Consider the following 144,179-nt stretch of genomic DNA (forward strand, 5'->3'; position numbering starts at 1 on the left):
GTTTGACGTTTTGTTGTCTATTCCCGGCTTATATTATAATTTAGGCCTATTCGAATAAATTTACAAATCACATCCACAAAAAACCGTAGGCTGTATCTGTACTGCCAAGTGGAAACCAGATTTACTACATAGCCTATATTCTGAATAACGATTACGCCACATCTGCGGGCTTTCACTCATATCTGAATGGGCTTTAATACTTTACATAGGCCTATGAAATATTCCTTATGAGGTTTAAAGTTATTGTAACCAACAAAAGCATTGAGTAAACACTAGATGCATATGGAATGCGCTTCCTTGACAAATAGTACTTTAGCAAATCTCCTTGTTGAACTCAAGCGTGCAACTCGATAGCCCGTTGAACTGGGCATTTTGGCTGATGATGCTTCCTGCTTTCCTCCCGAAGAAAAGCCACCGAGAAAAATGACATGTGCAATGTAAGACAAGAAAATTATGGTATTGAAGGTTATAACGCTAATATGAATACATGAAATACTCGCAATTTGCATCTAGGTTTTGTATAACAGGTTTTTTGAAAATAAAAACAATTAAATTATCACTTAAACGCAAATCACTGGAAATATAAAAAGTTAAGTTGATTGACGCAATCCTAAATTTATAAGCGCTGTGTAATATAATCAACTAAAAAAATTAACAAAAAATGAAAACAATAATTCAAAACGTTTCTGTTAAAGAGTAGGCCTACATGTGTTAATATTATATCTGAAAACCATTTTCAATATCGGTTTTCTTCAGTTACTTCCCTTATACATTTTAAAAGACTTGTTATAAAAGCTCAGTCATCAGTGATTAAAACAGCACGTATAAAAAGAAGACAGTCCTATACATACCTTAACAAATTTCTGATATGCTTCAACTGGAATATACTTTCTTTTCATTAATCCCAGGAGCGCAGTTTCTTCAAACAAGTGCGAGGTTTGAACCACCGTCCTATAGTAAGCTGCACCGAATAGTGGTCTTGCACAATTTTGCCGTCCAGATTAAGAATATCGGCTCTTTTTTACGCGAAATGTTTTATTTTTAAACTGACTCAGTGATTCCACCCTAAGAAAATGGTTGACTGACACACCGTTTTCCAATCCCAGGCCTACAAGCTCCTACATGTACAAGTTACTGTTCCTTCAACCAGCTGCTCCAGATTTGTTGTTAAGAAAGAGATGTGCAAGTGCTTTTATATTAAGAAGAATAAGCTGCTAGCTTTCAAACATCTGACATCTCTATCCCATTGTTCAGTTCTGATCAGTGCATCTCTCTGCGGTCGCAAAACAAACCAATAGAATTCGATTTTTGGAACTCATGCATATTTACTGATCCTCCGCACACGGTGCTACTGGATGTGGGATTACGTAACAATGTACTTCAGTTTGCTACCGTTCACTCATGCATTAATTACATTTGCAAAAAGACAAAGAGAGAGTAAAATCGGGGATTTTAATCATTTGCAACTTGATTACACGTAAATAAAATAATGAAAACAACTTACAGCTGCAGTGATTGGGTAATTTATAATATTAGGCCTAATATAATCTTCATGCAACGAATCACTTACAAAATCAAGGCAAATGATGAAGCACATCAGACATCTTTTGGGCCTCATAACTGCTAAATTGTTGGTCTAAAGTATATAAAAGTATACATATTTAGAATGGCAAAGACTTGATAAATTCATCTGTGAGGTCAAATTTGGGCCACAATGCTCATTTTGACCCAAAATCCCCCAAAACCGGTTTTTTTTTGGCCCACTTTTTTCGTTCAACGTAACAAGAAAATTATTTTTTATTAATTTTTAAAAACGTTTTTTTATTTGTTGGAATTTTGACCAACTGTGAGAAATTTGCACCAAAAATGGTCAAAAAGTGCTCAATTTTCAAAAAAATCATAAAAAAGCCTGATTTTCGCCCAAATTTCAAATATTTTTGGTGAAGATGGTCAAAATTCAAAAAAATAAAAAACCAATTCCTAGATATTTTTATCTACTTTTTAAAAATTAATAACAAAAATTGCCTTCCTCAGTGGGATGATGGCCGTCCTGATATTTAAGATTTTTAAATGTATTTTTTGTGCTTTCTAGCCCATTTCTGAAAAATTGTCGCCAAATTTTTCCCCATTGAAAGCTGCATGCCGTGCCATGCCCCATTCCCCAAGTGCCCCCCTCTAGAACAGTGGCGTAGCCAAGGGGGCAGCTGCAGTGTGAAAAGTCTTGCCCCCCCTGTGGGATGGTGACCGCCCCGACATTTAAGACTTTTTTGTGTTTCTGACCAAATTTACATTATATTTTGCCATTTTCACCTAAAAAGTGCTAATTTTTTCGCGCTTCGCGCGAATTTATTTCCTTTTTGTACCATATTTCACCAATTTTTTCGCGCGCATTAACTGATTTTTTCGCCAAAAGGTGCCCCCTTAAAATGTGTCTTGCCCCCCCCCCCCTACTGAAAAAATGCTGGCTACGCCACTGCTCTAAAAAGGTCCTGCCTGGCATGGAGCATTTCCTGGCTTTGCACTGAATCATAGATACAGTAAAACACAGTATTCATTCAGGAATGGGAAATCAAACTATGCATAGGCCTATTATAAGTCAAGGAAAATATATCCTCTTTTGAAAATGGTGAGATGCACATTCAAAAAGTACAAAATGATGAACAAAAAAATGAATAAAGCACCTATCCGTGATATCGTAAACCCGCCTGTTTGTCGATGAGGAAATAAGAGGATTTAAGATTAAACAAAACATGAAACGAAAAATGAAGGTTAATTAAGATGAAATAATTTTGACATCGAAAGGCAAAATGAAAAAACGGATCATAAGGCAGATCTTTGTTTCATGAGGACAAAAAGTTGTTTTTACATATTTCATTATTTTTTATGTTTATATAAAAAAATTCAAACTTGAAAAATAATCGTCTTTGTATGCAAATCACAGTGATTCCAGATAAAGTAGCTTTAAGTGGTCTGAATTTATCTAGGCCTTTTCTCTTTTAAAACCTCGGATAAAATGATGTCCTGTCATAAAAATAATACCATATAAACCATGCATCTTTTGAGGTCGAGATGATATTGAATAATATGGATATTACTTTGATGAAGGTTAAATATGATATATACATTTATATGGATTATGATGTCTGATACTAGCCTTATTGAGGGTTGTATATCGCCCATGACGCCAAGTCATCTTAGTTATTGGAATTAACATTCCTTATTATATGTGACTGATGATACTCTAATGTTAAGACACTCTTTTTTAGGGAAAATAAATTGATATCCTGATACGTGAGCAAATAATTATGTAAACCCGTATATACCAAATATGAGAAAACCTGATTTTTACCCCGGGAATCGGACCCCAGACTTCAAATGAGCATCACAACAGCAGCATCAGCAACATGAAAAAGAAAGTAGGCCTACTAAAGTTATGTCGATTTGATAACCACTAATCCGGCAATTGTATTACTATGGAGAACAGGAAGATGAAGGTCGTCTTGGATGAGATAATTATCATTATTTTATATATCCTGATGCTTACTCATTATACAGAATTACCGGAGGTTCATGGCAAAGCACAGGGTCGGACATGAGAGCATTTCATCAGTTTGCAATCTTGCATATCAATATTTCATTTTTTTCAAGCCGACTTTAAAAAAAGTACAGTTGTCTCGGAGATTATCATTATTGTATATTGTATATTGTATATTTTCTTAGAAATCACATAGCAGCCAACGGCTGAATTGCATGACATTTACATTAAAAATAGCATTATGAAAAAAATACATACATTTATAATTTAAACACTCAAACATTAAAAAACATACAAATAAATAAGAACACATATTCTGTAGATATTAAAGGGTTACACAAAAACCATCTTGTAAAATTCACATGGTGTATTCATACCTAATATTTAAAAGGGCATTTCGTGATCCATATAGCCTCATCCCCCACTTTTCTCCAAAAAAGTTGAGATTTTTATACCACTGGAAACCTCTAATGTTTATGTACCAAAAATTTCTTGCAGATTAATTCGTTTAGCAAAAATATCATCAAATTTGAATTTCGTTCTGGTATACCAGAACGAAATTACAACAGTGGCCTATGGAGCAGTATAATACACGTAATCATATACCCGTAATCATGCATAACTCACTAACACAAAATTGGAATCAACTGAAATTTTGGGAATAAGCTTTTTTCGTGGATATCTATTGAAATGTCATAAAAAAGAGGATGCTAGAATGCTAGGAAGTACATTTCTTTTGTTTACATCAGGCAGTTAAATCCAATTTAGACCTACGTCTTTATTTTAAAATTCAATGCCTTACAATAAGTATATGGTAAGATAAAGAGATCGTGTAATATTGGTTATCCCAGCCCAGAGAAGATGTATGGTTATCCATGATCTTCTTCATTTCAATCTGTTACGTAACTGTTAATTTGCAGATGACATGAAGCGATCTCCGTTTGCGAAAGTATTAATTGCGACATCAATAATTCAGCGGTGCCTTGCGGAGGCATGGTTAATGAGCTCATTTTGTGTTGAATGCGGACTTTGGAAATATAAAAGTCTATTATCACAATTTGCTATCGCCCACTTAAAAAGGAAGTGCTATGATTGTTTTTTCTACAAGCGCTGTCGATATTCTAATAACATTTATGAGATACAATGGCTAAAAGATTGATATTGCGTCTTCACATCTATTTACTGGTTATTATTAAGAAACCGAGATGACTAATTGCGTCTGGATCGAATTTAAGAAGGTTATTGAGTGGTTTTATTTGCTGAAATGAGAAGCAATCACAGTGGGAGCATGTAGCTAAGCATTGCTTTAATTAACACGACCATTAAATAATGATATGCATCATTGTTGCATATACAAACGCACAATTGACACATTGCCAATTTATTTATTACACTTCTGAGAGTTCAACAACAAACTTAATTGCTATCTACTGAAGATAACAATATGACTTTCGCGGTATAGCGGTTCATAGAATTGTTCAATGATAATCATTATCGTGAATATCGTTTATTTTGGTAACGAGGCTAGAAAAAGTTGAGAATGTTCAGCCTAATGGAATAAATACATAAATACATAATACATGAACAAAATGCTATCGACGAAAGCTGTCCTTCCTTGTGCGCTAACTTGGAGAGATAATGGACATATATGAAGGTATTAACATATTTCGACGAAATGGTCCATGCAATCAGGGGCGTAGCCAACCGTGTGAGGGGGAAAAGTCAACTTTTCGTCCCGTTTTGTCAATATTTTGTACCATTGTAGGGGGGGGGGGGCAATTGTATGTTCCATTTTGTCATTGTAATAACAATTTACTCTTTGCCGCCTCCAATGACATTTCTGTGGGGGAAATGCCCCTCCCCGGTTCCGCCATTGTATAATCATTGTAAACCAGGACCTGTTATAAACCTAATCTGACCATTTTAGCTTTTTAATTGCACATTTTCGCGTGCATTGTGTGACATTTTTAGCTTCAAAAAGGCAAATTTTCGCATGCTTTGGAGGCTCGCATTTACTTCCAGGAAAATGATTCTGACGGCAAAAAAAACCAAAACAAAACAAAACAAAAATAAAAAATAAACAAAAAAACAAACAAAACAACAACAACAAAAACACCAAAAAAAAAAACCCCGTTCCATTCACCCTGGTTCACAGATTTCACATCAACCTCCATCCAACTTAAGATTTCTACGCCACTCCACTGGATGGACAAGTTTCTACATCTATGCTGGCCCAAGGTTGTATTCGTCAACGAAATGTTTTCATCTCTCAAAACAACGTTATCTCACCAAATATGACAGGTCTAAATTTTGAACATCATAATAATTATTATAAGTTAACCTTGGAATATAAAAGTGAATTCCTGGTGTATGGTTTGATAATCCTTAATTTCACACCAAATAAACGATAAGGTTGAGATTATCATTCAAATCTAACATCTCTATATAAGAGAACAAAGTGTGAGATGAAGTAAGCATCTTGTGTATCTTTCACATGAATAAATGTAATCGTATTTATCCAAATGAAATGTCAAAACACATGATTTATAATATTTTGTCAAAGTGTCAAAAGTTTAACAAACCAAAAACTGGCGTTAGCACCGAGCATTATGGGGCGGTGGGGGGTACCGGGCCGTTTTTTTTTATTTTTTTTTCTAAATTTCAAATCGATTGGGGGACACGTGCTCCCTATGATGCTACGCCACTGAGCATGGTGAGAGCAATAACCTGCCATTATATCAATATTTGACTTTTTAATCTGTCGCCATTGCTGCTATTTCTCACCCCGACAAATCATCATTGTCGTTAAGATGAAGTCGTCATCACCGGCCATCCGACATCATCATCGTCGTCGTGTTTATATGAGCATAATGTTGATGATAATTATAATCATTAATGTCATCTTCAAATCATCTTCAGCTGATGCCAGACATCCATGTCCATGACCCCAGGTTGCGACGGTCTGTGAGATCCCATGACCTAGCAGTGGAAGTCCCAAGATCAAACCTTGTCAGCCATGAAAGATCATTTCTACCATCTACAGCCCAATTATGGAATTCTCTACCTGCCCAAATTCCAGCCATTAGATCGAGGGCCAGCTTTAGCAGGGAGGTTAATCGCTTTCTGGGTGCATCCTTGTCAGCAGCTTCTAAATGATTTATTTGTCTCTGCTGTTAATGCCCAGTTATGCCATGTCGTAAAAAAAAAAAAAAAAAAAATATCAACTGCTTGCTTGCGTTACGAAATTTGCCATCACAGCTAACTTGCTATCTACTGAAGATAGCAATATAAACGCCGAACAATCATGCAAACTTGCAGATTGTGCATCGCAACAGTGGTTGACCACATATCATACTCATGTTGCCAGAGATGTATATTTAAAATGGCCTCACTGTAAAAATTCCCAGATAACTCATTTAAAAAACCATTTCAATACGTTTATTTCCGTACATTACACGTAAAATGAGTGAATGTTCTCAGTAGTTTCAAGGGCCTGAAAACTGGCCATGTTTGTTGCACAATGCTGTACCGATCTAGCGAACTGCAATTAGCATGAGTAGGAGGATGAACCAGTTCTAAATAGAAATTAGAACTTCTAATTAAGATAATCTATTGTGAATATTAGATGATTGCGTTTTTGTAACATATTTATTTCATTTGAAGTGCATATCTATCCCCGTATGTTCACGCGTAAGGCCTAATATGGCGAAGTGTTCACACTTATTATCATTATTATGTTTTGATGGATCCAAGTGTGTGAAAATATTGGATCCAAAACATAATAATGATAAAATTGGATACTTTACGCCCAATATTTATTTATTGGTCTCGCTATGAGTTGTAAAATATTGGACGAGACGTATTTTAAAACTCATAGCTCGACCAATAAATATGGGCTCAACCGATTCAATTTTATATCAAACTGATTATCTCGATTATACGCACTGACATTGGCGTATCTTTTCAGTCTTGTTGTATAAGCCTTCATTGATTTCTTTTTTTTATTTTTACAAAAGTAGGCTGAATTTTGAAATGTAGGCTTATAAAATTTTAGCGTCATTGGACAGATGTTTCAAATGGAATATAATGTTCAGAAGAGTCTGGAGAATCTTTTCTGCTATGTTGTCAAATATTCCAAAACGGATTTTTCTCATTTTTTACCCCAAAAGGTCACATTTTTACTAGCTATTTCTTTGAAACTAAACGGAGCAGAAACTTTAATATTTGTGCAGAATACATGACACATTGATATTTTATATCTATGAACACAAAAGCTTCACTTCATTCAGTACATTTGATTTATGGGTGTGAAATGTAATTTTTTAGTGATTTTTGTCCAGGTTTGACCAAAAATGTAATTTTTACATGGGATTTTGTTTGAAAAATGATTTATTATGAATCATAAAAAGTACACCAATCATATTGAAGCGGATGATTGGATCCCAAAAGTCGACCACAACATAGGCCTACATTTTCCTGTGACCTGTGGATTTTGACCTATGACATCTTGAAAATCAAAAATAGGCATAACAACTCAAATCAGCACTTAATTAGCGTGTTTTGCATGGAAAATCTTATCAGGATGAGAACCTCAAGACCTGCTATCCCCTACTAGGTTATGTCATTGCATGCACCCCATACGGATTGAAAAAATACACATAAATTATGCAAATCAGCTACTTAATTTGCATATTTTGCACTGAAAATCTATTACATTAGCTCTACCAAGTTACATCATATTATCTCCGATAATCATATGGATCTGTAGATATTGAAAAAAAAATAGAAACCTATGGAAAATTCCCTGTTATTCGGTTCAAATCAGTTCATTATAGCCTTTATGTTCTTTCACACCTTATACTTTTGAAATCAGTGCCGCACCACATAATGAACTATACAAGTCCATCCCTTCCTTCCCCAACATTCTAGGGCAGTTTTGAGTTGTCATTTATAATACATTTGATCTACATTGCAGTATACCCCCGCAGTAGACATACAAACATACAGACAGTCAAATGGGAAGACAAAACTTTATTGTCACTTTTTTTCTCATGCAAACAACATTTTATTTTTCATACTTCAACTTATAATTTTATACAGCTGATATTACATTATTTGTCAATAGTAAACATTAATTTTAAACATTAATGGCAATCTTTATATTGTAGAAGTATAAATTAGATAATCTTAAATGATGACATCCGGAAGACCAAACAAAAAATGTTTAAAAACATTACATTATGAACAGATTTTGGTTTTGGACAAAACGTTTTAAAAACATTTGAATGTTGGGTTTATATACAAAGCTCATGAAAATGTGTATAAAACGTTTTTTTTTATTTTCATGAAAAAACACCCCAACATTTTAAAAATGTTATCCAAATATTATTGACTGTAAAATATTTCTTGGCAAACATTTTTGCAAAATATTTAGTCAACACTTGCATAACATTATATCAGAAAGTTTTGAAGCAAGCTTTCAACAATGTTTTTCAATGTTATTCAAACGTTTTATATGCTTTATATAACCTGACATTTAAACCGTTTCTGTAAAACGTTTTGTGTTTGCTGGAAAGGGAACACTCTAATCAGGCATGCATTCTAATTCTTGAAATAAAATCACCAGAACAGTGAAGAATTTTGTTCTATATGTTCAATTAATTACTTATATATGACTTCATCTCTCCGCTTTGTGGGATTTCCAGTGAAGTTGATTTTAGTACCGTATCCAATATGCCATATTTCAGTGCAAGCCACATACTTATATTCATAACTTTATGCACAAGAATGGGAACTGGACTGATCTAAGAACCCTGAAATTGGTCTCCCCAGCAAACACAAAAACGTTTTAAAAAGGCTGTATTGTGGGTTTTAGTTTAGATACAAAGTTTTAATAACATTAAATGTCAGGTTTTATAAAGGTTAAGAAAACGTTTTATAACGTTTTGTATGAAAACACACTACAACAATATTTTTAAAATGTTTTCAAAATGTTGTTGTAAAATATTTTTGCAAACATTTTTTTGCCAAATATTTTGTCAACACTTAAATAACATTATGTTAGAATATTTGTAGTATGTTATCAACAAATGTTTTTGAATGTTATGAAAAAATTTGATACCCTTTATATAACCCAACATTTAAACGTTTTCTGGCAACCATTTCTAACCATTTGCGAATGATGTCCAAAACGCTTTATGTTTGCTGGTCTCATTGCTGTTCTGTGATAATCATTTGATAGCTTTTAATAGTCCATATTCTCATAGATATTAAAGTTGACCTATGCTATCACAGGTTTACATTCAGGATGCCCTCTCTTGTTTCCAAAATAATACAGCATGTCTATGACAGACCACATGAAACCCAACTTGCAATACAGATCATTTGTTGTATTAATTTGGTGATAATATGTAGCTTGGAGCACCTACCACCTATAGGAAGCTTCATAGCATTTTTGGTATTATTTGCAGTTATGTTTAATGCAACAAAACAAACAAAAAACAAACAAAAAACAAACAAAAAACAAACAAACAAACAAAAATAAAATTTCTCTGTAGGCTATTATAGGGCCTGCAGTTGTCTTGTAGGTTTAAAAAAATCTATGGAGAGGGCGTACCAAATATAAACACATGACAACTTCTATTCGCCATCATAGTTCAATGTCAACATTCACCATTGTCAAGGTCAACTGTTCACACTATCTGTGTTTAGAACCACAATCAAAATGATCACACACAAAGTCAATGGGTTGCTAACAGGTGTGCAAACCAAGCATGAACCTGTAACTAAGGTATGACTTACTACAATGGTGAATATGGTCAAAGTTTATTAACCCGGTTAATTTGAACCCCAAGGATTCGAACCAATCACTATGGAGAATCTGAAGAGATAATCATTCACTTGCAGGAAAATAACACTGCAGCCAGTGTTAGAAATCTGCAAATAACACTGCAGCCAGTGTTCGAAATATGCCTCAAAAAGTTACAGGCCAGCCGGGCTTGACCTTAAAAAGTTACCGGCCAGTCGGGGACGGCAAGTAGATGCCAGTCAGAAAAGTTACTGGCCAGGCCAAAAAGTTACAGGCCAATGGCCGGCTGACCGGCCCTATTTCGAACGCTGACTGCAGCTGACTGAGTACAATGACTTATGGAAGGATGACATCTCATAACAGTCAAAGTGATTGGACTTTTGTTGTTTATTCTATTATTGGTACCTGATTTGACCATGCTTGATATGATGTGATCAAGTCGGAAAATCAGTCGGAAGTCGGATATATTGAATTGCAGATATATCCAAACAAAGACAATAATTTCTTTTGTTGCATATTGTTTTGGAAACACTTAAACTGTTTATATTTCAATGGGGTTTTCTGCAAAACGTAAATGCAAATGTTTTATCATATTTATGCAATCATGTAAAAAACTGAAAATTGAATATGCCCAACTTCAGATTGAGTTTGCTTGATCACACCACATATTACCATAACATAGAGGCTTCAAAAATCCTACTATTAGCCTTTGGAATAAGAGATTGGAAATTCTTAATCTAATATAACATGACACATTATGCTTACATTATACCGTAGAACTCCAACTTTTTTAACCATACATCTTTTAACATTGAGAGAAGTGCTTCTGTATCAGCTAAGGTTATTTTTACTGTTGCTGTTAAATTAGTAAGCAAACTAAATTAGCTAACTGATATATTACATGTGCTTATATAAAAAGGTGGCTTCATACATAATGCTGTCTTAGTTACCAATTATTGTACAATTATCATGTACACAAGGGCAGATGTTCCCAATAATATTGCTTCCTGGATCATACCCATTGAGGGCAGTATTGCTGTTACAAGTGAGCAGGATTTCAACTGTATTCCAATCCTGCTGAGATCTTAGTCTTGCATAAGGCAACTTGTAATTAAAATAAGCTTCATACATTTGGCATGTGTTTGCTCTTGACTTTGGGCCCTTGGGTCTAGAGTGGCACTCAACATTTAATGTGAGTGGTATGTGCCTGTCAATATGGGATAGGCCCCTTTTTCTGAAATCGAATATACCCGGCACCTTTTTTAAAGTCCTACCTGGTGACCTCCTTTTTTCAGGTTCGGCTACCCAATGAATTCCTTTTTTCCCCTTCAATTTCATCAAACGATAACATAAATTTTATGTAGAAACTTTCAAATTCTATAATTTCAGCAAATTTGGCAAAAGAAATACAATATTTTGCCTATTTTTTCAATGATTTTCTACCCAATGACCTATTTTTCTCAAAATTTCATACCAAATGATCCCTTTTTTCTCAATTTTATACCCAATGACCCCCTTGTTTCATTTGCTTATACCCAATGACCCCCTTTTTGAACAAACATTTATAGGCAATAAGCCCCTACTTCCTGAAGCTGGTAGGTACATACCTGCCACTTCAGTGTCCCCTGGTGTTTTCCTATGATCTGCAAATGTATGATGTTAAAAATGCTTTATGTCTGAGAGTTTCTTCACTTTACTTGACATCTCTAGTAGTACATTTGTACCTGTAGCCCCTGTTTGCTTTGCAGTCAGCATCTAGCTATTTTGTAGCTATGCATCTGAATGAATTATTTGTATTTTATTTTGCACCAGAGCAAACCTTTCATTATTAATAGGAGTGCAAAACTATTTTATTTGGTTTACTTACAGTGCCTTCAATATGTTATTTCAAAAATTAATATTATACAGCCATGTTTCTTCAAAACAATTCAAACTTGAACGGTGAAACAGTTCAGCTATAACAAAAGAGATAAGACCAAAGAGCACTAACTCAAAATGCTATTGTGAATTCATGGTGGAGGGCAAATAGTGTACATCCTGCCTTTATTGGCTAAAACCTGAAATGGATTGATAATGGTGTCTTTAGGGCTAAGCTTTACAACAAAAGTATGCACATGCTGCTTTTAGTGCCCATTTTTGGCACAACATGTTACACACAAAACACAAACCATGTACTCTGGAGGTACACTATATTGCCCTCCATGAGAAACACACAAACATGGCCATGTTGGTTCTCTCTCATTGGATATAACATAAATTATACACATAATTAGACCTGGTGTGCAAGCAATATCAAAATGTATTCATATCTAAAAGAAACATAAACCATAGATCACATAATTATGTATAAAAAGTTATTTACAGTGAATGTACAGGTGCTCCAGTTGGGTATCTATGTCATGACAAATCTCTGTCGATGGTTAACCCATGTTCATCCTCTACAAGTGTTTCAACTCGTTTCCTCTGTAAAATGAGATTAAAAGAAAATCAGTTGATGAGTTATAACATCGCAGAATGATCATGTGATCATGAAGGTGAGTAGGTTTTTGTTCAACAATGATAAGAAAATTGCAATTTTATCTTTCAGGTGGTCAAGAAATGAACAAAAGAATTCCTTGAATGGGAATTTAACCGGGGACCTCTTGTTTATTAAGTGGATGCTCTTACCACTGTGAGGTTTGATGGTATTGAAGCACTAAATGTTACCTTGGTTTTGAATTCCTTTATATCTGCCTTTATATCTGCCACTTCTCTGGCGACCATGATGGAGAAATAATATTATTAATTCTAGCGATGGATGAGACAAGTGGGGGGAGGGGTAAAAAAAAAAAAAAAAATCTTACCTCTAATTTGTCCATACCATCCCCGGGACTGCCTCTATCAGGAACTGGTGGTACCATTGCTTGTAATCGTACTGCTTTGATTGCTGTTGGCTGACATGAGATTAAATGTTTCACTTCTTGGGCCTGTGGTACAAAACCAAAACAATCTAGTTTTATATAACTTGGAAAAACAGTCTAGGTTGTTACTTAACCAAAAACAATCCAGTTTTATTATACAACATGGGTTTGATTCCCGGACGGGATCACTTAATCTACTTGTCTCCTGAATTATTTGTGTTGGCGAACGTTGTGAAACATTGTGTTTATTATAGTTTTATAATGGGTAAGACCTAAGAATAACTGCTGCCACTTCAAAAGATTAGGATTATGTTTTAAGGTGAATTTCTTTACACTGCTATCAAAATATATTTATATGTTTCATACAGAAGATCTAGGGTGGTGATAACAACCTTTCCTTTGAACTAATAAAAATGCCTTAGTATAAGATTAAGCTTTATCATCAGAATTCCAATAACGATGCGATGGACCTGTCCTTTTCATAACCTATGTTGATCAGGTCAAGACATTATTGGCAATGTCAACTTCAGTTCATAATCCTAAGGAGCAGGGCAAATCAATCATAACAACATCTAAATCCATCTGATGAGGAAGCAGTAATTGTACATAATAAGAAAACATTAAATCTTAGTTGAATTTCAATTTTGTGTGTGCTAAGGCTATGTCAATTGCCTTTGAAAACATTAGGTAACAAACCAAAAGTTTGATGATGTCTATAAACCAAAGTCCTTTAGTTAGGGGGGGGGGGTAACAAAACAACAACTAGTCAAAATATTGGTCAAAGTGGATCTTTCAAGTTGTAATATTAACAGTTCACACTTACGTTTCAGGGAAGGAGGGGTCAGCCTGCTAACAAAGCACTTTCGTTTATAAGACATCAAACTTTTGGTTTGTTTCCTTAATCAATATATTATACACTCACCCTATTATTTTGGTATCTTATTCTCATTACTCTTAACCTGTTTCTTGCTTCAGCAGCTCTGTTAACAATAACAAATAGAAAAGAATTTAACAGCAAACCCAACAGTATTTTGTTCTAATATGTAATTATTTAATAACCTGACTTCAGAGAAAAGGCTGTGTTTTTTATCTCAATTTGACACTGATTAATGCAAAAGAGATAGAAATATCCCTTGTAAATGAAGACCTTATTTTAGACAATTTTACACATTTATGTCTGAATTTGTTGATGTTTGTTATAATATCATTGTCATAGTGACATACGGTGTAAAATTACCACAGAAGGGGCAAAATAGTGTTCCTGGTAACAAAGATAGGGACCTCTGTTGATACGTCACTGCTCTGAATAAAATCTTATTTTCACATAAACTTACTTTAGTTGCCCAATAAGTTGACTATGTTTTTCCTTTTCTACATCCACAAATTGTTCTTGTCGTTCAAATTCTGAATCTGCTTTCTTTTTGTCTTGGACACGTTTGCTGGAATTGGCTATGCTATCTGCTACAGACTTAGATGCATCTTCATACTGGAATTAAAACAAAACGTATGCAGAGTCACAATCTTTTCTTGCAACGAAAGAAATGATTTCATTGAAATCAACATTGCAAGCAAGCTTTACTAACTTCAGAGAAACTTTTAACAAAGGCAGGAAAGTACATGGACCAACATTCAACAAATCCAACATTCCTTTCCAATACCAGATATTCAAATAAATAATAAATTCCTATCAAGCCTTTCAATTCCTCAGTCTTGGTAATAATAATAAGCACAAAGCATTAAAAACATGAAAAAGATATGCAAAATTTATATAGTACGCAGGCAAAATAAATGCAGGGAGATAAAAGCATAATGAAATAAACATGACAAAAGCTGGAACACTATAAAAGCTATCAAAATATGATAATGGTCATGGCAAGTGGATGGTTATGGCAAAACCACAGAAGAGAAAATGAGAGCTCAAGTATCCCCCATCGTGCACCAAAAAACAATCTTACAAAGGCAAGAGCACATTGAACCAACAGGCCTTCCCAAGTGGATAAGCAAACACCAAAGGGGAGAAAAGGTTGTACCATTGGTCAACCGTTTCCCCCATCAAAACCAGTGTTTTATGTCATTATGATTTACAGTTCATTTTTTTGCTGCAGTACACATCAGTTGGTAATCGTATTTAATTCTTGGACACACTGTGTACTGCTGCTGACATATTTAGGTTGTGTGTGTACTTTGCAGAAACTCAAGACATACACCGTGAGATGTGTTTGGACAATTACATCAATTGGTCATTCATAATTATATGCTTGTGGGATGCAGAGGTTGTGTGTCTAAATACATACATGTATTTTGTCCAATAAAATAATACAGACAGCTTACAATGTAGGAGGTCAATTCAGCCACAAACCATCCTCATCAATTCATTGTAACTACTACTGATTTAGAATTTGAAGGATAATGAAATCTTACAGCAAGATATTTGCTTCTTTGTACAGGATGGAGTGCAGCAACTTCACGTTGAGATAGTTTCTTGCGATTATGTGGCTTCTTACCGGATTCCTATAAAAAGTACAAGAAATCACAGAAATGAACTGGAATGGAGAAATACAATTCATAACATGTATTATATTATTTTAAATAGTTATTTTGAGTAATTATTGGATATGGTGCAACATACTGTTTTGTACATGTACCTGTGAGTTTATCACAGAGCTACAAGTGCACAGAGTTTTCCCCCTTGGCCAAGAATTATTTGAAATACCTCTAAAAGACCATTTTACTCTGCACAATTTAAATTTCCTTAAAATTCATATGATATGAAGCATTGAGTAATGAGTGACTTAATTAATCTTAAATTAAATGCTGTAGGCCTGTTTAGTAAATTTCATTAAATTTTAGTCTGGGCACTGAATTATTTACATTAATTAGGAAAAGGCAAATTCAAATGTGTCATCAAACCATGTTTTATCAAATTAATGCCCTTTAGTAAAGAAAGCCAAAACTGAAAACCATTTTGTCACAGCACTTTCTGTAATAAAGTTACATTTGGTCAAAGATTGACTTTTGTCAAAAACTTGCAGCTAACATTTGATGCATCAAATTGCAATCCAAAACAGCATAAACAGTCTAATGATAGAGTAGCTTTTTAATATGAACTGCTATTAAAATCCCTCTAAAAGTCCATGTGCAAGTCTCACATCACAAAAATAAATTATATATAATTTGGGTTTATAAGTGAAGTATAGACATTTTTTAGACATCATCTTTATGTAGGTTTCCTTTGACTATCTTTTACTTTTCTATGTAAAATATGTATTGTCTTTTGGCTGACAACAAATATGTGTTAACTTACTAAGGTTTGCCTTTTGTCCCTACATTAATGCAATCTCAATGTGGTTTCATTGGCAATTGTGCTGCTTAAACAAACACATCTCAACTAAAGCTAACATATCTCTTGCATGGAGAATGCAGATTCATTTTGACTTCTACTTCCTGTGATACGCTCCATAACACTATTCTTGAAAAGCCCTAATAAGTTAAAAATGAATGCAACTGAAAAAGCATCAAATTGTTGATACCTTACCTGATCACCCATATTTTTTGTTGTAAATGTTATCACAAGATGTTGATTCTTCTCTGGCTTCTGCAACTGGTGGATCTAAGCTGTTCTTAAGACAAGAGTGACCGTTGTTGTTGACGTTGAAGAAGTCCAAAAAACAATACAAGTTTTAATTTTTATAATACAGAAATAAACTAGCTATTTTTTACGAAGTCTACAATCAGTTAGGGCATGCAGGAAAGGAATGGAAAGATATGGTGACTCGATTCATATATGCATTACACTTTGTTTTCAATACAACATGCAATTATGTTCATTTTCTTGTGTATGCATAAACCGGTAAGCTTACTGCCGCTGCAAAGGCCAAAGACAGTCCGCAACAATGCGCAAGGAGTGCGATGTTTCTCCAAGTGTTTTGTCTTGTCTTGTCTTGTCTGCTACTGCACAAAACGCCTGGTGTGGCACGATCATGTCAGAAATTAATATTTTGTTCTGGGTCTGATTATTCGGACTAGGTGTGGCTATCAGCGTACAGATCTCCTTGGGCAAAGCCCGCTTCCCCCAAACTTCTTTTGATGTTAATGTATCAAATGATTTATCTGTTATTTAATTCTTTTTTACACAAAGGCGACAATTGAGAGAATTCTGAACAAAGTTATTGAAGACTTCACGGTTTTGCTTACGGTTGTTTACCCCAGCGACGGATATTGTTAAAGTCATACGCAGTCTTTGTGGGTTCGTATTTACCATGTAGGTTTTACATGTGTAGGAAATTATTTTAAGACTGTGACATAGACTATTCCTCGAAAATACACGAAGTGTGCTCATACTGTTAAAAATAAGTATTTGAATAAAACATGTTATATTTATTAAACACGATGTATAAAAAAGGTATTCAGTAAATTAATTCATTAAATACATATTTTTTAAGTATTATTCCGTAATATATTTTGTATTTAGAGTGGTTTAATAATTTTGAAATCACACTTCAACCAGCTATAAAAAATTATAATTTGCACGTACTGTACGGTTAATTTCTTGTTGTAATTGCGTAATCAATAAGTCAAAACTGCACAACGTGAGCGAAGTAAGCTTACCAATTTTATTAACAGCTTGGCAAGGTTTAACCGATATTTAGTGACATGGGCAAATCGAAAAAGCGCAAGCAGGGTAGAGATGGCGGCGATCCAGTTCATAGAAGTGGTCCTTTAGCAGATCAGATGCTGGAAAACAAATCAGTCCGTGTCGACCAACGCGACAAAATTCGGCAGCATCAAGATGAAGAATCGGTAAGCTAACCACTTCCTTCCTCCCTTCCTTCCTCCCTTCCTTCCTCTATTATGTGATTTCTGAGATTAGTATATCTGAAAATACTAGTCTCAGCGTTATGGTTACTCGAGAAGTTTAACATGTTTAAAGTATAAAAGTACCGGTAAGACTAAGTTAATCTTTTACTTCCGTGGTCTGTGTTGTGCGTACATGAGCGTAGCCGTACATGTACATGTAGGCGTTGGTGATAAATTTAAAACATTCATGTTGATTGGCTGATCTTGATGGTCGATGGTCTTGACAACAAGACGGTTGACCCATTGGTTCGCAGACGCCTAAAAGTAAGAAGGGGAGAAGACGTCACCACTTTAATGACTTTTACATGATCGCCGATCACCAGCGCATACCCATGGGCCATGATACCTGGACCACGGAAGCCATTTAAAATTACTGTACCGGGTAACTTAAATTTTGATTTTGCTTACCGATACTGCGATAGCTTCACATTTGAGGTTTTTATTATTTTTAATTGAAGATATAACATCATATAAGGGCTTAAGGTTAAACAAAGTGTTGAAGGGCTTTACCTCCAGAAAAAATATATTATTACCTTATACGTAAGAAAATATGTCTACTTATCATGTGAAATAAAAAAATCCGGAAAAAAATGTGTGAAAATGTGTTTTTAGCCTATTTTTTTAGCTCTTGTCAAGCACTATTATTCGATTTGTTTACAAGCGCCAAGCAACTGTCGTCTAGGAGAGTGATTGACATCTTGAAGAATGGAATCTGTATAGTTCATGAATATTCATGTAGTATTTATACAACCTGTATCCCAGCCATTTTGCTTAGCTATCATAATCGTTCATATAAGACGCCCATATGATCCATGGTGTTAAACTGATATTCAGCAACTTTATATCTCTCGATCTTTGCGATCCGAAATATTGAATTTCAACTTTAGGCACATCTCTAGCAAGATAATTAAATACCTGTCACAAATAGAGGTCTTGAAATGTTACTTGCAACGTTAAAAATGTGAATAGAGAACAAATCGGGTTCAAACATGCTTCAAAAATATGAAGGTAATTGTCAACGCCTACTACCTGAATAGCCGGAAGAGGGCAGACTTCATAAGGGAGTGTTCATAATATATTTTAGCGGGGGACAAAGAATTTGGAACTTATTTCGGGAAATTTCCTGGGTTTTTTGTTTTGTTTTTTATTTTATCTTCCTGTTCGGGTGTTTCGGTTGGCACATTTTCGGGCATTTTCATGCACTTCACAGGAGTTTTTTCGTGGCTTCTCTGTAGCTGTCGTGTGTCTTTTTCCCCACGTACAGGGTATAAATAATAAATTAATATATGAAAAAAAGAATCTGGAACTTCAACGTCAAAAAACAAAACAAAAACAAGACAAACTGTACCCTGCTAAAAATATCAACCCCTATCCTCTCTGAGAATAAAAATAATAAGACTCCAACCTCACCTGCAAAAAAATATTTTTTCGGGGATAATTTGGGATAAGTTCGGGCCTATTTTATTGCGACAATTTTCAAAATCTATAAGGTGAAATGTGTCGTGGGGATGTCCGCAGATTTGGGGTGCATTTTCAGCCATTTAGTTTAGACTGTTGTAGTTATAGCCATCATTTTATTGACGCTCAGCGTCATGAAAAATAGGTTTAAGAAGGGTATTTTTCAATAATTTTCTCGAAAAAGTAAAAATTTATGAAAACTTTCAGTCCAAAAGTTGATACAATTTTGGGTCTGTTTTATTCAAATTTGGTTTAAAATCGCATACCGTAGTTTTTCGGAGTCACAGCCTCACATCCTTACCCAAACCAACTTGAGAAGGTTCCCCGGGTGTGCAAATTTGCAATTTATAGGCCTACACTCGTTATTTAAGCCTAAAATCAAAGTGTTAATACCATTAACACTGCCATGGCCCGCTTTTGTCGTGATGACTGGCTTCCAAAATGTAGGCCGTAAATTATAAATCTGGTCCCGCTTAGAGGTGTGTTTTTACCCATGGAGGTCTCTCCCTCGGGTTCGTGGATGTGCCACAGTTTTGGGGTAGGCCTATCTTTTCAACGACTATGATGGGTGGGTTTACAGCGAAGACCAACTTTTGGGCGCATTTTGGCAAAAGGGCCCTTAAAAAAGCGTCAAATTAGGCCAAATTTGGGTGACTTTGATCCCCGCGGTACAAATGTTTTGAAGAGACCCGCCCAGAGGTGTTTTTATAAAAAAAAATGGTCGGGCCTGCTAAACCTCCCGGAATCAAGCATGGGTAGGCATACCAAAATGCCTTGAGACCCCCCAACCCAGCGCCGGGACCTCCATGACATGATATTCTCCATGCGAGTCCACCAGAAAATATAAAAATATAACATTTTGATAGGCCTACTAGGCCTATATTTGTCTCTGTAAACCTTTCTTGTAGTTGTAGGCTACCGCAGTATGTTCTACCGTGATGACAGTAGCGTAGCTGCCGGGGGGGGGCAATTGCAAAATTGCCTATTTGGGGAGAAAGAGGAAAAAGAGAGGGTGAGAGGAGGGGCAGAGAGATGGGGAATCCAAACGATATGCAATACAGCTCAATAGGCCTACCATATACGATTATTATCAATAAGCCTGGCAAAATTGTCTATTTGGGTCCCCGCCCCAGTGGGAAATTTGGTGGATTTGGGCCCGCCCTAGGGCCTACAGTCTTGCCCCTCCTGGAAAAAATCCCACCACGCCGCTGCGTGATGATGTTGCAAAGTTGCGGAAGTTCATTCATAAATTTCCCATTTCCACTCGACAACAACAGGCCAGCACGCAGCGCGCAGTAGCTAATCCCCGAGCTAATCAGAGACATGTGCGTTTCTCTTTCAACAGAAAATATGTGACCATATGACTGACACGATCATGTACGCTTCAAATAATTATGCTCTCGGCGTCAAAAGTATGATAATGGAAAATATTTATAATGAACACTCCCTTATTTAGCCACACCTCAGTTCCTTTCTCGGGTTGCCTGGTATATATCAGCAAAATCCTACACCTATCGCCTTCCCTTGGTTAAATCCCTGCTAAAAACTCGTGATATTGAAATTGAATTTCAGCGCCAGAACTTCCGTCATTCTTGCATTATGGGTGGATATGGAGGTGCGCCAATTGGGGGGGTGGGGGCTTTGCAGTATTTCCCCAAATATTTTTTCTTTCCCACACAATTTTTAGGCAAAATCCCCACAATTATGTAATTTTCCACTTTTTATGCAATTTATTGCAATGATTTCCAACGGCCCCGCCTCAAATTCACTTCCCCCATGCCTTGAAAAAATTCTGGTTCCGCCACTACGGGTATGGCCATAGCTAGGGAGCTTTCCCACCCCACCCCCAGTGGCCCTTGGTTATGCTGGACGTCTGAGAAATTTAGAGCTTGTTCAATTCCACCAATTTTAGAAATTTTAAAGGTAGGCCTATATAGGCCTACAGTGTATATAGCCTATTAAAACGGATCACAGTCAAATAAAATATCGTAGGCCTAATAATTTTACCAATGGCATGTATTGAGCTGCTCACTTCTTGAAAATCCTATGGTTTAATATTGATATTATATAATTGAGCTCCTTGTCAAGCTCCTCAGTACACATAGGAGAGTGACTAACTGAGCTCCCGCTATTTTCAGAAATGAAGGCCTGGCCTATTAAATGAATAATTAGGATTGAGGCAGCCTTTTGTCTCATTTTACAGAACTTTTTTTTAATCCCCTCAAATTAATGGTTTTTTTTAATGGGGAGTAGGCTTTTAAAACGAAATTCAAATTTGGCAATATTTTCCATTGCTTAACGAATTGATCTGCGTGAAAATGCCTAAACATGTGGCCAGAGCGGGATGAGTGGTATAAAAATCTTAACTTGTGAGAAAGGCAGGCCTATGGGGTTGTATGAGGCTGTGGATCACGAAATGCCCCTTTAATGTGTGCTAGGTAAAGTCATTCTTCCTCTCCTTTCGACATGCCAAAATTTATTCCCTCCCCCGGCCCCGGCTTGCCCAAAAATTGCTTTCTCGAAAGGCTGTGCAAGCAGTACCGGTATTAGCCTACTAATTATAAGCCAAAATTTCCAAGCGACTCGCTAAAAATCGCTTGCCTCCCGTCTCGGCCAGCCAAAAAATCGCTTGTCCGCACCCCTCTGGACTGCCAAATTTTGTGGCCCCTCCCCTTGGCCTGCCAAAATGCCCCACCCCTTTGCATAGGCCTAGGCCTATATGCCAATTTTTGGGATCCCCAATTTCCATACCCATACCTTAAATGGATTTCTAAATATCTACCTGTTGCAAGCGCAGCAAGCATGAAAATGTGCACATTTTTTCGCGCCTCTAACTACCCCCCCCTCACACACACACACACACATTTTCCCCTCCCATGCACCAGGTTCATTGGCGCTAGATTTTAAGCTAGAAAATACCTAAATATTTTAAAATCTAAACTCGGCAACAGCACTTTGTGACGTAAGGAATCTGGCAAATAGAGCACGTCGGCCGAAGTACGAAAAAAAAGAATATAAAAAAAAAAAATGAGAGTGTCACTTCTGTCCAAAAAATTTCGAATTTTGGCCTTGAGCAGCGACAATCAGAGGTAAGAAAAACACAGTATGACGCAGCTTGAAATATAGAATCACTATATCAATTTTGAAGTTTGTACTTCAAAGCACAAGTCAAACGAGGTGAAATGGTTCTAAAAAAATTGATTTCGCTGTATCTTTTTATCGCTAAACTAGACAATTTGGCAGCAGCGAGTCGGAAAAATAGCAAATATCTCAATTTTCTGCTATCGAAATTAAAATTTAAATAGCACCTGCATGTAGAAGAGGGTTTATAGAAATAATGTAGGTCAGAATTTTGTCTATGAAATCGCGTAACGGAATTATTATTACTGGTTACAAAACGACATACAAGTGGAGGCCATTTTACTTCAAATTCGCCAACATGTAAGCTTACTAAAACAAATCGAGACAAGCAATATCAAGAATGAATATGAACATTCTTTTATTGACTTGTTTGTAATGTGCGTCGTAGTTCCCAACAAAATCGCCACTTCCATTGAGAAATTATGGCCGTGTTCCCAAAAATCTTGATGCTCGGATATTGAAAAAAATTGAAATGTTTGAAAAGTACATTTCTTTTTGAGCCAAGTAGAAAGTTCAAGCATAATAATAACACTTACACTTTCCGCTTTTAGACGTAGTTTGCGCTTTCTCTCTACGATATTTATTTCCAGAAATAGATAATTTTAAAGGGGGCTACATGCAGTCTAATTGTGGATCGATAATTACAAAGTTTAGTATAACCTTAAGGCTACAGACAATTGATCTTGAGTTTCCCGTCACATAATTTCTGAAAACAAGTGAGATTTTTGTGACTTTCATTATGACTATAGCCAAAATATTAAATTCTCGATCATGAGAGCCAACTTGGGCACGCACAGTTATTTGCGCCGAGCATACTACGCAATTACCGGCGCTTACGGCGCAAACACAGTATTTTGAGAATTGACCAATCACACGGTCGTTGCTAGGCAAGGTCAAGGTTCGGTCATGCAGGTCGCGCGATCGTGTTATTCTATGAAAAGTACGCTGACGCAGAAGGTACATCCTCTCATGATCGAGAAATTGTTATTTTGGCTATAAACGCGAGTGTAAAATGTGTTGTTATTTACCTCTCACTCACTCAAAGATAATAATAATAATAAATAATAATAATAAAATGATGGATGATTAGCCCAAGTAAGATTTAGAAGTATACTAAAAAGAGGCTGCAAGTTCGGTAGCAAGATGGATGTTTTGATTTTGATTTCTTCACTGAAAATGTATGGATATTGTTATCGTGGTTTTTTTCAAAGACAACCAGTTTTTATTGTTATTTTTGGAAAGTCACTTTCATCAGCAATCCGCCTGCGCCTGAATGAAGTATACTGTCATGACTTTTGTAGTGGCCCTAGATTTATTTTGATTATCACCTTTGAAATTTGTACTTGTATATTACAATAGTGACTTACTGTGTGGAAATTGCTAACGATAGCGGGCCATAATTCTACATTGTATTACTAAAAGAAGTTGCATTAAGGGGGTACTACACCCATTGATTTTTTTTTTTTTTTTTTTGCATTTTTTGAAGAAATTACAAAAAAAATTGGACAAAGTGGTATGCAAAATTAAGGGGCAAATCTTCTTGTTTTATTGGTGGCATCGGTATCAATGTAGATTACATGCTTTTGAAGATAGAAGCCAAAAGGAGGTACATCACTGATGATTTAAATTCACTTCATTTTGGAAAGCTTACTATCAACGGATTTCGTTAAAATTTTGGATATGTGTTGCTAACACATGAGGGAAATAAAGTTGATATGTAAAATGGGAATAAGTGGTTCCTGATTTCTTTTATGACTTCATGAACTTGGTGCTCCACAACTATCAAAAAGGAACTGGTTAAAATGCTTCTATTTTCAATGTTGAGCTATATTTTGTATTTTTAACTTGCGACATTATTTCACTGAAACTTAATTAAGCCATAGGTAACAGGTTACCACAACCATGCTACAGCAATGTTGAAAAAAATTGTATTTCTTGTCACCTAATATTGGGTAGTTTTCCGTAAGCTTAGCTTTTGTGATTTTGGTAACTATTTTATACTTATTTGTGAAATCCGTCTCAACTAGGCATTCTAAATTGTACTCACCATTTACATCCCAAGGTATATTAGTATATCCACCTTGCACTTCTCGATATGTATCCAGTTAAAGACAGAATATCAAAATTATGCCTCATTATGATAGCACAGACTCTCACATGTGTATTCAAAATTGATGCTTAAATTTGACCTGAACCAATTGACCTATAACCTGACATACGGTGACCTAATAGCCTTTTCTTCTCCTAACAACACATTATATAATTAAATTGACTAATGACTATACATCCATTGTATAAGTGTTTATTTAATTTATTCAGTGTTATATCATGGTTATATTTTGCATGCACCACTAGATTTTCTATAGAGCGTATAACAAAGGATTTAATGTATTCTATTCATGTACTCTACTTGAACATGTTCAAAAGAATAAATTATGGTTTGTTATGAAACACAGATCTGAGTTACTAGGTTACAGTAAACAAAAAATATATAGGGCTAAAATGACTTACTAAAATGATTCAAATGCACTTTGTATGTAGATATATTTTATAAGTTCAGGACATGAGGTGATGAACATATTTATGTACGTCATAAATTTGCAAGAAAAAAAAGAAGAGGGGTACTGATGAAAATCAGGGTGTTATTCCCCTTAAACGATGCAAATTCCCGGGCAGAATGAATATTTTAAACAGTTCTCTCATCAAAATAGTGACTTAGTTTAATATTTCATCACCACATCCGTGGAACTTCATCAAAATAGTGACAGGAGCGGTAACATTCCCTAGTTTTGTATTTCATGGTAGCTTCCAGAAAAGGAACCAAGTTTGAAAAAATATGAAGAAACAAAGAATATTTTCCGACTTTGGGGCTGTTTTTCCATTCCAATGATAATGTAAAAATGGCTTCAAATGATATGACCCAGGTTGCGCTCCCAAGTGCGACAAAAACCTTGACAAGCAGCAGGTCCACTGCTCCCTCCTCTTGAATGATTTTACAAGTGGCCCTTTCCAAATTGTTGTGCTGCCATTACCATTTCGCTAGAAATATTTGGCTGGTAATAATTAGTATCTTTACATTTCAATCATGTGAATTTAATGAAAAGCAAATAACCTGATTCATCCAGTGTAAATTTAAACCATTCACTGACATTCAGACTGCAGAAAGCACAGATACTGTGTTCAGAAGTACAATTCCTTTTAGGACCTAGCCCTAGCTCTTCCCTAGAAATACCATGATATTTAAAACAATTTGTTTGCTATTTTGTTTTTTAGTTTGTTGATGAAAAATTGTCAAGAAAGATCCTGGAACAAGCTAGACTGCAACAGGAAGAACTGCAAGCCGAGACTGGACTAGCAAGGTATTATTTAGAATATCCCAAAATACAAGAATGTAAAATCTGGAAGCATGCTATTTTTATACACAACAGACTATCAAAAGTAGCAAAATAGACTGACTTAAGCTAAATAATTGTCAATAATATGGCAAAATAATGAATTATTTTTGCAACATCACTTTCTGAAGCGACGCGGGAAGGGTAACAGAAAACAGTTTAACTCAACATCAAATTTCATTAGCTTAAAAGAAGGGGGTTAAAGGAAGAAAGAAAGTAAGCAAAGAGAAATTTTATTTACTAGCGGGAGACCCGCGCTTCGCGCGGGTCCCCGCTAGTTGAGTAAACGGGAGCGGTTAGTAAACGGGAGTGTTTAGTAAACGGGAGTAAACGGTGATGATATTCATGCTGTCTTGGTGTAGATTATTCATCCAGCAATAATCAGATGTTGATAATCATGTTAGCTCCTGTCATGTAAGAAGCTAAACTTTTATTTAAGGTAATACGCTATTTTAAAGTGTTGCGATTTGGTAGTTCACAACATCTTGCGAATGGTAGTGAGCTTCGGCAAAAATTGCATTGCTCATTTCCTTGCGAAGTGTAGAAGAATTCAAATATCACAGAAATGCTTTTATAGGTCCTGTGGTTCTTGAGTTATGTTGTAAAGAGGGCTAAAACAACAACACTTTTGTAAAATGTACATAACTCATTAACAACAATAAATTAAGCAAGTTTTCAAAGTATTGATTTGTAGAATGAACTTTTGCAAAACATCAAAGTGTTATTTTTCAATAATATATTGATTTAGCCAATAAAATTCGATTTTTTTTTGGCTGTTTCGACCAACAATACCGCATCTACCCTTAAGTGAATATTCAGATCTGTGATAATGTTGTTATACTCACTCAATCTGTCACCCAATGACCCTTTTTTCATCAGCTTACACCCAATGAGCCCCCCCCTTTTTTTAAATAGAAATTTACACCAAATCTGCAAATATTTTAGGCGCTTGCATGCGCATTGGGAAAAAAAATTTAACATTTTGTAGCAATTTCAGTTTCAAAAGGCAAATTTTCACAAAACGCTGCCCAGAAAGTTATGTTTTACGGTTAATGGCACTGAATTTTAGAGTTCTCACACATTTTCTTGGAGGCCCCCACTACTGAATAACCCCTTTTGACCATAATCGCCTTCGATAGACCCCTAGTGTCATACTCTGGTAGGGACAGGTACATTACTTTCATATTCGAGTGCCCCCCCCCTTCCCGGCGCACCCTCCATCAGACACCCTCCCTCCGCGTATTGATAAGAAGCTTGTTTTGGACATCCGATAACAACTATTATAGTGTCAAAGTGGTCATTTAAATAGCTTCAATTCGGTCTTTATTTTGAATTTTTTTCAATAGGGCCTACCCAGGGGCCACATCCCCCTGGGTATTAAGAAGTGTCCGTTTTGCTTCTGCTTCGACAGCTGTACACTTACGTTTTAAACGATGATAACAACATTAGTGTCAAAATGGTGCTTCAATTGAGCCTTTATTTTGATTTTTTTTCAAATACTCAACCCCCTTGATACCCCCCTGCGATAAAGAAGTGTCCGCTTTGGCTTCTGTTTTGGACACCTGTACACTTTAAAGCAATGACAAAACAAAAATGGTCCCCGAAATGGCTTCAATTAGGCCTAGGCCTAGTTTTGATCAAGTGTTCAATTCTGAGTGGACACCCCCCCCCCCTCCTCAGACCATCAGACAACCCTCTGCGGCGCGACCTATAAACCCAGACGCAGTACGATGTCGTGGGTGCGTGACTCGCCACTAATCAAGGCTGCATTTGACACGCTTTTGGTCATGACCTGAGCCGTAAGGTTATTGACCTCAACGGCCTAGCAACCAACCATTTTTTTTGTTATTTCCATAGTGATTGAATAGTTTTGCAAAAATGAACCTCAGATGGTTTAATGGCAATATGTACCCGATCAATGTACGCAAAAATCAGAGCTGAAAGTGAAATCATCTCTGAGTCTATTCGCGAACAAGATTTAGCGACTTCCTTTTATTTATATAGATTTATTCATCAATAATGAGACCTGGGATTGAGACAGCTTACATGTACATGTAGGGGGCAGGTAAATTATAGCACTCTTCCAAATTGAATCCAACTGAAGGTCTATAGATTATTACGGTTCTTTTCCATCTGACTCATTAGCTCAGTTAGTAGAGCATTGGTCCAGTGATCCAAGGGTCCTAGGTTCTAATCGTGGATGCAAGTTAATTTTTTCACTGGCTGTCAATGTCATTTATGTATGTAAATGTGTACTTGTGTTAAAACCTTTTTCATTTTAGTACTTGCTTTCATCCTACAAAAAGTAAATCCATATTGCTGCCTATTATTTACCCAATTTCGTGCTTACCAAATCCGCAGTTCTTCGCACCATCCAAGGACAACACTTGGGCCATCAGTTGATGAAGGAGGATCAGATGATGATGAAGATCTCACAGAACATGAGGGCAAATTCTATGAAGATATTGTGAGTATGATGGCAACAAAATCACAGTTGAAATAGGGGGGGGGGTCAAGACCAGGATAGGGGTATGTGACACCAATAAAGTTCTATAAGTAATTTTGAACAAAAGGAAGTGAAATATTATATACATTCGGAAGAAGGGCATGTACACATAATGCAGACAAATTATAAGTGGACCTACAATGTAAACTCTCCACAAGTTGAACTTTATACAGGCTTATAGAGTGAAAATGTGCACATATTTCAGCAAGATTGTGTAGAAAAGGAGTCTTATAGAACTGGTGCATATTTGGGTGGGTGTCGACAAAGCCAGGAGGATATATCAACTAGGGGTAAAGAATTGACCAAACTGGGATTCTTGTCTGGACCATATTTCAATATTAATTAGTGCACCCCATAGTTTACAAGATTTTCTTAAGAAGCAGTGTGGTTAGACTACACTTTTATTTTATTTTCTTATTTTCTGATATGGTGGGAATGAAATTCGATACTATAGTCTGTCGCGCAAACCTAAATCCTGTGGAGTGTATACGCACATGTAGAAAGGCGATTTGTCCATATGCTTTCGATGCAATTGCACAAACGCACTGTTTTTAAGGGGGTACTACACCCCTCGATAAATTAGTGTCTATTTTGCATTTTCTCAAAAACTAAAACACAGTGGTAACAAAAGTTATGTATATTATAGGGGCAAGAACTCCAATTACTACACTGGAATTTCAGTGACCCAAGACAGGCGGTTTGTTATTTATGATAAGAAATAAGGTACCACTAGGATGTACCTCGTTTCCTATCATATATACTGAACCGCTTTTCTTGAGACACTGACATTTCAGTGTAGTAATTGGATTCCTTGCCCCAATAATATACATAACTTTTGTTACCAGTGTGTTATTATTTTTTGAGAAAATGCAAAAATAGTCACAATTTACCACAGGGTGTAGTACCCCTTAAATGCACTAATTTGAATCTGCTACTTTGAGATCTAACATCGCATGACTCTCAGCTTGAGACAAGACACACTAATAGTGTTCATGATGAACCAATACAGTAACAGTAAGGTTAGAGGTTAATAATTGCGCATTGGTTATTTGGAGGGCATTTTGAAAAAATCTAAACATTTTGCCTTTGGAACCGAGGGATATTCCGAGGTCCAAAGCAAAATGTTTAGATTTTTCACAATGCCCAACATATTACCGAATATACCGATGCAAAGTTATTAACCTCAATCGCAATCCAAATACAGTGGCCAGTGCTCTCGCAATTTGTTTGACGTACAAAACGGCGCGCACGGAGGTTATTAATATTTACGCTGACGGCGCGGAGGTCCGCTGTTGAATATTAGTAACCGCGTTCAGCATTTGCGTTTTGACAAATAAATAAAAATGATTAGATCGCATGTATCGCGTATATTAATGAGGTTATGAATTCTTGTTATTACTGAGTGATGGCATCACACTTGTGTTCATATCATTCCTTTCATAATATACCTTATGTTTTCACAGGAAGTTGATGATGAAGATGAGAAAGCTTTGGAGAAGTTCATGGCACCTAACGCCCCAGCACGGCGCACTCTTGCTGATATTATCATGGAAAAGTTAACAGAAAAACAAACAGAAGTAGCATCACAAATGTCAGGTGAGTAATCTTATGTTAGTTGATGGGGAGGCAGAGGATGTATAAAGACATTCCCATAACCCAATGGGGTTTCTGACCTCGGTACGTCTGGCTTTTGTACACATGTGGCACAGTTGACCATACCTTGCATTGGAATTATGTGTAAATATCTGGTGTTTTCATCCTTTTATTTAACATTCAAAACATTGAGACTTATGAATAAAATTAATGCAGTGGGACAATAAGAATGTATTCTATAAGAAAATCCAATTTAATTTGTTAAGTGTCAACTATTAGCTTGTTGGCTGCAATTTTAAAATTACAATTTTGTGTGTGGTAATGGGGACTTTGCCTTTAAGATTAGGTTATATTGATCAAATTTCCCAATCATAGTGCATTGTAGGAATGCTTTTAAGCCTCCTCTGATGGGGAGGGAAGGGGGTGCAGTTAACAATAGCAACAAATAGGTCCTATCATGTTTATTAATTCTAGGCATATATGATTTCGCAAGAGCTTTCTATCTGAACTGTTCGTTGAAAATACATTCCACCAAATATTACAATATATCACTTTCTTATGTTTATTCAGAATTGAAGCGAATTTCTCTTCTTGACCATGCCTTAACAAAGTCATGCTTGGTATTTCAAATTGGTATATGGCTGTGCCTGAAGAGTTCACTAATACTTCATTGTCTAACTCTTTCTTTTTTTTTATAGATACTGGCATGCCAATGCCTGAGTTGGATGACAGAGTGATCCAAGTGTACAAAGGAGTAGGTAAAATTTTGGCCAAGTATCGCAGTGGCAAACTCCCAAAAGCTTTCAAGATTTTACCTGCATTACGGACATGGGAAGAGGTAAGAAAATGGCAATATAAATGGGACATTTGAATCACTCTTTCTTGGTTTAAGAAGGTGGTGAATCATTTGAAAATTGATAAATATAAAAAAGCTTTACGTGTTGCTTGCTGAAACGGAAATGTAGTCACATGTCTACATGCAGTGCCGCCGACAAAGGGGGTTAAGGTGGTGTGTTAACGTCAGGGTCCTAGCTAGGGGCCATAAAAATAAAGAAAACAATACCTTATGGGCCCATAAAAGCAAAGAAAAGAGACCTCATGGGGCCCGTAAAAAGGGTCCCCGGGCGTTCATTTTACTCCCGGGCCCATAATGGCTCTCGGCGGCACTGTCTATAAATATGCACAGTCTGTGCGTATGCACACACCACTCGCACACATACATGTATTGTAATGATTATTGTCTATAGCACTATTCAAATACAGATGTTGTGAAGTGAACTATTGATAGGTAAAAGTGGACCAATTTGGTACCTGCCAAAGGATGATGTAACATCAAACATATTTTTACAGTGTTTCTAGTCCATTACACATAACAGGAAGTATGGACCGTCAACACAAACACACATAATCTTGTATAAATGTGTACAATCTTGCACACAAAGAAAGCTTATAATAATGATTTCTTGTTCTTTCAGATTTTGTACATAACTGAACCTGATAGGTGGACAGCAGCTGCAATGTATCAAGCTACAAGAATCTTTGCCAGTAATCTCAATGCTAAAATGGCACAAAGGTACATCAAAGAATAAGGATTTATCAATTGATGGAAGGGACTATCTGAGAGAGATGCCTAATATAACTGCTCCATCATATGTGACACGACCTGGTCCATGGGGCCAAAGGAGGCATGTTTGAAAATTGAGTTACTGTAATTATTACATTATATTTACAATAGGCTATCATTTACTGGAAACACCCAAGGTCTAGCATACTTGGCTTTATTTAAAGTTATGAAGTTTTTTGATGTCTATATTCTTATGTATTTTATTGTTTTTTTACTCCATATTTTTACCTTTATCTCAGTTTCAAATTTGCTGCCTTTGGCCCCCATGGACCAGATCATGTTACATATATGATCAACAAGCATATGTGGGTGTATCCTTTGTGTAAGAGAATACCAAACAAATCCCAACTCTTATCCTAACCCTAATCCTACCCTAACCCTAACTTTAATCCTATTAGTAATTTGAACTCTCTTAAACTAAGGATAAACACATGTGACATGATCAAGGGGAATGAGTCACATGTTGGCAAGTTTTTTACATCATTTTTTGGCAGTTTATGAATGCAACATTTTGATGCAAACCCCATTAAAATCGGACATCTGGTTACCAAGTTATGAGCAATTTATCAATGGTTGAAAACAATATAAAACAAAAGATTTGAACACTGTTTTTGCCAATATCTCAAAAACAATATTAGCGACATCTGACTCATTCCTCTTGATCATGTCACATATGTGTGTCAATTTGATCAGAGTAACTCATGTTAATTGCTATCCCCAGTGTTAACTGTTTGCCTTCATATGTTAATTATGATTTCTGAATTTGGCAACCTCATTTGCACAGGAATAAAAGCACATAATGTGACACAATCTGGTACATGGAGGCCAAAGGTGGCAAATTTGATATTGAGACAAAGGCAGAAATATGAGTAAATAAACAAAACAAAATACATAAGAAATTAGAACTCACAAATCTTCATAACTTTAGAACTAAGTATGCCAGACCTTTGGTGTTTTCAGTATATGATAGCCTAATGGTAATAGTTACAGTAACTCAGTTTCAAAAATGCCTCCTTTGGCCTCCATGGACCAGATCATGTCACACAATGTATATCTATATTACATTCATTTACTTTCATAATTAGATTTTCACATTTTACACTTAATGCTTATATTCCAAAAATGACAAAATCTGAATTTTAGGTTGTTCTGATTTCACAAATCAGTCACTATTGATGCTTTAACTGCAAGTCGGAAACACACATTTAATTAACAGCAGAAATGAGATGTCAAAACCAAATTTTGATGTTTCATGTTTATTCCAAGCATAGCAAAAACCTGAATTTTGTGAGTGAAGTTTATTTGTGTGCAGTGTTACAACTGACTTTGTAATTCCTGGGCAACTACCTTTGCGTCACAGTACACAAAACCTTCTCTCTAATTCTATTGTGCTTTGCAGGTTTTTCAACTTGATTTTATATCCGAGAATTAGAGATGACATAGCCGAGTATAAAAGACTCAACTTCCATTTATACATGGTAAGTCAAAGTTGACTATCTTGCTGTATTATGTTCAATACTTCTTCTTAATGGGCTATCCCTGTTTAAATCCATACACCCCAATGAAAGACATGACCTTAATCTTCCACACAGGGAGTGTGAACTTCATATGGGGTTACCAGAATGGGTGAACCATTGAAATCTGCACCCCCTATGTGGGAGATTAAGGTCATGTCTTCCATTGGGTGTGTGTATGAATTTCAATTAAAATACCACAATTAACTGCTTTTTAGGTGTAGGTAATTGCAAACACTTAAGACATTGACTAGTTAGGAACAAAGGTCGTCCGAGGTGAATAACAGAAATATTTCTGTGATGTTTTCATTTCTCCTTATAGTTTTTTTTCCTGGACTGGGTTGGTCTGAAATGCTGATTACAAAAAAAATTAAATAAATAAAACTTCACATGCTTTGTTTTCCTTTGTGTTTACATAGTTCTGTTGAACTTTCCTGGTTTTGATGGCAGATTTACTTAACCGATGATATGTTGCTCATATAGGCTAGGTTTTTATCATGAATGTCATTCCTGGACATGCATAAATTGTGATATAGCTCAATAATTCTAGAATATTTTCAAAGGTATATATCAATGCATCAAGATGTTTTAGAAATAACTCTAATACTGGAACCCCGAGATTGGAACTTACTTTGTGCAACTTTTTGCATCCAGTATTAGATTTATTTCTAAAACTCTGTTTACAACTACTGGATGACTAAGCACATTCACTCATCAAGGTGTTTGTTTGATTATTTTGTGTATTTCAGGCATTGAAGAAATCATTATTTAAACCAGCTGCATTCTTCAAAGGAATCCTTTTGCCATTGTGTGAGGTAGGTATGTGAATAAATTATGTGATATGATCTCATATTGAGACAAAAGAGGGGATTTTTAAGTTTATTTTGTTATGTGAAATTGGTATATACAGTGGCAACTCGTTAGCACGAACCCTCTTAACATGAAGTTCCTGATAACAAGAAGTATGTTTTACATTCCCAAGCATACATTTCACATGTTATTAGAACTGGATAACACAAACTCCTGATAACAAGAAGTAAAATTTGAATTCCGCACAACTTTGTGCTAATGAGTTTCAATTCAAATTAATTATGCAAACACAGAGGACTACAGAGCGCGTACCACCAGTCAAAGTCTCCGCATCATCCGATAATGAGGGCCGATTGTTCCATGAAATGTGACAGGCGAGACTGCTACGCAATTACCGCATATTTTCATGGTCAATCGCGAAAGCACGCAACGCTCTATCGTGTATACACGAAGGCACGCAGCGCTGGCGTGATTGTTTGACATGGCACGATCGAACAATCGGCCCTCATGAATATGCGAGAACTGGTAGCATACAATACACGGGGACTTTGATTGGTGGTACTTTCTCTGTTTATCTCTTTCCTCTATGTATGCAACACATGATCTGGCCATAGTCAGCAACAGCATTAAACACATTAATCAAAAACTGGAACCGGCTTTTTGCAAACTTGCATCTGGAACCGCCAGGCTAGGTATTTTCTTGATGGCCCAGCCGCATGCATGAGATAAATTAATAAAGTGGAAAGCCCCTTTCTTGTTCACTGACATGATCGATCCAGTGGGTCAGTTGCAGGGAGGTGAAGAACATGTAAACTGGGTGGGCATTTTCCCACTCAGTAAATATTTTCCCAGATTTGAGTGCAAAAAATAATTTAATATCCCATCTTGTAAATTATCCTTTTACCTCCCTGGTCAGTTGCCTGATGATGTCTGGCAGTTCCAGACACAATGTAGCAAGTTTGCAAAGAGTAAGTTTTTTATTAGTTTTCAAACATTTCTGATTTAAACTACTGGATGACTAAGAACATCCAGTCGGCATTAAACACAATTATTGACACTACACTCTCACCATGAATATATTTTGCTGTAACTCTTGAACAATATGCTGGTTCAAAGTTTTATTTATATTACATGTAATTGACAATGCAAGATGACAATACCCTGTCATATGATGTTATGATTTATTTGCCTATATCTGCAGTCTGGTACATGTACATTGAGAGAAGCTGTCATCATTGGTAGTATCCTTGCTAAGACTTCCATCCCTGTCCTCCACTCAAGTGCTGCACTCCTTAAGATTGCTGAGATGGATTACAATGGAGCTAATAGCATCTTCCTTAGAATATTGGTAGACAAGAAGTATGCCTTACCATACAGGGTGGTTGATGCAGTGGTCTATCATTTTCTCAGGTAAGATTACTGTTCGTCTGTCTTCATATTTGGTAATTCTAAAGTAAAATGCTAAAATAATGCCTATTTCAATGCATGTAAATTTCTAGGGAAATAAATGAGGTGTCACTGGATAGATAATAATGTGTAAATGTATGTCATGAGTCAGTTACTAACAACTGTTAGGCTTTCCAAAGTTGGCCTCAACAGACTTTACCGGTAGGTCAGGTGAAAAGTTAGATTTGCACATATAGACACAATTTTGGCACTAATGTGTTCAGGTTAGGGTTGGGCGGACTATTAAGCTAGGGACCAAGCAAAGTGGTAGATCATGCTGATAAATGAGTCAAAATTGTGAAGTGGTATAGACATTGTATGGTACACACTGTGATTAATACTTTTTGCACATGTACAATGCATGATGGAGCCCTGTGCCAAAACTTTTGGTGTAATCATAGAATCTATTGGTATAATAAATGATCTGGTGTTGTTTGCAAAGCAGTAAATTAAATTTTGCCCCAGATCAATTGATATTCTAAACTGGTCAAATGTTGGAAATATTGTTATGTAAGGCAGCAGAGCACTTTCACTTGCCCCAAGGCAATCAGTTGCTAACATGATCAAATCCTGCTAAAAATGTATTATAGCTGTTAACTGGGAAGAAATAATTTTGAGCTTATACTGACATCTACCTTTTCATAATTTCAATTTCAGATTTGTTCGTGACAAGCGTGAGCTGCCAGTATTATGGCATCAAAGTTTGCTGACCTTTGTACAACGATACAAAGAAGACATATCCAGTGAGCAAAAGGAGGCGTTTATGGAACTCTTGAGGGTGCAATGCCATAGTGTGATAACACCCGATGTGCGAAGAGAACTTATGAACTCTAAATGTAGAGATTCAGAGGCTCCCATGCCAATGGAATGAATGAACACTTGTTTTTGAATGGTATACACTGGCTTGTCATTTACTCAAGACTTCAAATTGAATGACATTTTCAAATGTTCATTCATTACTTGTTAATGGTATAGACTGGCAGGCTTATTATTTACTCAAGACTTCAAACTAAGTGACTTAATATGAGCATTACTTATGCGTTCATTCATTGGTCCTGACAGAATGCCACAATACATCACTAAGACATTTATTGCAAATGTTGTGCCTTATTACATCATGCAGTGGGTTATACTATAGCAATGGAGAGCTGGCCACCCAGGGTCTGTTGGTACATATACAGATTTAGGTTTGACAGGATACAGATATGTATTGAAGACAACTCCTTTTTAAAATTTTAATGCATATAGATTGCAAAAACGTATGCTTACTCTCCCATAGACCTGGGCCTTGAGGGAAGTGACCACCATCATGCTACCATTCCCATGTGAGTTAGTCCTGTAATTGTATACACAATTTGGCCAGTAGACTTATCAACTTGTGTCTATAGTTGCATAAGGGCCTTCATAGACTATCACTTTTCCCAAGTTAAAAAATATATTCTATATTCTTTTAAACTGGACTGGTACATGTACATACATCAATCAGCATTATCTTCTTGTAAAGTTAAACTTAGCCCTAATCCTAGCTCTAAAACCTAGACCTTGAGGTGACGCTACTTATCTGAAGTTGTTGTTGCGTTCAGGAATACAACACATTACACCTTCAGGGCTGGATCCAGGACTGGAAGTTTAGGGTGGGGGGAGGGGGGGGGGGTATGCCACTTTAGCTCCTGTGCTGATCAGCCCTTGACATTTCAAGCTAACACCCAGGTATAATTGTCATCTTTTTTCTTTAAATATTTGAAAAAAAAAGGCTTTTCATCATTTTTAGTGAGAGAATGTTTACAAAATTGGTGTTGTAATCATGCAAAGCCAAAGATGAGTTATTTTCTTGGAAAAAAATACATATTTATATGCTGAAACATTGATAGCACCAACAATGTATATTTGGAACCCAGTGGTCAATTCAGGTTGTGCTGCCTGGAATGGGTTTATAATGAGGCAGCAATGCAAGATGGTGATGTCAAGCCAAGGATGGCCGCTTGACTAGTCTACTGGCATGCCACTGTTTGATATGAAATGGAATGTCCTAAAATGGATACATTTTGCTCGTTTTTCAATTTTCAAGGGAATAAATGCTTTCAACTGTTTAATAATGAATGCAAGATGAGTAAATAAACACTAAAACACTAATATAATATATGTTTTACATCAGTTTTATTTCTAACTTGTTTGTCTGTATATATATACATTGGTAAGTCAATATAAAACCGGATAAAAATGCCATTATTTTGTATTCAACAAGTCATCGACTACTAAAAGAGAAAACAAATGTATCTTACTTAATTTGGCATATTACAAGTAGCCTGTGAATCACTTGAGAATTGAATTCAGATCATACTAGTGGCTGATCATAATAACAGTTCTTGTCATTTCAAGGAAAAAATCATTTGGAATGAAATGTGGAGGAAATGCTAAGGCATTCAAATATTCAGTTTAATAGGTATTATGGCCAAATGTCAATGTGAATGCTTTTTGTTATTATAAGTGGTTAATTCTGGACTAAGTGCAACATTACACAGAAACAAGCTGACATATTTAACGACCATATACTACCCTCCACCATCTACTTGCATAATCTCATGTGTGTCATAACACTATACAATTCTTTACAGATGTAAGCCACGATTTGGTGATACCAAAATAAGAGTGGTTGCTCGATACAGAAACTTAATGGGTCTCCTGATAAAATTGCCAAAACCAGGCTGCATATGCATGCCAGCTGGCCAGAACTATGAAAGGGAAAGGTCAAGACTGAAGAGATTTAAAAAAAATTGAAATACATAATACAACATCAACTGCAGTTAAAGCCAAAATATATGATTTCTGTCAACTTTTAATTTTGTTGTTCTTTGCTAAAAATTCTGAAACCATATTATGCCTGTCAGTAATGTTCTCTGGTCACTTCAAGCCAGCGTTGGCCATAGCCGGCATCAAGGAACAAAATGCTACTCAATTTTGATCACTTTGCTACACAATTTTATACCATAGACTCATACAGTGAAGTGTGCAAATGTAACAAAAATCAAGCAGTGCAAGCTGATAATGCTATGCATAAAAAAATCTTGCGTCCAACGCTGCTTCAAGCCGAAAACCCATTTACTAAATTGGTCGCTTAACGGAGGAGCTTTGTGGGGGATTTAATGTCTTAATTAAGACATTGATTCAAAATTGTCATACATACACAACAAATTTGGCCGATTCCAACTGTGTAAGTTAAGACATGTATAATAAACATCGGGTTAAATTAACCGAATTCATGTAAAAAGATCGCACATCATGGCTTTAAGGCTTGGTAAATCTGCAATTAAGAATGCTCACAGTACAGTGGTGCTAAAAACATAGGGGTGCACTTAGTAAGTTGTTAAAAACGGTATAGATAAATACAATTCATTACAAATTTTACAAGCTTTATTATTGATATTCATTTTGTAAACAGATTGGTTCAACACGATTACACATCTAAATATCTCACTTTGCTATATGGCTTTGTACTGTTAAGCTTTTGTTCTACGGAAGTCACATGGAATTTAAAACAAAATATGAATTTACAATATTTATACACATTTCAAAATTGTTCACTTCTCCAGATATACAATATTAAAAATAATCACACACTTTTAAAATACTAATATACACATGAGATGCTTTGGATGCTTACAAAATTTACAATGAACTGATAGGAAAATCAAGGTGTTGTCATACTTAATAATTACAATTGCATTTTAGGTTAATGATCACCAACTCAAATAATAGGGCATTTTCTGACAAATCTAAGGAGTTCTTTTAGATTTCTGTGGTACTTGACAAAAGAGGATATGAGGGTTAATTTAGTTACTGTATTAATGGAAACAAGAATTCATTGGGATAAGTTACTTAAGGTGGGACAGGTGGAATTGACACTTTTTCTAGTGGAAACATACTAGGAAACCCTTACTAAGTATATGAAACGAGTATATGCTGAAATACACATTTCATACTTAATTACACATTTTACGCATATTAATTAGCTAATTTGCATAATTAATTAGTGTAAATTGGCCAATTTTCCAAAAAATGTGGAGCCACTATGCAATGTCCTATGAAGTTCATTGAGGTGTCAAATTAAAGCTCTTTGAAAGATCTAGAGCATGGACCTACTTCTGGTTACATACAGGGTTAGGTAGGGTTACCCCATTGGATTTTCCAATTTGAGGTGAATGCAATTTTGAAAATGTACCAAAACCACAATTTCAGGTATTTTGAATTTACTTTAATTTAGGTCCATGCCCTAGATAATTAAATAAGCTTTATTTTGATACCTCAATGGGCCTCATAGGACATTCTATAGCGGCTCCACATTTTTTCAAAATTCGATATTTGCTGAAAAAATGAAATGCGCAAAAAACGTCATGCAACGGTTTCGTAAACAAAGAAAATAATAAGATTCTTGTTGTAATTAGCACGCTTTTTATACAATTTGCATAATTTTTGCAGATTTTTTTTTATGTTATGAAAACTACATACATTAATGTATCTAAAAATGACAAAAACTAATTTTTGATGAAATGATTACACCTGTCCCACCTTAAGCACAATTATGTCTCAATCAACCAGGAAAGACTTATGGTATATAACATCTCATTTTCATTTGTTCTGTACAGCTATAAATTTCTAGCACACTGCAAATTCACCATCATTGATTGAGCTACTTCACTTTCTTATCCAAAGAGATTTAATAGCACTTTCTCTGTATGCAGACAGTGGTCAATCGCAATTTTAACTAGTGGACATAATGTGGCTTGTGTCATCATCTGTTTCTTAGAGGATGGGTTGTATATGAACTGTGTGTGTGTGTGGGGTGCATGTAGTGTTGGCTAGATATCTGCGACATGGACTTGTGTCTGCCGCCCCTTCTTCCGCCGCCGCTCTTTTTGCCGCCCCTTCTTCTTCCGCCGCCCCTTCATTTTGGCCGCCCCTGCTTTTACCCCGGGGGGCTCGTGCCCCCAAAGCCCCCCAAAAATATGCGCATGATGTTGCTGGATGTAAACTTGGCGGGTTCATGGTTGAAGCACCATCCATATGTGTATACATGTAATGTGCATGTGCCTGTTATAATCAGCTGCAAGCAAGGACACACACATGGAAATCGCTGTGTAATAGCGGTTGCAGAACATCCACAGTTCCTATGTGCAGTTTCAAGATCCAAAACATATGACCACTGATGAAAACTGAACCACATCCATAGTAAGGCTAAAAAACCTCAAATGTGTGCACCTGTTGTTGGATAGTAAAACCATAACAGGGTGGCTTGACATCCTCGGTTGCCTGTGTTTAAATATAGGTGTGTGCAGCTAGGAGTGTGTGTACACCGTATAGGGACAATACTACATATGATCAGACAACTTGTACTATTATAACTTTACATAATCATGATGTAAATGAACTTGTACAAACAGTTATTCTATACTTCATCTGCAGGAACTAAAAAAGCCCCAGTGTCTAGAATTTCTCTGATTTCTTTGGTTGTTTTCTCACTGACATAATTGCCTTTTTCAAACTTAATTCGCTGAATGATACTGTTATCCTTCACTAGTTCCAATATTGCATTTCCTCCATCCTCTCCGATATCATTGCCTTCAATGTTCAGTTCTTTAATGTTGTTGTTATCAGCAATGGCATCTGTGATTGTCTTGGCACCTTCAGGACCAAGTGAAGCATCAGTGATGTGGAGGGTCTTCAACGTTGCATTCTCTCTGATGGCTGCTGCCAGGGCTTTGCAACCGATAGAACCTATCTGGTTATCATTCAGTTCAAGTTTCTCTAGAGGGTTAGTTTTAAGTTTCAAGAACTGTGAAAGCTGTATAGAAAAGACAAAACAGTATGTTGCACATTATTTTCTGGTGTCATTTATATAAGCTAAAAAATATATTATTCATACTTGCGTCTACACCGTAACATTCTTAACAGTAGGCAGTTGGACTAGTAAAACTAAATTTACCAGGCTAACCACAGAAATCCTCTACTAGACATTAGAATAGATCACATTGATCTAAAAGGGTAACACAATAAACTTTACTAATATCATATAATTGATGTCATTGTGAACCACACTGCGTGACACTTGATCCAAGAAGCAGTCACTTGCATTGGGCAATAAAGAAATTAATTTGTTGCATTCAACTCTATCTACCTGCCTCTTATTGGTCAAAACAACAGTTGAACGTTAAGAAAATTCAGTTTTCACCCCATGAGCAACAATTCAATATGGCATCTTTCCCACTACATACATGGGGGTACACAGATTCCTCCCAGTCTTTAAGCTTATTATGCATGTGCCACTAGACTAATTCCAATCAGCCGTCTACACTTCGCATGTACTGTGTATGCTTTGTAGTGACGACTGATTATCTTACAGCCAATATCATGACGGACTTCTGAAAACTATTCAATGCGACTTTGGTTGTGCGCCGTAGCGCGACTGACTAGCGGCGCCCGTGTACCGCGTCGCTGTACCACGCCGCTGTGACAAGATCGCTCTCTGAACTTCTAAAATTTGGACACAACTGCGCATGCTCTATGCCACAGGAATCCTGTTGCAAAATCGGTCACTTTTTTTCCACGTAGTTTTCTCAGTCGTCAATCCAGACGGTTGACGACTGAGGGCAGTAGTCTAATGTGCCACATTGATGATAAGATTGACCCCTTTTATCACATGACTCACCTCTATTACGCCTCTGTTGGTCAGCTGACAATTACTCAGATTCAGGTATGTTATTTTCATCTGTGTTTGAGTCATCTCCTCCTCCTCGTCATCATCATCATCTACCTGCTTGGTTCTTTCTATCAAGGATTTCACAATGGCTGTAACTCCTCTGTCCCCAATAGGGTTATCATTTAGTCTGTAAAATAACAGTATCATAATGTTATACCACTTTGTTTACATTTGAACATCTTATTTTGTTATCATCACTCCCTTTCATGTCACCAAAAGGTTGGGTGTATTCTATAGTCGTGTTCACATTTTGAGTTACACCCGGCGTAAACTTACTCTAACATTCCCTACTCCTACCGCGTGTCCACACTTAGCTTACTCCTAGCACTACGCCGACTAGTTCCACCAAGTATTCACTTCTGGTCGGCGTAAACATTGGCTACCCCTTCCGGTGTTTCTGTGACCTTTTCAACCACGCGATATGTAATTTCTTAGTTCCGACCAACAAAAGGTCAAACTTACTCCGGGTGCCAGGCGTAATCTGCGTTTACATTGCAACTTACGTCTGGCGGAAGTTACACCCAGCTCGCTACTCCTGACATTTGTCAGGAGTAAATCGTCGGACGTACGCCTGGCGGAACTTACGCTGACCATCGTTCACACTGCACCTACTCCTGGCAGCGCCTACCACTACTCCTAGCAACTTGCGCCGACCAAGTTCCGCCGGGCGTACGTCCGACAATGTGAACACGACTTTTATCAAACTACTAAAACCATCACACCCAGCTGGTAAATCTGGACACATTGGGACACCTTGCAATAAATCAGTAATGATATAACCCAGTAATTACAAGGAAAACGGTTTGGATGTTGTGTGAAATCATTATTGCTTGGGATGATAAAACTGTCTGTGATTGTAAATAAAAAGAGTACCAATAAACTTTTTCAAATGAGTAAAACATTTTTGCCACTTTAAGCTGTAAAATCAACTTACAGTAGAGTTCCTACATTATCATATTTTGGTTTGAGTATTGATCTTGCAAACTTCCTGGCCTTCCTTGCATCCATCTTCCTGTCAGTCATATTCAATATCTGTGTGGAAAAAAAGAAATGTGACTTAGGTTTCTTCATTTATTTTAACGAAATAGTCTGTTCCCAATTAGAATCTAATGAATAGAGTTGTCAGGGATGATGAACTTTTACCGGAAACTGCTTCACAGGTGGATTTAGTGGTATGAACCCTTAACAGTAAACATTTTAATAATCAATTCAAAATACTGCAGACAAATGCAACAATCAGCTCATTTGCATTTGAATTTTCGGAAATGATCAGAATAAATAGGTACCCAAGCCTTTAGGCTTACAGAAACTGTTCCTTTCAAGAGCTGGGGCAATGTGACCCAAAGCTACATCTGAAGTGTTGATCTTTTCAATACCATACCATTCATACAGCTAGGTTGTAGAATTAAAAATATACAAATTCAATAGTTACCTTTACTTGATTAGCTTGTTCCCCATCACTATCCGACTCTGAACTCAAGGAGCTAACTGATGACACATCATCTTTCTCATCCTTATTCTTATCTCCCACATCATCATCATGTTTGGTATCAGTTTCATTGTCATCTTTAGTTGGCTCCTCCATCTCTTCTGTTCCCATTACTGATGCATCAACTTTCTCCTCTTCTGTATTGTTGGTGTCATCTACGGAAGCTTCTGATCTGGCTTTGTTATAGTCCGTATCTTCAACTTGTGCCTGAGAGACTGCCTGTTCTGTCTGCTCTAGTTCACTTCTAGTTTCTTCTGCTGTATCTTCACTGTTCCTGTCTTCTGTGTTTTTACCAAGTTCTTCCTTCTCAGCCTCATCTTCATTTGTTTCATCCTCTTTCTTTTCATCATCATCTTTACTTTCTTCATCTTCCTTCTTTTCATCTTCATCTTTATTTTCGACATCTTCCTTGTTTTCATCATCTTCATTTTTGTCATCTATTGTCTTTTCTATATCAACAGTCTCTTGATTTGCATCCACATCAACACTATGCAAACCAGATGATGGAACTTCAGGTGCATCTTCCAGATCTAATTCTTTACTTTCTTTTACCTCAGTTTCTTTATCATCACTCAAATTATCTACATTTTCCTCCTTTTGGTCTTCAGAAATTGTGTCATCTTGCTTTTCATCTGTTACTTTATCATCTTCACTTAGCATTTCTTGTTCCTGTTTGACTTCATCGTCCTGTTCTTCTTGCTTAGATTCTTTAACATCATCATCTTCAGAATCTGGTACTGGTGACTCTGCTCTATCTATTGTAATAACAGGTGGAGTTAAGTCTACATGGCTTTCACCACCGACTGGTGATGGTCTACCATCCTCAGAACCATCTACTGTATCATCATCGTCCTCAGAAGCCTCTGGTTTTGCATCATCCTCTAACTTGTCTTCTATGTCTTTCTTAGCAGATCCTGTTTCAGATGCACTTTCCTTCATACTTTCACTATCACTGTTTGCCTCTTGCTTGTTGTCATCTGGTGATATACTTCTTTGGACAGTTTGGATAGGTTCATCTTCTTTAACATCACCTTCATCTTCAGACCCTTTGTTATCCTCAATCTTATCTTGTGTCTGCGCAGCACCTTCCGTATCACTCTCTTTTTCACTTTCATCTTTCTCATTGTTTTTATCATCTTCCTTATCACTCTCTTTTTCACTTTCATCTTTCTCATTGTTTTTATCATCTTCCTTATCACTCTCTTTTTCACTTTCATCTTTCTCATTGTTTTTATCATCTTCCTTATCACTCTCTTTTTCACTTTCATCTTTCTCATTGTTTTTATCATCTTCCTTATCACTCTCTTTTTCACCTTCATCTTCAGATATTTTGTTATCCTCAATCTTATCTTGCACCTGTGCAGCATCATCATCTTTCTCCTTATTTTTATCATCTTCCTTATCACTCTCTTTTTCTTCTTCATCAGATGATTTTGAGCTTTCGGAAGATATATCTGTATGTTTTTTATCATGTTCTGATTTTGTTGGTGCTGAAGATCGCTCCACACTATGATCTTCTGGTGTAGAATCTTTCTCAGATAAACCTGCAACTTCTCCTAATGATTCCCTCCTGGTGACATCATCATCATCTTGTATGGACTTTGTGTCACTAGCCGCTTCTACCTTTTCAGAAACTTCCTCAGGTTTGTCTTCACTTTTTTCCACATCAATCTCTTTAGATTCAGATTTTGTACTACTTTTTCTTTCCTCTTTTTCTTTCTTTCTAGTTTCATATTCAGAATCTGAAGAACCTAACTCTGATGTCAAGACAATATTCTTTTTCTCATCATCTGAGGAGCTGCTATCATCTGAAGATGAGGATGAAGGTAGAACTCTGTTGTCATTATCTGAATCACTGCTAGATTCATAATTGGTATCACTATTCTTAACTTCAAATTTAGGAGCGTCACTTTCTTTCTCTTCCTCTTGGATCTCATCAATAGGAGCATCTTCGTCTATCCTTGTACCACTTGTTGCTTTAGTTTCATCTTCTATTTCCTCTTCATGTTCTGATGCTGATTTGACTTCAGTTTGTTCAAAGAAGTCATCCATGTACTTGTCTTCTTTGTCTTTCTTTGTCTTTTCTTGTTCACCTTCTGATTCAGAGCTAAATTGGTCTGAATAGTGGTCTGCTGCATCTAGTATGAAAACATAAACACAGGATATTTTGAGTACTGTCATCATTATTCAAAGTTGAAATACATCTGATTAAATACAACTATTTCATCTACTTTCTGAAGAGGAAGAGGAATGGTCTTTTTTTATCATTTGCATTGGCCTACTTCATCCAATTGAAATACAGATGATTACAATGTGATTACAAGGTTGAAATACAGGCAAAATGAGAATACAGTCATCAGTACTGAAGGTGTCTCTCCTATACTCTCCCAGACAACCAAAAAAGATGAAATTTATATTCCCCAAACTGGAAGTGGGGGTGGTTTCTTCAAAGGGCATCAATTTGTGGTTCAGGAATGGTAGAATATAGTACACAATTCATATCCATAGCTGATTCATAGCTATCTGTGAATTCACATATGTGACTCCTCGCCACAACTGAGCCCGGATGTCGCCAGTGCCACTATTGAGATATGCTCCATCGAACTTAACAATAAACAATAGGAAACAAAGGATTTATTGACTGTTTTATTGATTTTTCACTACTTAAATGTCAAGTACTATAGACATGATATACATCATTTTAAAGCTAATTTAAAGCAGAATATTTTGGTTGAATATCTCAAAAATGATGATTGGCGACTTCCGGGCTCAGTTGTGACGAGGAGTCACATATTTCAGTGGATCCTTCATGTAATTATTTTGTGTAAGCCAATTTGATAACCCTAAGCCTAATCCTAACCCTAAGCCTAATCCTAACCTTAAACTAACCCTAACCTTAACCCTAACCTGCCTCTGATAAGTGACGGAAGTTGCATCACCCAAAAAGCTATACTCCTTTATTACATATATGCCCTTTATTACACTATCTTTGTCTTTTGTTTTCTATAATGTCAGCTTACCTTCTTTATTATCTTTCTTAGTATCCTCCTCCTCAAAGTCATCTTGATAATTATCTTCATTATCATCAGCTGAGAAGAAAGACAAGAGAAATAGCATTCAAACAAACGTAACATTGTACTATGAAAACTGATTTACTGCAAGTTGTTTTGATGTTTTTGTTATTGTTTTACATAATTTGACCACTTGATGAAATAGTGTTTTTATAAATAGAAGTTGATCATTAACATATGTTCAAAGAAGTAAGTCAGTTATTCTAGACTTCGTGAAAATAACTAGATCAATTCCAAACCATCATGTCAAAAACTGCTTCAAATGTATATCTTAAAAGCTAAAGTAAATTTCCTAATTGTACAGAGTTAGGTACATGATGGTGATCATTGATTGCAAATATATAGATTGATCAGCTCGTAATAGGCAGGAAATGTTGGGCTTTTATCACTACGCCGAAAAGTAGACTCGCGTTACGAGTGCTATTAGTTGACCTGTCTGGTCTAAATGTTGTGTGTTAAAGAAAGCAGACAAAGGATATGACTTGAATTAATTATTTGTGATGCTTCTGGCGAGATGTCACAAGAAAATTCTCAACTAAAAATAGAATATTTTGATATTAATCTGTGATGTTATAAGGCCCGCCGATTACGAGCTGATGAAAGTATAGAAGAGGCGAAAGCTCCATCTCTTCTATGTACTCGATGACGAATGGGTCAACCTTCCTGTTGTCATGATTGTCATGATTGTTGATCAGACAATGTGATTGTTTATTAATTGTGTTCATGCTTGTATATACTAGAAAGCTCTAAAAGCACGGCACATGACTTAACAATTAGAAAATTTACTTTTAATAGCAGTTTCAGTTTTTTCAGTTACTTTCTACACATGCAATATTACTATAGGTAACATTCTATCTACATGGTATGGGTCTAAAGTAACTAAATAACCTTGCTATATTATACTAAGACGTGGTTTAAATATAAATGTAGCATTATTCACTGTAATATTTGTACAATGATCACCATAGCAGCTAATTTATAGCAGATTAAGCAGCATAAACATGCATATATATATAAATCTTCATAATACTGTTTTAATTTGCAAAAGGATACATAAAATCAATTATACATTGCAACATGCAATATTAAAAGCAAACTATAGCCTGATAGATAGAAACAAAAACAATTACACATTTGCAGCAATTATATTTGCAATTAAAAAAGAGCAGATCTTAAAAGAGGGATTGTATTAACATTTTGGTAGAGTGTGTGGTGCTAAATTTCATAAGTGGAGTCTTAAGGAACTACTGTAGAAGTATGGAAAGGAATCTGATTTGGAAGAAATATATGCATCTTAACTTAAAAGTGACACAAAACAATGGAGCCATAAAAACCTACAGTTTTCACAAACAAGTAGTGGTGGCTTAAATTGGTTTAAAATAGGAACTTTTAAGGAATATACAAAATAAAAGTTAGTTCAGTTTAGTTATGATGAAATGAAAATGCTGTGTATTAAGAGCACTAGTGGCATGTACAGATATAAATGTGAAATAGACAATATCAAAAGCAGCATTTTTGGTCTGAAGTACATAAAGCAACATCACTTATATTTCAATATGTGTTTTAATCCAAGCAATAATACATTTTACTTGAATTATAGGGCTGAGTTTGCATAAATTATAAAGGGGTGTTATATGTTACATACTTCAGACCAAACTATAAGCGAACATGGAGATCAGAGATCAGATGGTATAGTGCTAATGGTATAGTGCTAATGTATGCTGGATATATGTGAAATATATATGTGAAATGGGTGCATGGTACTCACACAAGAATAGTAGACAAGATGTGTAGGTAAGAATAGTCCATCACCATGACGACGGTATGCAAATGAATCACTGCAAACACCACGATTCCAGGAAGCAAAAGCTCATAGCTCTATACTTTTATGCATAGACACTTGAACTTCTGCCTCTAAAAATCTTATGGTGACTTTGCAGTCTGATGTTTAAGAACAAGTGAAGATACAACATTAAATGCTTGTTGATTTGTTCTTCAAAATGTAGGTTAATAATCAATTATGCTGTTCTTCAAAATGGCTTGTATTTGATATTACAAATTTTCTTTTGAATGTTCAAATATTTTTAGGGAAATATTATATGAATAATCAAAACTAACAAATGATATCAAATTATAAAGTAATTGGCTTTATTTGTCAATTAATTCATTAACAGCAATTATGTAACTTGAGTTGTTTATTATACATATATCTTTAAGTTTGTATTTATTAAAAAAGATAATTATAATTTTACTATTTCACTTTTTCTCATAAAATTTAGATCATGTTTTCTTTACAAGATCAGGCACATTGGTTTTATATGTCTATATAAAATTTACTAATTACATTTCAGTTATGATTATTACTTAATAATTATTTTTCATATACCGCCACATATTAACCTAGCTGAGATAGATTATGTTAACCAATGGGTAATGCATACATGTGCTGGGCCAAAAATTTACGCGCGAAGGACAAGCACATCTTTTTTTGTACACAATAAAATAAGTAGCAAATGTGATTCTTTAGTCTCACCACATAGGCTTTAATTTTGGCCTTGTCCACCTGTAGTCTTGTACCCTTAAGATTAACATAGACCTGTCTCAGGGCATATAAACATGTAGGGCCTATGTAGGCACACACTGCAATAGTTTATCACTTACATGAATTTTTTTAAAGCATATAATCAAGAAACAGTAATCCAAGCAAATTATTGATATGCAATTATAATTTTTAGAGTATCTGATTTCCAAAAACATCTAAAACTCACGCTAGTTTTGTTTTGACTACATGTACTTGCTATATTTTAATTTAATATTAACTTATCATTGTAAAAACATAAAAATGGCCGACTTGTTATTAGAGTTCAGGAGATTCATTTCATTTGATTCATTTCTATATTAAAACTTCTGTTTTCATTAATTTGTAAAAATAGTATTTACAACATTTTTAGATAAATTTAATGACATATTTGTTTTACTGCATGTTTCTAAAATAGTTGCTTTCATTGTATAATAACAATGAGTTATTATTTTGTTCTCATATATATTCTGATTATACTAAACATGTAAAACTTGCTTTAAAATTATTTTATACATAATTTGAGTATATATTTACTGATTCAAATTTGATCGCATTTGACTTTGTAATTAATTCTGTGGCATATAGGTCACTGGTACAGCTGCTTTCTACATTATAAACACCCACAAATATTTACAAATAATAATGCACTCTAAAAGATGTCATCAATATACATAATTACATAATGCAATAATAGATCTTCTTTATTTACATTTTAACAAGTACACTTGGTTTATAGATATCAAAAAATATTGTTTTATATACAGATGTTCAATTTTTGTTCACTACAAACTCTGTGACCTTATCTGATCTAAAAAGATAAAACTGTTGATTTGAATTATATATAAATTATATATTTAGTTTGATCAGATAAAACCACACTTCTTAGAAAATAGGAAATGTGCAAAAGAACAAGAACTTTTATAATAATGTTAGTAAAAATGGATGTGAAGAAATGTCGTCATGATATTGAAATCGGAATGAAAACAAGAACAGACTTTGATTTGAAATTATCGAACAAAATATGTCAACATTTTTTATGGATTAAGTCATAGAAATGTGAAAACATGAAATGTTTCAACAGAAAATGTTAAATACTGAGATAGGAAGTCTATATATTCTGAAACAAACCATATATGATGAATGACTTGAAAATAACTTCTCTTGATTGACATGCAACATTGGATGTATTGTATATTATAGATTGGTAATTCCTATATAGTCTAAATTTTATAGAGTCTTGTAGATATCACAAAAGTGTTATATGTGTAAAATATAATTTCATTTAATGAGTACTTTTGGGACATGTTTTGATCTATATTTGGTTGTAAACTTTTAAGGCACTAGTATTAAATTTTATCAAAATGAAGGCACAGTTGGTATGATTTGGCAGGTTAAATGAATTTAACATATAACCCTATCTTGTTTCCTACTACTAAAATCATTCTTGTTAATTTTAAAAATAATTCTATCACCATTTGCTCAAAATTTGAGACAAATTACTTATAAATAGTCAAAAGTTAAGTCCATATGTACTACTTGTAGCAGCTCATATTATTAGTGACTGATGTTATGAATAAATTCAAACTAAATTACAAGATCGAACTCTACCAAATATATTGCTGATAACCATCATCACTAGAATCAGAGTCATAACCTTGTTCGTACGCATAATATTTGTTCTCATTTGCAGGCTTTTCATTTTCTTTTTGATCTTGATTCTCATTCTGAGAGCCTTGATTCTCACTTTGAGGATCTTGATTCTTGCTCTGAGGGTCTTGATTCTCATGTTTTGGAGATGGCTCTGGGGTAGGGGAGTACACTGAAGATAACTCATCTTCTTGGTGTGCATTTGGAGGATCATCTTGTTCATTACCTTTGTTTTCATTGCTTCCTTGCTCATTATTTGCATCAGTAACATCCTGTGAATCGGATCCTTTTTTAGGTGAATGCTTAACTGGGGAACTACTTGTGTTTTTCTTAGGCGAAACAGACCTTTTTCTTGGTGAATAGTTGGGTTCCTTCTTAGGGGATTTCTTCTGGGGTGAATTGGCGGTTTCCTTTTTTGGAGAAGCCTTTGATGGTGATATGCTGGAGTCTTGTTTATGGTATACATTTACAGGAGACCCATTATAGGTTCCTTGGTAAGGGGAATCCTTCATTATTGATTTGTCAGCTCTCTTTTTGGGCGACACTTTTGAAGTTGACTTCATAATCCCTTTTCTTGGTGATTTGTTATCTGGCTGGTTTTGTTCTTTCTTTGGGAATATCTCTGGACCTCTTTTTGGGGTGAGTTATTTGAAGATTTTTCAGGGGAATTGTTTTTGGGCAAGTATTCTTGTTGAAGGGAATCTTTATTATCTCTTGATGAGATGGGGGAGCTTTTGGAGCTGTTAATCTCCTCTGTTACACAATCATCTTTAGGTGATTCTTTGATTTCTTTTTGAGAATACAGTCTTGGTGACTCTTTGTTCTCTTCCTCCTCAGAGGTATAATGATGATAAAATGTATCTTCATCCTGGGCTTGAGTTTGTTTTTTCGGTGAATCTTTCACAACTTTGTTCTCGGGTTGGTGAGAATTTGGAGGTGAATTTTTGTTCTTACTTTGTGGTGACATAAATGCTTTTTTGGTTCTCATTCGTCTCTTTGGTGAAATTTTAATTGATCTTCTAGTAGAATTCTTATCAGATTTAGTACTACTATTACTACTACTTTTATTGTCTTCAGTTTGTTTACTCTTAGGTGTTATTTCAACTTTGATAGTTTCCCAATCTTCATCTTCGCTATATCTGGAATAATCATTTTGTGAGTTAGGTGCATCATCATCACACGGTGTCTCACCTTGGGTGCCTATTTCTTTTGCTTCTTCCTCAGGTACATCACCAGGAGATGTCTGTGTGTCTTGGCCTATCAGTTCTGGCTCTGGTTCTGGTTCTGGATCTGGTATTTGTGTTTGAGTACCTCTGTAGCGCTGTCGTTCTCGACGAGCTAGCTCTGCTTCAACTGCACACCTGGTGATGAATTGAGATGGTGATAGAAAATGGAATCATATCTCTTTAGTAACTTTTATGCAATTATTTTTACTGTTTGATTCCATAATTTGCTGCAAAATTTTTGAAACTGTCACATAAATTATTTATATAAAATACTATAATACCAGAGGCCTGACATCAGGTTTTAACAAAATTATACAAATCAAAACAATTGTCAGATTACTATTTACCTATAGCAACCCTTGCATGTTAAGCATAAGCACTTAAATATTGGAGATGATGCATTATGCTGGGTTCTTTTAAAAGACCCTCATTTCAGCATCGCTGTCACCAGAAGACCCAATACATTTTTAACAAACTTATCCCACAGGCCCCTTATCTCACTTAAGGCCCTATTTTTTCAACTTGAATGGCAACTTCCATAATAGCTTTGTTGTCATTACTTGCTTTTAAATAACATAGTCAGCTATACTTATTATAGAACTAGGAATCATTCAATATTCTAGTCTTCTGTGGACCTGGTTTCGACTTGCACCAAAAGACCCAGTTTTGTTGTTGTAAACATCATGTCCTCACCTAATGATCCCTACATGGTAAATTAAGTCCAAAAGTACACTGATATCTTAGAGTTTCTCACATTTTTTTTCACCGAATGTCCATTAGGGTGAGAGTGTCTCCCTTAAACCTGTATCGATTTGATATACTTCCAAAAGAATTAGGCTTAGTACTCCAGTTGAAATCCATACACCCACTATGGAAGACACAGCCTTAATCTTCAACTGGGATAGCCCATTGCAACTTCTTTCTCCTCCATGAGCAAATTACCCATATATCTTACCTGTAGCATGGAGTAGCTCCATCAGCTCGGATGAATTTGAAATGTCCCTTCTTTCCACCCAACAGACATCTTGGCCCATATTTGTATTCACAACAGGTGCTGAGTCGCAGATCTTCAACACGATTTATGTAGAAAGTAGCAGCAAATGGGTAACCATGGTGACGACGGGATGTAAACACAATATCAGCTGTAGGGGGTAGGAATTGTAACATTTACCTTTCTGCTTGGTATTTTAGGGTTAAAGTAATAACTGGTAATCAGTAAATAATAAATAATGACAAAATGAAAAAGTATGATAAAGTTGGTTAATGAGGAGGAGGAAGAGAAAGAGAACAAAAATGTAATAAGAACTCCTACACGACATAATACTACCAATACTTGTTATGAACAAGTGAATTGCACTCAGTGTTGTAAATAGCATTTATCACATAGCAAAATGCTACACAATTTTATCAATTTGCTGCAAAATTTTTGTTGAGTAGCATTTTTATGCTAAAGACTTACACACTGAAGTATGTGAATGTACCAAGAGAAAAGTAATGAAAGCAAATTTTGGTACGCATACAAAATTATTAATTCCATCACTGACTTTGCACTTCTGGGATTTGTCATTTTGATTCTTACAGAGGTAATTAATACAGCTAATGTAACTCCGTTCTTAATAGTACCGTACTATATTGATTTGTGTCTTTTTTATTCTTTCCAAATTTGATCTAATTCTTCTCATAACTTACTTCCAGGTTCCACTAATCCATGAAACACCATTAGATTCTCTCCTCCACAGTGCTGCTGGTAAACCTGGATTTCATCACGTTTATCTTCTCTCTCATAAGTCAACTTGAGATTGCTGCCACGGTAACGCACTGTCACATCACACATTGATTGCAGCTGAGTGGCGTGTGGGTAAGCAGGCTCTTTACGATGTAAAGCCAATGAACGCTGAAATGAGTTGAAAATTAGGTAAGAAAATGTAGAATATCAAATGCAAAACCTCACATGTAACTAGTGGGCCCAGTTACTTATACCTCATCAAATTGTCAATTTTGGTCAAATTCTTTGTACTGATACTTCTCCTTTAACTGTAAACTATGTAAGTGTCTGTTAATGACCAAATCATTTTCTATATAACTCCTGTTAATTTTGAACAGTTTTTTGTACTGAAAATGCATTAGTTTAGAAATTACCCAACCATAATAATTTAAAATTCCCTTAATGCTTACTGCACTCATAATATGCAACCTAAACCTCTGGTAACAAGAGTATTAACACTACAGTACTTATTTTTGATACCTTATTTGTCTTTGGTTCAGTCCCTCGGATCTTCCTCCTTGCACCTGTTGACTGTCGACTACCTTGACCACGAGGTGATCGTCTAGAAGTACCTGGGGCTCTTGGGGTCCTGTGAGGAGGGGGTCTTGGCTGGGCCTCTCGAGCTAAATCCACAGTGTAAGGTGAATAACTTTGATGTTGATCTTCTGCCCTCATGTCTAAGGCTATTCTGTCAAGAATGTGAGGATCCAACTATAATAGAATGAGAAGTATGCAAATAATTTAGATATTGTATGTTGTATTTTGCTATATCCAACCCTAGCCCTCACTCTTAATCCTTGTCTTGCCTTCAATTCTTTTAATTTTCATAAACTTACTTACTTAAGGAATGAAATAAAAATGTTATGCAGTTCAATTCCAAATACTGAGTTCTAGGCTATTCAAGTATGGCATTGAAGCCACATAAATACATCTGCTCATTAAAACAGGTAAAGAAGCCATATAAAATTAAAACAGTATCATCAAAATTGTAGGGCAGCCTAGCAGCATTAAAGTGCAGATTACCAAGACAATCATATACTTTTTTTCAATTCCTAATTAATACTTGTTATTGATGACATGTGTAAAGATTATCAAACGTCTTATAGCCTTCCAAAATTTTGTTGATAATACCAAATAATAAATAATCATCCATGAACCATAGCAGAATCCGCTACCTTCACCATATACATCACTATGCGCACAACAGAAGTAACTTTTTTTCTACTGCTTTTCATTTGTTATGAAAACATTCAAGTGACTGTTGCAATACTTCACCCTGTACATCATGATAAGCATTGCATATATATCAGATACATCTTTTATAGTTTGGCTTCTTGTAATAAGGTAGCAAAGGAGTAGGATGTAAAATAAACAAGATGGAGGGGCACTTCCATATTGGAGGTGACACAAATGTTGGGCTGTAAAGTTCCCATTTATAGCATTTTTTTAAAAACAAACTCGTGTTCTGTCACCAAACTCATGCACATTGGCTATTTCACCTAAAGACCCTATTCCAATCTGAATGGTAATATAGTACTATTAGCTAGTTCCATTTTATAGCACTGTATTCATTACTCTGGAAAACCAATAATTATGATCTAGGCTTTATGGGCTGCTTTGACTAACTAACCCAAAAACCCTGTTTGTGGTTTTTATGTTTTAGCTTTTTGGTATATTGTAAAAAAACATGTTCTCATCAAGTGCCTTCCTAGACTATTTATTTTATTTTCAAATAATAATAATAATTATTATTTATAGTGAAAGTCTCAGCTTCATATAAATTGGTGCCTACCTCTCTGAGATTCTGTGAATCGATTTCCTCTTCGTCAACTTGTGAACCCTTTTGACTCTCTCTGTGAATTGGGAAACCATCAGCATCCAGATAAACCACTCCCTGGAAGAAACGTAAAGCATAATTTCACATAATATTAGGCGATACATATGTATCACTGATTGATTCATAACTGCTTTGGTTCCCAAAAGCACATCAAAATCATGTACATATACTCCTCTGTAAGTTCAAAAAACAGGAGATGATTTAGGGTATCTTTGAGCCCTGCAAAATGGCTACTTCACCCCCCGGGACTTCACCATGCCTTGATCTGTTGAACACAGTCAAAGTGCACTAGCATGGAGCATGACCAGAACCTCCCATTGCAATTTTACAATTGAGTAAGTACTTACAGCTGATTTCTTTGAGCTTCTGTTAGATGGTGCTGTAGATGGTCTAGTACTGGTACCTGATTGCACTCGTCTCCTTCTTGAAGTTGTATAAGCTGATTTAGGCCTGGTGTCTGGGGCCCGGGGTGACAGGTAAGTGGTTATGTCTTCATCTCCTTCCCTGCGTTGTGACTGGATTGAAATGAGAAATGGGATACATATATCATAATTCAAGAATGAAATTATTTCCTTTGTACTCTATGCTAAAGGCTATCAACATATCAAGGCATTTAACAGATGGGGCAGAAAAATACCTCAGAGGTGTTCCTCCTTTTGACCCCCCTCCCCAAAAGAAAACATTATGTAGTATTAAGCAGGGATGTGAGAGTAGACACTCACATCCCTGTATTAAGCAATTACCACTCACACTACTTACCCGTACTCTTCTGACCAGTTCTACTTTTCCAATCTCTTCCAATTTATGTTTGATTTCAGACTGGCGATGACGCTCCATATCCAACGCTTTATGTACGATTGCTTGTGCCATCAAATCTCGCACATGTTTCTGATGTTCCTTCCTCGCCATAGTCAGACGATACGTGTTCTCTGTGACGATTTCACCCCGTCTTGTAACCAATCCTGATTTGCGGAGATGACGGCGCATTTTTGAATTGTTGAAGTAGCCTACAAGATGTTTGTCTTGCAGACTGTTGTAGGTGGCCAAAGGGCTGTAAAAATAGCAAAACATATCAAATTAATAAACCAAATTGTATTGTAAATTCATGTTAGTAATAACAGTACTACACTGAACAGATTTACCAGAAAGTTTCTTGTGAATAGGGCTGTATATGCAAATACCTTATTTTTCATTTTTATGACATTATTATACCTATCACATGAAAAATGCATAATTCATTAAAAATCTACCTCAATATTATACAAGACCTATTAGCATTACCCTGGCTTCTTCCCTAGCTTGACCTCCTCTGGAGCTATTTGAAACCTATTATCCCATGCTTGCTCCTTTTTCTTCCTCCATATCAAATCACCACCTTCCTGTTTGTGTTTTTGTGCGCGTCTGGTTAACAGCCGTCCGTTGCTGGTACTTTCCATGACTTCATTCAACGGTGCCTCATCATACTTTGGGATGTTGTATGGGCTTTGCCGTGTTGAAATTATCATACTGATGTAAGGACACACATCCAACTAGTAAATACATGTAAGCAGGTGGATGGATTGTCTTCATGAAGGATGTCATTCACGCATCTAGAAGGAATTCTCTTTCACAGTCATTTTTAGAGCTTACATCACCGCCACCCAGCTCTATAATGGGACATCTATGTTGATGCTGTCACATTTATGCATTATAACCAAAAGAACACATCTCCACACACCCACTTATATAGAATGATTCCCGCTACAGCCATACAAATAGATACAATTCTGACAGATTTCTTAATTAACATTTAAAAAAATGTTGTCATAATTGGTCCATCTGATATATTCTAATCAAACCACAGACACAACTTATAAACATATCACGCTACATTTCACCCGTCTAATGAACCTGTTGGTGATTAAAATGAGCTTTAATTGGAGGAGCCAGCAATGAGAAGTATCCTTTGTTTTTAATGATGATATTCAGGCTATATGCTGTGTTTGATGACCCATGCATTCATTACACATGTAAAGCATGGTAAGGCAACACTGGTCACCATAGCAACTGACACCAAGTGTGTAGGTGTGTTGTAGGTGATGTCTGATTATTAGCTAGTGTTGCTTTTCCGAGCCATTATATATACATATGATAATATTTTACACATACATGCATTTTTTATCTGTCACAAATTAACAGTCAGAACAGAAAAAAAAGTTCAACCAAGATTTATTTTTACTAATTCTTTACTAAATTAATTTTTGTCTATTCACAGGATTGTAACCAGGTGAAGCTGTCTTTTCTTTAATTTAAGGCCCTTCGCACTTGATTAATAGTTTCCTGTTAAAGATTTTGAAAAAGGGACGAGGTGACTTTTAATTATTAATTATCTTTTATTTTCTTTATTTTAAAGGGAGTGTTCATAAATACCGTAATGGTCCGAGTATAGTCCCATGTTCGAGTATAATCCCACCCCCCATTTTTCGAAAAATTTCAGAAATTGTAAAAAAAAAAAATTTTTTTTTTTTTTTTTTTTTTAAGTTTTTTTTTTTCCGGTTTTGGAGTGTCCCTGGACCTAGACCAAGATGCTAGGATCATTCATGGTTGACCTAAAAAAAAAAAAAAAAAAAAAAAAAAAAATTTCAAGATATTTTGTATTTTTAATATGAAAATTGATACTTTGTTTTCATGTCATACTCTATTAATGATTTCAAAATGCATTCAAATTCAATGCATTTTGAAATTTTTTTTTTTTTTTTTTTTTTTTTAAAATTCGAATATAATCCCACCCCCCAATTGTGAAAAATTTTCACATAAAAAACGGGTGGGACTATACTCGGACCAATACTGGTACTTTGGTGGGGGAGGGGTTGGAAAATATTGGGGGGATCAAAAAATTCAGTCCTTAATAGGGGGATCAAAAAAATTTGAGGGTAAAAATTCCGGGGTAAAATGTACGAGAAGGCATGTACATTCAAAAATATTTGCGCGCTCCGCGCGCATCAATGTTGAGTGTTCAATTTTGTACTCTCAAGCTAAATCAACAAAATGTGCGCACTTTACAATTTGGCTGTAACACTATGACTCCAATGAGTATAATAACTCCAAACGGTAATTGTTTAGCTAATGAGTTAATGACCATAGGGGTAGATCCCGGGGAGATGGGGGATAAATCCCCCCCCAATATTTTGATAGGGGGATGGTCCATACAATCATCCCCCAATGTTGACGAATGTGTCTCAAACCAACAATAACCCCATATTTGGTCATTTTAAACTAAAAACTGCCAATTTTTTTGCGCTGCGTGCAAATCAATTCCAGTTTTGTACTATATTTCGCCAGTTTAGCTTCAATATTGCAAATTTTGTGCGCGCCTTGCGCGCATTTGTATCATAAACATATTTTGTCGGCAAAAGATGCTGGATTCACTGGAGAATTTTTCTCAAACCCCAATATCAATAAGAAATCTATGCCACTGTTAAGGATGCATATTTTTGGTTTCTTTTTAGGACATGAAGGGGGGATGAAAAAATTTTAGACCATAAAAGGGGGATAAAAAAATCCACCCTTTTTTAGGGGGGATCAAAAAATTTTTGACGTCCGAGGTTCAAACTTTTCCAACCACCCCCACCAAAGTATTTATGAACACTCCCTTAGTTTGAACTATTACAAGCAACTATTGACTCGTTTTGACTAGAGCGGGTATTTAATTATTTCACAACAATATTTGATTTTATAAATAAGTGAAGGTAGAGTTGTACTCTTTGTTTATTCATCATTATTGTTGATATTATTAAAGTCAGAAAATGGCAAGTAGACCTAGAAGTAGTTGAAAGTTAAAGGAGAAAATTAGAAATAAAAATAAAATAATTATTTTGAGATTTTCAATTTTGGACATGGGAGAGGTAAACAGGAAACTAATAATTAAGTGCGAATGGCCTAATCTCAATTGTGACCGTACAGCACGAATGAGCCGTAAATGTCCTCAATTGTATTCTGACTTACAGTGTAAAATGGGCATGAAGGTCATATTCATAGGTATTTCAATTTGGTGCTACGTGTATCTCATTAAATGAGGTACACGTAGCACCAAATTGAGGTACCTATGAATACGACCTTCATGCCCATTTTACACTGTAACTCAGAATACAATTGAGGACATTTACGGCTCATTCGTATGTGTACGGTCACAATTAATGTAGAATATACTCTTCATTGGAAATTACATGCTTGTTCCTTCAAACTTGCTTTTTTTAAACATCTAATGAAATCCCACATTAATTTCACAGATATGCCTTTTTAATCATTGGGTTATTACTTTCATGATAAAATGTTATGTGAACATAATTATCTCATTATTGAATTAAAATTGTCAACTTTAAACTTTGCATCCTTTCTAGACTTAAAATTTTATGTTTGTTCAGCCGATTGATCTGATTTTTAAAATAATTTTTTTGCATTGTTTCCAACTGTTGAATTGGTTAGATCTATTATTTCCAAATGTCCATGATAAAAAAATAATAAACCATTTAAATTTTTCACCATAAAAGATGTTCAGGGTTTAATTAATATCATATATGTTTGTGACATGCAAGCCTTTAAATTATCCATATGGATTAATTAGACAATAATAATTAACTTTCACTCTCATTAATTAAAAACACACACATCTCTATGGGTAGATAATTACAGTAGGAGCCTATTATAAATCATTAATGCAACATGAGATTGAAGTCTTAAAATTCTGTCTACAGATGACATATCCATGGCAACCATCATACCATATGCTGAATATGTACTTTATGCTAACAATGTACAAAGTACAACGGTGAAAGATTAATAGCATAATACTTTATTTATAGTATTAATTAATATTTCACTTCTTTAAATAAGAATTTGTCATTTTGGTGTTTCTGACAATTTCAGATGATAAAAATCACATTGTACCCAAAATGCATGAACACATGCATTATACTATGATATGTGAGAATTATTCACTTTTTGTCACTGCGCATGACACCCCGGGGGCCACTGGTCATTGACAAGGGGGTATCATGCGTGGCCACGAAGTTTCAAGTAGCACCCTAAACAAGTATTTACGAGATCTGAAAATGCACCCCTAAACAAGTATGACAAGTGCAATTTCATACCCTAAATAAGTATTGACATTATTTTAACCTTTATTACATACAACATTTGTCTCAAAGGACCCCAAACACTGATATATTGTACAAGGTATACCCTTTTTCTCAAATGTCCTTGTTTTAGATACCCTATTCACGATACGTTAGTACAGTGCCTGGTCATGAAAAAAAGACCCTTTTTACTTGAATCTTTGGCCACGCATGATACCCCTGGTCAATGACTAGTGGCCCCCCCTGGGGCATGACAAAAAAGTTCTAACTTACGCCTACATAATTTCACCAAAGCGTGTGTCAGTCAAGCATATAAACAAAGCGGGGTATGTATAGGTGGTTTGCCAAGCTATTTGTACGCTATACTATTCGCTACTTGCATGGTTCTGCCATTATGCACTATGTGCGGTGAGAACTGGCAGCATATGACAAGGTTCGAAATGTCACCTGGTTTGACTGACAAATTTGCCAAAAAGTAAAGATATCGCTAAAACAATAAAATACCGGTACACTTTTTCTATCTAGTGAAATTTTGAGCAGAATCTGAATCTGAAGTCAAAAATGCCTACAGTGCTTTTGTTTTCAAAAACATTCCTGTGGTAATTTAGATACGAAAAAGTGTGTCCAGGGCTCTAAAATGGGCATATCAGATTGTTAAAAAAATCTTTTTTAATATGGACAGTGAGCACCAATAACTCAAACTTGTTATAGCCAAGTATCTTGGGCACATCAAGTTTGAATTTTAAGTCCATAGGTCGATTATTAAAAAAGTTTGGATTTTTACAAATGTTAACAAATGCCTGTGTTTTTTTCACGCCCATAAAAATTAAGGGGTAGGGGTAACATTTTGTGATTTTTCTGAATATTTAAAAACAATAATAAATACAAAATTATTATCAGCATTTAGCTTATTAGGACTCAATGTTTAGCCTGAATTTCAAATATTTTGGAAGCATTGATCAGAGAACATTCCTCTCTACATACATCATTGATTTATGTTGTCATAAAGGTGTGTCTCATAACAATACTATTGTTACAAAGGTCATTGACATCCACTTAAGTCATTGTTATGTAACATGATTACTCATGGGTCTGGAGGTCAAGAGCATAAATTTGAATTACAAATTAGTTTCTGTTTCTTGGTAGGCAAAGCCAATTGAAATACCATATAAATCACTAAGATCCAGAGGAGGCTTTAAAGGCATTCCTACAATGCACTATGATTGGGAAATTTGATCAATATAACCTAATTTTAAAGGCAAAGTCCCCATTGCCACACACACAAAATGGTAATTTTAAAACTGCAGCCAACAAGTTAATAGTTGAGACTTAGGACTGATATTTGATTTTCTTACAGGAAACATTCATATTGTCCCACTGTGTTAATTTTATTCCTAAGTCTCGATGTTTTGAATGTTAAATAATAGGATGAAAACACCAGATATTTGCACACAATTCCAATGCAAGGTATGATCAACTGTACCACAAGTGTACAAAACCCAGACATACAAGGTCAGAAACCCCATTGGGTTGTGGGAATGTCTTTAAACATCCTCTGACTAAGATCCTAGATGAAATTGAAGAAAAGAGCTCATTCCCAAAATTTCAGTTGATTCCGATTGTGTGTTTGCAAGTGATGCATGATTATGTGTATTACACTGCTTCATAGGCCACTGTGTTGTTGTCTGTTAGGGGCTGTGCAATAATTATGAGCCCCCCGCGGGGCGTAAAATTTCCAAACGGCTCGCCAAAAATCGCTTGCCCCCCCTCTCGGCCCACCAAAAATTCTTTGCCCCCCCTTGAACATGCCAAATTTTTGTGATCCCAATTTCCAAACCGTAAATGATCTATTTTATATAGGCCTACATGTTGCGAGCGCAGCGAGCAGGAAAATTTGCATATTTAAGTGTTTCCGTACCGTTTTCCTATTAAGCCTTTTTAGTGCGTTTTATTTAAAAGGCGCCCCAAGAATGTGTGCCAAAAATCGCTTGCCCCCCTCTCGGCTTGCTTAAAAATGGCTTGCCAAAATGGCTTGCCCCCCCTTTCGGCTTGCCAAAATTTCTTGCCCCCCCCAATTTTACCCTCCCACAGGGCTCATAATTATTGCACAGCCCCTTACAGAATTGGGTAGCATTAGCAATATGTTTGCACAGTATTCTTGTTGGACCTGAGAGCATATCAGACACACCAAATCACATTCTGGAGTCTGAATACAATACCTATATCAAATAATTTTGATTTTTTGAAATTCACAATACACATTTGGCAAATTATTCAAAATTGATACGGTATTTCTTATATTTTTGATATTAAACAGTCCTTGAAGTAAACTTTATAAATCTAATGATGTACTTAAAGTGTATGTAGCTTAGGCCAAGTAAAATAAATAACATGTATATTATCGTCCCCACCCTCACTGATTTTCGGAGATTTTTAAATTTGTCATTTTCCCTATTTGCTTCCTTACTTTGTTTCTAAAATTGTTGAGATGAAAAGACATGTTTTAGAAGTTCTTGGTAATCATTTATACACATTGCAAACACTTTCTTCAAGCTAGGGGTAGGGCTTTGGGAACTAACAAAAATATTAAGGGGCCTCCCTGATTTTAAAAATAACATATTTTACAAATAATAAGGAAACTGCGGGAAAGTTTTTACCCGCAGTAAAGTATTATGCATATTTCCTTTTACAAATTAGCATACTGCTAGCCGTCCACCGCATATTATTTTGCACATGGTCCAATGCACACGCTTGATGTCGCCCACGTATTACGCGATGGTTAAAGGAAATCTGAATAATACTTTCTGAATTTGTGTGGCTGGCACTTGCTATCGGGGAAATGTACACAATAAGATCCCACCATAGCGAGATAGACACCCATGTCAGAATCCCATATGATAAGGACGTGATAGTGCAGTCCGTGGAATGTTTCTCAGAGCGCCTTGCAATGCTTGGCATGCTTGGGTTGGATTTAGTACAAAATCTAATACAAGTTTAACATTAACTCAACAGTGAACCAAAAGAAAGCAAAGCAGAAATTCGAGAAAAATTGACGGAGGAGCAAACCACACATTATGGGCTTTATCATGTTATAGCATGGACGTACTCATGTACTAAAGATATTAATCAACAGTCACATCTGCTGCTGACATACATGTATACATTGACACCAAAATGAAAAAAAAAATGCAAAAAAAAACCAGATAATTTTGTGATATTTTTACTGCGACTTACCCCGAGTCGATGTGTGACATTTTGATCGCTAATTTTGTTCAATTCTTGATGATAAACTGGATACGATGTATCTACACGGTTCCGTTGTTTTGACTCATCATTCAGGCATTAATATCTCGTGCATTTCATCGATTTATTCCTGCTGATCAGCTCGGTATTTTGGCTTTGCGTCGTGTTGTCATGGCGCTAATCTTGGCTTCTGCTGGGTCAAAGGCCGCTTCCGGGTTTAGACTTGACCATTCATAATTTAGGGTGCAAAATCGTGAAAGGTATAAAACAAAAATCCTGAAAATTGAAAATACATTCTCGAATGCGGAATGTAGTGTCATTTTCAGATCATTGTTAGTATTATGTTTTGGAGCAAAATAAAAATCCAAGAAAATTTGCAAATATACATTATTCTTAAATTAAAATTTCATAATTTGCCAATTTTGTTGAAATAAAACATGGTGTATCCCCTGGTGTAAAAGTGGATCAGTCGGGAATTCCTATTTACTTTGGGCCAATAATAGAGTAGAGCAGGAAACATCAAAATTGTGCATTTTATGTTAAAGTTTTAAATTTTGGTGTGATGGTAAGATGAGCCACTTTTTAAATACATCTTGCATTCTGCAAAGATGAAAGGTGGGATCCTTAAACTAAATGTAAAACTTCAATTGAGCCAAGACACCGAAAAGGGGGGGGGGGGGGTTTCGGTGAGAAGGCCCCAAAAAAAGTGGGTCTTTTTGTGAGACTGGGGAAAATCACTGGGAAAAATTTTGGGTCAAAAGTTTAAATATGATACCAAATTTTCAATATTTGAAAAAAATTTGAAGAAAAATAATGAAAAAACAGGGTCATTCAGTGAGAGATTATCAGACATTTTCCCACAATTTTTCAAACAGGGATCTTTTGGTGACAGGAAACAAAACAGGGTCTTTGGGTAAGAGGGAGTTCAGTAAAACAAAAAAGGGGGTCATTGGGTGACAGGGAATTGAAAAATGTGGGTCAATGTGGCCGCTTGTCATGATATTATAGGCTTTCTGCAGTATGGCGCGTTGTGCAGGGAGCATTTGCGCGGTGAGCGTTTGCGTTTATTTGGAGGAAGAGAGCTGCACGGCGAGGAATATCATAAGAATAAGAAAGGTATTCGGAGAGAGAAGATCGAGAGGATAAGGAGGAGACATGATAATAAAAGACTGATTATTTTTTATGTAAATCATTGTTTGATTTATTTCGGATCATCTTAAATTAACTAAAGCCTAGTATTAATGCAATTTTTACCATGAGCGCAAGTAAGTTGTAACACTCAAGAGGCCTGTGGTGTCATATAATTCAACTTAACTCACCGATTTGAATTTAATCTGTGCACAATTTATTGATAGATTTTCCACATAGTGATTAACATCTGAAAATTTCAACTGAATGTGTTCATCATAATCAGCGTTAAAAAATAGGGCCGGTCAGCTGGCCATTGGCCTGTAACTTTTGGTCTGGCCGGTAACTTTTCTGACTGGCATCTAGTTGCCGGCCCGGCTGGCCGGTAACTTTTTAAGGTCAAGCCCGGCTGGCCTGTAACTTTTTGAGGCATATTTCGAACACTGATCATAATCCATAACATATTTTTGATTTATCAATAATCAACTATGGCATAGTCTACCCTATGGCATCGAAATGGGCTGTGAAATAATTATCTTGGGGTGATGATTTTTTGTCAGGCTGAGAAGGGAGAAAGCAACTTTGGCATACAGTGGGGGCACGGTTGTCATGTCAAGCAAGGGAGGGGGCTGCCATGAGCTGGCCAGAGTGCCAGGGAAACCTGTCTTCAGAATCAAAACAAGGAACACTGGGCAATGTGTAGTATAACAGACCTATGTCATATCATTCAGACATCTACAATGTACTGATTATGCCAAGTAAAACAAGCTGAATTAAGTGAACCCCCTTGCTAAATCTAAAATGTAACTAATGAAAATGATGAAAACTTTACCACAGAGGACAGGTTAGGCCATGTCTTCATCCGACCATCCCCAATCTGGAAAAGGTGAAAAAAGTTTTTACTGGACAAAAGAATACCCCGACCCTAATTTTGGAAATTTCAGAAAGTTTTTTTTCCGACATTGTTGATATCCTGAAGAAGTGATACGGTAGAGAAATATCTTGGCTATGACCACCACAAAAAAAAATCTGACTGACTGACCCTACCCTATCCCTTGGAGGGGATCTATCACCTGAACTGGTTGGAGATCTCCAGTCTTGACTTTTGGGAGGGAGCCCAATTTGATGAATGAGTTACTGAAATGAGTAATACAACATTGGACCCAGTGGCTAGTTTCAGACAAGACATTTCATTGAATTAGGATTCTTTTTTCATAGGTCTTTAATAGATAAAGATGCTGTGTACTTCACCAAGTCCACACTAGCCCTACTATAGGGCCTTTTAAACACACTATATCTGAGAACCGCTAAAACCCACTAACTGCTCCGGAATAGCAGTCACATGGTTTACAGTTCTCTGGATATAGCCAGGTTTTATGATATAGCATGGTTTTGCATCACCACAGTCAAAAGGCCTTATACTAGTAGGGCTAGTCCACACTTGACCATGAGATTGGACACAAACTCATTTAAATATACTGTGATTCACTGACCTAATAATGGAGATAATAAGCCATGCAATCTACCTATTAATTTTGGGAGGCATCATGTACACATACTAGGACATATTGCAAACATACACATATAAAGCACAAGTCATGTTCTTGTTATACTGTTTTATTTGTATTTTTAATAAATTAAAATGTTTCGATGTTAACCGAGATATATATTTTATTCCATGTATTTTTATATTACAATTTTGAGTTTGTGGTACAAGTTTGAAAGATTTGAGTAGTTTGGCAACATAATTCAATTATTACTTTATCATTTACATTATTATATTGGTGTTTATCATGTTTTTGCACATTATTTATACCATTTTAGATGTTTTTAATTAAATACATTTTACACATAACCTGTACAATATATATAGGCTATAACACGGTATAACTAAACACATTTTAATGTTTTAATTATATACATGATAATTATATCTTAAATTTTTGATTAAACATTCTGTTACAAGAAAATGTCAGGTTGACTTTTCGTACATGTTGCTCAAATTGGTGTTAAGATATTCATGAGTCGGACTAGTGTAACGACTCCAATTAAGCAGCTTACAGAACAAAGGCTGTATACTACTTCAATAGAAGATTTCTGTGCCAGGCTAATTCTGTGCACTTTTACAGAAAGGATAAACCACATGTTGAGCTAGTTATATACCATATAGCTATATTGTAGCATTCAAATGTCTTTAAACATGGCCAACATTCTAATACACATAGTTTGCAATGTATAATAGTCAAGGGTGCCATGGGTTTTGATTCAGTTTCCATGTTACTATCAGTAAAACAAAGCCTACTGGGGTTGGCTATCAATTGTCATACCGGTACTAAAAGCCAGAAAGAAAACATACCATAATATAACTTGTAGAAATCACACTAAGGGTATACAAAATCATGGAGGTAGGAACTATATTGTACCTATAATCCTGTTGAAAATCATGGAAAGAGAATCAAAATGAAGGGACCATTTACCCATTAGCATGTAGCCCTATACTGTGCATGTGAGCAGACCAAGATAACATTAAGATAAAAAAAATTGTCTATACAGATATATAGTTAATTAAATGTTTGCTTTGTGTTTTTGTTGTGAAAGTGGTAATGTGCAAAACATTTCTTTAATATGTTTCCAAAAGTTAACTTTTTTTGTCCTTTCTTCAGACAGTTTGAGTAAGAACATTTTCACATAATAGGACAAGGCTTTTGCCTATACAATGACAATAAAATCTTAATTTATCAAATATATTTATCTGTTTTTATGTACATTATTTAAAAGCTGACAGAAAATAGTCTTGCATCTCTGTTTTTATCAAAATGATTACATAGTACAATCTCATAGCCAATTAGCTAGATATTCAACCTAATCAGAAAACATATTTCTTCATTGTAAGGGGTTGCTTATTACTGTTTTTTAATTCAAACTGGCCAATTTCCATACAATTTAGAATATAATTATTATTTGTTGAATATATAGGCTGTATCAAAATGATTGTTCTCAACACAAGTCATTTTCAAGATGATACTACAAATATAAAATCGATTAAATAGTATTATAGCACTACTCTTGATTTCGCTAGCTATTGCATGTTCAGGCCTACATGTTTTTTCACAATGGTGGCGATTCAGATTTTGGACCCAATTTCATGCAAGTGAAATAAACAGGGATGCTTAAATAAGTTAAGGAAGTCTATGTGAGGTGCCAAGTATGGAAGGGGTACTAGGTTGAATACACTAAGTAAGTGATACTATTAAATGATGAACTATAACCAATTTAACAAGTTTGAAGCAACCTATTTATAATGCTAGGGTAAAGGGGGTAATATACCTATTTTGTACAGCTTGAAGACTAAGTTTGGTATTCCTAAATATAGGACTGGGTTCAACATTGCAAATTAGAAACATGGGACATTTTCTGTTCTTATGCAATACATTGCCAGTTGCCCTAGAGTCTGTGGGAAGACAACATAACCTCAATCTTTGGATCTAGGATGGCGATGAAGATAAACATGTAAAGATCAATGGGTGGTTACAAGTTTTTGACAGGTCAGGAAAGGTACATGTAATAAGCACTCACAACCAAATCAACTTAAATTATATGCAAGTATAATTATTGCACTACAACTTAAGGCAGGGCGACAGTCACCAGCCTGGCTTGCTCTTTCCGGTCTGCTGGTTGGCACCCGAGGGGGTCCGTGGTTCAAAACCAGGGGTGGAGAAAACACAGGTCTTTTCTCTTCATCTTTTCTTCCTTTCTTTTCACTTAGGCAAAAAGCAGAAAGGGAGCTGGGTTTTTTTAATAACAGAGCGTACTTACATTGAGTAGTACAGGCAGTAGACAATGGGCTTTTGCACTAGTGACTGGTTACAAAAACTTTCTTTCCTGAGAAGTATTTCATCAAAAACAAAAACACAAAATGTAACTCAAACCAGGAATTTGATATGATGGAAATATATCTCAAGTACATAGTACATGTATAAAAGTAATTAATCAGTTGCATGATTTCTACACAAAATATATAGGCATGTCTGTCAAGATTACATTCAAATTCAAACACAATTTCATTCAAACAATTGAATTTCCATATGGCATGTTACAAAATTGAGATTTTGAGATCAAAATTTGAAATGTTGTAAAAACCTCTTGAAATGTTGTAAAATACTGCTTGTCACTTTGGAATGTACAGTGACATCATGCGTCTCTGTATATGAGAGAGAGCATTACGATGTGCCACCTTTACACGCTAGTGTATTATGCTGTGATTCCAAGAGCAGCACATGTTTCAAGGCTACGTAACCTAAACCACATAGTGACATTACTACCAATCTCAAAATGACAGTATGTGTGTCAGTGATGGGGCAAGACACTACTCTGATCAGCTCGTAATAGGCAGGACTCATAAATTTGTGGATTGATATAGAATGCGGTACACACTGTTGGGTGCAGCACCTATACAAACTGCACTTTGCATGTTGCGTTACTGACGCACCCTTTTGTGAATTTACGCAGGCCTAAGTTAGACTTTATTGACTGTACACACCTTTGCTGTCATACTGGCAAAATTTCAAAAGTACTCACCTGATTGATTTAAAATCAACTAATGTTGAGCCAGAATATGGAAATATGTGCTACTTTTTATCACAGTTTTGTCAATCTACCTTGCAATTTTTCAAGCGGGGTGTCAATTTTAGGCTAGCATTATGGCTGTAACTCAAAAAGTTTGAAGATGGTATTTATGAACTCTTCATCAATCATCTTGCCATGCTGGTCTAAAAGTTATAAAGGATTACCAGTCACAATGGCTTTGGTCACAGATCCTGGAAATACTGTGTACAAGGTACATGTACAACCCTGGTTTCAGTGTGTGACAGAAATCACATCATAAAAGTCATGACTACCATTTTACAATACATACATTGCACATAGAGATTTATACCATGCACATATCATTGTGTCAACCCTGCTGGGTACTCTTGATGCCAGTTGTACATTTAAAGTAGGGTATTGGTCATGTATTAAAACAAATTTTGGGCAGATCAAAACACATAATATTTGGAATGTGTTGCCTTACTTACAAAATAACCAGCATTGGAATTCATACTTATATTATGTGTCTGTATACTTATATTGCATTTTATTTACAAATCAGAGTTGTTAAAATGCACCTTGTAATGTTCACAGAAATTTGTGATTTCAATCCAAATACATACATGTATTTAAAACTGCATTGCATTCAGGGTTAAAGCCACGCCAGTCGGAGGTAACCGGCACTAAAAAAAAATTTAATAATTTTTTCCCCACAAATGTTTTATTCATCATAAAAAGAGTAAAAAAACAAAAACAAAAAATTTGGGGTATACCCCCTAGCCTATTCCCTGATCCCTTGCGTTCGCTAAAAAGATTGTGCCCCGAGCCAGCCCTCTAATTGGATAGTAAAATTAGCCTGCACTCAACTTAGGCTAGCTATAACCCTGATTGCATTCCTCTTTTGAAGATTAGGAATAGTGATATTCTTTTTTTTTTCATTCAGAACTTACAAATCTGTATGTGTCGAATGAGGTGAACATTACTCTGGGAGAATAATTATGTTAGAAATCTTAAAATCACCAACTTCATTTTTACACAAGGTGTTTCTGGAATACTCCTTGCCTGGTCTGGTCTCTGGCATTGGTCATAAACTACATGGAATATTAGTGTACATCAAGACAATCTTGGATTGTGTAAAGCACATATATTAAAAGATCCATTACCGAAATATAAATCACTTGTGAAGGCCAATAATCTGATCAAAAATGATACCATTATGATGTGAATATATTTTGAAGACACTGACTTCTGGTATTGAAATATTACAATCTGTGAGTTGTGTAATTCAAGTGATCAACAGCATCCTCCTGTACTCTGTCTTCCTCCACTTCCTCCACTTCCATCAACATTGATCACACCTTTCCTTGGCGCAGGATTCCCACTATTACCCTGCCTACCAAACAGAGTTGTAAATATGAATTCAAAAACCTCATCTACATTTTGTCCTGAGAGTGCGCTGGTTTCAAAATAAGGTTTACGACGGGGTGCATTGCGTGTGTCTCTGTATCTATTTGCATTCATTTGTAAAGCAAATCTCTCAGCTTCTTCTTGAGGTACAGCACGATTTGAATCGGTTAATAGATCTTGTTTCATTGCAGTAACACAGAGAAGGCAGTCCTCTTTAGCGGCTTCTAGCAGTGGCAGATACCGCTCCTGTAGCAACTCAAATGTCCTTCTATCTGTTATATCATATGCTATGATAGCTGCTGATGCATCTCTACAGTAGAAAGAACTTAGCCCTGAGAACCTCTCCTCACCAGCTGTGTCCTAAGGAAAAAAACAACCAGATCATATTGATGTGCTATTAACTAGCTTGTGAATTTGCAAACTATTCAAAATTAAGAGGAAATGGTTAATTTATTTTTATAAACAGACAAACTTCATGATTTCAAATTACCAGTAAACAGTATTTTACCACAACATACTAAGTGATGCTACTTTCACCTAAGGGAGCTATCATTTTCTTCGGAAGGGGGCGGGTCTCAAAGATACTGAGGGGGTCATAAATGTTTGGAAAGAAAAAGAGGGGGGGGGTAAAATTTTTGATGACCAAAAAAGACTGATTTCAATACAATTTTAGCCAGTTTGAGGGTAAGGTGTATCGGTGATGGGGAGTCATAAAATTTTTGTTGCCGAAATGGGGGGTCATAATTTTATTGATGCCAACTTTTGTGAATTTGGGACCCCCCCTTCCGAAGAAAATGATAGCCCCCTAAAGCACTATATAGCACTTCAGTGTTGTCTGCACCCAAGTGAGTGTTGTCAGATTAGTGCCAAAAAGTCTTATTTGGTTATTCCGAAAATTGTTCTTGGCTGACCAAACTAATTTATTTTAATGTTCAGTATTTGTAATCAATAACACAAACACAAGATATCTTACCCATATGGCAATGTGACGGTTAGCCCACTGCTTCATGATGAATGCTGCTCCAACAGTCTATAGATTATAAAAGAAAAATAATCAACAAATGGCTGGTGGCAGGTTTTGTGATACAAGATTGTATTGCAAAATGGTAAAATACTGATCATTGTCTGTCTGAAATTAATTTTAGAGTTCATACATTTTAGTCAAGCAAAAAAGGTTCTTTTTATTAAATTGGTCTATTGTCTACAATACAATTTGGCAATGAACTGGATGGAACTTGAAGTTTACAATAGGTTTTGTCCATGCAATTGTGGCAATTCGGACATCCAGCAAAGATAGCAAATCAGTTAAAAGCTTACTTTAACTTGATACGGCATGGCAATATTTCAGCCACTCTTTCATTGGCAAAATTACAAGGGGGGGGGGATTTATTAAGAGGGAGGTTTAATACAGTAAATATGGTATTTATAAAACCCTAAAAATAAGTGGGGTATAGATTTAAAGCCTTAATGTACGATCTTTTTTCAGAATATACCTTTATTTTTTTCAAACCCAATTTTTTGGCATATGGTCATTTTCACAGTAAAGGTTGTAACTTTTGATTTTTAGGGTCAAAATTTCAAACCACTTAAATATGTTTCTGTTTACTGAAATCATGCATAGAAGCAACTTAAATTCCAGTAAAATAATGTTTCAAGGCTTAAACCTTTTGATTTCTAATAAAAAATTGACATTTGCATAACATTTTGGTTAAAATCTAAGAAAAAATGTATTTTACATAACCTCAGAAAATTATGACATGAAAGCTGGAATACATGTGAAATTCCATTCCAAAGTAAGTCAACAGATATAAGTTGAATTTTATACCATGTTTTGCTATGTTTGTAATTGCAGTTTTGAAAATTTTTAACATCAAGTGTCATTTACAATGGAAATTTCCAAACCTTAAACATATTTTTTAAGTTTTAATTAGGTTCCTAAAATAAATTTGAATGTCTAACTTCATGTACAAATACTACTTGATGAAAGGAACCTCCCAGCCAAGTTTCACAGAAATTGGAGTTATTTTTTAGAATTGGCAATTCAAGCGATTTGTGTTTCGGAGGCTTCAGTTAACAACACAGGTGATCATAAAAGTAAAATATTTGGCTAACTACTACAAATGACATAAAAAAATAGGTAAAAAATATCACAATTACCAATTTTCATGCTTTGCTTCTAAGTATTGAATTTCAGTTGTGACAAAAATTAAATTATCACAGCAAGTCATTTTTTTTTGCTTCGGAGGCTTCATGTTAACAATTGTTAAACATTGCAGAAGTAGTTTTTTTGAAAACAACAGTGTTGGGATCATCTAAGCTGTTATTTTCTTGTGTGTATTGAATCAATGATTCTATGCGGCAGATATTGTAGATTTATCACATGTTAATTTTTTCACCCATTTGTTAAGTATGGTGTTTTTTGCATGTGAAGCCTCCGAAACATGCTTTTGTGGGTATCAGTATATTTTTCAAACATTAACCATAATGTCAAATTTTTTTTAAATTTATGACATTCTGCACATATCAAGTAATAATTACAATGCAGATATCAGTATGAAACACACCAATTTAGATATGCATAGATGATAATTAATCTTATTGTTGTTTCGGAGGCTTCATTTGTTTCGGAGGCTTCAATTGTTAACGGAAAGTTTGTATTGGGTCCCATTTTCAAATGGTGATATATATATCTCCATGATTTAAAAACATGTGACTTGAGGATCTACTTTGCTACATTTTGATAAATAGATTGGATGAGCTCTTTTATTTATATTTGCACAAGCTTGCTGAACAGTTTGTTTCGGAGGCTTCAAAAAAGTTAACGGAAAAACGGCTCTTTGAAGTCAAGATTTTATAAAAATTTTAAAAGCTTGCAAATCGACTAATTTTTGTTACCCATTTCAAGTTAAGATAACAACTGTTATGAATCAAGAAGAAGTGAAGAAATAACCAAGAATTATGAACCAAAGCTACACCCACAAAGTTTGTTAACAATTGTTAACGGAAAATGAAGCCTCGAAGCGACAAATATCAAGTCCGGTTCTCAAAAATACAGGGCTGTTCACAATTAAATCTAATGTGGCAGTGTTTACTGAACATATGACTGTACTTTCAGGATAAGAAACATTATCCATGAACTAACTGAAGAAAACACAGGGTTTTACAAAAATGTTACTGGTTTTTATAGTTTTTCAAAATGGCAATATTAAGTACATTTAAGCCTGCTAAAACTGAACGCAGTAACTCCCAAAGCTGATTATGCTACCCAAGGTAGCTGCTAACTAGATGACTTATGTGGCCAAAAATCATGGAATTCTGTGGCTTTATTAGAACACTACAGATTAAAATGTTAAGAATCCAAAGTTACACCCTTTACCGTGAAAATGACCATATTTGTAATACTTCCACATGTTCCAACTTACATCATGAGCAAACTGTCAAATTTGCCCTATTTGTAGTAAAGCGAGGTGATTATCTGTTGGTCCGACATATTATCATAATTTTTCAGATTATGATAATATGTCGGAACGATCTCAAATCTTAATCTTCTACCAAGCCAGTTTTGTTACACTCCCTCCACACATGTGGAGGGAGCATAACCAAACTGGCTGCGTAGGAGACTACCGCACTCGCCGCGTAATCCAAAAAGTGCAAGATATTTCGAGTGATAGAGGTGAAGTTTATGATGTTGTTTCTTTGCAAATTTCCAATGTTTTTCGTGTCCAAATGTATTAGGAACTTTCATAATGATTGCATATTATCATTTTGGAAGAAAAAAAGAAAAATCTAAAAATTTAAAGAGATCGTACATTAAGGCTTTAAACTGGTTAATATATGGATACACAATTTTGATTTGGTTGTGGGTATCGACATAGTAGCTCAATCAGAGTGCTACAAACTGTAACAAACAAACTTGAACCCACACTAGAACTTCTATTAGAACCAGGCGCGGATCCAGGCATGGGCACACCGGGTCCGTGTCCCCCCTTTCGAGAGTCCTAATTTTTTTTTTTTTTTTTACAATTTTGTTGAAGAAAAAAAACCCCTTTGTTTGGCTTTACATTTATGAAAGATATAAATCGCAATTTGATCATGATAAACGGCCTCCCATGCCGTGGCGGATCCATGCAGGGGCACACCCCCCCCCACCGTGTCCCCTTTCATGGTCCATGAAATGGCTTTTAATTCGGCCTTAATTTTTTCCAAATACTGAGGGGATGCATCTTCCCTCAGACACCCTCCCTCCACATATGGACCAGTCGCGGGGCAGGTCACACTGGCCCGTGCGCCCCCGTCCCGCCCCTTCGCGGCTATAAAAATGAGGAAAGGGGAGAAGAGAAGGGGCGAAAAGCTGCGAAAATGAGAGAAAGAAAAGAAGAGGAACGGAGAAAAAGAGAAAAACAATATATTTGCACGTAATTGAGTAGGCCCAATCCTTCTTATCCATGTTATCTGTGATTATTTTAGGCATTGCTTGAAGGCGGGTCCTCTGCCCAAAAGTCTGTGAAATTACTGCGGGCCCGCCGATATGCAGGGCCCATCACATTTTGTCACCAACATCTGTATTAAGACGACTCAATGCTGACTTCAACATCAATCCGTGCATGCTTTAGTAGGCCTAAGTCCAATAAAGTGTAATATTCAAAATTTTGAAAATTGAGTTAAAGCAATGATAATAGTGTAAAAATATGCACCAAATGACTTAAATGGGACCTTCATTTTACAAAAATTTCCAACTTCTGAGGGGAAATAAACTGGTAGCCGTTTTCGCTTCTGTTTTGGACATTCGTACACTTTATGTTTTAACATGTTTAAGCAATAATATAACCTAATAATTAGGCCTACAGTAATCATGGTAATACAGTGTGGGCCAAAAACAACTTTACCCAATTTCAGAGGGTAGTTGCTCGAATTGTAGAAGAGCTATTCATGATATTGTTACATATTCTAAATGTATATCTTTCAAAAAGTATGTGATGAAGAAATGAAAGCAAAAGGAGTTAAATTAACAAAATAGTGCTAGTTTTACGTCCGAGGGTCAAAAATCACTTTGTCCACATGTAATTTAATGGGATTTGTCCGATTACTAAGAGTAAGGCATACATATGCGTTAGTCATACATGTAATTAGTAAACATGTATGGCTTGTCTTTGAAAGGTGATGACTGTTTTACATGCATGAAAGAAATACAATCGATTTTAATCCCAATTTACTTGTCATGTACTCGATCTTCACTCCTGTCAGTGACCAACGATTTGCATAATAATTATACAATTACAAAGGTTTCATCTGGCGCAATTTTTTAATTTTAAATAGGTCTTCGTGCATTTTGTGACTGCGTGGCTTATTTCTAAATAGGTTTGCAAGGTGTCAAGATAAGGCAATTCACAACACAAAAGAGGACTTTATGGGAGAGGTATACTTAAGAACAGAAAGCTTTTTGGATGTGCAGCTTCAATTTCGGATTCGTTTCCCGAACGTAAGAGTCCCGCCGAAACCTACCATAACTCTTCTTACGAACAACTTTCACAACCTCGGAAGTGTGATGAATAGATGCAAAGCACGGAGCGGACCTCCAAGAACTGGCCGTTCAGCTGCAAATATTGCAGCGGTACAAAGGGAACTTGCAGCTAATACCACTACCCCAGAGTCAGTTGTCGACGCAACAATTTGCCGAACATACCACGAACGCAATAAGGGCAATAAGTTTCTTGTAGATAACGTTTGACAAAAAATGACAAAATGAGGTCTGAGGTTACAATTGCTTTGCGCATATTTGAAGAGAATTGTTTTTATATCTTTGCAGCAAGAAAGCTGCATATCATGACAAAATATCGGAACTTGACATTTAAATTGTTTATGTGTGATTTATTTCATTGTGTTATATAAAACTGCTGAAAAAATATGTGCGTATACCGAGTGGTTCTCATTCTCTATCAAACTCGCTATTGCAAATGCTGCGACGCGACAGCTAGTAGGTCTTCGCGTGGACAAAGTTAATTTTGACCCTTTCATTTAAAACTAGCGTCACATTTTTATTTTAATACATTTCTGGATAGTTTTTTTCACCAAATACTCTTAAGACAATGTTCTTTACGAACATGTGAACACAATTTGAAGCAGACTTTTAAATTTTGAGATATGAACCTTTTAAATTGGGTAAAGTTGTTTTTGGCCCACACTGTAATAGTGAATAATGGTCTAGGAGTGGCTTTAATTGGGCCATCATTTTCACACATTTTCTAACTTCTCAGACACCCCCTGGAAGTTGCCATTTTCACTTCTGCTTTGGACACCAGACCCTTTATGTTTAAAGCAATAATTTACACATTAGTAGTGAAAATGTGTCGATGAATGATTTCAATTGGGCCGTTATTTCACAAATATTCAGCTTTTTCAAATTGAAACTGTACCCCGGTACAAAATACACCATTCTTACTTCTGAGGGGGGCACATCCCCCTCAGACACCCCCTGCGTATATGCATAAAGAAGTTACCCTTTTTGCTTCTGCTTGCTTCGATTTTCATTATTTAAATCAATAGGCCCCTATATTATTGAAAAATAACACTTTGATGTTTTGCAAAAGTTCATTCTACAAATTATATACTTTGAAAACGTGTTTGATTTGTTGATGAGTTTACAAAAGTGTTGTTGTTTCAGCCCTCTTTACAACATAACTCAAGAACCACAGGACCTACAAAAGTATATCTGTGATATTTGAATTCTTCTACACGCTTGCTATGAAATGATCAATGCAATTTTGGCCAAATCTCACTACCCGCAAGATGCTGTGAACTACCAAATCGCAACAGTTTAGAATAGTTAATTTACACAATAATAGTGAATAATAGTGGACCGTCATTTCACAAATTTTCGGCTTTTTCAAATTAAAATTTTAGACAATAATAGTGCCAAAATGGTCCACCAAATGGCTCCATTTCATTTTGCAAAAGTTTCTTACTCAGACACCCCCTGAGTATGCATAAGGAAGTTACCTTTTCGCTTCTGCTTTGGACACCCAAAACAAGAGTTATGTTAAAGCAATAATTTACACAATAATAGTAAAAACGTGTCGACAAATGGCTTCAATCATGTCAATTGGACCGTCATTTCACAAATTTTCAAATTTAAAAACATTTTACACAATAATAGTGACAAAATGGTCCACCAAATGGCTTCAATTCGGTCTTTATTTTGTAAAAGTTTCTCACTTCTGAGGCACATCCCCCCTAAGACACCCCCCCTGCCGCGCCGCTTATTCTAAGTTTGTGCCCCCCCTTTTCAAAAATCCTGGATCCGCCACTGATTACAACCACACAAACACAGACATGCAATTATGCATAATTAACAAAATCGCACATTTTTGGGGAAAATTTACTCAAGTGTGTTTTTACATTTGTTTTCTTGCTGTTGGTGTTAGATTTAAACAAATTGGACAAAAGCAACTATACATGTGCAGAAAATAATGAACTGGAATTTCTACATGATCTGTTAAAGTTTTATAAATACTTACAGAAACATTTTCAGTGAATTGCCTTTCAACATATCTTCTAATAAAGGTAGTTTTCCCTACTCCTGCATCACCAAGAATGACTACCTTGACATCACTGCAAGAGAATAGGACATAAGTTATAAATAGGTGATTATAATGACCCTATAAAATATATGTATTCTAATATTATTCTTATCCAGTTAGGCTTAGAAATTCAGCAAGAATCTGTGAATTCATTCTCGCGTGAATCGACAGAGATTCTCACACTTTTTTGGGGCCTACAAACTACATGCAAGTAAATGGGGGAGAATCTACAGATTCTCATAAAATGCTGTGGATTCTACAAGGTGAAACAAATTTCTTCTTCTGCCAGTTTTCAAATCCTTTATATTTCAAAGGCATCTTGGGGATAGGGTGGCTGGGGGCCAAATTTCAAAATGCAAGCCGAACACTTCCCTTTTTCTTTCCTGAAGCATAGACCATTTAAAAAATGGTCTATGCCTGAAGCGAGCCAACTTCAGTTCTTTCTGGATGGCAGCAATGTTGGTATCTTTCCCATATGTGTTGGACACAAATCTGTCAGCCCTCTACAGAACTCTTTTAATGATGTCATGTTCTTCTTGGTGTAGGGATCCCAAGAAGCTGTGGCATAGTCCGACAAATGTGAAGAATAATTTTTTCCTTGACAGATGGAGCACAGTGGTACAAATTTCTTCTCATGAAGTTATGCACCCTGGTTGCTTTTGAGGTAGCATACTCTGTCTGCTTGTTCCAGCGAAGATCACGTTGGAAGTGAACATCTAAGTACTGGGTGTTATTTGCAATGCCAGGTAATATCTATATCGAGTCACACCTTCTTTTGAATGCTAACTTGTTTTCAAGAATTTAAAAGTATTTAAATCTGCGGGACACACAGTTAGTGTCTTGAAATTATTATTTATATTATAGTTAGTCCTGCCAGCAAGACTTCAGTCTTTATCATAATGACATCTACGGTATGCAGAGTTACAGTTACTGGAACTATATTACAGTAAGACGTAACAAAGTCTCTAGATTTAACTTGGTCTACTAGTTTTAAATTGGAGCTGCCTTGAATTTGAAATTGTCTCCAATTTATTATACTAATTACTAGGCAGCCCTCGAATTAAGGATCTGAAGGGGCACAGCAACTTTTTGAGGGCAAGTTGATAATTGCCTTTCATTGAAAAGGCAAGGCAGCACGGCAGTTTGTAATATTTCAAGAGGGCATCATGGCAACTGTTGAAAATTTGAGAAGGGCAACAAGGCAATTTCTCAAAGTGAAGAAAACACACACAAACAGTCTGATAGATGATTTTATAATGAAGGGGCAGGGCTGGGGCACCGACGGCAACTTCATTAGAGGGCACGGCAAGTGACTGCCTTGGGTATTAAAAGGACATATTTTGAGGGCATTACGGCAGTGGGGATGGGCACCAACAGCAAAATGCCATGGGTGCCCTGAAGTTGAAGTTGTAAAGCTGCATGAGCATAACTTATTTGTGACCCGTTCTGACAAAACCAGGAACAAGTCATTTTTGAAATTTCATGATTTTTTAAATAAAAGTGTACGCACTAGGCAATAAGCTTTAAAATTATACCAACATTTATACATATACCATACATGGTCGCATGTCACAAATAGGTCACCCAAAAATGGAGGAGCCGAAACATGAAAATGCATTCTTCACACTTCAAGTTTTGTTTATTCTAAAAGTAATACCTATTGTAGAAAGTTTGTAGATAATTAAATGTTCTTTGTCAAATACAAAAACTCCCACTTGAGTCATAAGTCAAAAACATGCCTTGTTCCGGGTTTTGTTGGAGCTGGTCACATTTTATTTTTACATTGAAAGTTTTGTAGTATTTGTTTTGGCGAACATTGCATGTGTAAATATCCTAGTTATATAAATGAGTTTACTTCAACCGTATGACGTGGGCAGTGGCGGCGCAAGGAATTTTTTCCGGGGAGGAGGGGGATTTTAGCTAAAAATTACTGCAAAAATGGAAATTTTCGTAATTTTGGGTTTTTACTGCAGGGGAAAGAATTCCCCCCTCGCACCACCACTGACACAGCAGTAGTTGAATTACAATATACATCACTGACATGCAATGCCTGCAGACATATACATATGTATGTACAACACTTCACTGACACTGACTGTTTATTACCCAACTTGCAAGCCAAGTTTTATGTACTAAAGTATAAATAATGTAAATGAAGTATGATTTTGATTGTGTTTTTAGTTTTACTTGAATAATTAAAGATATACATACGCCTTTTTCTTTTGTCCGACTGGAGTAGACATATTACAAGAATAATGATGATCTCTGAAATAGCCAGTGTTTGAGAAAATAAGTAAAAATGCGCTGAACAAAGTTCACTTTCCTGACTAATCATCACGAAAAATTAGTCAGTAATTTCAGTATCTTCTCAGACGTCTCCGCTTACCCAAACACAAACATGTTGATGACCAAAAGCGTTCAGCATAACGGAATAATAAAGTTTAGACATCGGTTACAGCGATGGTTAAAGGTCAATCAATTATCCGGGGTCATTTGAGGTCACGGTGGGTCAAGGCATTTTCAGTTTCTGTTCTGCTCTGCACGATTTCGGTCTTTTTTGCCCTCGATTTTGTAGTGTGTGCTAAAATAATTCTCACGTAAATATCAGCAACAATTGCCAAAATATCATGTCATTGATACTAGCTAGACTTGCAGGTATTCGGGTATATCGCCCAGTTGCGGCTGTGTGGTGAGTAAACTCAGTAAAGTTTAACCAAGCATTTTTTCATTGGCCATTGCTTTTGATTTTAATCTAAAAGCCATAATTATATTATAACATTTCTGTAAAAATAGATCAGTATTTATTTTCCATAAAATGTTAGCTTTTACTGTCAGATATGTCCCCTTTTAATTTTGAGCCTAACAAGTGAGGTAAAGCTTCGTGTCAAAAATTGCTGTGTGTGACAGTACGGCGAATCCTCTCGTTTTTCAATAGCTACGCATGGCGATTTTAAATACTCATTGGTCCTCGCAGTAGATCAACTTGGGGGGGGGGAGCAGACCACGAAGAAATAAAAAAATTAACTTTTGGCCTGCCTTGGACTGAGAACTCTGCCATAGGCATAGTGAAATGTTTTATACTCCTCCTTTATCATGCATATTGTTGCAAGTTTTAGGCTTAAATATTTGTTTTTAATTGCAAGCTACAATAACCAGGTTCGCTCACTTTTTGCACAAAAGGCATGCCATAGCCAATCCAACAAAGTAAACATTTTCGTAATAAAACTACATTTAGTCACCACATTCAATTATAAGAGTAATTGCTGTCTGTATTTTGTTGTTGTCACAAAGTATTGAAGGTATAAAATAAAATAGACTGATGTGATTAATGACAATGTCTTCTCAATTATGTTCATTTTCAGTCAGGTACGGTGCATGGCAGGAGGAGAATCTGGCTCAGGAGCTGGAAGGGTAAGTTTAAATAGGAAGGCAACTATTTCTTGAAAGCTTTAGTCCATACAAAGAAGTTTCTAACAAAAAGATAAGAACCAACTTGTGGGAACTGTTGAAGGACTGTTGTACATGTAGGAACTGTACATGTAGAAAATTGTAAGAACTGGAAACGAACCCCAAAGTATCATTACAATATGTAACAAAGTTACAGGTATATTTATTTGTTCAAAAAGAATGTTTGGAATCAGTTTTGTGAACTAGCTCGCTGAGTAAATAGGAGCGATAACCAAAAGGAGAAGAATCACTGAACATTTGACATAATTATAGTACAGGCCTATGGCGATTGATACCATATCGAATTGTATTTCGCTAGTGCTTTTTAATTTGTGACAAACTGGCAAACTGGAAGTATTTCTACGTGGTTATGTTACTCACAGTAATCTATGCTTTCTTCTTGTGTATGCTTCGTTATGTTTAGATCAAAATAGAAAAAAGCCTTTTGATGGACAGACAAACAAATGAACATGAACACACAACATTTCCCTATTTTAATTATATTACCATTCGATTCGAGTATAGTCCCACTCCCCATTTTTGAAAAAATTCCAGAAATTGTAAATTGTCATACTCTATTAATGATTTCAAAATGCATTGAATTTGTATCCATTTTGAAATCATTATGACATAAACACAAATTATCACTTTGCATATTAAAAACACATAGGCCTACAATTTTTTTTTGTAAGTCAACCATGAATGATCCTAGCATTTAGCTATAGGTCCAGGGACACTCCAAAACCAAAAAAATAAATAACTTAAAAAAAATATAATACATTCGAGTATAATCCCACCCCAATGTTGAACATTTTTCACCAAAAAACAGGGTGGGACTATACTCGGATGAAGACGGATTATGTTCTGTGTAATACGCCTTTTGGAAGTATAGCGGGCACAAAAGGAGAGGGCGTACTTTGGAGTGAGTAAACTTTTGTCAGCTGAGAAAGCATACAAAAGTTTACTCACTCCAAAGTATGCCCTCTCCTTTTGTGCCCGCCATACTTCAAAAAGGCTTATGGGCATACTCCTTGGTTGACTGGCTGAATCTAGAAACTGTTACCGGCAAAGACAATAAAGAGGCAAAAAAATGCAAACTTTAACTGACCTATGGCAGGTCAATAAGTGACTACTGTACAAAAATATGTGTTTACAGATTCATTTAATTCGTACCGGTACACAAAACACAGGGTTAGTAGTGCCTTTGGAGTTTGCATTATAAATTTACTATTTATTCTGTCGGTCCGTGTCACGTCACTTCCGGTTGATGATGTTCGAGTGAAAACAAGTCCGTGATTCGATTTTTGTTGATGATTTTTGTCATTGGTGTAATGTAAATTTCGATCGCAAATAGTCAGTGGAATCAAACAACCGTTTCTAAGTCTTCAGAGTGAAAGAAACTTACCTAATTTACCGTTTATATGGTCGAATCCAACGAAAAGTGTACACGGCATGTTCAGGGCCATAACTTAAAAGTAGTAATCAATTGGCATTCGTTTTTGTATTGTGTTTATTCGCTTTGATCATACGCCAAGCGCCATATATAATAAGACCCCTTCTGTGAAAAACTTAGACACAGAGACCCCAAAACATGCTATTTTTACCCATTTTTTCAAAGTATTTTTAAAAACATCTAAATCAGTTATGAAAAGAAGTCATTGGATTGAATCTAAATTTTTCACATATTTGTACATAATTATGAATTTTTTGTGATAATTTTTTGAGTGGTATTTTTTTACATTACCTACGAATACAATTTTTCATAGCACTAGATATATCTTTAAAAGATTGAAATCACTAATAAATGCATAATTGATACAAGCTTTGATATGTCCAATACTGAAATGCATTGCATTAGGACATCTTTATTATTGTGTTTAGCTGCCAGAAATTCTAAATGGCACAAAGGTAGGTTTGGTAAAAAATATGCATTACCTCCGAATACATGTTAAAAGCTGTGTCATTTCCACAAAGTGAGAGAATAGTAAACAATAGTTAAGCAATAGGTGCAGGGTAATACACTCTTTATTTCTACCAAGTTTCAACAGCCTGCGTTTAAATATTTCTGAGATGTCAACAATAAAAGCAAGTATTTGTAGGTAAATTTCGTAACCGAATGTTACCTACTGAATACAATTTGACATCATGACAGTATTGTGAAACACCGCCATTCATGCCAATGCCCATATTGGTACATAACGAAGGCCTGTATGTTTGCTATCAAATCATATGTCAATGAAAGTTGCGAATTCACATACATGCCCACCATGCAAAACTGAATACGGCTTAATTGTTGAAAAATATGTACTGAAATAGACGACGGTCTGCTCATTTGAAAGAAAAATCAGATTCAAAGAAGATTAGAAGGGGATAAATACTTGGATTTGTCAACTGTCATGTGTGCTTCATTTTAAATGTTTACCGACCTTCTGGTTTCTGAGTAATTTGTGTCCAAATTGATTTATTCGAAGGTAACTTTTGACGTTTTCGCTAAGGTTACCTACGAATACCATGGAAAAACGACTGTTCTCATTGTCTCATGATCTAGACAACACAGTGATGGACCCTGGTATAAAGCTAATTGTAGTTGCCCTCAAACGAAAGGCCACAAGACGTAACTGACTCCAAGATGGACTTCACAAATCTGCAATAACGGTTTTAAGCGATTTGTGTGCAATTACACAAATTAAAGTCATTTTAGTGCCTTTGTTTCTTACTTCAATCCTCTTTCAACCGCTGTGAACCGACATTATTAATACATGATAGGGTCTAAAGTATCAATAAACGCACATAAAGAAAATAATACATTCAAGTGCTTTATAAAATGAAGTTTTGATTGCGATATCCACCAAAAGTCTAATTCTTACCTACAAATACTGAAATGTTACTTTAATACAGCATAATACATGACAAGTGTAATGAAGTGTCCCTACCAATGGAAATTAATTGTCAAAAACTTTAAGGGGTACCCAGGACACTATTATTACCCATATACGGATTCATTCAACAATTATTTATTATGTAAAATTGCTGATTAACTACTTGTATATCAAAATGAAGTGGTCAAAATTTTGCTAAAAGCATCAAAAATGTTTGATCTAAGGTAATAGCATTTATTCATTTGGACGTACCATCTGAAAGAGATCTAAAAACTACCATTTTATGAATTCATTACCATTATAGCAAAATTTAAACCTCAAAACTCAATATAGATATTGTTAAATCGCTCATGTTACCTACGAATACCCGGGTTTCTTCATCTTTTCATTGTATAAAGCGTTAGGTTTATGCGTATAATTCCTAATATTCTTGAAAACATATATCCTACTCGTTCTTATACAATGTGTAAATTGATTCATACTCATTTGATAAATAAAATACAGAAACTGACCTAAACTTCATTAAAAAAAATAAACTAGCATAAATTGACTAAGATCATATTGACGCGTTATAAAAATAAAAACAAATATTTTCTGGTTGAGCTAGCATTTTCCTGACACCCTGTGGTCTACACTGTACATTACACGAAAAAAGCGTTAATGGGAATATTCCATTTGTTTTAGGTTGATTAGTATTGCGATAGTGAAAACATCCTAGTGGTATTCGTAGGTAACATTGGGTTTTGATATCACATTTACTATCACACGTCCTGGATTTATTTTTCAAGATTAGTAATGGCACTTTTGGTTCCTATAAGGCCAATATGTCATCAATCAATGGGCAAAAGGAAAAAATTGTGGAGACATTTTTATTTCGGACTTTTATTTTTGGCCCGTGGACACTTTTGGTTGGATTCGACCATATACTGACAAACTTATAATTAAATTCCATGGTCGAGTGTGGTTTTTTCCGTAATTGAATGCCACTCCAGCAACATCGCTATGTAGCCTCCTTCACAGCCGGTTTCTGTTGTTCGCAACAAACCGTGAGCCACATGCAGTTTGGGCCAGAGACTAGAGATAGCCCGGATGTTCGACCGACAGAATTTGTGAAAAAAATCCCTTGCGTACCTTCCCTTTTCCAATCTGTACCTTCCGTCGATTCATAGCTTGCTGATTTCTCCATTATTTGCTGTCACTGATATCTCAAATTAAAGAAAACATCCATGCGCATAATATGGTTACCTTGATTTTTTTTCAATCTACCCTCACCTTTGCTAGTATAAGGTATGATTTTATAAACTGCTACCTATGTATTGGCCAGTTTGAAATAGTTTTTACAGTTATGTCCAAAGCTTGAATTCTATAAGTTGTCTTTTTTTTCTTAACCTACCAACAGTCTGATTCTGAACTGACAAAAACCTTACCAACAGTAAGTGAGCACAAGGGTGGATCCAGGGGCTCCCGCTCTAAAAAATTGGGGAATTGGAGAGATTGCATAGAAAAACTGTTCAGATGTGGTGAAAATGGGTGATTTTGACCCTGATTTGCAGTTTTCTGACTCCCCTATAGAATGGCCACCATGTAACGTATGAGTCAATCAGTTTGGTTGAGCAAAGTGAGCCAAAACATTATTGAGTGGGGCCCCTTTCAAAATCCTGGATCCGCACCTGAGTGAGCATGTACCATATTTTTTGCTGTTTTGAAGTTTGCAAACAACAAGTGTGTTATATTATCCTTATCCCTAGTTCCCTAAGAGGATTGTCTGCAAACTAATGAGGTAATCTTGCACAAATGTGCAGTTTAACTGAATCACATAGAAAATAGCATGTCCTGAGATTGTTGATAACTTTCCCTAAAGCTGTGCCTTTGTTAGCTCGTATACATGTGTGTGAAGAATAATGTCTAAACAAACTAATGAGAGGTCATCTTTTACATGCAGTTTAACTGAATCACATAGAAATAGCATGTCCTGCAATAGAAACTCAATTAGTGATAACTTCCCCCAAATCACCAAATGTAAGTTTCACGTACATGTAGGGTCGAGCATAGGGTGCATGCAGACTTGAGTTTAAAGGAACAAAACGATTAATAATTTATTAATTTGACATTACTTTGCGACTGTAGGTTAAAGACCACCAATAGGCCTGGGCGATACATTGAAATACGACGAGGAACTATTTGTTTTCATGGCATTAGAAAAGACTGCATTAAAATCGCTGAAATTGATCAAGTTATATAGCCAAAAAAGTACTTTGTAGGGTTTGATGCTTCAAAATGGTATATTTTCTCTCATTATTTGACATTTTTGTTGTAATAGTACCAAAATTCATACACGCACGGCTTCGGTTTTTAGTAAATAGTCGCCCTATCATATTGTAACTTCCAGCTTCGAGGGCGCACTGTCATTTTAAGGTGTTTACGGTGCAGTGCGTTAAAACAAAAAAAGTCTCAGGTCAACCTATGTTGAATTTTTTGATCATTTGGCATCTAAATCATATAGTTTCACCTGATATTAGTGGCATTGAACTGTGAGAGTTCTGAATATGAGAAAATTGCACCCGAAATTAGGCATTTTCCCATTGAAACCCGTGTAATACATAATTAGTGGTATTTGACCTGTAGCACATTGAAACCCATACATGTGCATCATTTGGTTTGAAACAAAGGTGAAAGGTCATATTGACTAAAAGAGGTAATTTTGACTATGCAAGAAATACTATTGAAATGCCACATCATCTATCATGTCTATTATAGCCTACTTCAGTCAGGTACTCAACTGATTATGCACATCATTTATGACAAACACTTATCAACTTGTTATTTGTTGAAAATTACATTGTTATGCAGATAATTTTTCTTTCATGCTTCAAGAGTTACCATTTTTTCTTTCAAACTTCTGAGTGTTCATATTGTGAAACTTTGAAACAATGTTAATTTTTTGTGACTTCAACTCGCATGAATTTGTTTACCAGTTTAAACATGTTGGAAATTGATTTATTGTGTCCAATAACATATACCCAAGTGTTTCACATACATTTTAACACAATTGCTTAATACAGCACAGATTCTAAAATTGTCACTTTGGGCTGTTTCACATATATTTTACCACTATCATTACTTGCTGATACAGCACTGATTTTAAAATGATTAGTTTTGGTGGTCATTTTGTATTTAATAAATATGTTCCACTACTTTGATTTTCAGTGACATATTTCTTAACTATATCTGGGGTAAAAAAAATGCTTGAATGATTTCTGTTGCAATTGGTGGTGGGTACATCACAAGATTCACTGACCTATTGTTTGAAAATAGGAAATTTCAATTTAAACAGAAATCAAATTGAACTGTTTCTTTGACCATATTTCTTGGTACTTACAATGTAAAGGTTCTAGATGCTTTGAGTGAAATGAATGTGATCTGCACCCAAGTGCAGTCCTTTAGTAATTTAAGATGAGATAAGACCTATTAATTTGTGCTGTGAGTTGTACATGTAGAGGAGCAGATCCCCATTAACTAAGCAGGTAGAATTTCTGTAACCAGAGATCCACTTCTGATTCTACCTGAATGCGATCACACAATATTTCACTGCACATCTGAAATGCATGCATAAAATCCTGTTTGTATTAAAAGTAGTTACACAAAGGTATTTGCAGAGACAGTTAACTTACAGTACATACAAATAACTTACACTTAACTATAACTAATCTGATAAATAAAATTCCTAAGGGTTCAGGGCATATCTCAAACTTTTGTAGTGGGTATGAAAAGAATGACCGGACCCATGTAGGAACTGCTGTTAGGGACAGCTGCTGAAGAGGCATATTTTAGGTACCGGTCCTGCCAAGTATTCTAAGGTACCTTCATGTTGCCTTTATTTCATGAGATATTAGAATTAAAATTTTACAAAAAAAAACCCAACCATTATAATTGATGATTGATGATGGCGAGTCGTATCAACACTCTGTGTGTTGGTGATTTGCTCTATACATGTACCTGTGCTTTTCTTGACGAGTCTGCTGTCCTGAATATTTTCAGCCCTGAATTTATTTTGTTCATTCTAGACATCAAACCAGAACTCAGCTTTGATGGGTTGAGCCAATCGCTGAGTGTGTAAATGTGGAATAAACAAGATAATGTACCAAAAAAGGGAAACATACCCTCCATTAATTCCCCTTCTTCTCATATACGCTGGCGAAATGATGTAATAATCGGATTGACTACCATAGCCATAGGTGAAAACAATTTTTGAATATACCGCGCTGCACTACAAGCAGGTTGCGCTTATCACCTGTGTATGTCTGCAATCATAGATGGAATACAATACCGGTCTTTTCAAAGTTTCTAATCTTACAGGTGTGAGTGATCAGCATGATCTGGTTCAATGCAGAGGTACCAGGTGAACGTACCAGTGCAGCACGGTATATTCAAAAATTGTTTTCACCTTATTGCTATGGTAGTAAAATCCAATCATTACATTACTTCGCCAGCGTATAGAAAACCTTGCATTTCAAAATGTGAGTGTGAACATATTGATAGAGTAACCAATTCATCACCATCAGTAACTTTAGGTAAATGTTTGATAGTACTATAATAGGCTATAGTATACAAATATTGACTGCTATGAGGGGCATGGTTAAGATTATAGGCCCAAGGTGATCTCAAAACCATGCTATGACCCGAGTCGCAGCCGAGAGTCATAGCATGGTTTTGAGATCACCGCGGGCCTATAATCTTAACCATGTCCCGAATATGAAGCAGTCAATATTTGTTTTATATACCCAAGCCAATGGGTATGTGGATGTTGCGATTGCGCAGTTTGAACGGGACACACATGACCGGTCCATAGTTCATTTCCACGACCGGTCCATAGTTCATTTTGAGGGCATAGTTAATTCAATGACTGCACTTTCAACCAATCAGATGACAGGAATCTATATATGAGGTATAACAGTTATTATTTTTTCTTAGTTATGAAGATAATAGAACACAGCATGCCTTGAGTTCATTCATCTTTACAATACAAGATGGCTGGTAAGAAAGTAACTGAATGATATACTAAGGGCTCATATTGAAATTTTTTTTTTTTTTTTTTTGTGCGCCATCCTGCAGCTTTCCTGTGCTAGCCTTCTTTTGTTATAATCCTGTGCTGGGTGTATCACTGATGCATATAATCCATCCGTTTTATGACCGAAGCTTTCCTGAGGCGCTTAGCTTAGCGGGGAATCCTGCCTTCTTTCTGTGTGAAAGCGTGGTAGGGTATTTCAATATGAGCCCTAATATCTACTGAAGCCCACCCTTTGATGAATTGTGTCCTATTATTTCCACTAGGGTGGCGGTACTGGAGGTTCTATCCGTGATGCTGGAGGTTCATTCGGCAAGATGGAAGCAGCTCATGAGGAGCAATATTTCAGGAAACTTGTGAGTAATTAATGATTCTGGTGTTGTATGGTGTAAAAGTAAATTTCCTAATTATGTGCCGTTCATTCAGTGTATGCGAGGGTGAACGCAGAAAAGATAAATAATCACTCTAATTGGCTGATCAACAATCATGACAAGGCGTTCAATCACTGCGCAGTGGTGATCATCGAGCGTGTGATCAGTGCCATCAAGTACCTGGAACTCTCAACAATTAGGAAATTTACTTTAGGCAAAGAATGTATTAGTATGTCACGTAGCTACTCCAAATGATTATAATTAACACTTTAAGTTAGTGAAAATATTTCATTACACAAGTTTTGGAAGTTTTGATCATCTCAAGCTTTATTTTTGACCGAGTCTGAGGTCGGGAGGGGGGGGGGGGGCACATTCCGCATTGGGTTTAGAATCTTTGTAAGCTCTAAGACATTCTTAGTTTTTTGCCTTTTAAATATACATAAGTGGAGCCATTTTACTATTTTTAACATCACTTTCAATATCACCCCCCATCTTGTTGCTCTTTTTATGATGAAATACATGTATCCAGTTCTGGAAATGAGAAAAAAATAATAATTATGACCCCATTTCCAGAAGATTTTACATCCTTTAAAGGCCCATTCAGTGATTTGCTCATCAGGACAATCATGGAAATAATCGAAATTCAGATTTGTGTACCTTTGTCATTGTTATAGATAACATTGCCTGCTAGTGGTATAGCTGAAAGCTGTGTATTTTAGTACAGGACCGGCCTGTAGAATCCGTGACCAAATCATAGAACAAAAGTTTGAGAGTCATTTTGGGATCTATGATTGATTCTGAATAAATTTAGCTTGGGCTCACCTCCTGAAACTTCCGGGCATTCCGGGGAGAGGTCAATCAAGGTCACATGGGAGTCAAATTTTCAGACATATACGGCTAACTCCACAGAAATGGTACATTTGCATGAATTTTAAAAGTTCATTCAATGCTTCCAAGTTATTGTTTCCTGTAAAGTAGACTAACAAAGCTTTCAGAAACCAATCTTGTTTTTTGCCTCGCATAATTTTATACATTTTTATGACAATTTGAAGTTTGGGGAATTGGAACAGCTTCGTGTATCCCAAATTTTGTAGGAAATTGCTGATCTTATGAGTATTGCAGATCCTAGTGTAGATGCACAAAAGATATGTATTAGTGGTTTAATATCAGCTTTGATATCTTTACTGCAATTCCAGAACAAAATTTAAACCCATCAGTATCAGTAACATTATAAATGTACATACTACTGCCTTCAAATATGGGTATTAAAATGTCCCGTCTGTCACAGAAAAACATCAAAAAGTTGTTTATTTTCTATATTTTAATATATTTTTTATTCAAAACTTAATTCCTATCTCCTATCAAGTAGGCCTCATATAAAAAAAAAAGTAAAATTGTTCACTGACATTTAGTATAGAAGATATTCCATCTCAAAATGTGTCCCGTCTGTCACATTTTAGCATCTTACCATGTACAATCAAATGGGGGGAAATTCTCAAGTCAGACATTTTTAGTTTTTTACTTCAGATTCATATTCTGCACTAAATTTTGGCCAATAAAAAATGATTTAATGCTCATTTTGACAATTAAAATTCCATCTGGCAGTCAAACCATTGTAAACTCTAAAATTTTTATGGGTACTGGATGTTTGAGGTTGACTCCCCTCACATGAGAGGTCTCAAATGATGTTTAAGGTAATATTTTATCATGATTAGATGTTGTTTGTAATATCTGTGTGAAAATAAATCCCACAAAGTATATTTGAGCAACTCGCCATTGCTCTAAAGAACACTGTAAAAAATGTTACAAAATGGTCCCGCCTGTCACGTCCCGCCTGTCACGACTTTGGCGAGCCCAGGTATAAAAATCTCAGCTTTGTATTTTTTGAGTATGATGTTTACTGAGAGTTTATGTACCAATATTTAATTTTGACAGCATTTTTCAATAAATCTCACTTGAGAACAGATAGAGTTTTGCAAGAAGGTACTTTTCTAAAAAAAATGATGTTTTTTCCGTCCCGTCTGTCACGCTGTATTTCAATTTGCAACCATACAGCCATTGAATCACTTGGTTTCATCTTGTGTGTTTTAAATTAAATTATGACATGTTCTCTTTGACTTGGAGTATAAAAGTTTGGGATATGTCTTGTAGATTTTTTTGTTGAGGCATTTGAAAAAAAAAAGGTCCATCTAAATGTCCCGTCTGTCACGCTGGAGTTAGCCATACATGAAATCTAATTTATATACTGACAGTACATAAATTAGCTCCATGCATTTGAACGGGGCCTCAATTTTGACAATTACTGCTGTTTTCCTCATATTTTGCCAAATTTTTTCATTTCAAAAATACCTTATGTCTAATGACAATTTTAATGACTTATCCTTCACTTTTAGACAATTTATAAACAATTTAAATTTTTTGCATTTTCGCCAGGATCACTGAAAGGGCCTTTAATATATTAAATCTTGCAATCAATCTGAAATAATACCTGTAGTGTCACTAATTATTTTATATACAATGTCATTTTTGTCTATGCAGTGGCGGATTTAGAGGGGGGGCACACGCGGCGCGCGCCCCCTCTATTTTTGCAGAGTGGCGCCTGACTTTGTATGGGCGCCGAGCCGCGGCGGCGGTGGCTCGGCGCCCCCTCTATTGAAAATTCCTGGATCCGCCCCTGCTATGTACATGTTTGCTGTATTATTAAAAGTTCTTTTTTTGCATTCCTCTTTCCTGCAGCAAAGTGAACAGTTCAAAAACCTAAAAAGACACCACGATGATGAAATTGAAGCTCACGAAAGGGAAATCCGTAGGCATCAAGAAGAGGTTCACCGACTAAAGAAACGTGTTGATGAAATTGACCAATTGGGCAAGAAGGGCAGTGATAGCGATTAATAAAGAGACTATTATAGTTTTGATTCATTTCCAGTAGACTTTGTTCTCCAGAGGTGTCAGTATTAACACCAAAATTTACATGATGAAACAACAACAGACTTGTGCAGGATTGCAGTAACTTACATAAATATGGGTGGATTTGCTGTTTATGTTACGTAACCGAAAATATGCAAATGATTGCTTACTATACTTTGTTTGTAAATTATTTTGTTTGATTATAATATATGTGAATCTGAACTTCACTACAGAATGAACACCTTGTGCGTTATTTGCATGTAAAATCTAAATCTTATCCAATCGGACGACAGTCGGCAATAATAAAATTGAGATATAGACAACAAATACGGATTAAAAGACAATAAAAACATCAGAAATATTAGTAATTTTCTAATCAATGTAGATTTTAACGCAGATAACCTTACATTTAAAAAAAGATAGAAATGTTAATATTTCAATTTTCAATATTTCTTGACTTTGGTCTGAGTAGGTCATATCAATTGTGTCACATATTTTGTTTTTGCTTCAAAGCACCATATGTGATGCGATCAACCAAAATGAGTCGGATGTAGGGAATATCGATTTTGAGATATGGCCAATAATAGTAACACCAAAAATGGTCATATCTCTGGAACCGCTAGACATATTTTGATGGGGTTTTCAGTGAAATAAAGCTCTGAGAATGCCGCATGTAATGTAATTGAAACCTGAATTTTTATTTTGATCGACATTAGACTCATTTTGTTTGATCACATCACGTATGAACTATCCTACACTAATAAAAAAGTGACTCAAATTAATCTCATATTTTCAGTAATGTATATTTTCCACCCATTCACTCACTCCTAGTTCTTAAAAGTTTGAATTGTAGTGGTTATCAAGTCTGTTGTGTGAACTGGATATGAATATTGTTGTTGGTATATTTTATATAATTCTCAAAACAAAAACATAGAAATAAGGCCAATTTACAAGTTCTTTAATCTTAGAAAGTGTAGTCCATGTAATAATTTTCAGTGTCCTGTAACTCGTACAGTAAAACATAAGAATATGTAGGAAGGGATGTCTTCAAATCCCAACCACCAGCACCTTAGCACAACTATTAGTTGGGCCTGGTTTCTATTGTGCCAAACAGCAGATGTGGTTAAACCACCGGTTCCGGCAGGGTGCTGTGAGTTAGGTTTTGAATCCATCCCTAAAAACATTTTCATTATTGCTCAGTTGTTTTGAGCGTGCTGTGTGCGCTATGTACATTGTACTCTTAGCATGGACATTGTGAATTCTTAGGCACCAATACTGCAATGTACAATCCACTTTAGGCATACAGTCATAATGCATTGTGTTTGTGAAAGTGTAACATGATGTGATGTGATCAGTTAACTTTCCAGTGATTCAGCATTTCTTACAATTAAAATGTGAATATAAAACAGAAAGAGTTGATCTGCAAAATAATTAATCCAGACACTGCTTTGATTTATTACGAGTTCATTCACAAGACATTTATTGTTAGTGTTCTTTCCATATTTTGGGTCTGTAATTTGTGTGCATGAGACTATGTGTGATAAGAGAATTTGTAAACATGCAATAAATATTATTAATCAATATATACTTCCGATGCATCCTAAGATAATTGTTTCTCTCTGTGTACTTGAAGGGTATCAACTGTTTCTATCTTAGGCCTTTTCCAACTGACATTTTATCAAACATATCACAAAGAAATTACCCCCTTCATTATGAGATAACTCAAAATTTATTAATCAAATTTTAAAATTGAAATGGCAAAAAGGAAGCCAGTTTTCTGCAAATTTTGATATCTTGTGTGTCTTAACCATGATGTGTTGCCATAGTGACCCTTTGAATGAAAAAGATGTAGATTCAAAAGCCGGAATGCACAAACAAGTTAGACCAGGTCTAAAGTTTTAGACCAGGTCTAACTTAAGACCTGGTCTAAACAATGATGCACAACAAAGAGTACCAACTTCACCATGTTTGTTTGTCGCTCATCATGCACATGGAGTGCAAAATAGTGCATCTCCCGATTATTTACCTGGCACATAGGTGACGAGCAAGTATCATGAAGTTGGTTCTCTGTTTTAATACCTCATTGTTCAGACCAGGTTTAAAGTTAAACCTTTGAGTAGCTTTTAATGCAACATTTGAATCTGCATCTCTTTTTTTTTTCATTTAAGGGGTACTACACAGTACACCCCTGGCCAATTTTGTGCCTATTTTTGCACTTTTCTCAAAAACTAGAGCGCATTGGTGACAGGTAAGATATGTAAATTATAGGGGCAAAGACTACAATTACTGCACTGAAAATTCAGCAACTCAAGGCAAGTAGTTATTGATTTATTGATCAAATATTGGTTTTCCCTCATTTTTGACTAACTCCACAACTGTTATCTGTGCTGAAATAAATCTCCAGTGCAGTAGTTGTAGTCCTTGCCCCAATAATATACATATCTTACTTGTCACCAATGCGCTATAATTTTTGAGAAACATGGAAAAATAGGCACAAAATTGGGCAGGGGTGTAGTACCCCCTTAAGGGGTCATCAGTTTCAGTTTTGAAATTTGAGTAGTCTCATAATAATGGGGGCGGTATTTACTTTTTGTGATGCGTTTATGTTTTAATCAATTTTACTCCCGAAATGTACGTTTCATATCCTGAAAAATCTTGGTTTGTGATTTGCATCAACTTGGTTGGTAACTCTTTATAAATTTGATTTTATAACAAATTTTTTAAATAGGCAAAATATTCAACAAAAAGTGCATTATTATTCAAGTTCGAAAACAAAACCCCAAGATTAAACAAACCCTATAAAGAGAACAAACCGAAAGTCCTTTAAACAAAAGTACTTTCAATAGGAGGCTGACCCTCTCCCCCCTTCCCTGAATGCAAGTGTGAAATGGTGGAAATTCCAATCAGAAAGATTAACTTTGACCGATATTTCAAGTAGTTTTTATGTTATCGGACTTTTTGACCCCCTCCGCCCTAATGGAATAAGTTTCTATAGGCTCGTACATCATCCAACTTTCGGTTTGTTCCCCAAAATCTAGCAATAAACTAAGTTGATCAAAACAAACGGGTTTTTCACCAACTTCTAATATCAGTATCTGGTGGTTTACATGATGATTTCCTATGACTGGTTGATAGGCTACAACATCAATATGGAGACAAAGCATTCTTAGTCAAGTTATATTTGAAGTCTTTATTATTATTATAAGGCACTTTACAAGTTACATTGGACTAAAAATACAAGATAACTTGAGGTGAATAGGCAAAATCACTTGTCGAGGAATTATTGGATTTCATTTATGGTTCCATTATTTTTGCCCATACAGCATACATTTCAGTCCAATATGCTGAAAATTGCATTGAAAAAATATTTTCATGCAGCAAAAAGAATCTTTTGGCATTTATCATGAAATCAATATAAACGCAGCCAAATTAAAAAGTCACCACTAGTTCCATCCCCATTTTAATCAGAGTCTGATGAGTTTATGGCAAAATAATTTATATAATAATTTTCTATACACTTTCCTCACAATGATTAAACTTTTGATATCAAATTTGGTATCAACCTTCAAAGGAAAGTGTATAGAAAATTATATAAATTATTTTGCCATAAACTCTGATATCAGACTCCGATAAAGCCATAATGTGTGATTTGCTTCACAGCGACGCCCTCAATTTTACTTGCATTTCTACTTTTTGCATAATTATAATACCCAGTGGTGTACTAAAATACCACGCAAAAGACTAAGCCTAAAGTGCTTTAATAACAGTAAAATTTAACTTTTATATTAAAACCGGTCGACCGGTTTTATTCAGAGTTCATCGATCAACAGCTTGCTAACATCTCCCGTGGATGTCAGCTTATGTGTACACACGTCGAGCGTGATTCTCCGTGCAGTATGATATGTAACGATCGGCGAGCGTTGTACACGCATTGTAGGTGTTGTAATGAAATTGCAATTTTCTTCGTTATACCTCATTTAGTCTTCGTTTATTTGGCTCGAAATTAAAAGGGGATAATGTGATCAGTGAAAACAAACATTTAAATAGGAATCTATTCTTTATGCAAATCACACATTATTGCTTTAAATGGGGATGAAACTAGTGGCGACTTTTTAATTTGGATGTGTTTAATATAAATGACCACTTTCCTTGATTGCATCACCTATTGCACACACTCATGCACTAAGATCACCTACCCTGTTTGCAATAAACTCAAACCTAAGATAAATAAACTATATCCTATTCATAATTTGACAAGACAAAATGGATCTCCATTACATAATTTATGTAGTAACTCTCCTCTGCTCCCACATCTTAAACAGTTATTTCAGTATTGCCATCCCATGAGTTTGTATATTATTTAATTAATGATGTTTGATAAAATAAACAAATCCAATGTTTTTTACTCGCTTTCAATGACAGGTTATGTCATCTTGATCACAGATGTCCAGGCTCACTGTCCCCCAGAAACTGGTAGTCTCATTGCCAAGGTTTGGTGTTTGCACAAGCAGTGAGTCGTAGATGTGATCCAGAGAATATATCCCTGTCTCGATTCATGGTTTTGTAGCCCCTCTTTTGATCCAAAATATGGCATCACAAATCTGGTATATGATTTGTCGGTGTATTACTATTGAATCTATCAATAAAATACAACTAATTGTGAAATCTAACTTTTACTCAATCAACATCCAGCACTCAAATTTGCTAGCTAAAATATTTCCTATATGGCCACGCGTTTTGAACTCGCCACCCAAAAATGGTGGTGTTGTTACGCTTTTCCAAATCGAGACTCGTTCAAATTGTTATATCTCTGCTTAAACAAAAGGTATTGAAGTGTGTTTGGTGTCATTTTGTAGCTATATAAGTGCCCTAACAGACCTCCAAAGGAGAATTGTTTATCAGCTAAGATAGTGGAGTTAGAGTTGTTTGAGTTCAGAATGACCGAGGTGGTGGATGAGGCGGTGGCGGATGAGGCGGTGGTGGTATGTACAAAGTCTATGGGAAATAAAGATTTTGTGTGTGTGCGTTGAATCAACTGATCATATCTTTGCATCCATATGGGCTACAGACATGGTTAAGAGCTCTTTTGAAAGATTATTAATTCTGCTAATTGTTTTTAATCATTTTTAACTCTTTATGATTGGTTTAGTCTATAAAATGCAAACGTTTATGTACAAAACTACCCGTTTTCATATTAAACACTGTAGTAAGCAATGCGGATGTCTTCAAAATCTAAAAGTTGCTGTAAATTTTTAATTACTTATCCTATCATAGTCAAAGTTTACATTTTCTGAGAGGAAATTTGATGAGGAATCTAAATATGGACTTACTTTTTGTGTATGGGTTAGGGGTAAAATGTTTCAGTTCAAAATATGTTGAATTGTAAAAAATTTGAACATATTTTGGGACACCCTGTATTCGAGATTAACAAACAGCTGTGATTTTTTTTTCTTCCAGAGTCAGTAGGCTCCCCTAACCTCTAACCAAATCAATGTTGTTTACTTTCAGTTTATAACTGCAAGTTAGTAATAAGCAATGCATTAAATGACCCATTTTTATTTGGATTTTTTTTTATTCCACCCTGTATAACTTCAAGGTCACCCTGTACAGTGAGTTGAAATGTGTATATTTAAATTGCTTTTGCCTTCAGCTTTCCAAAAATGTATACTTTTGCTAGTTTAGGGTTGATAGTTGTGGAGATATTCTAATTTGAAACTTGATTGGTGTAAAAATTCATAATATTTGTGATGTAACGCTAAGGGTGGTGAGTTCAAAACACGTGGCCATATATTAAAATAACACTAGAGTATTTTGTGATCCTAGCATCCTCTTTTTATGATATTTTTCAGTAGATATCAACAAAAAGATTTTTCAAAAATTTCAGCTGATTCTGATTTTGTGTTTGCGAGTTATGCATGATTATGTGTTGATACACTGCTGCATAGGTCAGTAGGCCACTGTGTTGTAATTTTGCTCTGGTGTACCAGAACGTAATTCAAATTTGACAATATTTTTGCTAAATGAATTAATCTGCAAAAAATTTTTTTGTACACAAACATTATGTAGCTAGAGGTTTCTAGTGGTATTAAAAATCTCAACTTTTTTGAGAAAAGTGGGTGATGAGGCTGCGGATCACGAAATGCCCCATTAAAACAAACTTAACAGAAAATGTATGGTTAAGTGCTGCATGTAACAATTGGCACCTTATTTGTATAAATAATTCTGAACAAAATTTTGATGACTCACTTTGCAAATGTTACAAATTGCTTTAATATCTTGGTTGCTAAATCTATACCTCAAGAACTCCACCTCCACCTATCAATGTCATGAAGAAATATACAAGCAGTGCTCACATCTAAAAACTTAACACTTAACTGGATAACTGCTACGTGTATTAACTTACTAGACTATCGTCTATCATCTTCTTTTTCGCATTTATTTTAACATTATTTGTGGAATAAATTTGGGCTTGTTAAATTTCTCTCAGGCGTGTAACTGTTTAGAGTTTAATACATGCCCGACTGGCTAGTGCCAAAAAAGTTAAGATCCGGCCCTGGTATTACCCGGTACCGTAATATGAAGCAGGCCATCTGGGACTAAAACTAAGCAAGGCCTCAGATTCGACAAGAATCACTGAATCGATTCTCGTAATATTTGTTGCGAGAATCAATTTCTTTCATTGAATCATGCAGTAAGTGAAGTGACTCAGATGGTTTTTGATCCCCGCAAAATGGCACGAAATCTAGGCACTGCTAAGAACCATGTCCCTGCCCCGCTTCATGCTGGATCAAAATAATTGTTTTCAGTTCTGGGAATAGTCATCATAATGGTCACTGGAAAAACACAAAGTCATCTCATAATTCTGATCTTCCACTCTCTTTCTTCTCCAACTCTTTCTTTTTCTTTTCATACACCCCTGTCAAAAATGCAATCTCCTTCTGGTCAGGTTTGAAGTCAATGTTCTTAAATTCTTGCCATGATTTCTCCAGTCTATGAACTGTAGTAGCATTCTCCATTTTCCTTGAGATAAATCGCAATGTTAGCAAATCCTGAGATATCAAGTCACAAGAATCCACGGTACATAAATCAGTTAAGTGATGCCCACTGAGTTTTGGGAAGAACTGCACACCAGAGGCTTTCTCCAATTTCATCAGTGGGACTTGGTACTGTTTCAGAGGCTCTTTGGATTTGATTGGTTCATTAGGCACAATAAAAGCACCTGCAAAAGGTCCTGTGACACCTTTTTGAGTTGACTGCAAAGCACCCTCTGTGACAATGACTTTGTAGAGATGTGTGGGTACTGCAACATTATTATCACCAATGACCTATAAAGTGAAATAAAGAAAATAATATAATTATACAACACAGTTCAATGCATAAACATAATAATATTATGTTACAGTTCAGAATTAGTTGAACACTGCATTTATCTTGATTTTAGGAAGAACTTGGTAACATTACCGTAATTACTGATCTATGTTGTCAGCGAGTTCTGATGTTCTTGGTCTAAAAAAAAGACTGTCGACAACATCGGCATTTATGAACATATTTCATACATCACAAAGAATTTGTGCAATTTCTGCTATATTTTATAACAAACCAATACAGTATCAATGCAGTACCACTGGTGGGTCCTGTGCAATAGCAGCATTGGTACTGCGTAGGTATTCTGTGTGTAGGTGGCCCCAATAGGAATCTTGTAGTGTACATTGAAGCTCCAAGGCACATGATGTCAGCATTGACCATCTATAATCACCTTACGATTCATTTGAATTCTGACTATTTACCTGATACTTGATATATTTTTTCCCATCTTTTCCTTCACTTGGTAAGAACAATGGTCCGCTGATGACTCGCACTTCTTCAAAGTGCTCAGGTAAATGTTCTCTACAGTAGATCTCAAATCGATTCCAAAATCCTCCATTGTTATCGATGTCTTGAGGCACGATGTTAGATAAAAGGAATGTATCATTCATTGCCTCCTGTGGAAGAAAATAATAATTGCAATGAAATGTTATTATTGCACATCTGCCAAACGTCTGTACATTTTGAACAACTTTTATTTATTTATAACATTTGGCCGAAGCCAGGCTAAACCCAATAGTGCTCAGAGGCTACTAAATTCAAGGGATGCTTCCAGATATGACGGGACAGGGATATGGGAAGAGGTCCGATTTTAGAAGCAGGAGGAAAACCGGAGCACCCGGAGAAAAACCTGCGAGGACGAGCATGGATCGGCAACCAAACTCACATGTGGCACCACAGGGAATTGAACCCGGGCCACAGTGGTGAGAAGCGAGTGAGAAGACCACTGCACTAACCCGCCCTCCCTAACTATGTCCTTTGTACATTCAAATGATTATCATCAGGAGCGTGGTTCCCAAAGCTATCGTGACCAGTTAGGGTTCTTACTGAAATGCTAATACATAGGGAGGTTTCAGGAATACCCACTTCATCCTGGGTTGAGAATTGTTTTGTTCATGGCATGCATTGGTAAATCTTGGCCAGGTGATTACAATCTAATCTATTGTTAACACAAAGGCAGGGTGCATGGATTCCTTATTCCTTCCTCGTGCAGTAGACCCCCTGGGGGTTACGGTATTTCAAGTTGTACATCATAAAACAAGCATTTTTTCATGGCCGAGCGCAATACATTCTATGAGCATATCTAATTTAGGGTATCAAAAACAGCAAAAAGGGTTACTAAAGATGTTACTCGAAAAGGGTAGCTAAACTTGGTACAAATTAGACATTTTAAATGAGGTACCTTTACAATGTGTAGACAAGGAGATCCATTAATGTCACCACAGCAATAACAGATGCTGTGACACTGGCTCAAATTAATTTAGCCATTTCAATGCTTGTGTAAGACTTCCAATGCAAGTTTACCATCAGGAGTTTAACCTAGAGAAAGGAGCGAAGGACCCATCCACTACTGCGCTGGAAAGGCCATAGCTGTCCAGTTCCCACTACCTGAAACAGAGCAGCTAGCAAACAACTGAATGGAATGGAGGCATGTCTCTCTCTCTAGAATGCTAGAGTACTTCAAGTTCTATGGTGCTAAGTCAAGAAAGTTCTATTTGTCTATTGAGAAAAATATTATAAATAGATATATTTTTTTTGTATGGATCTGAACTCTCCATTTCTACTGTACCTGATCATGTTTGTTATTCCCTGCTGGTGCCATATGACCTCTTGACCACCCACTTCTCTTGTAATCTGAATTGTTAGCAGCAAATATAGATGGGAAGTTGTCATCTGCTTTAAAATAGCTATGTCTGCGATTTGCGGAACCTGCAGTGAGTATATTTGGAAATAAGTGTCAGCACTTGACCAAATTAGATGAGTAAAAAAAAAAGTCAAACAACAAAAAATCCAAAGGGAAATGATGAAACTATCTCCTTCTGTGATCATTAAAGAGAACTTATTCTAGTATTTAGCATATATGTGATGCAATCAAGCAATATCAGCTGGAACTCAGAAATATTGAATTTTCAGTTTCTTACAGGATAGTAAACACATCTTCAAAGCTGCATATTGAACAACCAGTTCCAAAGATATGAGCAGTTAAAGATTTTCCAAAACAAGAGGAAACAAAAGGAAATATTTCCTTTGTTTGGCTATATCTCAAAATCAATATTTCCGAGTGTCGACTGATTTTGCTTGATCACATCACATATGTCACAGGCATTAATTTTGCCTGCCCAGGAGCAAACTGCCTGTCTAAAATGACAGGTGGCTAGCTTACACCCTGCTCATTATAGACTGTCATACTTTGTGACATCCCTGACATATTCTGTTACCACACAGTTCACTTGGCTTGTTCTTAACTTATTGGATGGTTGCTATAAGACCGCCTATGCTGCCATACATCACTGACATGTCCTGTAACCCACACAATTCACTTGGCATGCTCTTCACCTAATGGATAGTTGCCATACCACCTGCCTAGGCTGTCATATATACTTCAAGACATCACTGATATGTTCTGTAACACACACTAGTATCCATTTGGCATGACCAGGACTTGATGAATGCACGCCATAAGACCTACCTATGCTGTCATACTTAGTGATATGTTCTGCAACCCACACTGGTATTCGCTTGGCTTGGTCATAGCTCAGAGCATGGTTGCTGTAGAATCGTATATTAGGTCCTCTATCTGGGACTCCGTATTTTGTGAAGTCTTTCCTACCTCCATAAGGTTTCATATCTGGAATTTCTATATAAAAGTTAGAAACATTTGAAGATTTAGGTCATAGCTTGAAAATGACATATGTAGTGAGATGCCAAATGAGAGAGAACTACATACCGTACCTCACTCAGAAAAAAAGCAAGGGGATTTTTTTTTTGCAAATCATCTTGATACACATTAGCTGCTGGTGGGTGGCATCATGTGCACACCTACAATCAGTGCCATATGCCACTTGCTCATCACTGCTTCGTTCTCAAAACCAGGACTCTTACTGAAACATAATTTTTCACCAGGTTTGCCGTCTTTGCAAATTTGTAGACCAGACGAATGGGTCACTACATAACTGAAATCTTTAGCATCAAGTCTATGAAATTTACCCAGGTAGTGGGTTGCAACATAACTGAAATCTTTGCCATTGGGTTTATTACACCCATCGCTGTGTGTAAGTTTATAAGTTAATATGCCATAATTTCCTTCACCTTTTAACTGAACCTGTGTAGCACACTGTGCACTTTCCTGCTTCATCATGGGCTGGATCATGTAAGAATACAATGAGTAGAGTGTTATAGAGGCAACAGATCCAGTGGCAACACCCGAACCAAACGCATATCTGAATGACGATGCCATATTATTATGCTGATCTTCCTGTAAATACTACCAAGTCTGCATCTGTGGATGAATTATAAAGAATTATCAATAATGAGCATACATGGGTAAGTTAGAAGTACCATTTCACTTAAAGCCTTAATGTACGATTTCCGTTATTCTTTATTAAAAATGTTGAAATAATATTAGTAATAACTGACGGGAAGGATTGATGTAACAACAAAATTTAAGCCATATTTAAGCAATATACCTAGCAATATATTGGGCTTCAAAGCCTTAATCCATATATGTGACCCCTCGGCACAACTGAGCCCGGATGTCGCCAGTGCCACTATTGAGATATGCTCCATCGAACTTAATAATAAACAATAGGAAACAAAGGATTTATTGACTGTTTTATTGATTTTTCACTACTTAAATGTCAAGTACTATAGACATGATATACATCATTTTAAAGCTAATTTCAAGCAGAATTTTAATGGATTTTGACAAATTGAACACTTTTTGTAGGCCTATTAACTTGTCATTGAACACTAAAGTCTACCGGATATACCCCCCCCCTCCGGTATACCATACCACTTTAAAATATAAATAATGACACAATGAATTCAGAGTGTAGGCCTACCATGAGGTCTTTCAGATTCGTAGCTTGTTACATGAATCTGATTGGATTCTCGTAAAGTTTTGTGAGAATACAAAATACCAATACACAGTGTGGAGTACCTTTAGAATACCCTACCACATCGACGGCGCCGCGAAGCTGCACCTTTTTTTGTAAAGCTACGCCGACGTCGGCGCGAATGAGTGATTAATGGGATATAATTGGATTAAGTAAAAGATAGAACGGCGCGAATGAGTGATTAATGGGATATAATTGAATAAAGTAAAAGGTAGGTATGACCCAGATTTTAATGTCAACGTTTAACTGAATAAAATATGCACTGGTGAAGGTAATAAGTGTTATGGGATTAAATGAATTGTGTTTATTATAGATAGTAGTGATGCCATATTTGTATGTAATTTGTATTTAATTAACACCTATTACGCATAAAGTATGCGTAATAGGTGTTAATGTACTAAAGTAATAATGATTGATTACATCGAAAAATAATGTTAATAATAAGGATGATATAATTATAATTACTATGACGTATAATAGGCTGATTTTAATTGGCTATGAATGATGATATAATTAAATGTATTGTGATGGATAAGAGGGTGGTGGTAATTAATTAATAGCGAACATAATAGATATGAGTTTGAAGGATAAGAGGGGTGTTGTAGTTAATTAACAATGATTGTTAGTAGTGCTAAAAGTGATATTGATAAGACGAATGTTAATTAGTGGTTTAATTAAGAATGCGTAGTATTGACTGTATGGAGTGAATGCGTATGACGTAATGAATAATGATGTGATTGTGGAAATGAAGGTCTCCTTGTTGCTGTGCTACAACGACGCCGTGAAGGTATTGTTGTTGCTGTGCTACAGCGACGGCGCGAAGCTAGACCTTTTTGAGTGGTCTACACCGACGGCGGGAAGGTAGACGTTTTCCGTGTGGCTACACCTACGGCGTAAACGTGCACCTTATGTAGTGCAACTTGTTAATGTCGTTATGGTAAGAAGATATCGTTGTTGCCGTGCTACAGCGACGGCGCGAAGCTATACCTTTTTACCGGGCTACACCGACGGCGCCAAGGTATGGCTGTTGCCGTGCCACAGCGACGGCGCGGAGCGGTAACTTTTTACGGGGGCTTCGCCGACGGCGCGATGCTATACCAATTTGAGGAAATGAATGTAGGGTAGGTAGGTATCGTTGTTGCCGTGCTACAGCGATGGCGCGGTTATACCTTTTGACGGGCTACACCGACGGCGAAGGTATGGCTGTTGCCGTGCTACAGCGACGGGGCGAAGCTATACCTTTTTACCGGGTTTCACCGACGGCGCAAAGATATCGTTGTTGCAGTGCTACAGCGACGGCACGAAGCTATACCTTTTTACGGGCCTACACCGACGGCGAGAAGGTATCGTTGTTGCCATGCTACAGCGACGGCGCGAAGCTATACCTTTTAAGGGGGCTACACCGACGGCGCTAAGCTTGACCTATTTTCATAGGGATATACCCACGTGGCAGATATACTCATAGCCCTAATTGTTAAAGTCCTCATATTAGCAAATGAGTGTGGTCACAGAAGGTATCGTTGTTGCCGTGCTACAGCGACCGCGCGAAGATATCGCTGTTGCAGTGCTACAGCGACGGCGCAAAGCTATACCTTTTTACGGGCCTACACCGACGGCGCGAAGGTATTGTTTTTGCCATGCTACAGCGACGACGCGAAGCTATACCTTTTTACGGGGCTACACCAACGGCGCCAAGGCTATCGCTGTTGCCGTGCTACAGCGACGGCGCGCAGCTCTACGAAGCTATACCTATTTACGGGGCTACACCGACGGCGCAAAGGTATCGTTGTTGCAGTGCTACAGCGACGGCGCAAAGCTATACCTTTTTACGGGCCTACACCGACGGCGCGATGCTATACCTATTTGAGCAAATGAATGTAGGGTAGGTAGGTATCATTGTTGCCGTGCTACAGCGACGGCCGGCTACACCTTTTACGGGCTACACCGACGGGCGAAGGTATGGCTGTTGCCGTGCTACAGCGACGCGCTAAGCTGTACCTTTTACGGGCTACACCGACGGCGTGGCTATACCTATTTACGAGGCTACACCGACGGCGCGAAGGTATCGTTGTTGCAGTGCTACAGCGACGGCGCAAAGCTATACCTTTTTACGGGCCTACACCGACGGCGCGATGCTATACCTATTTGAGGAAATGAATGTAGGGTAGGTAGGTATCGTTGTTGCCGTGCTACAGCGATGGCGCGAAGCTATACCTTTTTGACGGGGCTACACCGACGGCGCGAAGGTATGGCTGTTGCCGTATGCTACAGCGACGGCGCTGGCTGTACCTTTTACCGGGCTACACCGACGGCGCGGGCTATACCTATTTACGAGGCTACACCGACGGGCGCGAAGGTATCGTTGTTGCCGTGCGACAGCGACGGCGCAAAGCGAGTCCTTTTTGCAGAACTACACCGACGGTGCGAAGGTATCGCTGTTGCCGTGCTACAGCGACGGCGCAAAGCTAGATCTTTTTGCAGGAGAACACGGCTACACCGACGGTGCTAAGATATCGTTGTTGCTGTGCTACAGCGACGGCGCGTAGCTATACCTTTTTACGTGGCTACACAGAGTGCTCGAAGGTATATTATTATTATTATTATTATTATTATACAATTTTCCATTCATTATGTTATTTAAAGAAGAGATAAATAATCATGTGGCCCATTGACTTTTCCCGAAACGGGGAAATCATTTTTAATTTATCGAATTCCCTAGAAGAAGTGAAGAATGAGTAAAGAATTGAAGAAGTTAAATCCAATAATTCCTTGGGATTGAAGAAGTTAAATGTGTGTGTAACCGCTAGGAATTATGGGATTGTGAAGGGTAAGGTTTAAAAATAGGTGAAAAAGTGAAGAATGAGTAAAGAATTGAAGAACTTTAATCCCATAATTCCTTGCGGTTATACCCAATATGTGCATAGAACTTTGCATGAAGTTAAGTGAAGATGTCATTGGTAAGCGCATAATGCACCAAAATTTAGCACCTGCTTGTCACTGTTTGGGGCCTTTTATGAACGACGTACACTGGTTTACATGATTTCATAATTTTCAGTTCTTAATAAATAAAAACGTGACCGTGACGTGAAAAGATGACATATAGGCCTAATACAAAAATAGTCTTTTGAATTCTAAGTTTGATATAAATATAATATTCCTTACGGTAGCGTTTGTAGAGTGTTTAAAAGAGGTGACGAAAGGGAAATTTTGGAGTAAAATCAGGAAGAAAAAAGGACATGCATTATAATGAAAGACAGATAAAAATACAAAATCGCATCTGACGTAATCTGTCAGTAAAACTTTGTTTACAAGTGTTCTGATTATGACTTGGTGAAAGCTGAGACCATATAAATACCAAAAATTATGGTGTCAGGGTGAAAGCGGCGGTATAACCGGGCGCCTTATTGTTAATTTTCACCATTTTCTGCTATTATTATGGTTTAAATCATACTTAAACAACAGAGAACAAACTGTTAATGTTAACTCAACTCTTTCTGACTTTAGGCCAATTGATATTGGTATTCCTCAGGGCTCAATTTTAGGTCCTTTACTGTTTATCATTTTTGTTAACTGTTTACCTAATGCTGTGTCTGAATGTAAAACTGTAATGTATGCTGATGATACCTCTTTAATGTGTAATGCTAAAAATGAATCTGATCTTAAAATTCAAATGGAGTCATGTCTAAGTAGGGTAGCTGAATGGTTCAATGTAAACAAACTCACTTTAAATGTTGAAAAGACTAAGTTTATGATCTTTGGTACAAACAAAATGCTTGAAAAGTTCAACAATGTACATTTATTATATAACAACAATGATATTGAAAGAGTAGATGAGTTTAAATATCTAGGTGTAAAATTTGATAGCAAGATGTCTTGGTCAGCTCACGTTGATAATGTTAGTAAAACTATTTCCAAAAGAACTGGCATAATAAAACGTATAAAATATTTCCTTCCACACAAAACCACTGTAATGTTATCCAATGCTCTTGTTATTCCCCACTTTGATTATGGCAGCATGGTCTGGTCAAATTTTAGTGTAGAGTACCATAATAGGCTTCAGGTACTTCATAATAATTTAGCTAGAATAATTCTCTCAGCAGATATAAGGACACCAACTAATGATTTAATGAATACATTGCAGTGGGTTAAACTTGATCAAAGATGGCATAATACTCTATTAATGACTGTTTTCAAATGTTTAAAGAATGAATATCCATCATACTTATCTTCTCAATTTGATTTTGTTCATGATAACCATAATCATATAACTAGAAATCATACTTCTAATACATTGATTGTTCCAAAATTTAAATCAAATTCAGGTCAACGTACTTTTCACGTCAGGGCAGCCTATGCATGGAATTCTTTGCCACCGACAGTAAGAGCGCAGATGGAAAATATGACTTTAAGAAATTTAGGCTTGTCTTTATCTACATTTTGTTCATTTGCTTGCTTATTTTTTGTATAAATATAATTATTGTATTTCTGTATTTTGAATCATGGTATTTATAATTTTCTTGTATTTGATGATACCATTATACTTATTTGTAATACTAGTATATTATGTATGCTATTTTTGTAAATATTGTGTATCGTAATATATTTTGTTGCTATAACATGTATACAATGAGGGCCTGCTTGAAAAGCAGTGCTTGTCACTGAAGCAGTATTACCCTCAATAAAGAAAGAATAAATAATAATAATAATAATAAATTCCTTTGCCCCGATCACGCAAATGCTCCGATCGTCATCAGATAAATGAGTCTTCCTTTGACGCGCTATTAACCAATGAAGGATCGTAGGGAATTTGATTGACAGTGACGTCAGACGGGATTTAGTGTGTTTATCTCGTGTGTTACATTATAAAACTCGCATAAGGCAACTTAGCGGCACATTATTTATAAAAGTAAATGTTATATGAAGGATCATTAGCTATGACATGCCTGATTCAGTTAGTGGCGCAATGCTAACACTAAGCCAATACTGATACTTAGCAAGGTCTTTTAAAAAGAAGAAATTTGCTACAAAAATCATGCCAATCGGTAGTAGGGTTGTAGAGAAATTGTCGTTTAAAGTTCACACGGCGAAGTCGCTGTAGCCCTGCAACAACGATAACCTTCCTCAGGCATCGTAATAATGGATGAGTATTTATGAAGTTTGTTTGTTTTTGTTTGTTTTTTAATTAATTCGTTAATTAGGAAACGGCGATGTCGCTGTAGCCCTGCAACAACGGTAACCTTCGTGATGGCATCAGAAAAATTATGTACATATTATAATTGATGAATGAGTGTTGATAAAACTGAATGTTTTGAATTAACACTACGAAATTAATTGTTTATCTGTTCTTTAACTAAGATAATTAATGAATGGAAACCGATCATTATGCATATTTTAATTAACGTTTTGAAGTTAATTAATTATTTATCTGTTCTTTAACTAAGATGATTAATTAATGGAATCCGATAATTATACAGATTTATGATTAATGGCTGATTATTAATTATCAAACGGCGAAGTCGGTGTAGCCCTGCAACAACGGTAACCTTCCTTATTGGCATCAAATCATTTGCATAATTATTACAATGAATGATTGATTATTTCTCTCTTCTTAAAATAACATAATTAATGTAAACCGATAATTATGGACACTTATGATCCATGGCTGATTATGGAAAGCAAAGCAATAATTATGAATATTAATTAAATTTAAAATGTAGGCCTACATTAGATTTCATTATTTACATTAAATTTCATTTTATAGTGGCATTATTAATTAAATTTCATTATATAGTGGCATTATTAATTAAATTACTATAATGTTCTTTTGAATCTCTCTGTTCGTATATTTAATTTTCTGAATAAATTTATTTATTTATTGTACTGAGTTAATCCATACATCATTCAATGTAATCCTATCATCGAGCTTCAATGTAATCCTATCATCGAGTTTCGCGCCGTCGGTGTAGCAGGGCTAAAACTAGGGTAGCTTCGGCGACGGCCAAATGTGGTAGGGTATAGTAAAGTTTAGCCCACAGTGTAATTTATCCAGAGGCAACGTTAAGCAGTATTCACATCGTAGTTGGTTCCGAATTCGGCACCTAAAGTTGTTTATCGTGTCCCGGTATTGTGTGCCCTTTTCATACTTTCTACTACAAATATAATTTCCTAATGTAATCCAGAGAAGGAGAACTCACAAATCTACCAGCAGGAGTAGTAAATAATGTAAAGGTCCTGAAAATCTTTTTGAAATACATATATTTTCGTTCGTCTCCCGCCGTTTGTCCACTGAACTATATACCCATTACAATTTTATATGACGTCATAAATTATAATTAATATGCACGTTTTTTTAAAAATCTAAACGGTATTTTACATAGAAGTAGGCCTACGAGGCCATGGTTAAATCACATGTAATACGTCATGAAATATATTTGCATAACATAGTGACACTTTAGGTTTGGATACAAACGGGAATTCGCACTGGAATAAGTTTTTCGAATCGGATTTCCAGCAGATTTGAAAAGCGGATTAAAATGGTACCCTAAATGCGTTACAAACGATTTTAAAACTACCCCTTTTCATGAAAATCACTGTTTTTTACCCCCTTAACGCGTCACGCGTGTAACGTGCCCAACCAAGAAAAAACAGCCCTTTTCACACGCTTTTTTTTGGTCACGCATGCTTACATCATTATATTTGAGTGCCCCCGGGCTTCAACATTGGTAAGGGAAGGCAAAGTGAAAGAAACCCCGCTGGTTATTTGGCCATTTAACATGCAGTTCTATGGGAGGACATATTATCATAATTCTTAAATTATGATAATATGTCGAACTTTGCTCTGTTGACCTACAAAGACAACAAATTTGGCCGATTCCATTTAGGTGCAAGTTGGGACATGTGTAAACATTACAAATATGCAAAAAATCAGGTTTGAAAAAAAGTAACCAATTTCATATATTATAAGATCGTACATTATGGCTTTAATATAATCAAAGTCACTCATAGTCTGACTTTCATTCAAGCAAATTTAAAGTTCACAAAGAAAACCACACAATATGTTGGTCACATTCTGAATAAATGTGATCAATACTTATTCAGAATGAAATTAAAATTGTCACCATGTCCGTTGGTTGTTTTTTAAAAAATAAATTGTATAACATTGACTTAACATATCGTCGGGTGTATGACATACCGTACATGTAGTGATGGATGTTAACATCTGGGCTCCGCGTATCAATTAATGATGGACATGGAAATCGCACATTTATTAAGAAATTAACATCAGAAAACATTTTAAAGTACTGTAGGTATTGTTCTGGGCCTCTATAGATTATAAACTTGCCATTATAAAATTGGAAAGTTATTTCCAAGATTTTAAAAGTTCTAATCGTACATCTCACATGTAACAAGTAGATTGCCAAAGTTTATCCAAAAACAATTTTTCATGAATTCTCATCATCCATCACTAAGGACCTCCCTCGCCGAAAAAGACCGGACGATATGTTATATTTTTTACTTGGCCTTATATTTGAAAGATAAAGTCATCCATTGATTTAAAAAAAAGTGCAGTAGTGAGGGCTCTAATCCCAAAATTTTCATGTACACGTACGGTATAGGTTCTCAGACGGTGATATATCGACATCCCATATATTGGAGAATATCAGTCTGAGCAACCTAGTACTATAAAATAGAGGCTGTCAGTGTGACGTCAATACTTCATCACCACAACATGAGTTCAGGGTGCCCCGTTTCTACGCATGTACGGCATTCATGGCCCGGCCTATGGGGAAGAAGGAACAATTAATAAGGGCCATGATGTTTTGGGCCGATGATCACACTTTCATACATACGCGGTAACAGCGCACATGGTTGGTCGAGAGCCGCAGGCATAAACAACGTAATAATGTTACACTGTGTTTTAGTTTTTGATGATCATAAGAATCACAAAGTGTCCTTGTATCATGAACGGGCAAGCGCCCCCCGCCTCGGGCATAAATTAGGGGTTCATTCATATATTTTCATGACTAAACGGTTGTTTATGCCAAGCGGCCCGAGGGCATAAACAACCGTTTGGTCATGAAAATATATGATTGAACCCCGCTCATACATACATTGTACCAGAACATTTTGTGATTCTTATTTCGTCAAAATAATAACAAAAAAAATAACAAGTACCGGTAACATAATTTAGGTATCCTAGGTGAATTCAAATTTGCCATCAAATTGCATCGTTTTATATATCAAATTAAAGCCCTTGAGTAAACTAAGCCAAAACTGAAAACCTTTTTTCATAGCACTTTCCGTAGCAAAGTTACATCTTGTTAAAGATTGACTTTCATCAAAAAGATTCAGTTAGCAAAATTCCCAAAACGGCATTTCGGGGTGTTTCTAGATCTTAGTCTCATGGCGATGGCAGCTTTTTTAATGGAACTGCTATCAAAATCCTCTAAAATTCCATGTGCGACTTGATTATCACCATAAAAATCATATATTTGGGTCAAGTGAAGTATAGAAAACATATTTATGTAGGTTTCCTTCACCCACCTATTCTCGAAAAAAATTCAAATTTCTATGTAAATATGCATTGTGTTGGGGCCCCGGTCTCAGCGAATTCGCTGACTAGTAAATGTGTTAACTAAGGTTTGCCTAGGTTACCTACATAATTGATAAAAAATGTGATTTCTTTAATTCCCTACCCCGCTATCGCACACCCGTTGTTTATGCCCGGCTCTCGACCAATCACGCGCGCTGTTATATTGAGCCGGTATATATGAAAAGCCGTAACTCACACATACGATGGGTGTAGTATGTACCCCAATGACAATGTCTTTGCTAATGATGATGATTAAACTGAGCTGCAAGTTAATGAAGCGAAGGTCGACAAGGTTTACTTGCGAAAGCGAAGCCAGGGTATAATGTCATTCAGATTTCCTTTTACAAATTAAGCGTACTGCTAGTGCTAGCCGTCCAGCGCATATTATTTTGCGCAAGGTCCAATGCACACGCTTGACGTCGCACACATATACGCGATGGTTAACGCTGTCGTCGCTAGAACCTTTGCTGAATGTTTTTCCGGATGTGATTCTATCGAATGATGATCTAGCTTGGATTGAGTCAAAAGACATGCAGGTCTGTGACCAGGTATGTGACTGTGTTACAACATCACAATATGTGAATCAAAAAAATGTAAGCTTACCACAATGATCCACATGCACACAATACGCAACTTCCGTGATTTGTGATTTTCCCATCACGCAATGCACATGGTCAGAGGCAATGTTTTGATTTTTCGCTGATCCTTTTCCAGAATGTTATTTGGGTATACTTTTTATACCACAGAGAAAACCACTTGGAATCGCTTAATTGGGTTATCCACAGCTTGTCACCCCACTTTTGACATTTCCATTCGTGCATGCAGAGCTAAATTGAAATTCGAAGAGACTGAAAGGTAAATTTGTCGAATAATATCGGATTTTGTGATATATTCTTGCATATTATTTCTAGTTTATGAAACAATCTTTGGAAATGCTGCATTTGTTTAAACTTGGGTGAGGAAGAGCCAATCACGTAGTACTATTATTACCAGGGCAGGCAGTATTAATATTTACAACCATGACTACTCATGCATGCAAATAAATACAGTCTTAGTTCCAGTATAACCAGAGAAGATGTAATAAAGAGGAGGTTTGTTTGTTTGTTTGTTTGTTTAAACGGTCGCTCCTTATGGAGACACGCTTGGGTCTTGATGGGACCAGGCTCAAACAAAAATAAGCCAGGCTAAAAAGCCTATATAAGCATGCTGGCCTGTATGGAAAGAGAAGTGAGAAACAGATTTGAAGACAAAGAACAAGGAAAAGAAGGCCACTCCCAACAATCAAGTTAACAATTTTACTGTCAGCCTTTGGGTCAAGAGAAAGGAAGTGCTTAATCCAATCTCAACTGCCACTGAGGCTGGTTGATCAAGCTATCCTCAAACAAATTATGTGTGAGACCGCTCACTCAAAGTAAATGATGAATCACCCTATTTAGCTGCTTTACAATAGAATACCACAATAGGGTTTGAACCCGGGATGGGTGTGATACACAAGTTGCAGCTAACTGATTTTAGGGATAGGTCAGTGTGTGCATGTCATCATGCCATACATACCATGCATGCAGACCCTGTCATCTTGTCAGATTTCAGATAAAATATGACTGAAGTTCCATGGCAAATTATAATTTTTGCTACTTGTTGCCACTTTCAGACTCTATTATTTATGATAAAGAATGTTATCAATTATCAGAATATCTTTATTAGGTTGGCAGGAAATGACAGGAAAATACATAAAATAATAAAATAGAAATGATCAACAATCATCACCTCTCTAAAAAATCCTAAAATTTCTTCTTTAGAAATTTATATATTTACAAAAACGGTGGATTTGGGGGGAAATTTTACAGCACTAGATTTCTTTCTTGTATTATCCACATGTGGTATCCCATCCAAGCAGCAGGTCCTTAACACACGCGTTTCATACTTTTTAACAAATTCTCTATAGAAACATTGGAAATATTTTCAATTCTGAAGTGAAAATTGGTCAACCATGGGCGGTCACACACATAACATCATAGGATATTTCAAGTGGATGTCTAACTACTTGAGAATAAAGGACTATGAATAGATGCGACAGGATTACCTACGGGATTATCTCAAGGATATAATTCCGTTGACCCTCCTCTTTATTACATCTTCTCTGGTATAACTTATGTTACTGTAAAACTCATGACGTTATTGGATACTGCAGCAAATGTAATTACATTAAAGGACAGGGAGGCATGCTGACAGGTCTAAGTAAATACTTAGACAATAATAACTGCGCACCATCTATTTTGAGGTCATTGAAATCGGAGGGTTTTGTTTTGGGCTAAGGTATTTTTCCTCGGGAGCGGTACCTCAGCCCAAAACAAAACCCGACAATTTCACACAATGACCTCGAAATAGATGGTGCAAAGTTATTATTGTCATTCATTACCGTCGTATCTAATATTTTGAACAAATCAAAATGGCATTTTATGTTATTTTATGCCATAAAACGCTGTTAAATATAACCAGTTTTAATCATTGTTGTAACCTACCCTACAAAAAAATCAACCAGGCGAATATAACATTCGCGCCCGACAACAAAAGCTACCAATCACAGAATCGCTGACGGCATCGCGTGAGGCGTGTGCGTTGCCATAACACGTAGCTTATACATGCACGCTGCTGCAAAAGTCATTGTTGCGCGTCCGAGTCATTGTGAGTTATTAATGACCTCGCAATTAGTGCCTTTAGTGCATGAGGTCCCGGGTTCAATTCCTGGTGGTGGCGATTTGCTGGGATATTGACTTGGAAAAAAAAGTCTGAAATTAATTGGCAACTTCTGTAGATTAAATTCGAAAAGAGTAGGGTGTTAACCCCTGACTGTTCCCAATCCGTCCCGGTGTTCAAATGGACCCCAATGGAAATAAGCTTCAATAGAGGGTTGTCAAAATCCGAACAAATCAAAATAAAAAAATAAAATACCAGGGACAGTCTTAGGTTTCAGTTTTCTACTGGCCCTAAGTGAAATGGAAAATCTACTGGCCCTGCAATAAATTTTATACTGGCCCAGCTTTTTCAATATGTTTTACTGCAAAAAGTGCAAAATACCAGGGGCGTAGCAAGAGCCTCGGGGGGCCCATGGACAAGAAACAGTGTGGGGTCCTTTTAGCAGGGCCGGATTTACCATTGGGCTAGAGGGGCCCCAAAATTGCCCTGTCCATGTTCCTCTTAGCCAGACAACACCATGTTTTGGACCAAAATATAATAAAATGGCAAACTTTTCCACGCTTCGCGTATATCATACTATTTCTTCACATAGCAAAACTCAACTTTATTTTGGGCTAAAATGGTCTGGAATTGAACATTTATTTCACGCGTAAATGTCCAAGTAAGATCGGAATAAAATATGCTTCTGCCACTACTGTCTATCAGGGGCGTAGCAAGAGCCTCAGGGTCCCATGGACAAGTGCGGGCCCTTTTAGCAGGGCCGAATTTACCATTGGGAGCTACGGTATTGGGCTAGAGGGGCCCCCAAAATTGCCCTGTCCATGTTCCTCTTAGCCAGACAACACCATGTTTTGGACCAAAATATAATAAAATTGCAAACTTAAGTTTTGCACGCTTCACGTATAATATCAAAGGATAGAGGTTGGAAGGCTTCTTGCTACCCCTTCGAAGTCGGCTGCCGTGGTTTTGTTGCACACTCTTTGCAGAAGTGGCTGCGAGATTTAGGCTTCAACAGGAGAGAGCTAAAGTCAGTTAGCAGGGCAGCGTCAGAGGCTGCAGAATCAGGATCGTCGTGGGTGTGGTCCAAGTACGTTCAAAGGAGTAGATAATCTGGAAGTGAAGTACATCATCAGTATCCTCAGCCAGAGCAGGCAGACCAGCTAGCCATATCTTTTACTTGTTCTCATTCCTTCATATCAACTCCAGTTAGCTAGGGTTAAGTGATTCCAGCTGCATGGTAGGGTTAGAGGCGCCTTATCCCGTCTGCTTACTACAGACTAGTTTGGTCATCTGGGGTATATATACACAGATCCCCTTTTGACAGTGATGGCGTATCCCCATATGGGCAAAGCGTCTTGCTTTGTCATGCTGACATAGTATGGGTGCTAACTGGTGCTTGATCTTCTATTTTGGTTAGCTGGCCTGTGTCGGTTTCATTTTCTGAGAAGCAGATTGTTTATTTAGCAACAGATGCTAGAAGCAGAGTTTTAGTTTTATTTAGTAGCTCACCAGCGGAGGTGGTGTTTCTTTCACTGCCGGCCCCCACCTCGAGGGAGTCTTGATTATAAGAGGGCCGAAACTCCCCAAGACAGGTGGCAATCAACTGATGATCTCGCTGGTGAAAGCACAAGACATTTTCCATCTGGTCTTTGTGTATATTTAACCTATTTAACTTGGCCTCTTGAGTGCACATGCCTTCCTCACAGTGAGTTTGGGGCCTCCAAATTTTGGCCTGGCCCAGGTAAATTCGGCCCTGCCTTTTAGCATCTTATTTTTCATTTTCTCTTTTGCTTGGGCCCCTGAATCCTCTGGGCCCATGGACTTTGTCCACCCTGTCCCCCCCCGCTTGCTACGCCCCTGCAAAATACAGAAGCATGTTGCAATGGGACTTAGTAGAAGTTTGAGACTACCAACTTAATACCAAACTTAACACTTGTTACTTATTTGTGTGTTAACATTTATACTGTTCCACTTTAGTCAAGCAAACCTTAAAATTGTTAACATTTTTAATTGTTTTGTACTGAGAGTGCAGTGTACTTAATATAGAGAGTGTAGTCACTAACGGAAGTTCAGTCAGTAGTCCTCCCATAATCTAGTTCCAAAGGTTCAGGTATAGGGCACGAAAGAGCTTGGAAGTAGTACGTCTAAGCAGCCCTCGAATTAACCCACGGCACCCATGGCATTTTGCCGTGGGTGCCCATCCCCACTGCCGTAATGCCTTCAAAATATGTCCTTTACCCAAGGCAGTCACTTGCCTTGCCCTCTAATGAAGTTGCTGTCGGTGCCCCAGCTCTGCCCCTTCATTATAAAATCGATCATCTATCTATGTTTGTGTGTGTTTTCTTCACTTTTGAGAAATTGCCTTGGTGCCCTTCTCAAATTTTCAACAGTTGCCATGATGCCCTCTTGAAATATTACAAACTGCCGTGCTGCCTTGCCTTTTCAGTGAAAATCCAAGGCAATTTTCAACTTGCCCTAAAAAAGTTGCCGTGCCCCTTCAGATCCTTAATTCGAGGGCTGCGTCTAAGGCCTATTATTGCCGTAAAAAGCTGCCGTATAGTTCCAACTTGCTTGCAATTAATGCAAGATTAAGAATAAATAGACAAAAAAATATATATATCAATCACACACAGGTGACAGATGGAAACTGTGTCAAATTATGTCCATTACTGATTATATCTTGTCTCATATGAGTTATATCAGGCTCAAATATATAGTGGCCGGCCGTGTCAACATTGATGGAAGTTTACTGGCTCAACACAAAATCCACTGGTGCGGGGCCACCGGGCCACCGCTTAAATCTGTCCCTGGTAAATATTATAATGTTTTGCAGATTCCTTTTACAAATTAACCGTACTGATAATGATATCCGTCCAACGTGTATTATAATTATTTTGCACAAGGACCTATGCACAATCTTGATGTTGTACATGTTTATGTGAGGGTTAATGCTTAAAAAGGACCGGGTAAAAGATTATATATAGTTCACTGTTTCTGGCAGAGAAGAACAGCAGTTGTTTACATTTTGAGAGCATGTATTGCGTAAACACGGAAGTGCCCGGGTTCTGATTGGCAGATTCAATCATCTGACAATCATAACAGCAAACCAATAATGCATCAAAACATTGCGGTTGAGGCGGAGTGATGTTCTCATGCTCTTGAAGGGAATACAAAGCTCTGCGTATGCTGTGCATTAACAATAACAGGGCCCTTGTGTCAATCAGCAAAAAGTTGCCGTACTTCTCTAGAAGCTTGTGTAGTCAAAACTAGTCATGTGGCTAGTTTAGTCAGCTGTGATGTGCATGTCATTACTATCAATGGCATAGCATAGCATGGTGTCATGGTTGAACTTAATGGTTGATGCATGGTTTCAGGTTTCGCTATTCTCTAGGTTGGGGTTATTCCATCTCTTGTACTAACCCATCTCTCACGTCTGTCAAAAAGGACACCCTTGTGAAATCCCTATTGGTTTGTAATAGGTATGTCACAGTGGCTGCACAATAATTCTGTCATACTGTGCACGCATACATAACAGTGAATCAAAAAGCGCACGGATCAAAGTTGGACAATTTTTGAAAACATACATGTCAAAAAACGATTTCCTCGTTATGTTTCATTGATCACAATAATTTGTCTTTTTAATATATGGTAGGTGAAACATTTCCTAAATCACTATCAACTCTGGCGAAATTAAACACTGCCTAGTTTAAGAGTTAAGACCTGTTTTATGAATTTTTTTAGATCGTCCATAAATCAATAAATATAGGTCTCTCGAAATAGAGGACCTAGTACCACCGGTCTGAAATACCAGTGTTTGTTATCATGTATTTTTTTTTTTGGACAATGAGTGAAACACTTCCCTATACCAATTGAAAACTCGGTGCACTTAGGCAATTAACTGCAGTTTCTTTATTCAACATCACAGCAGGTTCATATTTGACAAAATCATGCTGTATGAATAAAACATAAATAAAACATTGAAAAAGTAAAAATTACATATGCCTAATTAACATAAGAATGGCATAAATATATAATTAGATGTAATTAGCTAATTTGCATAATTAATGACTTTTTGTGTATTTTTTGTTACCAAATGAAAGAACTTTGGGTACTTATGTGTGCAAAAAAACGCATCCTCATATCATGTACGGTTCTCTGTTGGCATTATTTTTGCATATTACCGTAATTAGCTGGACTTAGTCATTTTTTAAGCTTTTATTTGTCTGCAGATTGGTCAAAATGGCTAAAATTGTATATTTGGTGGATTTATTACATTTATTCGAGGAGAGATTTTTAATCTTGTTTTCTTTAACGAAGTCGGAAAGATATGCAATTAATCTGTGATACTTAAATCAATGCTACCTTTTCAAGTAAGTGTCGAATAAGCATTACAAATCCCAAAAATTACCATTTTGCCATTTATAGCAATTTGTGGCAGGTTTTCACCCGATTTCCGGGTATCTTCAAGTTGACGTTACATCACTTTGCATTATCCGATTTCAATTCTGTTTTTTGTTTTTTGAAGCATTCATAACGATGATTCAATTAAAAGACTCAAATAACATGTTTCTGCTGCGCTTATTTTTGGGGTGATATACCTATTTGTAACCTTTTGTAATTTGCACAGCCATTCAGTTCCACATAGAAAATACCAATTTGTTTTTCCTTTTGCAATTATTAGGAGTTTATTCCCTTGCTGAGAAATGGAACTTTTTGAATTGTTTCACCAAGCGGTACTTATTAATTTAACATTTCTTCCAAGAAATATTTATTTTATGACATGTTTGTGATTTCCCTATTGAGTGCAATGGTATTAGCCCCTTCTTGTCAGAAGGCACAAGATGGCTAGCCAAATCCAGACAAAAACAACCCAATGTGATTGTTGGAAGACAATGAATTCTTTGTTTTGCTTTTAACTTTAACATTTTATATAAGTTAAAGATTATTCGCATAATTATGGTGTAAGAATGACCCACAAAATGATTTCAATTGGGTCTTTATTTTGATATTTTTGTCTCCAAATATCAAGGGGTGGTATTTCGGACACCCTCGTCTGCTTAGATAAGCGTCCATTTTGGCTTCAGATTTGGACATCAAAATGGTTCAAAAAATGGCATCAATTTTGAATTTATTTTGATTTTTTCCACATACTCAAGGGACATCCCCTTAGACACCCCACTGCATGGATAAAAAGTGTTTGTTGTGGCTGAACTGCTTTGTACCCGGACACTTATGTTTGATACCAACAATAGTGTCAAAATGGTCCACAAAATGGCGTCAAATGGGAATTGATTTTGGTATTTTTTTAAATAATTATTGAGGAGGCACATACCTCTAAGACACCCCACATGGATAAGAAGGTATCAATTTTGGCTTCAGATTTGGACAACTATACACTTATTGTTTTATAAGGGCATATCGTGATCCACAGCCTCATCCTCTCACTTTTCATAAAAAAGTTTTATACCACTGGAATCTTCTGGCTATAATGTTTATATTAAAAAATTCTTGCAGATTAGTTCGTTCAGCAAAAATATTGTCAAATTTGAATTCAACAACTCTTCCTATACCTTTGTACAGGAGCCAACCGTTGTTAATCCGTGATGAATCCACAGTCCAGTAGCGTTTTACGAACGCAAGGTTATGCGTGACGCTGTTACGCATGAGCGCGTAAAATTCGTCATGCCTGGAACGTATGTGTAAACATGAACTCTCTTATGTTGGCGGCAGCAGCTAAATATTACTGCTTAATTCTTTAGTTTTATTGCTGATATCAACAGAGAAATACCGCGATCTTCTTGCAAAGTTGAGTGGTAATGACAAACGTACATTCCGAATTAAAGAATCATGTGAATTCATCTTTAGCTTGTTTCGTTGTTGAAAGGGATTCAATCATGTTTCACCGTTGTTCATCACCGATTAACAACTCGCGTCCGGCGCGTCTGAGTGGTTTACTTCGCGCAAGCGCAATATACCATGACCACTTAGCAGCAATTTTTTTTAGTAATGATAACAACAATAGTGTCAAAATGGTCCACAAAATGGCACCAATTGGGCCTTATTTTGATTTCTTTTTTCAAAAACTTATTGCAAAGCAAATTATTAATAATTGATAGTTTTGACATTTAACAGTCCACAAAGTAAACTTTATAAATGAATCTAATATGTAAGTTAAAGTATATATGTAGCTGGGAGGAAAAGCCGACTATCATTTGAAAATTTTGACCTTTCATATTTAAGGTATCTTTATTCCCCAAAGACTTAACATTTTTAACGGTGTGTAATATTTAGCTTTATTTTCATCTCATTTGATTTTGCATTCTCATTTCAGTCATTCATGTCATCATGCTGTTATTTGCTGTGTTAATCAGCTATCCAGGTGAGATACATAGGCCCTCAACGAAAAACAGTCCTCATTATGAACCACAATGGCCTCATCCCAATGGCATAGTTTAATAACCTCAACTAAACAATCATAGTGCAAGATTTGACCTCAAGTTGCAGAGTATGAGTTTTGGTACCCAAATTTTCAAAGTTCATTTAATGAATGTACAAATGTATTGGGGTTACAGAACTGTGCCCCTGATAGATGAGCATGTTGTGGATCCTAGTGTCTGTCACATTCTTTTGCAAGTGCTGTACTTACTTGATTAGGCAAAAAAAAAAAAGAAGGTTCGCTCTCAAAGCTTATGCTGCGTTTGTAAGATCCCATGATTTGACAAAAAAACAAATGCGGAAATTTTTTTATTTCAAAAAAAAATTTTTTTAGTTTGTTTTAAAATTTTAGTTTTTCCAGAAAAATCGGTGAAAATCAGACTTTTTTCTCAAAATACCATGGAAAAAGTCGGGAATAGGAATAAAAAAAAAATTTAAAAAAAAATCGCATTTCGCATTTGTTTTTAAATTTCTCGTGAGCTTTGAGACAAACCTTTTTTTTTTTGCCTTAGTGTAGTGCCCTTGGTGCTGAAGTTAGTCACTTTTGGTGAGGGGGCTTATTTTAAAACAATGACATTTAAGTCTAAATTGGGTACTTACACACCTGTAAACATCAGAAACTATTTATGATCAAAATGCAGTATCCTAACTAAGTAAGAAGCACAGAAGGTTTAGATGGTAATTTTATTCAGATATTTGAATTTAGTGCATGGAAGAGGGGACAGCTGTTAGAAAGTTGTGATTCGAAAAAGTCCATTAGTGGGCTTATTATGCTGAATATGTTTTTTTTTTCTTAGTTGTGCGGCAAGGAAAAGGCTAAAATTAACCACCAAGTAAAATAGATGTTGATAGAATGGTATTATATACTGCTCCAAGAAAGTATCCTTACACTTGGAAAAATAATCACAATTTCAAAACTGAACCATATTGGGGTAAATTTGTTTTTTTAATAGATGTACTATCCAATCCGGCACATTATGACACTCCATTGAATCCAATGTGACTTCAAGAAGCAAAGTTACAAGCATTTGATTAGACGAAGATCCAGTTTTAAAAGTGACAAACTGGCCTATTCAAAACTCCACAGACTAGACATCTGGTTTGAGAGTGGTAAATGGCAAATTTGTGCATGCCTTTATTTTGAAACAAAAGGAACAAAAGAAAACTGAAACAAAAGAGCTGACAAATAAAATGGAAGTTGTGAATAGTACAGAGAAGTAAAAACTGAAATAAAAACTGCTTTAAATAACGCTTCATTGAAGAAACTGTGTAGTCTCTTTGTTTCGCTTGTTGGAATCTTTTTGCGCCTTGTATAGGCCAGTTTGTCACTTTTAAAACTGGACCTTCGTCCATTCAATTGCTTGTATCTTTACTTCTTGAGGTCACATTGGATTCATATGTGGTGTCATAATGTGCAGGATTAGATAGTGCATCTATTACAAAAACAAATTTACCCCAATATGGTTCAGTTTTGAAATTGTGATTATTTTTCCAAGTCTAAGGATACTTTTTTGGCACAGTATACATGGTTGCTGTGCTAACTGATCAATCTATGAACTTGACTTGTGCATAAAATGAAAACATTATGTTTATGTTTGTTTTAATTTTCAACAGCATATTTATTAGCGTGTGTTGACCCAGGTACTCCTGCACACTCAATCAGATCACCAGTGGAGGGATCTTTACCTTATCCAGTCCCAGTAGGGACTACTCTTCACTATCAGTGTATGGAAGGATATGCGCTCAAAGGAAGTCCCAAAATCACATGTACTGCACAAGAAGACAATACTTGGCTACCATCAGGGCCTCCTGAATGTAGAGGTATGTGGAGTCAACATTTTAAACAAATTTTTAAAATAATGATTGAATTGAAAAGTTGTAAGTTTAAACAGATTGTGTAGTGTGAAATGTTTTAGTCTGATAAATATATGCTTGTTACAAATGACCATATGCAGAGATGGTCAAAATTTCTTGAAAAATTGGAATTTTGATGGGTCCATTTTTAGATTCTCAGTGGCACAGCCCTACCCAAATAAACCTTGGGTACCCCACTTGGGGTGCTGCAGATTAAAGTTGGGGACACATTTTGTGTGCCTTCTGCTGGTCCAAACATCATAGTAGATATTTCTTTAGTTGCATTCCTTGTGGCGTACTGCATGATAAAGTAGGTAAACTTGACAAAATAATACAAATGTTTCATTTGCCTTTAATTTAGAAAACATTTTTGTTGTTACCAGAGTTATTTGTATCAGTAGCTCCATCATGCAGAATATAGAGGTACCGTAAACAGGGGCATCTATTCTTCCATTATTCGCCCCCAAAGGGGAAGGAATAATTTTACCCCTTTGGGGAAGAATTTTGTGTTTTGAAAAAAAAAAAAAAAAGAGAACAAAAGAAAACAGAAATCAACAGGATTCAAGGAAGATTTTTTTTTAAAGAACTAATTTGGGCAAAAAGTGTATAACTGAAGCATGAAATAGATGGTCACTGGCTGGCAGTGACTGGTCTACAGGGTAGGTAAATTCATCAAGTGTCATTTGGGGAAGAATTATAATGGATACATAGCATTAGCATACATGTAGCAGTCCCTTGCCTTGTACCTATTCCCATCCCAAAAAATAGTTTGAGGGAAACCAGGGAATGCTTTAGCCCAAAACAAAACAGTGAAGAGTTGGGTCAGTAATGCTTCCCTTCCCCGACTAGTGGTCATACTAGCTATGTATCATAGCGATGTTTTTACATATTTTTTGAGAGAACATCTGACAAGAAATCAAATAATTTATTTTAAATTCGCGATATAATACACATTTTTTTAAATTTAACAGTCCTCAAAGTAAATTGTATAAATCTAATGATATATGTACTTCAAAGTGTATGTAGCTGGAATGAAAAGCTGTCCATCATATGAAAATTTTGACCTTTTGTATCAGTGTTCTTAGTCGGTTAATTAACCTCAATCTTACCGGGTAATTAACCGGTTAATTAACCGCATCACATTTTACCGGTGGTAAAATAGGTTAATTATGAATTTTGAATTATATGACACTTTTTAATTAATTTTAAGTTTTAACATTTAAATATCACTTCAATGTTCACTGGACATATTAAAATGTTATTCTCTGGTCCTAGACTGTCAGGCAGCACATTATAGACCATTATGCAGACTATATCATGGTTTATGAGCAGTTGAGCTCAATGTACAAATCCGGGGGGCGTTTGAAAAAATTTGTACGGGGATGGGCCACACAGACTTTTGGATGCTGACTTGACTTTCTCATAGTGAGAAATATCCCACTGTCGTGTCCTTTATCATATAGGTGTCTCGGACCGTGTCTCTCACTATGGTGGGAACTATTGTGTACATTTCCCCGATAGCAAGTGCCAGCTACACAAATTCAGTTACTGTGTCTAAAAAATATGGCTCCCGATCTCCTAGCATGTACTGTACATGTGCGGATAAACTTACTGGGGACCATCACCATTTTCCGCTACGTGATTCAGGGCTATTTATTGTCCAACTTAGTGGAGAGTTGATGTATGTACTGACAAAACTAAGTTGGATGTGGACAACTACTTTCTCTATGCCTACTTTTTGCTGTTATTGCCACGAATCAGTATACCAATTGTGCATCTGTGTGTCCATGAGTATACATTTTTAAAACAGGGTGAATTGACATTATAAGTTTACCTGTAAATGAAAAGAATTGTTTAATTTTAAAATAACAAATGGAATGTTTTCAAACTAAAGGTGGACAAGCACATGCTTCATCTGCTGAATGTTAGATACTTGCACAATGTTGTTCAGTATGATGGCATATTGAATTCCGAGCGCGGATTTATATATTTTCCAACCATAATTAACCAATCTTACCGGTTAATTAACATTAATTAACCGGTTAATTAACCGCTGTTTATAATTAACCGGTTAATTAAGAACACTGTTTTGTATTGAATATAAAGATTTTGCCCCAAAACACCAAAAATATAGGTCGATATTTTTGGGAAAAAATGTATATCTTCAATATGAACGGTCATAATTTTCAATTGATGGACAGCTTTTTATCCCAGCTACATGCTCATTAAGTACATGTCATTAGATTTATAAAGTTTGCTTTGTCTTTGAGGACTGTTAAATATCAAAAATATCAAATTTTAATAATTTGCCATAAAATTTGTATTATATCACGAATTTCGAAAAATCTAAATTATTTGATATCAGAAGGACATTCCTCGTATTCAGAATACAATTCGATATGTCTGATGTGCTCTCAGGTCCTACAAAAATCACTGTGCAAGCGTTGCTATCTGATTCCCTTTGTTGTAAAAACTTGATGAATAAAAGTACTACGTAAAGACCTTTTCCTGAAGGAAACCTTTTGATTTTCTAACCATGCATCATGTTTTTGAGACCTTTCTCTTTTTGAGACCTTTTTGAACCATTTGGCCTCACATATTGAATTGCAAACTATTAATTTTGATCAAAACAAAAGGTACATTAAGATATTCCGAATACTAGTAGCAATAAATCTCATTTAGTATAATATGTATTCCAAGTAAAACAGCATTGTCTGAAGGAAACCTTTTGATTTTTTAACCATGCATCGTGTTTTTGAGAACTAGTAGCGATCAATCTTATTTAGTATAATAAATTAATATGCATTCCAAGTAAAACAGAATTTTCTGAAGGAAACCTTTCACTTCTCTAACCATGTTTCATGTTTAAGACTTGTACTCAAAAATATCTTTTCCTTTGATGTCTTTTATTTTATGGTAAATTACAGTATTTTACTGAAAATTACCGGGCAAAATACCAGGGGTTTATTTTACTTACCGATTTAGAACACTGCCTATGGGAGGTAACAAAAAAAATGAGGAAAAGTACATATGTAGATAGCAACCAGCATATTAAAAATGTTCCCTTTCAGGTCCATTTTTGTGGGATTCCAGTTGGGGAAGAATCTGGGGAAGGATGTGACACACCGCGGTAGGGTGAGGGAATAATTTAGATTTTCTGGAAGAATAGACACCCCTGACCGTAAACGTTCGCCTAATGGCGCTATGGGCTCCCTTGACATAACTGGAATTTTAGACACAAACAATAAGTGCCCTCCCATAAAAATCCAATAAGCAAATACGGGCACATACCCTTAATTCTTGTTGGGATTTTTAGAGGAGGGAGCTCACTATTAATTTGTACATGAAATTTACCCCAAGGCAAGGGAACCCAGGTGAGCCATTAGGCGAACGTTTACGGTATTTGATTTGTATTTTTAGGTTCACCTGAGGCAAAAGTTTCTAGAAATAGTTTGCTTTTGTTAAATTTAAATAAAAAATTGAAACTTGAATGTAGTAATTGATGGTCATGTGTATGTCTTTTTATCTCTTATTTAGCCAACTATTGTGAAGATCCGAGGATTATACATGGAAAAATCAATGGACAACTTGTGCCAGGAACTCATGATCAGTTTGTAGCAAAAACCTTTGCCAGGCTAATATGCGATCCAGGATTCATGGGAGGAGGAACATCGGATCAGGAGAACTTTTGTATGCCATCTGGAGAGTGGGCAAGACAGTGGGATTTATGCTCAGGTAAGTAACAAATGCCAGGAAGCTTTGGAGTAGTGATTTCAGGAGAGTGTGGAGATAAAGTCAATATGCTACTGTCACTTAATTGCCCAATATAGAGGCCGTCAGCCTTTCGCCATCTTGTGGGTACAAATGATACGCGCAGGCACTACGCGCAGGACGCAGCTTGCCACGCATCGACGTAGTGATTTTGCTGTTCACGCATGGAGATAGAACGACCATCGCAGTGTGTACCCACAAGATGGCGGCATATGACGTCACGCTGATGGCCTCTATTGGAATGCTGTTTTATCCCCATTGTAGGTCTAGCATTATCATATATGTATATTTTTCCACAAAAGTAATGTTGCTTTAGAATGAAAAGATATAGATTTATTTTCTGGAATTATGGAAAAGGCTGTCTTCAAGCTTGACTGCTTCATACATACTTCTTAGGTCTCATTTCCAAATGTTCCTGCTTTTTGCGTAAAACTGAAATGTTTACCCACCAATTATTATCATATATCAGGGCTGAAAATGGATTGTATGATGTAATAAGGGCTCATATTGAAATTCACTTACACAGGAAGGTGTGCGCCATCCTGCAGCTTTCCTGTGCTAGCCTTCTTTTGTTAAAATCCTGGGCAGGGTGTATCACTGATGCATATAATCCATCCGTTTTATGACCGAGCTTTCCTGAGGCGCGCGCTTAGCGAGGGGAATCCTGCCTTCTTTCTGTGTGAAAGCGTGGTAGGGTATTTCAATATGAGCCCTAAGTTTTTAAGTAGTGTAAGAGGGACCATGACCTAGCTGTGTTTACACTCAAATATTGCAACAAGAAGAATGGTACTGAATAAAGGCTTGATACAAAGGGTGTTATGTTCACTCCATGTACATCAATTTTCTCATGAAGGAAAAAATGGCCAAATCTTTTGTTTTGATGAACTATTGGCCTTAACTCAAGAACCACAAGACCTATGGTAATATTGATGCTATTATATTATTGTCTTCCTTTACTTGTGTCCTATAAGATGAAAGTATTAATATTAGGAAGTGCACTGCAGTTATTATTTACTATATGCTCCTGCCATCCCACTCACCTTAGCCATTGAATTACTTAAAACACAAAGGATCATCCAAATACACATTTTTACTCTCGCATGAAAACAGATTAGAAAATTAATGCAACTTTACAGCTGGCGAGTGTGGATAAAGGTATTTCAATCAAAGATAAAATAGCATGTGATGAAATTAATTGATACGTTTGCAACTTCTGGCTTGTCATAAACAGAGCTACGTATTTAAGTGAGACTACTGCCCTCTCTTGTTACATGAATGCTTTGCTTGTTTTGTTAAGCAACTCAATCATCTGTGAGCATGATGGACGGTGCACTGCATATTGGGCAATTTCATAGACACGTATAAAATTGGATTTTCTTCTTGGACTTAGATGTGATTAATTTTTTTAAATGAATCACATTCATTTCATAGAACTTTGTTTTTTTATAGTTGTTATTTCAAAGTTGTTTTCCTATCCCTCCAGGATTTAGCCACATTTTTTCCTGTGATAAAAATTCTGCTAGGATTGAACTCGTGTTGACTTCAGTATGTCTTTCTGTGTGTCAGTACTACCAGTCATATAAACATATGGAATGGACTGTCAATTAGCTCTTGTCTAGACGTCAGCAACAAAGTGTTTTCTTCAAGAACCTAATTTTCTTCTAGAGCATTTCCTATGGAGCTTCACTGGCCGCCCGTCGAATTGCGCATCTAATTTAAACTTGCTGTTCTGGATTTTTGTCACTTCAATGGCACTTTACCACCATACCTGTCATCTGTGCTTAGTACTTATCAAATTTCCTGCACCCTTTGATCAGGCGCGGATTCAGGGGAGCTTCTGAGGGGCGCACATCCCCCCTCAGACACCCCCTGCGTGTGCAACTTTATGGGTACTATAATTATAAAGCAATAATTTATACAATAAAAATTAAAACTTGTCCACGAATGGCTTCAATTGGGCCATCTTTTCGCAAATTTTAGGCTTTTTCAAATTAATATTTTACACAATAATAGTGACAAAATGTTCCACCAAATGGCTTTAATTGGGTCTTCATTTTCCAGGGGGGCAACTTCTTAGGGGGGCACATCCCCCTCAGACACCCCCTGCATCGCGCAAGTGCTCCGTGATGGCCGCTTTGCGGCCATTTCGTTCATTTTTTCCCCTTAAATTGGGCCCCCCTCTGACTGCTCTAGATCTGCCACTGCCTTTGATCATCTTCTGAAAAAATTACTCAAAACTCCTCCTCAAATCAGCCGGTGAATGCTCATTTTATTTTGCTGTTTGGAACTGGTTTCCAAATTCAAAGGTCATGCAAAGGGCATCCTGTGTCTGACGTCCTGTATACTCGCTTACACAATTAGCTCTATTTGTGATTTTTGTTTTAATTTGCAAATTCTGTAAAAAGAAATTGATATATGATATTTAAAACCAATTGCATTAAATATGGATGAGGACAATCCATCCAAATATACTTTGTGCCGTGGTGCTTATGCATCGTACTGGAGTCAAACGACCTTTTTGTATCGTGAACCGATAGATTCTTGCAAGTGAAAGCTGTAGATGGTATAATTTACACACATGTAGGTGTCACTGAGTGAATGCGGAGGCAATGCCAAAACAGGAGACGGAAGTCAAGTCTTTCCTATGTGTTTAATCAACATTTACTGCCTGTCACATTGTGCTGTTTATCACTTGTTTTAATGAAACTCGCTCCTAGTGCATTCAGTCACTTATCAAGGGTTTCTCTTGAGACAGGTCTATAAGAAAATGATTCACACAATTGTTTTGTACTTTCTCTGAACTTATTTGAACTGTCATTTTTTGCCAAATTCACCAGTCAAATCATGTACGGAGGTCTTCTGGGATGGTAGGTGAGGTGACCAAATTCTTTTTCTTGTATTGAATGGGGGCTGTTTGTCTGCAGTCACTGCATTAGGGACTGGCCATAGTAGCGTAAAAACAATTCCCTCTATGCTGTGGCACTTTGAACAACTGGCAGGTTTCAGTTTCTAGAAATGAGTAAATAATTTCAAATTGGGAAAAAGTGGAAATAAAGATTCCACATACCCAACAATAGGGTGAATTGCATACATGACCTTAGCTATGGCTAAGGTCATGTATGCAATTAGCTCTAGTTAATATGTTTTTAAATAATTAGCAAATTTTGTAAAAAGAAATTGATATATGATATTAAAAACCAGTTGCAAATTAAACATGGATGAAGTTTAGAAACAAAAATTTCACTCCTTGACAATCCATCCATATATACTTTGTGCCATGGTGCTTATGGTATGCATCGTATTGGAGTTAAGTGATATTGTGAGGGAGCACGGTGGCCGAGCGGAACGGGTTCCGACTCATAATCGGAAGGTTGCGGGTTCGAGCCCCGGCAACGCCATCGTGTTATGCCCTTGAGTAAGGTACTTTATCTCGATTACTCCTCTCCACCCAGGTGTATAAATGGGTACCGGCATTCTTTAATGCTGGGAAGGTAACAGACTGGCTGTGGGGGAGGTGTAGCGAGCCCCCTACAGCAACATTACATGGAGGAGTCTGGCCCAATCGCCAATGAAAGAGAGATGGGCAAGTGAAAGCTGTAGATAGTATAATTTACACACATGTAGGTGTCACTGAGTGAATGTGGAGGCAATGCCAAACAGGAGACGGAAGTCAAGTCTTTCCTATGTGTTTAATCAACATTTACTGCCTGTCACATTGTGCTGTTTATCACTTGTTTTAATGAAACTCGCTCCTAGTGCATTCACTCACTTATCAAGGGTTTCTCTTGAGACAGGTCTGTAAGAAAATGATTCATACAATTGTTTTGTACTTTCTCTGAATATAAACCCTTTCTACAGTCTATGCTCTGAACTTATTTGAACTGTCATTTTTGCCAAATTCACCAGTCAGATCATGTATGGAGGTCTTCTGGGATGGTAGGTGAGGTGACCAAATTCTTTTTCTTGTATGTAATGGGGCTGTTTGTCTGCAGTCACTGCATTAGGGACTGGCCATAGTAGTGTAGAAACAATTCCCTCTAGGCTGTGGCACTTTGAACGACTGTGGCAGGTTTCAATTTCTAGAAATGAGTAAAATGACTTCAAATTGGGAAAAAGTTGGGAAATAATGATTCGAAGATTCCACATACCAAACAATAGGGTGAATTGCATACATGACCTTAGCTATGGCTAAGGTCATGTATGCAATTAGCTCTAGTTAATATGTTTTTAAATAATTAGCAAATTTTGTAAAAAGAAATTGATATATGATATTAAAAACCAGTTGCAAATTAAACATGGATGAAGTTTAGAAACAAACATTTCACTCCTTGACAATCCATCCATATATACTTTGTGCCATGGTGCTTATGGTATGCATCGTATTGGAGTTAAGTGATATTGTGAGGGAGCACGGTGGCCGAGCGGAACGGGTTCCGACTCATAATCGGAAGGTTGCGGGTTCGAGCCCGGCGACGCCATCGTGTTGTGCCCTTGAGTAAGGTACTTTATCTCGATTACTCCACTCCACCCAGGTGTATAAATGGGTACCGGCATTCTTTAATGCTGGGAAGGTAACAGACTGACTGTGGGGAGGTGTAGCGATCCCCCTACAGCAACATTACATGGAGGAGTCTGGCCCAATCGCCAATGAAAGAGAGATGGGCACTCCGTTCACTGTTTATATACAGGTTCGCCTCCTTTACCTTTACTTTTTAATATTGTGAACCGATAGATTCTTGCAAGTGAAAGCTGTAGATAGTATAATTTACACACATGTAGGTGTCACTGAGTGAATGTGGAGGCAATGCCAAACAGGAGACGGAAGTCAAGTCTTTCCTATGTGTTTAATCAACATTTACTGCCTGTCACATTGTGCTGTTTATCACTTGTTTTAATGAAACTCGCTCCTAGTGCATTCAGTCACTTATCAAGGGTTTCTCTTAAGACAGGTCTATAAGAAAATGATTCATACAATTGTTTTGTACTTTCTCTGAACTTATTTGAACTGTCATTTTAGCCAAATTCACCAGTTAAATCATGTATGGAGGTCTTCTGGGATGGTAGGTGAGGTGACCAAATTCTTTTTCTTGTATGTAATGAGGGCTGCTTGTCTGCAGTCACTGCATTAGGGACTGGCCATAGTAGTGTAGAAACAATTCCCTCTAGGTTGTGGCACTTTGAGTGACTGGCAGGTTTCAGTTTCTAGCAATGAGTAAAATGATTTCAAATTGGGAAAAAGTGGAAATAATGATTCGAAGATTGCACATACTCAACAATAGGGTGAATTCTTACCAGGGCTGTTGAATTTAAATCTTTGCAATGAGCCAATCAGACCCTCACTGTATGTTGCTGCCTTGATAATATCATGGCTTGCAAAGTGAAAGTCAGATGGTCATGGTTACCTTGTCCATTTCTTTCTACAGTCTATGCTCTGAACTTATTTGAACTGTCATTTTTTGCCAAATTCACCAGTCAGATCATGTATGGAGGTCTTCTGGGATGGTAGGTGAGGTGACCAAATTTTTTCTTGTATTGAATGGGGGCTGCTTGTCTGCAGTCACTGCATTAGGGACTGGCCATAGTAGTGTAGAAACAATTCCCTTTAGGCTGTGGCACTTTGAGCGACTGGCAGGTTTCAGTTTCTAGAAATGAGTAAATGATTTCAAATTGGGAAAAAGTGGAAATAATGATTAGAAGATTCCACATACCCAACAATAGGGTGAATTCTTACCAGGGCTGTTGAATTTAAATCTTTGCAATGAGCCAATCAGACCCTCACTGTATGTTGCTGCCTTGATAATATCATGGCTTGCAAAGTGAAAGTCAGATGTTCATGGAATGGTTACCTCATCCATTTGCAGATATGTGATGACTCTCTAGGATCAGCTCCTGTATGGATAACCAAGACAGCAAGCAATTAGTTCTTTGCCATGGGAAATTTCATTTTATTACAATTAATTCACTGATGAGAACAAACAGGGAATACTTCAGGACTGTAACTTACATCGCCACACAGTATGCACCAGAATCTAATGCCTAAATGATTACAAGCCAAGCAGTGTCCGAAATAAGGAAAAAATGGAGGTTTTTCTGAGGACAACCTAAGCATAGATTCTGCTTGTCCTTAAAATATTTCAGTTGTCCCAAAAAATGTGTGATATTTATTTGATGTTTTTTGCTCTAAACACACATAAATATGAAAATAGGAAACCTGTGCTAGCTTCCAAATTCTCCCTATTCTGATCATGCGGATTTTGATCACTGGCACCTCAATGAAATAGTTAAGTCCAATTAAAGTATTCCAAACTGAACATGCTAAAACAAGCAGACATTACAGCATACGGTTTGCTAATGATGATTTGCAAATCTTTATTGTTGATACAAATGACAAACATGAAAAGTCAGAACTTTTGGAGGCTTGATTTAGTTGTTGTTCATGGTACAAGTATGTATCTATGTATCTATACTGCGCCAAAAAAGTATCCTTACACTTGGAAAAATAATCACAATTTCAAAACTGAACCATATTGGGGTATATTTGTTTTTTTAATAGATGCACTATCTCATCCTGCACATTATGACACCCCATTGAATCCAATGTGACTTCAAGAAGCAGAGTTACAAGCATTTGATTAGATGAAGGTCCAGTTTGAAAAGTGACAAACTGGCCTATACAAGGCGCAAAAAGATTCCAACAAGCAAAACAAAAAGACAACACAGTTTCTTCAATGAAGCTTTATTTAAAGCAGTTTTTATTTCAGTTTTTACTTCTCTGTACTTTTCATAACTTTCATTTTATCTGTCAGCTCTTTTGTTTCAGTTTTCTTTGTGCCTTTTGTTTTAAATTAAAGGCACACACAAATTAGCCATTCACCACTCTCAAACCAGATGTCTAGTCCGTGGAGTTTTGAATAGGGCAGTTTGTCACTTTTAAGACTGGACCTTCATCTAATCAAATGTTTGTAACTTTGCTTCTTGAAGTCACATTGAATTCAATGGCATGTCATAATGTGCCGGATTAGATAGTGCATCTATTTAAAAAACAAATTTACCCCAATATGTAAAATGGATGACTGAGAATATTCACAAATTTACCCCAATATTCTTCTGTTTTGAAATTGTGATTATTTTTCCAACTGTAAGGATACTTTTTTGGTGCAGTATATGTATGTAAGAGGACAAGTGCTTATTTTGAACACTGACTACAATTATTCCACATTCCAAGAAAATTAGTGGAAAATTGTGTGCACCTAAAATTGATCACTAAACAGGCTTACAGGTGACTTGTATTTTGAATATGATACAGTTATATCAGAAACAAGGATTGTTGAAAAGGACAGACAACAAGAATGATTTCATGATCAACATGCAATGCCTGATTTGTCAGCCTGCAGCTGATATTATTCTAATTTGCTAATAAACTTCAATTTGGTGTTGCAATAACAAAATGCAGGCTTTTGAAGAATAATGTTTCTTGCCTGGTGTAAACAAATTCACCTGCAATCCATCATAGTGGAGATTAAAAGGTGTCTGATTCATGCAGGTATTTATCATCAGTCATCACTCTTATCAGAAGAACCATCCTGGAAGGATCCATCATTGATTGGCTGAGAATATAACATTGCAACCTGCAGGATATATGCAATGCATATTATGTATACACATTTATTCCATTACACACCTATGCCTCTGTAAGCACCCGCCCAGTGACTTTTCACCTTGCATTCGATTATGATGAGTACAGTTATGCCTATGGTCATTTAGCCTGAAAAAATGCAAAAACTGGATTTTGGAGGAAAAGCATAGGCCTGCATGTAGAGAAGAAAATTGAAATAGTGAAATTTGATGTGAAAAACATGTGATAAATAAATAGCAAGCCAATAAGTGAACAGTTAAATGGGATGGGGTGAAAAGCTGAAAAATGAAAGGAACAAATTATATTTTAAAAAGCACAGGTTAATAAACTCCCTCTTCGATATTTAGACCTGTTAGCCACAGCTCCAGGGCTGTTACATTGATGCCATGTAGTGAAGGATGCTATCAGTGGTTGGGGAGGTTGAAATGATGGCCAATGCAAGTCCCAGGTGTGCCTGGACTATTGCTAAGTACATCTGACCTAGAAAGAGGTCAGACCTTGCTGATTGCTTGCTGTACTTCCTTGGTGCTGTGTCCCTTCGCTATAATTAAGATTCTTCTTCAGGTTTATCACATCCTGAATGAAATCAGTGTCATTAGAATAGATGGGACAGAGATGTAGAACCTGCATGGTGATATGGCAGCTAGAGTTCTAAACTATTTTACCACATGTGTGCTCACTTACAAAGAATAGAATACAATAGTTAATAATGTGGAACAAACAGGATTGTAGTTTAATAGAGTTTGAGTGCCAGGCAGGATTTCATTGAAATTAAAAAAAAAAAAATTTTAGCAAAAATTTACCAATACTGGATACTTTAAGAATAAATTCAGTAAAATACACATATTCCAGAGTTTGAGTGGTGTTTTTTTGGTGGGCTCCACTGTCCCCAGGGTACTGCAATTATTTGTGATGGGGTCTACCCCTAGTTTTAAAAAAAATTGACATATGTCTAACTTTAAGGATTTTCTGTCAACTAATTTGTCAAAACACGGACCCAATGACTTTCTGTGAAAAACCAACACCACCCACCACTACCAACGTGTCTACCTCGGCTACAAGCTGCTACAACCATGAGCACAAAATGTGAAACAGTTTCAGACCACACAATCTAGGTTAAATTATGTAGGAAGTTCAAAGAGTCATTGTAAAACTGGATTAATTGTTGAAGACATTCAGGAATATTAGCAGGACATTTGGTCATAGATTGAACACATTGCTTTCTCAATTCAACCGTTAAATCACAGTGACTGGAAGAAGCTACAATTATTATGTTTGATAAGATTGATTGGTTTCAGTGGGATGATCTATCATCCTATTCTGATGGCAGATAACTAGGACTCAAGTTATCTCTGATATATCAGACTTTCTTGTATAATGATGAAAATATGATATGCAATATATTTTGGAGACAATTTTTGTGTATAGTATCTGCTAGATTGTGTCATAGAATATACAGTTAGGTCCAATATTTTGAGTTCTGGATGCCGGCCCACAACGATATAATAGATCTAGGTTAAATTATCTGGGAAGTTCAAAAAGTCATTGTAAAACTCAATTATTGAAGATGTTCTGCAATATTAGTAGGTCATTGGCCTATATAGATTGAACTTCAACAGGTGGTATGCATACATTCCATAATGTACACTATAGTTCCTTCTGTATTTATAGGAGAGAGAGGTCATAATATATGTCTGGATTTAATTACACTTTGATGAACTATCCCCTCCATTGTTTAAAATAACCTGATCTAGTTTTTAGGTTTACAAATGGTGCATGGAATTAGAGCAATTGTGTCTCATTACAAACTGCAGCTGTCAAAGGATTCCGGACATTTCAAGTCTCTGCACCTTTTGTGCTACATAATGATTTCCAATATTGATGTGCTCTACCCAAGTTCTGCCATGAATGTTTGCTTAGATGGTAAAAAGATGGCGAGAATATTTCCTTGGCAACTTCCAAGGATTCGATTGGGTTAATGATGAACTGATTGCTCGGTAACTGAATTTGAAATGGGCATATATTACACTTTTGACTGAGGGGGAAGTATGGTGTAGGCTAGATGTTGATTTTGTCTTCTTGTGTTATATTTTGTTATACTTGTATACTCCTGAGTTGGCACTTCAAAGAATTCAGTTGATGGCGTTACCTGTCAGTGATATTAATAAACTTCATTTTGTTCACTTACTATTTTCTATCTATGAAAGTTCAATGAATACTAGTATATCGCACTATTACACAACATATGATAGTTGTGCTGCAAATAAAACTGGTCAGTAACGTGATGTCGTTTGCAGGTTGTTGGCTCTAATACAAATCGATCTACATTTGTTTTGATAATACAGCAATGTTTCATCAAAATGTATCATTGTTCTGAAGTCTCAAGTTGAAACAGGTTCATTATTACCATCGTACTGTTTCTCATATTTATCACATTTATCATCATGATTATCATATCTATACGACTTTGACAGAATGCTGCAAATTATTTTACTTAGGTAAAGTAGTCTATTCCTTCCATTCTATTGACTCAAAATTTGAGCATATTATGTGACAAGATCAATTAAGATCATTTTGTCTGCAGAGTGCAACAACATCGTAAGTGCAGTAGAATGCAATAGCTGCCATTTGCAACATTTCAATAATTGCACTTTTAACCAATAACACTAGAAAAAACACCAAACTACAATGTAAAGGTGATGGATTAGCTTAGTGGCATCAGGAAAGTATACAGAACATCAACACTTTATATAATGAGCATGATGAGGGGATTGTGCTGCAAACAATAGGTGTTTTACAAAAGGCAGCTATTGTATTCTACTGCACTTACGATAGTGTTGCACTCTGCTGACGATTTGTAGTTTACATAGAACTTGTTTTATATTTCATTGTTATCTACAACATGAATATACAGTTTGATCAGCTTCTAATTGGCGGGCTTTATAACATCGCGGATTAATATCCATATATTTTATTTTGAGAATTGCCTTGTGACATCTCGCCAGAAGCATCACAAACTATTAATTGAAGTCATATACTTTGTCTACTTTCTTTAACACGCAAAATATAGACCATATAGATCAACTATATCACTTTTTACGTCGGTCTACTTTTCGGCGTAAGTGGTAAAAGCCTAACAATTCCTGCCGATTACGAACTGATCAAATTATAGTCTAAATTGGTTGTAGTATTTATTCGGCATATATATGTGATACGATCTGATGTACTCAGACCAAAGTCAGACATTTTGATTGAGTTATTACCATTTCTAACTTGCTCATTACATTTGCTGACTGATTTTGAAATCTCACATCCATGGTATTCTTGCTTGCAAAGTTGTGAACTTTTTATATGTTAATTTTTGTATCTTTTGAATGTATTTTTGCTCCTTATTGTTTCCTTATATCTCAATTTCATTCTTACTGACATGGTCTGATTGGATTAGATCATGTCACATGTTGCAGCTTGGTGATGTCACATTTCGTATTCGAAAGATTCAAAATTGGATATGGCAGTTGTTTTGAAATAGAGGGCAGGATTCTTAATTCCTAGTCAGCTGATGATATGATATGAGAGGATGTGGCAAATATGATTGAGCACAGTAAAACAGGGATGTAAGTGTTCAGGCTTTTGCCTGAATTCAGGCTTTTTTGTACTCCAGATTTACGTAATTTTTTAAATTTTCAGCCCGTTTTAGGGCCATTCTGGTAATTTTCATGCTTTTTCAGGGTTTTTATCAAATGTAGACTTTCATCCTTGGTAAAAGTATCAGTATATTAACTAGAGCGATAACCGCACCATAGCTGAACCATGTGGCTTCGGCAGTATATTGTGGTAGGCCTATACCACTGTCACCCTGAGTCTGTAATGGACATAATCTCGAAATGCTACGAAGGTATGAACGCCCGAGTGGTGTTAATGAAAGAGGAAAAGTAAAGAATATAAAATAAACTAGAGCAACTGTGCCCTTTGCAAGGGCACGAGGTAAGTTAGGCGGATGACTGTGACGATCTGATCAAGCAGCAATACTGTGCAGGATAGTATTAATTTTAATAAGACTGTTTCATTATTTGCCGTTTTAATATACCTTGATCGTGAGAAGCTGGCATTTTGAAAACTTGACTTTTGACCTCTGTATGACCCCATTAATGACCTTAAATGAATTTTAAAATATTTAAAACATGTTAAGAATGTCATAAGGATCATTGCATTTAAATTTCAGCTGAATTGAAGCATTTTGAAAACTTGACCTTTGACCCCTTTATTGCCCCTTAATGACCTTCAATGAATTTTAAAATATTTTCAACATGTTGAGAATGTCACAAGGATCATTGCGTTTCAATTTCAGCTCAATCGGAGGATTTTTGGAAAACTTGAACTTTGACCCCTTTATGACCCCTTAATGAACTTTAATGAATCTTAAAATGTTTTTAAAATGTTTAGAATATCATAAGGATCATTGCATATAAATTTCAGCTCAATTGGAGCATTTTGAAAAACTTGACCTTTGACCCCTTTATGACCCTTTAATGACCTTAAATGAATTTTAAAATATTTTTTAAATGTTTAGAATGTCTTAAGGATCATTGCATTTAAATTTAAGCTCAATCGGACCTTTTTCGGTTAAAATGACCTTTTTTGACCCCCGTGACCCCTGGATGACCTTTGACGTTTGGAAATATTTTTATTATATTCTTTATGTTTTCCTCTTTCATATGACACCACTCATGGGGTCATACCTTCGTAACATTTAGAGATATGTCCATTTCAGACCAAATGGTTAGTCAGTTAGTAAGACCTTTTTTGGCCCCCCGTGACCCCTGGATGACCTTCGACGTTTGGAAATATTTTTATTATATTCTTTATGTTTTTCTCTTTCATATGACACCCCTCATGGGATCATACCTTCGTGGCAATTAGAGATATGTCCATTTCAGACCAAATGGTTAGTCAGTTAGTAAGCTAGTAAGTAAGCTAGTAAGTAAGCTAGTAAGTAACATTCACTCCTATAGGCTGATACCATTTCATGGTTCAGCAAAAAAGATTCAAGGACTTGAAAAAGTGTTGTAATACAGACAAAAAATCTTCCAACCAGCAGTGGTAGAGGACATCCCCCTAACTCCTCCTAAATGCTTCTGCCACCACTGCCTCCTACATTGCCTGAAATGTCAAATGTGATCCTTCAGTAGATTGTTTTCAGCCTTTTTTAGCACACTACATTACCGTACACTATAAATGCTTAAATCTTATCTTTTAGAGATGTTGTGTATATTGTGTATATTAAAATATCTAAAATCTGAATAGCCCTGCTATGGGTTGGAGTCTCACCTATAATATCCTCCTAATATCATTAACATTTGCTGTGATTCTCATTGTTTTTTGTCTTTAAAGAATCATGTCTGCCCACATAATATTCTCTGTGGTGATAGCCAAAACTGAACTGCAAAACTTTAGTCCAATGTTCAATGTGTAGGAGAGAAACTGCATTGCTTACCTGCTCACATCATGAAAAAAGAGGTGATTATTGATCTGATTAATGCCAGGAAATGTTGAAATGGCCAATTGGACTATATGAACAGGACATAGAAAGTCAGACTAGTTAATCATTTGTTTAGGTACCAGATTGTTTGTTAAAGTTTGTTTCTAAAGAGAAGTGTTCCAATGAGAAGTAATTTGTTTTTGTCTTTTTTCATGTGCAAATCATTGAGAGAAAGAGAGGGTACTTTGTTTTTTCCAAATAGAACAAGTGATGATGTGACTACTACATGGCCACCAAATGAAGTGAAAAGTGATTGTTTTACCAGCTTTAGACATGCTTAAATGGTCCACAGTATAAGACTAAAAGTAACCGAGTTTCAAAATGTCCACTACTTTACTCTCCCTGCATATAGCTTGTAAACACATCTTTATAAATTCAGGGTGGATAATCACTGCTTAATCTTTCCTTCAGAGTCGGTAATTCTTATCATTCTCTTATATATCCCATGTGTAAGGTTCACATCTCACCGGTGATTAAACACATTTTTGCCCTTAGTTCCTTGAGGCAATCAGTAGCAATCAAGTCTGGAGATTTTTGTAAGTAGTGAGCTGGACTTGGATTACTCCGATGATTGGAACCAATGGTGTGCTTGTTTTAACAAAGCTTATGGAAATGGATCGGCATCTGTGTAATGAATTCATGGTTGATTGGTGTGTGGGGACAGTTCTCATTATTTTGTTGGTGCTTTAAAAAGGGTCACTTTGTGATCCACAGCATCATCTCCCACTTGCTCAAAAACGTTTAGATTTTTATAAATTTATACCATCAGAAACCCAGGATTACTGAAATTTTGGAAATAATTAGTTTTTGTGGATATCTATTGAACTGTAGCTAGAATCTAGATTCTAAAAATATCCCTTTGATTGCAAATTGGTGAAATTATTTGGTGCCAAAAATAGATACTAATGAAACTAAAAATAACACTCAATCAAAGGTGGTGTTCATGTTTCTGCATTTGGGAAGTCACAATAAGGGGATTTAAGCTAATGAAGATCCCGTTTGTAGCATCATTTTTGCACACATTAATTGTGAGACTTAATACATGGTTTTTCCATGTCTCAAAATGAATAGTAGTAAATGCCACTACCTTTTTCAAAGACATCACAGTATCAGAACTATTTTACAATCTTACATTATCTTGATTATGTCAATGGTTAGGTATAATCTGTCAGAGAATATCAAAATCATATTATCATGGTAATGGAAACCAACTTGTGATTTTAGGACAACATGTAGTTCAGTCTGAGAGTACTAAATTAAGAGAGGCGCTACATCGATCGCTCAAGTGAGGACAGCGTGAGCTCGATACCCGTATAAGAGTCTGTTCGTCACGCCACAAATCCTGAAAGGTGATTTTGAATATGTAATGATATGAATGAGCTATAATGTGACGTAGCTACGAAAAGGCGCTGTCATTGGATGTATGTGGTTCATTTTCCTATGAGTTATTGTTGTTGTTGTTTTAAATGTGTTTTTTTTGTCTTTTATATGAACGCACCGCCAATAAAGGCATGTGCTGCTGATATAGGCCTAAAAGCGTCCGTTCAAATAAATAATTAAAATAAAATATGCCCATATTGTTGTTGTTGGGCAGACGTCACGCTCTCTGCGAACGGTACAAAAAGGTGACTAATAGAAATATATTACGAATCTTGGCAGCAGACAGACTGCGCTGTCCTCTGACCCTGACTGTTTGTCACGTTGACCTAGATAAACACGTACAAGCAGGGGATGCGACTGTGCCACAGGTTTTGTCTTCGGAATCGGTATAGGCAATTTGTACAGAGTGCCGCTAGCCTGGTTCAGTTTTGCACTGTTGTGTTTACAACATTTGAGATTAGAGTGGTTGGATACAGTATAGCAAACAAATGTGTAGTGAGTTTATTAGTAAATATATCAGGGGTAGATAGCAAACTAAGGTGTTGTGAGTTTATCATTGAATATATCAGGGGTAAATATCAAACTAATGTGTAGTGAGTTTATCAGTGACCAGCGTTCGAAATAAGAAAAAAAAAGTGGTTGTCCACCGGACAACCAGGTCCCTTTTTTTGGTTGTCCGTCACATTTTTTGGTTGTCCGTATAGTAGGACCATTTTCTGAATCACGGGGCTTTTTTTACCCAACGAACGACACGGTATACACCTAAACTGTAAGTTCCCACACAGGTTTGTTACATAACATAAGTAATTAAGTACAAATAAAAGACAGTAAAATGACATTCTCTTACTTTATTGTTTGTTTTTAATATTTGCTAAACAGCAATAACCAAGTTAAAAAAAACCCCAAAACATGTTCTTATTCTTAGAACATTAGCAGAATAGCAGCCCGATTCTTGATTTAAACTTAGACGGGTTGTGTGCTAATAATGATGATGCAAGTTCATGCCGACAACGGCGACAAGATTTAAGTCCAATGGCAATCTCTCTATCGTAACAGCTCTTCCATATCTATCTCCTCCTCCATGTCTTCTTCTTGGTCCATCACTTCTTCGCTGT

At 36.2% G+C, this 144,179-nt stretch overlaps 8 protein-coding genes across 10 annotated transcripts in view; 3 read left to right on the forward strand and 5 right to left on the reverse strand.

Moving 5' to 3' along the window:
- Positions 1 to 10,778: 10,778 nt before the first annotated feature.
- LOC140153411 (protein LKAAEAR1-like) lies at positions 10,779 to 17,121 on the reverse strand. Its single transcript, XM_072176165.1, has 7 exons — positions 17,104 to 17,121; positions 16,779 to 16,858; positions 15,665 to 15,754; positions 14,578 to 14,729; positions 14,166 to 14,223; positions 13,187 to 13,309; positions 10,779 to 12,806 (listed from the first exon to the last, which is right to left on the reverse strand). The coding sequence occupies exons 2-7, from the start codon at positions 16,788 to 16,790 to the stop codon at positions 12,741 to 12,743; spliced, it is 501 nt and encodes a 166-aa protein (XP_072032266.1). The 5' UTR covers positions 16,791 to 16,858; positions 17,104 to 17,121; the 3' UTR covers positions 10,779 to 12,740.
- Positions 17,122 to 17,790: 669 nt separating this feature from the next.
- On the forward strand, positions 17,791 to 37,225 carry LOC140153412 (bystin-like). Its single transcript, XM_072176166.1, has 10 exons — positions 17,791 to 18,043; positions 25,973 to 26,058; positions 28,453 to 28,558; positions 30,061 to 30,193; positions 30,889 to 31,028; positions 31,666 to 31,763; positions 33,214 to 33,292; positions 34,078 to 34,143; positions 35,340 to 35,548; positions 36,242 to 37,225. Exons 1-10 carry the CDS (start codon positions 17,897 to 17,899, stop codon positions 36,453 to 36,455), a joined length of 1,278 nt encoding a protein of 425 aa, XP_072032267.1. The 5' UTR covers positions 17,791 to 17,896; the 3' UTR covers positions 36,456 to 37,225.
- A 3,568-nt stretch (positions 37,226 to 40,793) lies between these two features.
- On the reverse strand, positions 40,794 to 64,494 carry LOC140152289 (uncharacterized). The gene is made up of 14 exons (XM_072174593.1): positions 64,303 to 64,494; positions 56,714 to 57,005; positions 56,302 to 56,469; positions 55,910 to 56,011; positions 54,598 to 54,828; positions 54,042 to 54,246; positions 53,308 to 53,494; positions 52,318 to 52,487; positions 46,848 to 46,916; positions 45,584 to 45,965; positions 43,771 to 45,481; positions 43,273 to 43,370; positions 42,288 to 42,465; positions 40,794 to 41,423 (listed from the first exon to the last, which is right to left on the reverse strand). Exons 1-14 carry the CDS (start codon positions 64,320 to 64,322, stop codon positions 41,028 to 41,030), a joined length of 4,209 nt encoding a protein of 1,402 aa, XP_072030694.1. The 5' UTR covers positions 64,323 to 64,494; the 3' UTR covers positions 40,794 to 41,027.
- Positions 64,495 to 70,285: 5,791 nt separating this feature from the next.
- On the reverse strand, positions 70,286 to 81,399 carry LOC140153413 (ras-related protein Rab-20-like). The gene is made up of 4 exons (XM_072176167.1): positions 81,222 to 81,399; positions 78,948 to 79,041; positions 72,407 to 72,463; positions 70,286 to 71,793 (listed from the first exon to the last, which is right to left on the reverse strand). The coding sequence occupies exons 1-4, from the start codon at positions 81,251 to 81,253 to the stop codon at positions 71,320 to 71,322; spliced, it is 657 nt and encodes a 218-aa protein (XP_072032268.1). The 5' UTR covers positions 81,254 to 81,399; the 3' UTR covers positions 70,286 to 71,319.
- Positions 81,400 to 81,499: 100 nt separating this feature from the next.
- On the forward strand, positions 81,500 to 93,710 carry LOC140153414 (ATPase inhibitor mai-2, mitochondrial-like). 2 transcript variants are annotated; one of them, XM_072176168.1, is made up of 5 exons: positions 81,500 to 81,699; positions 82,373 to 82,421; positions 86,736 to 86,768; positions 90,668 to 90,757; positions 93,509 to 93,710. In XM_072176168.1, the coding sequence occupies exons 1-5, from the start codon at positions 81,638 to 81,640 to the stop codon at positions 93,662 to 93,664; spliced, it is 390 nt and encodes a 129-aa protein (XP_072032269.1). In that variant the 5' UTR covers positions 81,500 to 81,637; the 3' UTR covers positions 93,665 to 93,710. The 2 variants fall into 2 exon arrangements, with proteins under 2 accessions (XP_072032269.1, XP_072032270.1); XM_072176169.1 differs by lacking the exon at positions 86,736 to 86,768 and having other exon boundaries at positions 81,503 to 81,699.
- Positions 93,711 to 99,734: 6,024 nt separating this feature from the next.
- On the reverse strand, positions 99,735 to 104,562 carry LOC140153415 (nuclease EXOG, mitochondrial-like). 2 transcript variants are annotated; one of them, XM_072176171.1, is made up of 5 exons: positions 104,354 to 104,562; positions 103,734 to 103,892; positions 102,834 to 102,973; positions 101,467 to 101,661; positions 99,735 to 101,004 (listed from the first exon to the last, which is right to left on the reverse strand). In XM_072176171.1, exons 1-5 carry the CDS (start codon positions 104,499 to 104,501, stop codon positions 100,534 to 100,536), a joined length of 1,113 nt encoding a protein of 370 aa, XP_072032272.1. In that variant the 5' UTR covers positions 104,502 to 104,562; the 3' UTR covers positions 99,735 to 100,533. The 2 variants fall into 2 exon arrangements, with proteins under 2 accessions (XP_072032272.1, XP_072032271.1); XM_072176170.1 differs by having other exon boundaries at positions 103,734 to 103,901.
- Positions 104,563 to 114,544: 9,982 nt separating this feature from the next.
- On the forward strand, positions 114,545 to 135,862 carry LOC140152290 (sushi domain-containing protein 4-like). The gene is made up of 7 exons (XM_072174594.1): positions 114,545 to 114,607; positions 122,781 to 122,828; positions 124,499 to 124,705; positions 128,276 to 128,473; positions 132,368 to 132,445; positions 133,933 to 134,011; positions 135,781 to 135,862. The coding sequence occupies exons 2-7, from the start codon at positions 122,795 to 122,797 to the stop codon at positions 135,860 to 135,862; spliced, it is 678 nt and encodes a 225-aa protein (XP_072030695.1). The 5' UTR covers positions 114,545 to 114,607; positions 122,781 to 122,794.
- Positions 135,863 to 144,081: 8,219 nt separating this feature from the next.
- The window catches only part of LOC140152291 (zinc finger protein 862-like), a 3,895-nt gene continuing 3,797 nt past the window's right edge, over positions 144,082 to 144,179 (reverse strand). Inside the window, exon 6 of the mRNA XM_072174596.1 lies at positions 144,082 to 144,179. This exon is cut by the window's right edge and continues 392 nt beyond it. Within this exon, the coding sequence (XP_072030697.1) occupies positions 144,109 to 144,179 (71 nt within the window). The 3' untranslated portion in view covers positions 144,082 to 144,108.

Source organism: Amphiura filiformis, chromosome 5 (assembly GCF_039555335.1).
Source record: "Amphiura filiformis chromosome 5, Afil_fr2py, whole genome shotgun sequence".
NCBI classification, from domain to species: Eukaryota; Metazoa; Echinodermata; class Ophiuroidea; order Amphilepidida; family Amphiuridae; genus Amphiura; species Amphiura filiformis.

Bases quoted from the DNA above. Each gene is read 5' to 3' on its own strand.
- LOC140153411 (XM_072176165.1), bottom strand. The intron at 14,730-15,664 runs GTAAGATTTCAT...TTTTAATTCCAG, and splicing joins AAAGAAGCAAATATCTTGCT to TATGAAGATGCATCTAAGTC. The intron at 13,310-14,165 runs GTGAGTGTATAA...TTTGTACCACAG, and splicing joins TAAGATACCAAAATAATAGG to GCCCAAGAAGTGAAACATTT.
- LOC140153412 (XM_072176166.1), top strand. From the start codon at position 17,897: ATGGGCAAATCGAAAAAGCGCAAGCAGGGTAGAGATGGCGGCGATCCA. The intron at 33,293-34,077 runs GTAAGTCAAAGT...TGTGTATTTCAG, and splicing joins TCAACTTCCATTTATACATG to GCATTGAAGAAATCATTATT. The intron at 34,144-35,339 runs GTAGGTATGTGA...CTATATCTGCAG, and splicing joins TCCTTTTGCCATTGTGTGAG to TCTGGTACATGTACATTGAG.
- LOC140152289 (XM_072174593.1), bottom strand. From the start codon at position 64,322: ATGTCACACATCGACTCGGG. The intron at 57,006-64,302 runs GTAAGTCGCAGT...CTATTTTTACAG, and splicing joins ATGTCACACATCGACTCGGG to CCCTTTGGCCACCTACAACA. The intron at 43,371-43,770 runs GTAACTATTGAA...TTTTCCACACAG, and splicing joins AACAAGCTAATCAAGTAAAG to ATATTGAATATGACTGACAG.
- LOC140153413 (XM_072176167.1), bottom strand. From the start codon at position 81,253: ATGTCTACTCCAGTCGGACAAAAGAAAAAGGC. The intron at 72,464-78,947 runs GTAAGTATTTAT...TATAATCTATAG, and splicing joins AATTCACTGAAAATGTTTCT to ACTGTTGGAGCAGCATTCAT. The intron at 71,794-72,406 runs GTAAGATATCTT...TTTTTTCCTTAG, and splicing joins ACCGTCACATTGCCATATGG to GACACAGCTGGTGAGGAGAG.
- LOC140153414 (XM_072176168.1), top strand. From the start codon at position 81,638: ATGTCATTGATACTAGCTAGACTTGCAGGTATTCGGGTATATCGCCCA. The intron at 82,422-86,735 runs GTAAGTTTAAAT...ACCTACCAACAG, and splicing joins CTGGCTCAGGAGCTGGAAGG to TCTGATTCTGAACTGACAAA. The intron at 90,758-93,508 runs GTGAGTAATTAA...TCTTTCCTGCAG, and splicing joins AGCAATATTTCAGGAAACTT to CAAAGTGAACAGTTCAAAAA.
- LOC140153415 (XM_072176170.1), bottom strand. From the start codon at position 104,501: ATGGCATCGTCATTCAGATATGCGTTTGGTTCGGGTGTTGCCACTGGA. The intron at 102,974-103,733 runs GTAGGTCTTATG...TACTCACTGCAG, and splicing joins CACTAAGTATGACAGCATAG to GTTCCGCAAATCGCAGACAT. The intron at 101,005-101,466 runs GTAAATAGTCAG...TTCACTTTATAG, and splicing joins AAAAATATATCAAGTATCAG to GTCATTGGTGATAATAATGT.
- LOC140152290 (XM_072174594.1), top strand. From the start codon at position 122,795: ATGCTGTTATTTGCTGTGTTAATCAGCTATCCAG. The intron at 128,474-132,367 runs GTAAGTAACAAA...CCCTTTCTACAG, and splicing joins ACAGTGGGATTTATGCTCAG to TCTATGCTCTGAACTTATTT. The intron at 132,446-133,932 runs GTAGGTGAGGTG...TTCTTTCTACAG, and splicing joins TATGGAGGTCTTCTGGGATG to TCTATGCTCTGAACTTATTT.